General features: G+C 36.3%; 2 protein-coding genes across 4 annotated transcripts; one reads left to right on the top strand and one right to left on the bottom strand.

Moving 5' to 3' along the window:
* Positions 1-19,918: 19,918 nt before the first annotated feature.
* Positions 19,919-35,917, bottom strand: CISD1 (CDGSH iron sulfur domain 1). 3 transcript variants are annotated; one of them, XM_072818816.1, is made up of 4 exons: positions 32,746-32,857; positions 30,119-30,328; positions 29,001-29,206; positions 19,919-20,214 (listed from the first exon to the last, which is right to left on the bottom strand). In XM_072818816.1, exons 2-4 carry the CDS (start codon positions 30,156-30,158, stop codon positions 20,125-20,127), a joined length of 336 nt encoding a protein of 111 aa, XP_072674917.1. In that variant the 5' UTR covers positions 30,159-30,328; positions 32,746-32,857; the 3' UTR covers positions 19,919-20,124. The 3 variants fall into 3 exon arrangements, with proteins under 3 accessions (XP_072674917.1, XP_072674918.1, XP_072674919.1); XM_072818817.1 differs by lacking the exon at positions 32,746-32,857 and adding an exon at positions 31,991-32,078 and having other exon boundaries at positions 30,119-30,213; XM_072818818.1 differs by lacking the exons at positions 30,119-30,328; positions 32,746-32,857 and adding an exon at positions 35,638-35,917.
* Positions 35,918-36,956: 1,039 nt separating this feature from the next.
* On the top strand, positions 36,957-97,710 carry IPMK (inositol polyphosphate multikinase). Its single transcript, XM_072818815.1, has 6 exons — positions 36,957-37,492; positions 52,034-52,119; positions 56,594-56,690; positions 65,714-65,886; positions 90,730-90,811; positions 92,503-97,710. The coding sequence occupies exons 1-6, from the start codon at positions 37,303-37,305 to the stop codon at positions 93,123-93,125; spliced, it is 1,251 nt and encodes a 416-aa protein (XP_072674916.1). The 5' UTR covers positions 36,957-37,302; the 3' UTR covers positions 93,126-97,710.
* The last annotated feature ends 42,595 nt before the right edge of the window (positions 97,711-140,305 follow it).

Here is a 140,305-nt window from a genome sequence, read left to right as displayed (position 1 = left end):
TTGGAACAGATCCTTCCCCAGTCAAGCCAGGAGATGAGACCACAACCTGGTCAACACCTTGATTTCAGCCTCATGAGACCCTCAAGTAAAGCCGTGCTTGGATTCATGACCCACAGAATTGTGAGAGAATAAAGATGTGTTGTTTTAAGCTGCTGAATTTCTGGTAATATTTCTTGTGCAGCAACAGATAACTAATACACTCCCCTTATGTCTTTTCTCTCCCTATTCCTTTTTTCTCTCACTTTCATTTTATCTTGAAGTATCTTCTTTCTTCACTCTCTTCTTTCTCTTCCCTCTGTTGTAGAGAGAAACTACTGACTTTTCAGCCAGACTTCATCCAAAATGTTCTCTCTCCTTTTTAAATACAGCAGATAATAATTTTAGCATTCATCTTTGTCTGGGATTGAGTGAAAAATGGAATTGTGTGCAACAGCTCTGATTTTTAGAGTCAGAGAGACTTGGGTTTGAATCTTGACCTGTCTATGTGAATGTGTGCAAATTATTTAACCATTCTGAGCTTTGCTTACAGTGAAATGTGTACAAAAGCAATGAACCAGAGTGGAAGCTATAAATTTCAGGAATTTGTAATTAAGCTGCTTTTTCTACAGGCAACTCTAAATAGTGTGCTCTGAACTGATTTAGGAATCAGGATCAGTGGCTAATCTCTCTAGCAATGCCAGCTAATGTTAACTAGTGTAAATATTAAGAGTCCTGAATCTAAAGGAGCCATTCATTCTTTTTTTTTTTTTCATTCTTATGTCATCTGGGAAAAATACCATTAAGTATTAAAATTAAATTCCTGGTTAGTTCTTCTAAGAAAATTTACTTATTTATTTGAGGAAGATTTTACTTATTTCATTCAACCTATTGAAATAATGGGAGATTTCAATTTTGCTTTTATTTGACCTTTATATTGCTTTAAACAGAGAATTGACCCATTTTAGCAGGCTTTGATGGAACGACTCATTTAAAGACTATTCCTAGTACCTTTTGTGGACAAAACAAATTTGAAAAAAATTTACCTATTCTAGAAATGAGACAATATTTTTAGAGGAAAGCAGCTGAATTAGGGGAAAAAACACATTCCTCATACTTTTTAAAGAGAAGAGAAAACAGAACACAAATTGGCCATATTCCTGCTCCCAACAGATGCACACCAGGAGATGAAAGGCAGTTTAAAGTCCAGGTCTACACCTCAGGGCTGACAGTCCCTGTTCCTGACTAGTGGAGAGAAACCAAGGTATAAAATACCTGGTAACGAAAATAAGTCAGAATTGAAAGGAAATGAACTAAGGAGATTAGGAGAAATGTATTTTTGAAGAAACTTCAACTTCCTTTCTTTACTCAATCACTCTCAAGGCCTGCATAAGCTGATCCAAGACCATCTAGAAACTGGACAGTCTATGTGCTGGGCATTTCTCTCATGAAAGATTCAGCACTTTTATGTCTTAGTCTTACAAAGGTTATCTGGAGAAAATGAGCTTGGTGGAGATAAGTATAGAGAGAAAAGTAAGTGCTAGCTAGATATGAGTAGTAGAAAAGGGAAGGAAAAAAAGGAATTTATCCAGTAGGAGAGGGTGAAACAAAGCTTTGTAAAGCAATGCAAAAGCTAAAATAGAAATAGTAGAGACCTTTTTTATGATAATTTCTTTGTACTGTAATATTGGAACAGGATTGTGGAGACCTTTAGTTATTAGATCACAGGGACCTGGGTAGGAGAGCAGAGTTTGGGGGAAGACCCAAGAAAGCTGTGGCAGCACTTGAAGGGATCATCTCTGAGCAGTGGGCACTCATCTCCTGGTTCAGAAGAATTTCAATAATTTAACATCTGGAATGCATTGGGCCAAATTTCCTTCATCAGTCTTTTTTCTCTCTTTTGAGCTGCCTGGAAAGAAGTACTTACATGTTATCACTACTTTTTCTGTCAAACAACACACACAAACACACAAACACACACATGTCTTAAAGAAATATGCTATGTGGTGAATCTTCCCAAATGTACAAACTCCAGAACCAAAGCCATACCATATATAACAAAGGAAAACAACCGGTACTCTTTTAGGAGCACAGACTCATCATAGATAAGAGCATGGAAATCATCCAACTCCAGATCATAGAATCCTAAGGGCTCCTCTGTAGTCCTCCATTTGAAACCCTCCATTAGTATGTGTACTGTGTGTGTCCCTGACTCCAGTGTTGTCACTGGGCTTGGTGCCAAGCCGCTGCTGCATTCAGTGCCCACAGGAGAGTTGCTTCCTCAGGGCACTTGTTATGGGCAACAAGCCCTGCCGCTGCTACTTTCACCAGACTTCCCAAAACGAACAACCATTCATATCCTGAATCTCTACATCACTTCAATGGCACTGTGCTTTCTGGGGCGCTGAGCCCTGAGGTTACACTGTGCGTGGTGCAAGAAACTGTGGAGTATATCTCCATCTTTTCCAAAAGGCTCAGACATGGTCTTATTTCCCAGATTTAGGGGGATTCTACATGACCAATCTCTCCATAATTGCCCCCAAACTTGGCTCACTCTATCTCCTTTCCTCTCCTCATTTTTTCAGTCCTTTCAAATCCGTCATTCCCAGGGCTTAGCTTGTTCTTATTGCTGGGGTTATCAGCTGGCCAGGGATTTTCAGATTCTGAAACAGGACAAACAAGGGAGAAGCAGCATGCTCTGTACTCTGGTCTTATGGTGGAGTACCTAAAAGAAAGTTAACATTTTGCATTGTTAAAATTAGCCTCTTGTCAAGTTATATGGTGACAAATAGTAGCTACATTTGTGGTGAGCATAGCGTAACCATAGCATAGTATAGAGTTCTGGATTCACTATGTTGTACACCTGAAACCAATGTAATATTATGTATGAACTATACTTAAAAAATTAGCCTCCTATCTATCTCCTTCTTGGCTTTTATTTACATTACCTTGGCTTCTCTCTGTTTTCATGGCCCTAATACAATACATACCAGGATTCAAAAAGGAAATGTGTGAGAAAAATTTGCCCTACCATGCCTTGCATCACTATGTCTTCTAGAATTTAAGAAAACTATACTATTCTTTCAGTTTACATTAGAAGAATTTCCCCCTGTCCCTTTCCTCACCTCCAATACTCTCAAGCAAACTTTGGGAGTGAGCACATGGGGAGAGTGGAGACTTGGCTCAATGAAGAATGTGAGCAGAAAATCATGTGTTACTTAAAATTATTCCTTTCTAGTGATGACCAAGTCTTTGGTACTACATCAGGCTTGTCTGCTTCTCTTTCACTCTTTAAATTGTGGCATATCTTACACATATGGAAAAGTCAAAATTATATAAAGACTCTCAACCCAGATATAATGTCCACCACCCAGATATAATGAATATTTATATTTTGCAATATTTATTATTAAAAATAAAGTCCCCCCCCAAAAAAAACTAAAAATAAAGTTAGACATCTCATTCCCCTACTTCTTTCTGGAGAGATAGCTCCTATGTTGAAGTTTTGTGTGACTCAGTTGCATGTTTTTACAACTTGGTCACACATTTGTGAATACATAACTGTATAGAACATTAGATATATAACTATATCGATATTAAAATATTAGTTATATATAACATTGGTTTGTATATCATATTGGTTTGTGTCTTAAAATTGTACATGAATGGTATCACACTTTATCAATCAATAATTTCCTTTCTTTGCTCAAGAAAAATGTTTTTGAGCATTATTAATTTTGATGCATATACAATTTAAATAATTAATTTTAATTTCTGTGTAAATATACCACAACTTACCCATTAGCTCATGTCCATGGGCATTTAGATTGTTTCAGTTTTTTTGCCATTACTGTATCTCTAATGGATATTGCTTTTTGGATCTTACAATTAAGCAGTTTTTCTGGGTTAATTCTAGAAGTGAAATTGCTGGGTCATAGAATATACACATCTTTAACCTCACTCAATATTGCCAAATTACTCTAAACTTTTGTGCCAACTTTTACTCCCTCATTCTCTCCAAACATTTAGTATTGCCAGTCTTTTTTGATAATCAGATGAGTGTCAAGTTATTATTTTAAAAATCTGAATTTTTCTGATTATTCAAGAGATTGAGCATCTTCTACCTGATTATTGATCATTTTGGGAGGGTCCTTGTGTATGACTTGCCTTTTTACATTTTTTGGTTAATTTTAACAATATTTGTTCTACCAATCCATGAGCATGGAATGTCTTTCCATTTCTTTGTGTCATCTTCAATTTCTTTCATCAGTGTTTTATAGTTTTCAGAGTACAGATCTTCTACCTCTTTGGTTAGGTTTAGTCCTAGGTATCTTATGGTTTTTGATGCAATTGTAAATGAGATTGGGTCCTTGATTTCTCTTTCTGCTTTTTCATTATTGGTATAGAAATGCAACAAATTTCTGTACATTGATTATGTATTCATTTTCTGAATTCCTGTGTCAATTCTAGCAATATTTTGGTGGAATCTTTTGAGTTTCCTATACAGAGTATCATGTCATCTGCAAATAGTGAAGTTTTACTTCTTCCTTACTGATCTGGATGCCTTTTTGCTGTCTGATTGCTGAGGCTAGGACTTCCAGTGCTGTGTTAATAACAGTAGTGAGAGTAGACATCCCTGTCTTGTTCCTGATCATTGAGGAAAAGCTTAGTTTTTCTCCATTGAGACTGATATTAGCTGTGGGTTTTTCATACATGGCCTTTATTATGTTGAAGGATATTCCCTCTAAATCTTCTTAGTTGAGGATTTTTTTTATCCCGAATGGATGTTGTACTTTGTCACATGCTTTTTCTGCATCTGTTGAGAGGATCATATAGTTCTTATCCTTTCTTTTATTAATGTAGTGTATCATTTGATTGATTCATGGATATTGAACCACCTTTGAAGCCCAGGAAGGAATCCCACTTGGTTGTAGTGAATGATTTTCTTAATGTACCATTGACTTCGATTTGATAGTATTTTGTTGAGAATTTTTGCATCCGTGTTCCTCAGAAATATTGGTCTTAGTTCTCTTTTCTAAGGGAGTCTTTGATTTCAGAATCAGGGTAATGCTGGCCTAAGAGAATGAGTTTGGAAGTTTTCCTTTCATTTCCATTTTTTGGAATAGTTTGAGAAAATAGATATTTGCTCTTCATTAAATGCTTGGTAGAGGGGTGTCTGGGTGGTACACTGGATTAAGTGACTGATTCTTAATTTCAGCTCAGATTGTAATCTCAGGGTTCTAAGATTGAGCCTTGTCAGGCTCTGCACTCAGCAGGGTGTTTGCTTAAAAGATTCTCTCTCCTTCTTGCTCCACCCATCCTCCTTGTGCTTGCTCACATGCAGATGCTCTCTCTCTCTCTCATATAAAGTAACACATCTTTAAGAAAAAAAATTAGTGTTTTGTAGAATTCCCTTGTGAAGCTGTCTGGCCCTGGACTTTTACTCATTGGGAGATTTTTGATTACTGATTCAATTTCTTTGCTAGTTATCAGTCTGTTCAAATTTTCTATTTCTTCCTGTTTCAGTTTTGGTAGTTTATATGTTTCTAGGAATTTTTTCATTTCTTCTAGATTGTCCAATTTGTTGGCATATAATTTTTCATAGTATTCTCTTATCATTGTTTCTATTTTTGTGGTGATGGTTGTTATTTCTCTTCTCACATTTGTGATTTTATTTATTTGGGTCTTTCTCTTTCCTTTTTATAGGTCTGGCTGGGGGGTTTATGCATTTCATTAATTTTTTCAAAGAATCAACTCTTGGTTTCTTTGATCTGTTCTACTGTTTTTTGTTTTTTTGTTTGTTTGTTTTAGTTTCTATGTCATTTATATCTGCTTTAATCTTTTTTTTAAATTTTTTTTTATTTATTTATGATAGTCACAGAGAGAGAGAGAGAGAGAGAGGCAGAGACACAGGCAGAGGGAGAAGCAGGCTCCATGCACCGGGAGCCCGACGTGGGATTTGATCCCGGGTCTCCAGGATCGCGCCCTGGGCCAAAGGCAGGCGCCAAACCGCTGCGCCACCCAGGGATCCCTATATCTGCTTTAATCTTTATTATTTCCCTTCTTCTGCTGGCTTTAGGCTTCATTTGTTGTTCTTTTACCAGCTGATACAGTTGTAAGATTAGGTTGTATATTTGAGATTTTTCCTGCTTCTTGAGGAAAAGAATTGCTCTGTACTTTTGCTCTGTACTTTCTTCTTATGACCACTTTTGCTGCATCCCAAAGGTTTTGAACCATTGTGTTTTCATTTTCATTGAAATGAAATGTCAAGTTTCCATGTATTTTTAAATTTCTTCTTTGAATTACTGGTTGAAAAAAGATTTTTTTAAAATGAATTCCTGGTTGACCCGTTCATTCTTTAGTAGCATGTTGTTTAACGTCAACATATTTGTGATCTTTCCAATTTTTTTTTCCTGTGGTTGACTTCATGTTTCATGTAGTATGGTCTGAAAATATGCATGGTATCATCTCAGTCTTTTTGTACTTGTTGAGGCCTGACTTGTAACCCAGTATGCAATCAATTTTGGAGAATGTCCCACGTGCACTTGAGAAAAATGTGTATTTTGTTGCTTTAGGATGAAATGTTCTGAATATATATGTGAAGTCCGTCTGGTCCAGTGTGTCATTCAAAGCCAATGTTTCCTTGTTGATTTTTTTGCTTTATCTGTCAATTGTGGTATGTAGCATGTTAAAGTCCCCTACTAGTATTGTATTATTATCAATGAGTTCCTTTATTTGTTATTAATTGTTTTTTATATTTGGGTGCTCCCATGTTGGGGACATAAATACTTACAGTTGTTAGATCTTCTTGTTGGATAGTGCCCTTTATTATAATATTGTGCCCTTCTTCATCTCTTATTAGAGCCTTTGGTTTAAAATCTAGTTTTTGGAGATAAGTATTGCTACTTTGGCTTTCTTTTGACGTCCATTTGCATGATAAAAGTTTCACCATATCTCATCTTCAATCTGCAAGTGTCTTTGTGCCTTAAATGAGTCTCTTGTCAGCAGCACACAGATGAGTTTTATTTTTAATCCAATCTGACACCCCATGTCTTTTGGTTTGAGCATTTAGTCCATTTACATTCAGAGTAATTATTGATAGATCTGTAGTTAGTGCCATTTTATTACTTGTTAAGTCATTGTTTCTGGAGATTTCTTTTTTCCTTTTTAGTCTTTGTCTCTTTTAGTCTTTCTTTCCTACTCAAAGAGTCTCCTTTAATTTTTCTTGCAGGGCTGGTTTAGTGGTCATGAACTCTTTTAGCTTTTGTTTGGGAAATTCTTTACCTTTTCTTGTATTCTGAATGACAGCCTCACTGGATAGAATATTCTTGGCTGCAAATTTTCCCCATTCAGCACAATGAATATATCATGCCTTTCTCTTCCAGCTTGCTTAGTTTCTGTGGAAAGATCTGCAGCTAGCCTAATGATCTTCCCTTGTAAGTAGGGACTTCTTTTGTCTTGCTATCACTGTATTTTGCAAATTTAAATACAGGATATCTTGAATCAAAATACAGGATATTTTGATCCAAGTTCCCTGGATTTATATGTCAGTTTCCTTCCCCAGGTTAGGGAAGCTTTCAGCTATTATTTCCTCAAATAAACCTGCTCTCTTCTCTCTCTTCTTCTGGGTCTTCTATGATATGAAGAGTTCCCTAAGTCTGCTCTCATGATCCATAATTCTTCTCTCTTTTGTCCAGCTTCATTATTTTCCATAATTCTATCTTCTATATCACTTATTTGTTCTTCTGCTTTTCTCATGCTTGTGGTCAGTGCATCCAGTCTGTTTCAGATCTCAGTTACTACATTTTTAAATTTCTGCCTGGTTGCTTTTTTAACTTTTTTGTCTCCATAGTAAGGGTCTCCCTGATGTCTTCCATGTGTTTCTCAAGCCCAGTGAGTATCCTTAGGATTGTTGCTTTAAATTCTCCATCAGGCATATTACTTATATCTGTTTTGATTAGATCTCTAGCTGTGACCACTTCTTGCTCTTTTTGGATGACTCTTCTGCTTTGGCATTTTGTCTAGGTCTCTGCCTTCTTTTGTGTCAGGGAAGCTTGTTATGTTTCCTGCTCCAGAAAGTAATGACTTTACAAAGAGGTCATATAATGTCCAGGGAGTGGAGCTTCAGAAATTGGGCCTGGTGTGTGCTGCATGCATACTGCTGCTGTTTTGGCTGCTATATCCCTCAGGTCAGGCATCTTCAGAGGTTATTCTAGCTTGCAGTGGGCAGTTTTGGGGCCTTGACTAGAGTTTGGTGAGTTTTAACTAGGTGTGCTCTGGTCTGATAGTTAAATGAGCCCTGATGCTACTTTCACACGAACTGAAGCCTTGTAGAACTCTAGGGTTGGTAGACATGGTGTATGCAAAGGTTTGTGCTGGTCTCCTGGGGAAGGAAGCTGCCACCCTGGTCCTTAGGCACACTTGCCTGAGAAAAGCAGTACCAGTAGAGCAAAGGGGGGTGGGACTTGGTGTAAGCAGGTGAGGCAGCCAGTATTGGCTTTGTGATGTTTACTGAAGTTGGTTTATGCTGAGGGCCAGGAGAGGGAAATGGCACCAGCCAGCTCCTTTGTCCCCAGAGAGGGGACCTCGTGCTTGCTCTCTCAGGGAAGCACTCCCAGAGGAGAGAATAATTTCCCCCTTGTATATCCCAAGTATTTTTATGATCACTGTCTGTCTCTGGGTTGCTTGTCTGCCTGGATCAGCACAGTGTACTTTGGGCTCTATCCCAGCCAAGCCTGCTGAATTTCAAAACTCCAGGCTTTAGAGATTTGCTGTGGTCAGGGTCCTGTGCTGATTTTCTAGGGTAGGGTCTTGCCATGCTGGGACTGATGCAAGTTTGATTGAGAAGGGCAGTAGCATCAAGATATAGGGGTTTGGGATGTGGAGCAAAGCAGGCTAAATAGCCAATATCCAGGTTACCTGCCCTTAGCAGGTGTCTCTGTGCCCATGCTGAGGGTCAGAGGAGGGAAATGGCACCTTCTGGCTCTTTTGTCCCAGAAGAGCATACTCTATGACTGCCACATCTCCTAGATGTGCTCCAAGAAGAGCTAGTAATCTCTCCTCTCATGCTTTAAGCTATTCTCAGATAGTACCATCTGCCCCAAGGTTGCTTTGTGTGCCTTCTCTCCAGGAGCAGGACAGCACTCTCAGGGCTCTATCCCAGCCAAGTCTGCTGACCTCTAAATATCTAGTCTTTGAGCCAGTTGGTTGCAAAAACTCACAAAAATCAGCCCCTCTTGATTTCTCAGCCAGTGGCTTTGGGGGAGTGTTCTTCTTGTACATACCCCTGTGTATCCTACTCTTTCACCTTTCTCTGTCACCAGAGCTATCTTCCTTCTGCAGTACCTGAGATCTGTTTCTCCCTCAAACGATGTCTCTGCACTTCCTACCATCCTTGATGTGGCCTTTTCTCTCCCTCTACTTGTGCAGTTTGTTTTGTCAGTTCTCAGGTCAATCTCTTGGGTATTCAGAATGATGTAATAGGTAATCTAGCTGTGTTCAAGGGAGGAGGCAAGTCTAGGGTCCTCCTACTATGCCACCATCTTAGTTGCCAATCACACATCTCTTAACTAAAATAAGTTTGTTTAATATAAAAATATTAAATGCAAGAATTAATGCCTTATCTGAAAAAGGCAGCTGTTCCTCACATCTGAAGATGTGATTCCATGTTACCAAATTATTCAAATGAAGAAGAAATCCATCTTATTATATAAAATCTTCTGATTTTTCAATGTTAGCTTAAAGAGACAAACAGAAACTGCCTATTGTTCTTTTGGTCATGGGTCTACCAGTGTTCAGTCTTTGTGTTAGTAGATACTGGGGAAAAAATAAGTTTCTTCCCTTATTGTCTCCTCCCTCCAGTGCCAGCCAATGGTTCCTACAACTCAGTGTCCCCTACTCTTATCCTTGCATCCTCAGCCACTGATAATGCCACTTATGACTTACCTGGACTGTGAACTCCTTAAGAGCATCCCTTCTTACTACATCCCCTCTCCACTTACCCCTGTCTACCATAGTTTCTGGTACTTAATAGGTGTTATGCTTTATTTGTTGATTGCTTCACTCACTCAACAAATGTTAGATAGCAGAGAAATAGAAAAGACTTTATAGCCTAAATGAAAACGCTTAACATTAAGTATAATAAGTACTTGGACAGGGATCCCTGGGTGGCTCAGCGGTTTGGCACCTGCCTTTGGCCCAGGGCGTGATCCTGGAGTCCCGGGATCGAGTCCTGTGTTAGGCTCCCGGCATGGGGCCTGCTTCTCCCTCTGCCTGTGTCTCTGCCTCCTTCCCTCCCTCCCTCTCTCTCTATCATGAATAAATAAAATCTTAAAAAAATAAGTACTTGGACAAAAAAATAAGCATAGTCCTGCAGGCTGCAAATGAAGGAGTAGAGATGGTCCCCAGATGATGCAATATCTGAAGTAATTCTTTGATTCTTGAAGAAATTGGGTTTATCCAGAAAAAAAGAAAAAAGGTGTGGGGAGGCATTCGAAGAAGAGAGAACTCATTCCAAGAGAGAGTTTGGTATGGGAGCTGAATTAGACTGGAATAGCTGACTCCAGAGCATGAGTTGGGAATGATGAATGATGGTGCCAGAAGATATTCAGGGTGGGTCAAGAAGAACTACATTGAATAATTTCATCTGAGACCAGCACACAATGCAAACTAATCCCTCTTCACTTTTTCTTTCCAATGGGGTTTTCTCCCCCAGTCTGTAATTTCTTTCTTCTAATTCTCTGACTGGGAAAATCTCACTTATCCTTCATCTACCAGTTCAAATGCCAGTTTTCCTGTAAAGATGGTTTCTCTAGCCCTCATGAACAGGATTTGGATTGATTAAACCACTGTACTTTGCACATACTTATATTTTAGCTTTATTTCCTTTTACTGTTGTATTATTATTAGTTTTTCAGCTAAGCTGGAATCATTTTATGTTTTTAGAATTTACTGTTTTTACATTCATATTGGTATCCAAAGCATTTGTAAGATATTTCATATTTATTCCTTGAATATGTAGATTGTCATTGGCTTCTCAGAAGAAATAGCATTTTAGGTGGATGTTGAGAATAAGTGACATTAGACACATACGCGAAAGAAAAGAGAGGGCATATCATGCAAATGGAATAAGAGCAAAGATATTTCTTTTCTTCTCTTTTTCTTTTTAAAGATTTTATTTGAGAGAGAAACAGCTCTAGCTGAGTGAGGAACAGAGGGAGAAGGACAAGTAGACTCTGAGCTGAGCATGGCCCAGCCCAGGGCCTGATCCCATGACCCTGAGATCACGACTTGAACTGAAATCAAGAGTTGGACACTCAACCAAATGAACCACTCAGGTACCCCAGGAGCAAAGATATTTCTTAAGTCATTTGGGTTAAAATGATTGCCTAAGTGATTAGTGAAGATAAAGAGAATATGATGGCATTTGCAAAAAAAGGAAGGCTGTCATGAAATTCCATTTCACACTGAGTTCTTTGGCTGCTTTGATCTACATTCAAACATTTCTGAAGAAGTGAAGCTATTGGTTTATGCTAGTGCAGTTGAACAGGCAACTATGACAGGTCTTTCTTTCCTTACTGTGTGTATTTTATTTTATTTTATTTATTTATTTTTTTAAGATTTTGTTTATTTATTCATAGAGACACAAAGAGAGAGGGGCAGAGACACAGACAGAGGGAGAAGCAGGCTCCATGCAGGGAGCCTGACGTGGGACTCAATCCCGGGTCTCCAGGATCACACCCCAGGCTGCAGGCGGTGCTAAACCGCTATGCAACCAGGGCTGCCCTATGTGTATTTTAATACCTAGTTCATGTTTGACTTTCTCCATACAGTCTTTTCCAATTGAAACACGAGGGTCTCTTTTCTCTCTTCGACCCCTCTGGACTTTCTGCTGGTACATTTTCCAATACAATTTATAACTCCTAAAGGCTTCTTTTGTAATTGCACACTTTATACTTTGATTTAGATCTATAGTGACTTTTTTGGCATGTGGTTGTTATTGTAAGACATCATATTTACCACCTATATGAATATAGACAGATATATGTAGATAGTTTTCTTCATTTTACCTTCTCAAAGAATTATTAATATATGCAATCCTTACCAAGAAGGAAAACAAATCTCAAACTTTTCAGAAAAATTAGAAGATCAAGGTTAGAGAAATGTGCTTCACCTCAAGAAAGGTATTATTTTAACAGGTTTCCTATTGTTTAAAATATATTTGAAGGCAATGGGATATTAGAAATCTTGGTATTACACATGAAGTTTCTTAGAGCTCTTTCTTTTGTGCCTATGTTATCATAGGCATAGATAGAACAGTCTGAGATCAGTTGCTTTGATCTGCTATTATTTGCTATTTGATTCTGTCTTCAGGGTTTATGTTCTCTTTTTTTCTTAGGATGCTAATAAAAATTTTGCTGGTTGGAACTACTCCTTTGAAATCTAGTGGTACACTCCTTTTAGTCAACAGTACTGTAGTTGTCCTAATCTTGATTAAGTACTAATGAGAAACTTTTGTAAAAGAGACTTTTCTCCACCTATTACCTTGCAATAGAAAGGCATGTCCAGGGATCCCTGGGTGGCGCAGTGGTTTAGCGCCTGCCTTTGGCCAGGGGCATGATCCTGGAGACCTGGGATCGAATCCCACGTCGGGCACCCGGTGCATGGAGCCTGCTTCTCCCTTTGCCTATGTCTCTGCTTCTCTCTCTCTCTGTGTGACTATCATAAATAAAAAAAAAGAAAAAAAAAGAAAAAGGCATGCCCAGGATTTGCCCTGGTGGTCATGGTAACAAGTACATGGGAATCTTCAGAAATTTGGATTTCTCACTAGGCTTTCATTCTATGAAGTGGATACTAATAGAAGAGGCCAAAGGAAGAAAAGGGAAGTGTAACATTTAGGAATGTTAGGTTACTTCTCTCGGTTTGAATTTCCAATCTCATCAACTTTGTGTGGTGTGTTTATTGCTTTTATTCTTTTTTAGTTTCTTGTTCTGGGTCTTTAGACTGTATCTATCAAATGAAGGGTATATTAATCAAAGCAACCTTATACTCAAACAACTATAGTTTTTGATTAAAAAAAAAGATTTCTTTGAATTAAAATGGTCATGGCAATGTAGTAGTATTGAGTCACACAGCATTCTGATACAGCTGAAAAACAATAGACAGTAGTGAACAACTGAGCGTGCTTATCACATGGTGGGCACTATATAAAAGATTTCATATGTATTTCATTTTCATGACAGTGCTGTGAGATAGTCAGCCCTATAATCCCTGTATAACAGAGGATCAAATAGGCTAATTGATCAGACTAAGGTCACACAGTGGAAAAGGCAGTCTGTAGCTCTTGGCTTTGTTAGATACTTGGAAGTATCTTGGCTTCCAGGATACTCACTGATGGTCAGTGAATACTAAGTGAATACTAAGAATGGTTTTGGAATAAATACCCAATTAATTTTCCTTTTCAACATTACATTATGGTATAGCTTAATTTAAAACATCACTATTGGTACTGAGATTATGAAACCTTTCTATTCAGATCAGATATTTCTTCATTTGGCAACAAAAACAATATATAACATCATTGATTTAACTTCTTGGACTCTGGTAACATGATCAAGGTTGAATACATTGAATATATGACCTTTTAAGTTCTGGCTAAAGCAATAGGGCCAGCCTCTTCTATCTGGGTTTATTGCTAACTTTGTCTGCTTTCATTTGGTTAGTCAGGGATGACAAATTTATTTCATTTTGCACATTAAAAGTTAGGATAAAAATGCTATTAATACAGTCATTCCACAGAAAGTTGCACTGCCAACATAAGTGGTAGAACCAATCAGGGCCATATTGGATGAGAGGGTGAGGTCTCTGAACTGGTCTTCTAGACTTGAAACTTGCTTGCCCTCCTCTTCAAACACTTACTCATTCTTCAGTTCTTACTGCCCTGATATCTGGTTCTGGATTTTTGTCCCTGTACTCTCACAGCTTTTGTACTTACCTCCTTCATCTCATCTAATCATATTAATAATGGCCTGTTACTTGTAACACCACCCTTTACCCCTCCTAAGAGTAGGGGGCTGATAAACTCTGTAAGGGTAGATTATTTGAGTCTTATTACAGCCTAGCTAACAGTAGATGCTGAGTAATTATTTGTAGAGATTGTTATAGGAAGACCCTATAATTTAAAAAAACAAACAAAAAAACAACAAAAACTCAACTGCTTTTCCTCCTCTCATGCAGAAAAACAGGACCATTTTAGAAAAATGTCCTGGGAATGTTAACAAAAGTATGCCAATATTCAATCATTTCTCAGTATTATTTGTGCAGAAAACAGCTCTGAATATCTTTTTTTGTACTACTTTTAGCAGGGGACATGATTTTATGATAAGGATGCCAAGACAATTTGTATTATGTGATTAGAAGGAATTGGCTCATGAGATTGTGAAGTCCTAAGATCTGCAGGGTGAGTCAGCAACCTGGAGACCTTGGAGATCCAATGGTGTAGTTTCAGTCCAAAGACTGGCATGCTTTGGAGACTCAGGAAGAGCAGATGTTTCAGTTCAAAGGCAGTCAGTCAGGCAGGAAGAATTCTTCTGGAAAGGGTCAGGTTTTTTTCTATTCCTGCCTTCAGCTGGTTGGATGAGGCCATTCACATTAGAGGGGACAATTTGCTTTAGTCTATTGATTTAAACATTAATCTCATCCAAAAACAACCTCATGGATACAGTTAGAATAACTCAGTATTTGGGCACTCTGGTGGTCAAGTTGACATATACAACTATCACAGAAGCCCACAGAAAATTACTTCTTCAAGTGGCAGATCAGGGATTTGAGTATGTCTGACTTAGAAGCCTATAATTGTTGTCCAGTGTACACACTACCCGCAAAGAGGTAATAAGTGCAATTAGAAAGCCTTCCAGGTTGACAAACTTCAGAACTTTTGGTCTTTTTCATAGCAGCTTTCTCTTCTCCCAAAACAATGTCCAGAGATTTTAAATATTCCAAGCACCATATTCCCCCCCCCCCCCCAATTATAATGCATCATGTACATACTGGCCTAAAAGCAAGCTGATTTGTATTGTAGTATTTGTTTGCTGGTTTTTATACTAGTTTAGGCACAGAAGTATTGATTAGACTAATTTATAGCCAATCTTGTCAGGATAATATAGCTACTTAGTAAATTTTCCCAATAGGCATGTTCAAAGGTTTATAATACTGGATGTAAAGGAGCAAATCTGAAAAAAAAAAAAAAAAAAAAAAAAAAAAAGCTAGCCAGGATTTTGAGTGTAGAGCAAGACAAATACTGACTTTGGGGGATTACCATTGTATTCTTTTGAAATTACATTCAAGTCTCTTACTAATTAAAACAAGTGTTTACTGATTACCTGCTATGTGCTTGTAATTGTTTTGGGTACTGGTTATATTGTAATATTAAAATTTGAAAATTTTTCTTTTTCAGGGTTTCAAAAAAAGTGAGTCATGTAGCATGACCAAGGACTTTGGTAAACAAGATGACAAAAGCATAAAGGAGTAACAAAGCCATAAACTGCAAGCTGCTACAAGTGACTTGACTTTTGGGAGTACAAAGGTACTGGAGGAACAGGGACTTAAGGGCATACACTGTATGGCAATGTTAAATTAAGAAATCTAAGTTATGGTTTAATATTTTTATTATCAGAGAATTTACATGAGGTGGCATCCAGGGTCAGAATGGAAGAGTAACCAGCAATGGAAAGCCAATGTATTTTAGCCTCTGTGCTAGAAACAGCTTCCCAGTGGATCCTAAGAGCAATAGTATTAAGAGAATTGTTTGCTTTAGTGATGATCAAAATGCTTTCTGTTGGAAGGGACCTAGAGGTGAAAGGTAAGGAAAAGGTTCATGTGATGATTACAGGGCAGACTACAAATTGGAGAGAAGAAGGCTGAGGAATTTCAAAAGAATAAAAAATGGTATTAAAGTGAACACACAGCCTTATTGTCTAAAATGAAGAAATGAAGCCTATATCAAGAAAATTTGGGACAAGGAAAAAGAATTTCTGTGCAGATGAAGTACATAAATGGATCTCTACCTTTCACGGTTGGAGATTTTGAAATATAACAGATTTAGCTAAGTGTAATGAATGATAGGGCTGTAAGAGACATAATCTCTCATCTATCTTGAATATTAAGTTGGACAAGTCACTCACTGCCTAACCCAATAATGAAAATGTTAGTAGGCAATATTACCAACAACAACAAAAAAATTATCCTACAGTAATAAGCTCATAGGTAGATAGGTGGGCAATATTCAAAATTATTTTAAAGATTTTAATCAATAAATAAATCCCAGTTTTCCCCCTTTGTCATAATTCCTGGCACCTTCAGTTAACTTATGCAATTCTTTTGTTTATGAAATTAAAGTCCACAAAAATATAGCCTTTTCTCAGGCTATAAATAAAAATGATTTCTTATAGATTAATAACTTTGCATGAAACCTCAACACACTGTAATCACATATGAAAAATTTCAAATAAACTAAATATCAAAATGAATAAAACTGTATTATTTTAATACCTTGATAAGATAGTAAGTCTCAGAACTTTAGATAGGACATTGGCTTAGTGGTTCCCAGACTTTTAGATTTCATGGAGTTAAAGTGGGGACCAATACAGAGCTGTTAAGTTTTCATTTTGCCAAGTAAGGATACTTAAAGCAACTAATACTATTACCAACATTTCCTTCAATACAACAAAACTTGGAATAATCTTATAATAAAAATTAAATTCAAGCTTATAACCTATCAACTTTTTACTTTATTTCCTTTTTGGATGCTGAAAAGTTAAGGTTGGCCTAGAATTTGCAAATTGCCTAAAATGTCACTTCGTCCAACCATGTTTATTTTTTAATTTAATTTTTAAAAAATTTTTATTTATGATAGTCACACACAGAGAGAGAGAGAGAGAGAGAGAGGCAGAGACATAGGCAGAGGGAGAAGCAGGCTCCATGCACCGGGAGCCCGACGTGGGATTCGATCCCGGATCTCCAGGATTGTGCCCTGGGCCAAAGGCAGGCGCTAAACCGCTGCGCCACCCAGGGATCCCTGTCCAACCATTTTTAAATAGAAGCTGAGAGATGAGTAGCTTTACCTGAAATCATCTTGTGTTAACCATTAACCTCAGAGAGAAAGCATAGATTCTGACAATTAGTAGATAATACACCTCAGATACACGAGCACTAATGTTGCTAATCAGAATGTTTATCTTAAAACCAAACCCAAATCCTTCATAACTAATGAAAAATCAAAGAAATCCACCTACTTTGTAGTATAAAGACTTGGTATACACAACTGTACCTATAATAATTTATTAAGGAAAACCGCAAACCACAAATTATAATTATATAACCTACCTCATAAATGATGTTGTTAGGGTCAGGCAGGGATAGGCAGGGCTAGGTAGGGGGCCACAGAATCAGGCTCACAGAAATCCCAAAAATGCTGAGGTGTAAGGAAACCAGAGATAAGGGAGCAAGCCAGACTACCCTGCCCTAGGTGTGTGTGTGTAGGGGCGAGGGTGTCTTTTTATATAGACAGTCATCTATGACCAACAAAGAATAACCAGACCCCAAAGAAGAAGTAAGCCATTAAAGATGTTATCACTAGTCCTAACTCAAGCCAAGACAGCACAAGAATCTCAAGGCCACAAGCTTCCCAGTCAGTTCTCAATAAATGACTGCCCTCAGTGGCAAGCCCTCAGTGGCAACCCTTTCAGGAACCCTCTCACATCTGAGAACTTTCTCTGTATCTTTGTTTAATAAACTTCTATCACTTTACTCACTCTCCTGTGTCCACAAGATTCATTCTTTGACTCTGTGAGACAAGAACCAAGTTCTCCCGTATCATATAATCTTATCTGTGAACTTTTAATTCTCCAAAATGTTTCATTCTCAATTACATGGTCTATGGAAGACGCTTAATAAATGTCTGTTGTACTAACAGATTAGCGACACTTTCAATCACTGCAAAAACAAGTTTCTTCCTAAGAAACTCTAACTAGCACAAAATCCTGTTTCAGAAATCATTAGAACATTAGTGTGTGGAGAAAAAAAAGATAGTGGTGGTGTGAGGGAAACCCATTTGTCGGTTTTCTCAAATGAAAAAGCAATCAGATGCCTTAGGGTGCTTAAGTGAGAACAGTATTTGCACACAATTTTTTGTGTAAAAACATCTTCATACCCACTTTACTTTTTTAGGTTAAGTAACATGGAAGTTTTAATATCTTAAAGGAATTATAGTTCAAGAGCATGTAACAAAATTTTAACATGACCCTGGGGATACATTTATCTAATTGTTTGAACTATCAAAATGCTGTATGTAGATCTGCATTTCAATTCAGCTATCAATTCTAATTCCACCACAAACATACACTTAATCTTATTCCTTTGAAAGTTTTGAGAATTGGCACTAATTTCCCCCCTCCCTGCACTAGCTATAAAAATGCATGACTAACAATGTAATTTCAAATTCAAAATTAAGAATACAGTTTAGTCTGTTAAAAGGATGTCCCATTATCAGAAACTGGGAGTTCATGGGTTTATTTTTAAAACAATTAACCTGTAAAAGTATGATGCTTCTTTTGCAGACCCACTCCTATTTACTTAAAACAGGGGGCAGAGGCACAGAAAGAAATTCACCTCAAGAAACTGATAGGCAGAATCAGGGTTTGTAGTATTTTAGATTTTGTATTCAAAATGTGCCTTAAAAACACATCCAAATAAGTCACATGGGCTGCTTAAAACCAGGATACGCAATTTTGGTATAAACTTTACCTACTGTAATATACAACATTGTACATTTTAAAAAATATCTGTGATCATATATAATATAGAAATGCTAATACTTGGTTTGATTCCAGTGATTTTCAAGGTAATTTTGGATTTTAGCACGTAGAAACGTGATGACTACTGAGAATTCAAGTATACTAAAAAAATGAGAATATTTTTGTTACCTTGTTGAATTGTTATGTAAATATTCTGTCCCAATTTTTCCTTCTAACCCATAAAAGAACTAATTTCTTTAAAAATACACATATTAACAATTCCTGTCTTAATATTTTTATTGCTCCTAATTATTTTCAGTTTTCACATTTTTTTTTCTGAATCAGGAATGAATGTAATGTTTCTGGTCTGAGTCTTTGAAGAATATTATATAAATAAAAACTTGTCTTCAAACTTTTGCCTTTAAGATCGCACAATTTAAGAAAATGTAATTACTTTTCTCCCCCAAATAGCTTCTTTACTGAGAACAGCTGTGTGCCTGATTATCAAGAGTGGGAAATAAATCTACCTGTGTCTTTGATCTAGCTTTGTGACTACTATTTCTGTCATGGATGCATGGCTTTCTGTTCAAGAGATCTGACATCATGTGCTCCAATTCCTTCAATGTCCCTGCTTTGAGTGCTTGCCACTTCTTGGAATAGAATTCTGTAACATTACATCTTAAGACTTTCTTCATGACTACTTTAAGTCTAATATCACTTTGATCTAAATTTCCAGTATGGTTCCTTTAATAGGTCAATTAAATACCTATAAAATGAATAAAGAAGCTACTGCACCCTTTTATTTTAGACCTGGCCCACTTGTAACTAAGCAGAATAACATTCCAAGTTCATTTTGATTAAAAACTATGAAAACATGGAAGCTATAGTTTCCATATCATCGACTCTGTCAAGAAGAGAATCAAGGTCATATTAAGACATTAATATAGCTTAATCACATCCAATTTACTTTCTAGGTTAACTAAGTAATATTAAAAGGTGATAATTTTCTTTGAAACTTCTAAGTACAACCTGCATATACATGATTTTGAGAATATATGTTAACTTCGACATACAACTATATTCTAATATAATTATTTTAAACATAAAGAAACGGATCCTTACAAGACCAAAATAACCCACAGGCCATGAGGTTGGTTTTTACTTTTTCCTTTTTTTGTTTAAACAAATGTGCACCACGATGGTTCAACAAATAAGGCAAATGCCGTGAATATGAAAGCTGCAATTTGCAATATATCACATCTAGAACCCAGGGGAGGTGAACAGAGGTGGTAGTCATTCTAATTAAACAGTCAGATGACATCATGACAAGTTGGTTTGCAGCATCAAAACTGTCCATTTAAGTTTCCTTTTTCTTAATGATCAGAGGTCCCACGTTGTCTCCAGTCTCTTCATTGTGTTTTGTGTGAGATCCATCACAGAATGGAAACTAGGAAAAGAGAGAATGTCAATGTCTAATCATAAAATCAGTATTAGCTTGGTAGAGCGGGGGTGATGCTTAATTTACATATTTAACACACAGGATAACTCTTAATAAAAAGATCTTCCTAGACCACATTATACAGGTGCTCTTAAAGAGCATATGTAAAGTATATACACTAAGTATATCCACTAACTTGTGGATAATACACAGATCATTAATTGCATTTCCATTTGTGATATTTGATTGTGGATACTGAATATCTTTTCCATGTTTATATGCTAGTTCCGGTTACATTTCTCTTCTAGTGAACCATGTCCGTTTAGAGCCTAGTTCATTTGTTTAAAATCAATTTGTATATTATTCCTTTCTTGATTACCTTTGTAGCAATTTTTCCCAAGCCTTTTAATTTTGCTTATTTTTTCATATTAACTTCTCCACTTTCATACAAACATGTCAGTGCTTCCCTGTTTAACATTCTTCATGGAGACATCTTTCTCCTAGAAATGTGGTAAATTTTCATTATTTTTCATGATTTCATTTAATATAATTGACATTTTGGGGTCCGGTGGTAGAAAATGTGACAGAAGTAAATTTCTCACAGTGCTTGTCAAGGTGTACTCCAAAGTTGTTAAATCCTAAAATATGTGATTTGGTTTCGCTGTGTTTTAAGAACATATGATTCTTTTGATTTGTAGCATACATTATTATTTAAAAGAAGTTCTGCTATTAAAAAATACTCAAAATTTCCCAAGCTGACTAAACCATAGACACTCTTAACTTTGCAATCTAGTATTTGTGTTCTATACAGCAGACTTTATAACCATGTTTAAAATATGCTTTAGATTAGGGCTAGGTTTCCTTATTCTTGTTAGACCTTTCCTATTTATTCTCTACCTACCTTTATTAAACTTTATTCAAATAGATAAAGTTGAGAATTTTTTTTCCCATGTACTATTAAATTCTTTTGGAATTCTCATTTTCAGGTAGGTCTCATACATACTCTGATACCATTATTTCTGCCTTATATATTTTATAGTTAGCATAATTAAGTATATTTTCATACCTAACTACTTATGCTATATATTATCAATGGTTTTTGCAAGTATATCCTTCCTACTGTTAAATGATAAAGATATGAATTCAACAATGTTTTAGGTGTCTCCTCAGGACTTTACATTTAGAAGGTCCAATTATCAGTATTTTGGTTTTTTTTCCTTCTGTATTTATGTAGTTTATTTCTATTTCACATCAAAGGATGATACCTAGCATCTTTGTTTCATTCTTGATGTCTGAAACGTACCTACACTCTAGAATTTAGAGTTTCATTGTTTGGTATAAGGTACATTATTGCACTGAAGAGGCCTATGTACAAGAGTAAAGTAACAGGAATCTTAGCCTTAGGATTAAAATTGCCTCATTACTCACAGTGAAGGCAGTATGATTTTAGATACCTGAAAATATACAATCTTAAACTTTGACATTAGAAGTGTGTATTCTAAGATTAAAAAAAATATTTGGTTGATGTTAAAGAAATTCAAAAAAAAAAAAAAAAGAAATTCAATTTTAATTTTACTATTTGTATATTATTCCAAGATATAGTAAACTAGTTAAAAATTACAGAAAAAGTCAAGGTACCAGCATGTTTAATGTTTCCAAGTAAATAATCTATTTTGGGGTAGATGGCAACATTAATGCAATATATACAAATAAAGCTTCCATTCTTTCTTTTTTTTTTTTTTTTTTGGTCAATAAGATATGGTACAAAGTAAATTCATGTTTAAAACAGTCCTTGAAAAAAAAAAAAAAACAAGTCCTTGCAACAAAAACATAAAAACATCAACCTAAGCTTTCATTTTTTCTTGGCATGGATGAAGAAAGTGGCCATAACAATGCATAAAAATCAAACTAAAATGTACCCCATAGCAAATAACAGCATTTCAAGGTGACATATGATTAATATATAAACACAGACTATTTTACAGTGAGAATACAAGTTTAGATCGTAAAAGACCTCACTTTTTATAAAAGGCACATATAAAACATGTTACTATACAGTTTTACATATTTAGGTTTTAAATTAAATTTCTGAAAAATGAAGTATTTACAAATTAAAAAGCTTCAAATAACTTTCTGAAAAATGAAGTATTTACAAATTAAAAAGCTTCAAATAACTTACTGAAATAGCATGTTTTACTTATTTATTTAATCTCATTTTGAAAATACTAGAAAAATAATACAGTTTTAAAAATCATTTCCCTCTAAATACAGAATCAAAAACAGGAAAGACATCTATAGAGAAATATACAAAAAACATCTTATAAAAGATTGAGAAAGCCATACATCTAAAATGAGAATATTTTTAAAAAATTTTTATTTATTTATTCATTAGAGACACAGAGAGAGAGAGAGAGAGAGAGAGAGAGAGAGGCAGAGACACAGGAAGAAGGAGAAGCAGGCTCTATGCGGGGAGCCTGATGTGGGACTCCATCCCAGGACTCCAGGATCATGCCCTGAGCCTAAGGCAGGCACTAAACTGCTGACCCACCCAGCGATCCCTGAGAATATACTTTTTATATGATAAACTAGTCTGCCTAAAAACCAAAATTTGCCTGTTTCCTGTTTTAAAAGAAAAAATATTTCTTTAAAAAGCAGTGAATAGTAGATATTGGCCAGTTGTTTAATAAAGGTTCATGCTTTTATAATAAAGCTTTTATGACTTTAAAACATAAATTAAGATTAAAAATCAAAAATCATTTTATTCAGAGACACAGATATCTTTTAATAGAACTTTATTAATCCCAGGAATCATTGATTTAAATCAAATTCCTCTCCCAAACTTCATGTGAAGATTAGGTATTCTCATTGTATTTATTCAATAGAGAGTTCTCACTTTAAGTTAATGAAAAACCAAAACTTTTCTTTTTCAGCCAGGACCAAAATGAGTTATTTCAAGACTGGATTAGCAAATTCTTGAGAATATACTGTATATATTACTGGGATACATTTATTAAAATTAACTCATGATTCTCAAATAAGTGAATGCCAATTAGTTGGCATTAAAATTCAAATGGTAAATTACATAACAATATTTATGTTTTTCAGGAAGTGTCTTGTTCTATTTAACTTTTCCTATGCGAGAAAGAAAATATGTGTATACTTTTAATCGTAACCTAGTAGTTTTAATAATGCAACAAAAACATTACATGTCAAAAACACGAATTATTCTCTTTCATTTAAAATTTTGAAATTTGTTGAACTGTCAAGCAAAGAGCTAAAATTACAAAAAAAATGCAAAGGGTATATTTAATTTAATTCACGTGGTATCAATACTTAAAAAGTAAAACCTAAAGAATCAAAACACTGATGGAAAAAAGTTTAGCTCATTAAGTGGTTCTAAAATCTGTTCTAGGGGCTCCTGGGTGGCTCAATGGTTGAGCGCCTGCCTTTGGACCAGGACATGATCCTGGAGTCCTGGGATTGAGTCCCGGGATCGAGTCCCGCATCAGGCTCCCTGCATGGAGCTTGCTTCTCCCTCTGCCTATGCCTCTGCCTTCTCTCTCTCTGTGTCTCTCATGAATAAATAAATAAAATCTTTAAAATATCTGTTCTTACATGCCAGTGTTTGTTATTAATGAATCCCGGAAAAAAGCTTGAAAATTAAATTGGCTGAATTTCCTAAATGTCCAGAAAATATCTTATATTGGCTAACTAAATTAGAAAACTACAAGTCCCATATTTTTATACGGTTTAGAGAAGGGGCTATAATAAATGATTAGGATTTTAAAAAACCCTAGAGATTCTTGCTTTTCATTTGGAAAGCTAGTTAACATCATCGATCTTCATAAAATACACAAGATTTGTTTCTTTTTAATGGTCCCAATCTCAGGTTGTGATGTTTCTGTTTTCTGGGTATTTGAAGATAAAAATAAGTAAGTGTTCCTGTTTATCTCTTCTATCTGCAACAAATTAAAAAATACATTTATCTTTCTTCTCCAAACTTTGTATTCTTAATGAGTATGGTTTCTATTTCCCAAGGAAGTTGCCTGGTGCTATTTTGACTCACTACCATAAACTGCTCTAAGAAATGGTCTTTTTCTTTGGTTGAGGAAGAAAAGCAGTAAGATTTGACACTACCTGAGAGGACATGACATTTTATTCCATTCTTAGGTACTTACTTTAGTAAAATGTAAGATAGTAGTAAAACATATTAAGAGAAATTAAGATTTTACAAGACTGTCCTTATGTAGATTGGACAAGCTATGTAACCAACACTCTGAATTTTATTTGTATGAAGAAATGGACTCCACGCATCCACTTCCAAACCATTAATAGGATGGAGACTTCTGTGAACACATATACAACCCCCAGAACAAAAACAAGCACACCACTAACAAAACAAACAAACAAAAAAAAATTCAAATCCTAAAGTTGTAAATGAAACAAAATGATTCTATATAGTCTGTTCAGCTGCATTTCATTTCGACTTCAGTTGAGTTCCTGACCGTAACTGGCACACCCTCCCTCTGTTCTTATTTCTTAGCATGCATCCTTCTACTGTCCTTGTTCAAACTCTCTCCTGCCTCCTAACGGCCAACAGACAACTCAGGGGAGTGAGGGTAGGCTGGGAATCTAGCAAGACTATGTTGCATACTTTTCCCTCTGACATCAAAGTTCTATTTTCTTATTTCGAAAATAAGGCTCTCTCTTCCTTCCTAAGTTTCACATTTGTGCTCTTACTCTCATTTCCTTCTACCTCTTTCAAGACATCACAGTCTCAAATAGTATCTTTCCCTGCAGTCACTTCTCTATTGCCTCTTTTCTTTCTCCTGTCACATATGGATAGCCCTCTTGTGAAATACTGTGAAATAGGCCAGTTTCTGAAACAGCAGAGGGCATAAGGGGTGGGGTGGGGAGAGGGGAGGACAAATGAGGTAAAATTTTTTTAAAGATTTTATTTATTCATGAGAGACACAGATAGGAGAGAGAAAGAGAGAGAGAGAGACAGAGACAGAGACAGGTAGAGGGAGAAGTAGGCTCCATGCAGGGAGCCTGACGTGGGACTCAAACCCGGGTCTCCAAGATCACACCCTGGGCCAAAGGTGGCGCTAAACTGCTGAGCCACCTGGGCTGCCCCCAAATCTTAAGGTAAATCTTAAAATGTAATTTCTGCACACTGTTAAGAAATGATTCATTAGGCCTGGAAAGACCACTCAAAAATGTTAGACCCACATAATGGGCTACTAGTGATTGTACCCTTAGAATGAATTAGAACTGAATTAAAATTTCTATCACATGTAGCTTTTTTCAAGATAAGTAGAAAGGTGTTTTCATTTTGTCATATTAGAAACACAACTGGTTTGTCTGAGAAAAAAATTACTGAATATGAACTCAATAGAGACATCTAATCAAAGGCATTAATTGCAAATCTTCTGTGATCTTGCATGTAAGTGTGTGAGCTGGCACCACTGTGATAACCTTAGGTATCTCAGGAATGTGGGGTTTCCAAAAATATCTGAAGAATAAAAACATCCATTAATATGAATAATATTCAAAGTGAACTCTTAATTGATTCATGTGGGAATAAAAAGTTCCTAAGATTCAGTGAAAATTCAAAACCGACAAATCCTAGATGCAAAGAGGATCACTAACAGCATAAAAGATGAGCTTAAAATAAGAGAGAAAATGGGAAATAAAAAGACTGGTCTGGCATTCCTTTCCTCGAAATCTACCTAGGGGAAATGACCATCTCTAGTTTACCCATCTGGAAACTCTAAACTGTATGATGAAAAAGTAATCCCAGAATGTTTTGTTGAATTATAAAGTCTAATAAACATTTAAATCACTAGTTGGTGTGCGCTTGTGGTTCTTCCTGAAATACTTAAGATCTTAGTCCTCATAATTTCCTATTTGCTTTATTGACCTCTACTTTACCCTCTGGAAGAACCCAACCAAAACAAACACCCTTTATTTGACCCCAAATCTATGCTTTAAAGTTCACTCAAGCAGTCATCTTATTTCTTTCCCTTTCCATTCACTGCCATGTTTACTAAAATTTTGACATATACTCAAACTTCTTAGCATTTCTTTATTAATAATTCATACTTTAACCCACTTAGACATAGCTTCTATTCTAATTATTCTGTTGAAATGACACTAAAAGGTCAATGGCCTAAATGTGTAATCCAACTTTTTAAATAATATTCACTTAGGTGTCTCTGCACAAGCCAATGTTCACAGCCAAATCTTTGAAACTTTCTCATTTCCACTGTGAAACTGTGATATTCTTGGTTTTCTTTTGACTCTGGCTCAATTCATCTCCTTTTTGACTCATTCCTCTTTCCAAAATGTAAGTAATTCACTAAGATTTCATACTTAGCCCTTGATTTTTATCTGCATCAAGAATCTGTTGCATTCTTATGTTTGACTCATCAGTTTTGCTGATCTCTATCTTCAACCCTGATGTCTCAGCCTTAGACTCACATTTCAGATTATCTGCTGGACATTTCCATTCAAACATCACCTCAAAATTCCTTTGGAATTGAATTCCTGGTCACTGTCCTAGAAAGTCAGCTTTTCTTCTTGCAGTCCTATTTCTGTTAATAGTACCATCTTTCTAATAACACGTTTAGATACTTTAACGAGTTTCAGTTTTTTTCCGCCAATCTCCCTCATAAATCAGTCAGTACATTTGGCTTATCCTTCCCTCAAAATGTTTCTTGTATCTGTTCATTTTTATCCATCCCTAGAGCTATCACTCTGGGGTAAGCATCATAACTTTGTCTAAAAACCCAACAAGAAGCTCCCCAATGTCTGGAGGCACAAACCCCACACACAGATACCCAAGATGCTCCTTAATTTGAACTTATACCTCAGGGGATGGAAGAGCAATGACCAGACTAGATTCTTCACTGATCTCAACCTTACTCACAAGGGTCCTTTCCTATAGATTTTGAGAAAGAGTTCCCCAAACTTGCTAGTTTATTCAAATACCAACAAATTTTCCAGGGGCAATTTAACTCCCATGTATATCTGTATGCCTTCCCAGAAAATTCTAGCCCACACTGTAAGCTTTTTCTTTTATTTTAAGCACCTGTACTGAGTCTACTGTACAGATCTATGATACCTGCTATTTTACTATTTAACTTTTCTCATGCATATATAGTAGACATTATATGATCATTGACTAAAGAACTACCAAAATGACTTAAACATTCTTGAATCTCTAAAGGTATTGTTTTGTATATTTTGATGAGCAACAGGAGGGGACACCTACCACGGGCATAAATTTTAAAAAGCAAACCAGGTCTAGTCTACAGAATATTACTGAAGAGTATTTTCTAGTGCCGCTACTAGTACTTACAAATAATCCCACATACCAAATGAACAGTGTTCTTTTTAAGTTACAACTTGTAATGGGGCTATTAATTTTGGTTCACATTCTATATGTTCATCAAGCAGCTTCAGATATAATGACATTATCTAAGCACTAGATCACTAGATTATACAATATTGTTATATTGGGGAAGGGAGTTAGAATACATTTTCCAGGAGCACCTGGGTGGCTCACTGATTGAGCATCTCTGCCTTTGGCTCAGGTCATGATCCTGAGGTCCTGGGATCTAGTCCCACATCAGGCTATCCATGGGGAGCCTGCCTCTCCCTCTAGCTATGTCTCTGCCTCTCTGTGTCTCTCATGAGTAAATAAATAAAATCTTAAAAAAAAAAAAAAAAAGAATACACTTTCCAGTACCTAGTATGTAACTTCTTCCTGATTTGTGATAATGGCTTTCCACTGTGGGAAGAGGTGGTCCCTGACATGTGCTTTCAGAAACATAACTTTTATTGTCCTTTTTTAAATGTGTTATAGTGTCATCTTTGGTGAAATCCATTTTATTTAAATGCTAATAGTGGCCGTACATACAGTATATTGACCATGTATCTCACAATATATGAGAAATTCTGAAATCATTCAATGTATGAAGCTTTTCAAGATGACCTTAGGAAAGCATTTTACTATCTTTAGGTCACTAGCTGTCATCACTGTCTAAAAGTTGCCTAAAAGCTGCAGGTATCACAGATGACAGCTCCAAAAGGAACTCGATGAAATGTTATCACAAAAGAAGATTTTAAAAACCCCATTATGTATTTAACTATAGGAGCTATAGCTTAAAGAAAGCTTAGATACAGGGTCAATATATCAAGGGTAGTTTTCCAAATTTCTCTTGAATTTTCTAAAACTTGTCCTAGAATCCAGGAGCTTGAAAGCTCACGAAAAGAATTTCCCTTCTGTTTCTCTTTATGTTTTAGGCTGCATACACTCTTTCCTGGGATACTGGAAGCAACGATCCATTTGGAGAGAAAATCCTAAGAATAAATAAGGGATTTTTTTCCCTTCTTGGCCAAAAACACAGTTATGTTCACCTGAACTCAATAAGGGAATAATGGAATTTTACTGCACAGTAGTTAATACATTTTAGGAACGATATTCCTGAAGAGTCCATGTAAAACAGAGAAGAACAGGATGCGTTAAAGAAAAGGGGCACCTGGCTGGCTCAGTCAGTGGAGCGTGCAACTCTTAACCTCAGGGTTGTGAGATTAAGATGGGCACAGAGACTACTTTAAAAAAAAAAAAAAAAAGAAAAAGAAAAGAAAGAAAAGGAGGGAAGGGGGAGAAGGAGGAGGAAGAGGAGGAGGTATCCTAATAATATCTGGTGATACATTTTTGATAGAATAGTTTAAAAAGAAATATTAAATTAAAGATGGAACTAACATAAAAGACTTGTTTTCCTCACCTTTTTGGACCTCCAACAACGACAGTACACAGCTTTATCTCCCAAATCCTCCATGTCATAAGCATGTACTATCTTGGGATTGTCTTTCTGGATGTGAAGGTTTACCATAGATTTGTTGCGATGATCTTTAACATAAAACCTTCTGTAAGCTAGATAACCAATTGCAGCTGTCCCAGCAGCAATAGTAACTGCTGCGATCCATTCAACTACAGCAGAAAAGAAAAACAGGAATAATTATCAAAACCAAAATATACACTAATAATGTGTATTTTTACTAACATGAATGTTCAGGAAATCCAGTTTTTGAGTTAAGCATTCTAATAGTCAAAGGTTTTTACTGTTAACAAAATAATCACAACACGATGGTATTAACAATTTCTTGTTAAGACTTTCCCCAGCCTTTACTGAGGCAACTGTGTATTTTCTATTGAATGACGATGGCTCAGTTAAGATAGAGAGGGAAACAAAATTATTTTATAGATGGAAAAGGAAAAACAATGCTTAATAATTTTTAAAGTGTTCACAAATAGATTTAAAGTAACATGTAAGCTTGCAGATACCTATTGCTTAAAAAAAAAAACAAACAAACCTTGATACATAAAAAATTCAGATTACAAAGACTCCCCGCACCCAAATAATCAGGAGGTGATTATGTTGGCAGACTCATCAGAGTTCATTTAAATAGAAGGTCCTTTGTTGATTTTAAAATGCATAACCACAAATAGAATTGGTATCCGAAGAAAAAACAAAAAAAGGACGAATAAAGTCACTTTTAATATTAAACATTCAAAGAAATATATCCAGCAGGATTCTAGGCTTCAAAGTCATTCAAAAGTTTTTTGTTTTTTAGATTTCAAAGTGCTTTCTCATTGGAATAAAAATTAGAATGCATTAATTCATTTCATAGAAAATATTAATATAATTACAGTTATATTCTCACTTAATAAATTCTAAATTTCCAATATCCACCAGTGGATGATGATTTGAATTCCCTACAAACTTCATTTTAAATTTCATGACCTTTTTCTACTCAATTATTTACTTGACTAACAGGCCATCTATTTATTTTTTGCACGTTGCTTTTCAAGGAGCCCTTAGAAACCCAAGCACTTAACTACCCCAGTTCCACAGAATGTTGGAGAGAAGAAAGTTCTGCATAGTCTGGTTAGCCTCAGCCTCAGAAGAGAGTTGTCTATTCCCAGCATGGAGTGAACTGCAGGAAGAAGTTGAACAAGGGTCAGGATAAACACACTGGACTGCTTCCCAGCACTTCCTGAGTCAGATCTTCATAGTGTTTGAAATAAGTTCCCAGACTATCAAATAAAGCCCTAGAGAGATAAGTACAAAAAACACATTCCAAGGACAAATAAAAACATATAATGAATAATTATCTGTACAGCTTATTTGCACTATTGAGTCAAATTTCTTATTGCACTAATGTGATTAATAAACCTTCCTAATAATGTCCTACATTAAATTGGAACTCATTTTTTAAAAAATTATTTTATTTTTAAAGATTTTATTTATTTACTCATGAGAGACACAGAGAGAGAGAGAGAGAGAGAGAGAGAAAGAGGCAGAGACACAGGCAGAGGGAGAAGCAGGCTCCATGTAGGGTGCCTTATGTGGGACTGGATCCCAGGTCTCCAAGATCACACCCTGGGCTGAAGGCGGCGCTAAACCGCTGAGCCACCCAGGCCTGCCCTGGAGCTCATTTTTACAGAACTGTAATGGGAAGAAGCAACCATTCTTACAGTTCTTTTTATCTTGGATCTTCTCTTTTAATTTATTTAGTTTTTATTAAACATTTCTAATTAGCACTTTCCTTGGGTTCTATTTTCAATCACAGTATTTTTCTCTACAAGATAATTTATTTTCCTTCCCACATTTCCATTCCTCCTTGCTAAAATACTCTAAAATAAACATTAACATTATGTCCTTCACAGGTGCTGCATGACTGAGAAAACAAGTTAATAAGTTATTTGACAGCTTCAAACCTTTGGACTCATTGAAGAATGTTTTTAACTACACATTTTGTGTAGATTTGTCTTGAATTTTAGTACTGTTTCATGATATTACACTGTAGCAATTCCAAGCAGGGCTGAAACTTTGCTCTGATTTCTAACTTGGTTCATGATATTTCTTTTTGATGTATTATTTACCATGGAACTCCCTTGAGAAAGTACTCTCTACATCAGGAGGTATAGCAATCTGTTTCTAAGCTAATGGAAATCCACTCTGAAGAGCTAATGTACCTATTACAAAATGGGATAAAATATTGTTTTGCATAGTATACATTCAGTTATATTTGCTAAATATTATCTGTAGCATAAATTCAAAAGGAGGAAATATCCCAAAGGAGTAAAATAACACAATTCCCTAAATACTGTTAATTTTAGTTACACCCTACTTTTTAGGTGAATTGTGAAGTAATCTCTTAACAGATTTGCTTTAATAGTGCCTACATATTACAAAAAGGCCTGAAATCCAAAGAGCTAACATTGGTTAAGATTAATTTGTCTCACAACATAAAAAGGGAATCTTTTAGGAATTTCTACCTAAAACTCATGATAGACCAAATGAATCTTTCTTAGCCATCAAAACAGTCTTCTATTCTCTTTTCTCATATTAGTCACTGAATCCGTATGGTGACTCTTTTTTTAAACCTTTACCTCCCTAGAATTTTTGACAGTGGAATAAATGGCAGAATAAATAACACAGAAAAGAAGAAATAGCATATGAAAGAAAAGGAAATTGACTCTAGATGTTACTGAAAAGTAGCAGCCCCATGGAGAATCAAAACACAAACTGTAACCCTACTCCCTAACAAGGGTCACTTATGACACTATATAAATGTCATAATACCATATGTGTGCTAGAAAAATGGATTTGCATTTGCTCCAATGGATTGTTTAGAATCAAAGAGCTAGGCAAATTCTTAAGAATTTCCATTATTCCCCCCTTCCCAAAACCGAATTCTCTAATCTCACTAGAGACAAATGTAAAAAGTTCCCAGAATAAGAAATATGTTGCTGTTTTATCATTTCATCATTATAGGCTGAATCAGTTTTTTCTGGCAAAAAGCTGTGGATGCCACCGGCAACTCTAGGGAAAAGAAGGAAAAGGAAACTATGTAGAGACGGGCAAGAATGATGATGGATTTAAAAGTTAACAATTAGAGAAAGAATTGAAAACCCAAGAAAATAAATAAAAACAATAAAACCCAAGTGACATTTAGTTCTTGATAGTGGATATATTCTATTAAGAATAAACACAATCTCAGAAGCAAAAAAAGACTTTACCAAAAACCAATTTTTAAGGACATTGCAATTAGCACCTTTCAGACACTTTCTGAACTGGAGTCCAGAAAAATCCTGAGCACTACTTCTACCTCTTCTGGTTTTACCCTCACTTCCCTTCTCCGTAGACATCTCTCGAGGCAAAGTACTCCTAGTTAGATCAAACCCCACCCTGCCCAATCTTGCTTAACAGTGCTTTCTATCTATACAAATACAATGAATAAACCAATATGAAAAACAAAATGCAGAAAATACATTTCTAAATAATTCTTCTCATTCTCACTCCTTCCTTGATCTACTCTTGTATAATACTGGTTTGTATAACATATTACTGTTTTTTTCTCAGAATTTTTCAGAGATTGAAAACAATCTCTTGTTCGTAACCCATTCTTCAGCTTTTCTCTACCGTGGAAATTATTTTGCTTTAATTTAGACCAAGATCTCACCCTGTTTCTGTTCCTTTAGCCCCTTTTCTGTTCAAAATGGTCCTCTCCTGCCCAGTGTCAACTGTCACAGAATCAGAAGGTTCTTTCCTTTTCAGGAGAGGGGGAGGGGAGCTATGTGTAAATCTTTCTCATCCTTAGGTCTCTCCCATAGATTGACAGGCTGTGCCTGGTAATGATTTTTTTTTCTTAAGGCCTCGCATACAGGTGGTGTTCAAGGTTAGCTGAGTAAAAAGAAATAACAGATTACTAATTCGAATTTGTAACTACCTCTGTCCATTTTACCATCACATTGCTCTTATAACATATGACTTATCTTTGGCCTCATCTTAACCTACTGTATCACATGTGAGACTTAAAACATTTCTTCAGATTAAAAATAAAACTTTATTATGGAACATTTTAGACATATACAGGGATTACTATAATGAACTCTCATTTACCCTCACTGAGCCCCAACAAGGATCAACTCACTGCCAATCCTGTTTCATCTATGGTCCCTAATGTCATTTAATATTTATTTATCATTTATAACCCGAAAGAGCAGATTCAATGAGTTTGAGAGGTTGGTACCTCTAAAAGGAGCAAGACATATAGTAAACTTCCTAAAAGTCATATACTGTGCATGAGTCACTAGAGACAGAGGATTCCATAGTAGTGAAAGATGCTTGAAGTTAGAAACTATATTAAACTAGTATCAGATATTAAATAAAAAATACGTTGGGCATAAGTACATTGATTATTCCTCAATAAGGGAAAAGCAAAGTTGGTATCGCCTATCCAAAGGGTATCAAGAACCATCTCACTGAATAAGATTTCTAGATTTCAATTCCAATCACTTATCCCCAATGCCTCTCCCAAGTTCCTGTCCTGGCCTAATCCCCATTAATTTTACTTATAACCTACAACCGATTATTTTTCTTCTGAATATAAACAAGAATTCTGCATAGATACACACTCTTATTTTTCATTTAACATATCCTTACAAAGTGCATACCACTGGCCAATACTATTTTAAGCCCTTAATAATTATTAATCTATTTAGTTGAGAAGAGACATCTTCTTAATTTATCTTCCCCAAATTCAAAGATCAAAAATTTAGATTTTTTTAGTGTGGCTTAAAAATCGAGAACAATTTGAGATCTAACCATTACAAGGTGGATTACCAATACATTATCTGTCCCTACTTTGCCACACTACTGTATTTGAGGAAGAAGGTAAGAAGGTGCTGGATAAAGAGATTTACAAAGGTTTCAGTAACAACCTTTACACTTTTAGGTGAAATAAAGAGTATTTACTTCTCATAACAAAGTTGAGTACTTCAAGTTTAAGCTGAGAACCCTCTTCTCTGGCAACTTCCTATCCCTTAGAAAACAGCAAGCTAGTGGGAAAGTCACCTTTGGATTCCCCTATGGTTAGATTAAAAACAAAACAAAACAAAAACACCACAAACTCCTCTTTATTGCAAGAAAGATTAGTCAGCAGGTAGTGTTAAGAAGTCGTAGGGTTCACCTACCTCACATTTCACAATATGACTCCACATTTAAAAACATTTGTTGGAGTTTTTCAGCCCATATCATGTTAAGTGCTAATTTTCTTCCTACAAAATTACTAGTGGCTCAAGTCACATGAGTATCTTATTTTACACAACAGTCTTATTCCTGAGAAAACACAGGTTTGGGTTTTTAAACAAAACAAAACAAAATTGCTCTCTATTTTAACTGCACCAAGGTACCTCTATTTAAAGGACTCTCAAGATGAGCATCCTTTGAAATAAGTTTTGCAAATAATCACCTCCTATATACTTCATTAGTAACTTAAAAATGTCATGGGTTATCATCCTAACTCTGCCAGGTAACTTTTGGCAACAGATGCGGATTTCTCTAATTTAAAGAATGGATTACAAAATTGGGTCTCATGTTAACAAGGGGCCTTTACAGAACCTGGCACTCCAGATGCTCAATATTTACCAAAAGAATCAACAGGGCTCTTTTCAATTAACTTCTGGACAATCTCTTTACATTTACTTAACTGCTGTTACAGGTAATCAAATCATGAAGTGTGGGGTTTAGTAGGGCAGAAAGATCACATGTATCACGTAGCTGGTGCACAATATTATATTAACAGTTATACCACTACCAAGAATTGTTATAAAGTGAGGCTCTACATTAATCGACTTCTAGAAAGTCTCTTAATTTTAATTGGACCTGTTTCCAAACGCTAGACTAGCGCAAAGGAAGTGAGGCTAAGAAAGCTGAGAGCTCAAAGCTCTGTTTTCAATCCTCTCTCCTGGACTACTGCCATAGAGTGCCAGATGCCAGAGGGATTTAAAAAAAAAAAAAAAATACTGGGAAAACCGAAGACCTCGGATTAGGTTTTTTCCCCTAAAAAAAAAAAGTGTAAAACTAAAATGCGATTAGTCACGCATTGCTCCAGGGTTGCAAGAAATTGATGGTCTGATTCCACGGTGATTTAAACTTGAGGAGAGGGCGCAGTTAAAAACAAAAACAAAAAACCTTTCCTCTTCTCCAAGCTCTGTGATCTAAAAACACAGAGGTGTCTCAAAGGAGAACAAGAACAAAAGCTAGCGGCGGGACCATTAGATTTTAAGATATGGCTAGTTACGGAAACGTCGTCCAGACTTGGGTAGATGTCTCCATGGCCCCCATGCCACTTGTGCCTGGAGAGATCACCAATCCATGCCCACATCGCTCCCTTTCCCCGTTCCGCCCAGAGAGCCTGCAGGCCCGCCTTGCGCTTGCCCTTCTACATCTCAAGGTTACAGGACTGACGGGCTCGCAGGGCAACGGTAACTAATATCCCAGAGAGGAGCCTGAGGAAGCTGCAACCGGTGCGCAGGCCTCCAGCCTCACCCGCTCCCAGGCCCCACTTCACCTCGTACGCTGGAAGTCAGAGTCATGGCGCCGTCGCTTGCAAGGTGTGTGTGCACAGGACACTAAAGCACAAACAGGCTCTCGCGGAGGGCCGGAGTCAAGGTGCGAGAAACGTCCTACGCGCACCGACTCCAGGCCGCTACGGCGCAGGCGCCGCGGCTGGCCGTAAGCACGTGTGTATTGCACCCCAGCTGATGCTGAGCATGCGCGGAGCTGCGTCCCAGTCTTAAAGAAGTCTTGAGACTGGATTTTGACAGCCGCAAAAGTGGGGAGGAGGAAGAGACCCAGAGAGGTAGCAACTGAGTATGCGCAATCGTAAGGGGCGGAGTCTTGGAACCTGGGGCAGCGCTTTGAGAATAGAGATTCTAGGCCAGATTTTAAGTCTCTCCCAGGAGTGCAGGTTTCTAAGGGTAAAAACAGGTGCTGATATAACACTTGACATAATCAGGTATCTAAGATTTTATCCACAGCTTTCTTGCTCAGTTCGGTAGCTGCAAGGCCACGTCCCGTTTTCATATAAAATGCCAGTGGCAGACACACAGATATCAATTGTGGAGTACTATTTCAGAACCTCATCTCGCTCCCGGTATACATCACTCCCCGCTTTTGAGCCAGTTATCTATTGAGGACCATGGAATCTGCGCTAAGGGCTGAACAGGAGAGAAACAAAGCGGCTCTTTTTTTTTTTTTTTTTCAAATGTACTCAAAAAAGAAACTAAGATTATTTTTTATCTTCTACAGTCGGAAATTGTCGATTACAAAATACTTTACTAATGCGGTTTGCGGGCCCCAATTTGGGGGGCGGCGTTAGAATTAAAGGGTGTTTTGAAGGTGAGTCTTCTAAGAAGCTGCCTGTTTTTACTTCTTGTTTCTATGCGAGGTGGGAGTTGATTGCAGTTAAAGGATGGGCTCGCAAGCCACGCTTGGCACTACGGCCTTCCAACTCTCAACACGTGACCAATTTTGCTCCTCACAACTGGAAGCCCCTGGAGTCTTTGAGCCGGACCCCAGGAAACGCTGAAACGCCCCCTGAATGAATGAAGCTACAGTAACCCTGCTGGCATTGTAAAGCCAGCTTAGGGGCGGGGGTGAAAAACAGCGCGAGCGCGCGGGCCCCATCCGGTAGCCTTCAGCAACCGCGGGCCGCGCCGAGCTCCCGCCTCGCTGCAGGGGGTCCCGTCGGGCAGCCTCTGGGCATGCTCTGTAGCGGCGGCGGCCGCGGGTCGCGCAGTCGGAAGCTCGCAGCTGCGGCGGCGGTGCAGGCGGCGCTGACGCGCGCGGCAGCTGAGGGGACTGGAGGACGGCGGGAGGGGGCGGGGGCGCAGGAGGTGGGGCCGCCGTCGCCGTCAGGGCCCCAGGGAGCGTGGGGCGCCGCTGCCGCTGCTCCTCGCCCCGGTTCCGTCTCCAAGGCTGCGCCGGGAACAGTGGCCGCAGCGGCAGAGCAGCGGGAGTCGGGAGCCGCGCTCCGCCGTGAGTTGGGCAGGGGAGTGCCCGCGCCTCCGCGGCGTCATGGGCCCCCTTCCCGGGCCTCAGCGGGCACCAGCCGCGGGAACCCCCGGGCCTCCTCGCGGCCGAGCCTGAGCGACCCCCGGGTTCTTCGGCGCCCCCCTCCCTCCGCCCTATTTTTTTCCTGCTCTAGCTGTGGCCACAGCTTCAGCTCTCCGTTATGGCAACGGAGCCACCATCCCCCCTCCGACTCGAGGCGCCCGGCCCCCCAGAAATACGGACCCCACCGGTGAGCGAAGCCCCCCCAGAGGGCACCTCGAAGCCGGCAGGCGGCAGGCTCTGCTTCCTCAACGGCTGCGTGCCCCTCTCGCATCAGGTGGCCGGGCACATGTACGGGAAGGACAAAGTGGGTAAGTGGGGGTGGCGTGGGGCTCGCCGCTCCCCTTCCGCCTCTGCCAGCCCCCGGCCGGCCGAGGCAGCTTGGCGCTCGCGGGCCGGGCTGGACTCCCCTCCAGTCTGTGCACAGCTCCCCAGGCCTCTTCCGCGGTCCCCAGAGCTTCAGGACCCTTGCTGCAGGAGCTCGAAAGAGGGGAGATTTCTAGGGTAGGGGGCGTCAGGCCAGCAGCAGAGGTGGCGGGGACAGAAGGGCTTGGTCTCCCTAGGAGGGTGGATGTTGATTGGAGACGGCGTTGTTAGTTGAAAAATAGGAACTTCATTTTTACTGGACGGGGAAGTAAATTTTCCCCTGAGCACAAGGTCTGTTTATTATAGGCGGGTAGCTATTGCACAAGACACGGAATGAAATGCAGATGATGCTAATCTAGTGCTTCTCTTCTGTGTGCAGCTGCATAGCTGGAGGGGAAGAAAAAACATGGTGCTTATTTTATTTATTTATTTATTTATTTACACACTTATTTATTGGGAACGCTTGTCTCGGCTTATCCAGTAGCCTTCTTCTCCCTGTCCCCTTGAGAGGTTTTTCTGGTATCTCTTGGGTTTCTCAGCAGGCGTGGTTCCCATAGTGCAGAAACTCGAATTCATGGTAGGAAATATACCCTGTTGTTGTACTTGAAAGGTACACAGTTAAAACATTCAGATATTCTTGATGATCTTTTTAAGACTGCCATTCCAAAGCACAATACCAAACCTATCGCAGGTGATTCTCTTGGTGATACACTGGTTCTCTGGGCCGTGATTACTTGAGGAATCTGATATATGAGTATTTGAGTAGTGCAGATCATAGACTTGGAAACCACTGGATACAATTTGGTTTATGCTAGTAAAGTGATTCCAGTTTAGGGTAGTGAAATAATACGTTTTTAGATGAGTAACTGAGGCCAAGCCTGGTTAAATGACAAGCCTGAAGTCACACAGCTACTGTGTGTTAGAATCGGGAAACCAAGGGTCCTGCCTTAGAGCACTTTATTTTTTCACTGTGCAGATAACTCATCAAACAGGATTTTTCAAAATGGATGAATATTTGTTTGAATGTATGCATGTTATTCCCCAAAGAGCAACTTTTCTTACTGCTTTATCTTTACCTACCTTTCTTTTTCTCTTGGTGAAAGTTAGGTGTTAATGATGATGTCATGCATTGTGCTTTTGTCCCCACTGAATTGTACGTTCTTTGAAGTTAGAAACCAGATCTTTTTATCCTCAGGCTTGTACAGGGATTGGGGCTTAGTTCAACTGGGAAATGTTGAAAGAGTGAAAATTGACAATTCTTTTAGTATACACGGGCAAGGAAACAAATATAGTTCTGAAGGTGCTTAGGTGAGATGTAAGGAAACAAAGTTCTTAAGATGCTTAGCACAGACACATAATTGTGTGTGGCTCTTCGGCTAATGAAAGTTTGAGAGTAATTATGGAATTCCTGTTCATAGATTTATATATTGCATACCATTGATTTATTTTAATGAATTGTAATGATACTATTCCTTTAGTATTTTAGAAGCCTAAAAAAATTTTCCATAAGGGTCCTTAGAGATCGACTTGTGTGCAAAGGAAGATAGATTAAAAAAATCCCAGCATAAACATGCTCTCAATGGTGATTGTCGTTTAAGAGTGCAACCACTGCTTATCAAAGTATGTACTAGTGAGCCTATTCAGTGTATTCACAAATGTACTCTAAATGTGACTTTAAACATATTGCAAAGAGTGGCTGAGTTAATTTGTCACCCAAATTACCTAATTTACCAAGTAGTTGAGATTCTAAAGAGTCCTTAATTTTACTTATTGCATTCAATTTAAAATAAACTTCAAGAAAATTTGTAAGATACTCTTGACTAGGGATTGTCTTTGTATTACTGATACACAATTTTGCAAACATACTGTGCTAGCAACCTAATAAATATTTTGTTGAATTTAATTCATAGTTATTTATACAACCTAGCATATATTGTTAAGGAAAGGACACCTGAATGATAATCTTACCTGTTTATAAAGTGAATAACAAGATGGTCAGTAATTCAAAGTTCAAGAATTTATTATGTTTCTCTACTGTCATAAATCACTTACAGTTGTAAAGTACATTGTGTAGATTATACTTTGGTTTGGCTGTCAACTGAAATTCTCAGAATAAAGTTTCTTAAAGACATTGTGTGTATATTTGTTTTGCTTTTTAAAGTTTTTGTTACTGTCATTAAGTAAGGATTTTTCAATTTAGGACTCATAAATTACCTGTTTCCAAAAAGAAGTTGTTGGCTTTGTTAAATTAAAAATGAAAACACATGGAACCAGTTGTACAAAGGTACTTGGACATAATAACATCTTGTTATAGTTAAATAATAAGAATATGTTATAGTTCTGCTATCAGAGTTATATTTTATGTTCTTCACTAAAATATTTCAATCTTATTTCTAAGAATAAAAAGTGTTATTTTAAGATTGTAAAAGTAGTACATGATCTTTTAGGAAAAAAATTCAAACACCTACTCTCCATTTCCCAGAGGTAGTCACTGGTAAACTACTGCTGGTGCATTCTTTCAGGTTTTTGTTTCTGAGCACTTATGTAAACACACGAACAGAACTCTAATTTTTTGTACAACTGGATATATCAACAACTTTTTTTGTTTTCATTGTATACTATGTAGTATATCCATATTTTTGTGTTCATAATACACTTCATTCTTTTAAAAAACTGTTATATTCTGTAGTGTGGATGTATCATAATTTATTCTTCAAATGGTAGGTTTTTATATTTTCACTATTTTTTTGCAATTATAAATAATGTATTAAACATTTTTGTACATTATAGTATACCTTACACATTGTGCAACATTTTCTGTAGGGAGATTTCACAAAAGTGTAATTGCTATCAATTTAAATTCCCAAGCTCACCAAAGTTAGCATGAAATCCTTTTTCTGTTTTAGTATTTAACATGTTTTATTTTTTTCAAAAGTCATTAAAGTTTCAAACAAATAGTTTAAATCTGGTATTTGTTTCCTGATCCAACTAAAGATCTCGAAATGAAGTAGTCTATGGGTAAAAGAAGGATTTAAACTGGTATTGTCTATTTTGGTTTATGGTCTATTTTATTAGATATGTTCTGAAACTAATTGACTTAAAATAATTTCAAGCTTACAGAAAAGTTACAAGGATAATACGGTGAACTTAACATTTTGTGGAATTTCTTTATGTATTCTTTATTTGGAGGGAACTATTTGAGAAGAGGTTGCATTTATTTTGCCCCTTTACAGAGCAATACTTTGGTGTGTGCTTCTGTAATCACAGCATATTTATCAAATATGGGAAATTAAACAGTGATACAATGCTTTAATCTATAATCCATATTCTAATTTTGTCAGTTCCAGTAATGTCTTTTATCATATTTTTTTTCTCAGTCCAGGATTTAATTCAAGATTATATATTGCATTTAGTTGTCACGTCTCTTAGAATCTTAATTCGTAACAGTTCCTCAGCCTTTATCTTTTATGACATTGTCATTTTTTAAGAGTACAGGCTAGTTATTTGATGAAATGTTCTTTAGTTTGGATTTCTGATGGGTTGTTATAAGATCCAGGCGATACCTTTCTGACTGAAATATTATACAAGTGTGTTCTTAAGGGGTCACATCTGGAGGCCTACAATGTCTATATGCCCATTATTAGTAATATTAATTTGATCATCTGGTCCAGTGTGGTCTGGCTTCTCCAGTATGTAGTTAATATTTTTCCCTTTGCAACCAGTAAGCTGTTTGTGGAGAGACACTTTGAGATCATGCACATATCCAGATCCTTATCACACTTCACCCCTAGATTGCATATATATTGATAATTTTTCCCTGAAGCAATCTTTACTCTGAAAGTTGAAAAATTGTGACTTTCCTAATTCTGTCACTTTATTTTAACAGCATTCTAAGAAATAGCCCTCCCTTCACTCCTATATATGTATGTGTTTTTTTTACTAATAGTTTGGACTCATGGATTCTTATTTTGTAGTGTTATTACCCATTATAGAACATTTATTTTGCTGTTCAAATTGTCCTAGATTTGGTGAGTGGGAGCATTTCCTTCCTTTCTGTCACACGTTATTTTAGATTTATACTTTCCTTTCCCAATTCTAGAATCAGCAATTTCTCTCAGGAGCCCTGGTTCATTTTCAGTGGGAAATGGTATTTTGAAACCAAGATCTGGGTGTTGGATGTACTCATTCCCTTTGGACTGTTACTGCTTCCTGGCCTTTTAAAAGAACTTAACTGAGAAGAATGTATAAATATTTAGAAATCATAATTTCATATTGATATTTCTGATTTCATTCCAGTACCACAGAGTTCTTTCTTTTCTTCCCCTCCTGATTCTAAATTTGTATTTCCCATCTACCTCAGTGAGAACCCTGGCTCTTGACATTGTTAATGGGTGTTTTTTGGTTTGGGTTTTTTGGTTTGTTTGTTTTGCTTGATCCTATAACTTTCAGAATTTGTATGCCCATACTACTGCAGGAAACAAACCTAGAATTAAGAATTCAGAATGAGATTCCCTTATTTTAAGGGTATATAGTTGGAAACTCTTCAAAAGCTATTTGGGTTAGGGATTTTTGTTTTTTTGTGTGATTTTTTTTTAACCCTTCTCTAAGGTAATATTATTTATTTGAAATATAGTTGGATTCCTTTGTGTTTAAATTCAGTTCCTTCCCTTCATTTTTATTTAATTTATGTTTTTGAATGCTTCCAAAATTAACATGCTTTGAAAAGTCAGATGTATCAGAAGTGTCACTCCATTCTCTGTCACTCCATTCATTTTCAGCATCCTTTGTAGGTATCCCATTCCATTGTTTTCTCATTTATCCTCGCTCAGATCTATATAAATTTTCACATCTTTCTTTTTGACACAAAAAGTAGTATGCTATATTTACTTTTTTGCACTTCATATTTTAAATTTAATGTATCTTAGAAATCAGTAGTATCGGTTTGAAGAGTGCTTTATCCTTTTTAACAGCTCAGTTGTACTCCATTGTGCATATATACTCCACTTTTTTGGCAGTCAGTTCCTGGATTTGTTTTTGGACTTGTATTTATTTTCATCGATTAATTTATCATAGCAGTAATATCTGATTATCTTAATTCACTGAAGAATTGAGTCTTGATGTATGGTACAGTAAGCATCCTGTTTTCTTTTTTGAGATTGTCTTGATGATTTCTGGTCCTTTGCATTTTCATGTAGATTTTAAATCAACTTGTAATTTTTCCCAAGAAAAGGTAAGATTTTTGTGTCTGCTTTGAGTCTATAGGGTGCTTTGGTAAAAATTGATTTCTTGATAATACTTGTATCTTCCAATACATGAACATAGTAGATCTTTCCATTTATTTAGGCCTTCTTAAATTTCTCTTATAGTTTTCAATGTAGAGGTCTTACACAGCATTCCCTAAATATTTGATGCTACTGTAAATTGTATTGCTTTTTAAAATAATTTTTATTTTGGAAAAATTTCAAAGTTGTAAGAATAGTATAATCAGCTAATGTGTATAATTCATGTAGGTTTTACCTATTAATATTTTGCCACATTTGCTTTATCACTTTCTGCACTTGATTTTGCAGAACCATTTAAGATTAAATTGCAGACATCATGACCCCTTTCCTCTAAATAATTAAGTAATGCCTAAAAATGAGAACATTTTCTTACCTAACCATGGTTGCTGTTCTTTCAGCATATTGAACTAAGAAATACATAATTTCGTATTTTTAAAAATTTGGGCTCATACTTAATCTATAATTTAAACCTAATACCACAGGGTTGTTGTTTACCTTCCTCTGTTCTGTATTTATATACCCCTTCTTTCTCATTGAGAATTCTTACCCAAAACATCAATATACTTGCTCATATTGAAATATTTAAAACCAATTTTGCATTCCTGGAATAAGTCCAGTGGTTATGATAAATTATCCTGTATACATTGCTGGATTAGGTTTACATTAAAGATTTTTATCACTGTGTTCATTTGAGATAATTATCTATAATTTTCCTTTAAGTCTTTGTTGGGGTTTTTAAAAGGATGATGGTTTCATAAAATTAGTGGGGAAATAAATAAATAAATAAATGTTCCCCACTTTTCTGTTTTCTGAAAAAATTTGTTAAGAGTGCTATTATTATCTTTTTTTCTGTAAATGTGTAATAGAATTTACTATTGAACCATTCTGGCCTACAGTTGTCTCAAGATATTTAAAATTATGAATTCAATGTTCTTCATAGACATAGGGCAATTCAGATTTTCCTTTTTTTTTTTTTTTTTTTTTTAAGATTTTGTTTATTCATGAGAGACACAGAGACAGAGGGAAAAGGAGGAGCCCTGTGGGGAGCCTGAGGTGGGACTTGATACCAGGACCCTGGGATTAAGCCCTGAGCCAAAGGCAGATGCTCAACCAGGCATCCCAGATTTTCTACTTCTTTTAATTATGTCTAAAGGAATTTATTCATTTTATTTAAGTTGGATTTATTGAAATGGGTTCATAATTATCTTATGGCTTTAATGCTTATAGGATTTAACATGATAATCCCATCTTTCACTTCTTCCTAATAATGGTAATTTATGTTTTTACCTTGATCCATCTAGATAGAGTTTTATCAGTTTTATTGATCTCAGAGAATCTTTTTCATTGATTTTTTCCCCTCTGTTGTCCATTCTTATTTTCATTGTTTTGTTTTTGTTTTTATTTGCTCCTATCTTTCCACTTATTTTGGGTTAATATATTAATTTTTTCTAGCATCTTAAGTTGAAACTTTTTTTTTTTACTTTCTAATATAACCATTTAAAACTACTCATTTTCCTCTAGGTACTAAGCAGTTTCTTTGAGTACATTTCACAGATTTTATTATGTTTTCATTATCATTTAGTTAAAATGTTTTTTAATTTCCCATGTGAATTTTGATCTGTGGATTAATTACAAGTGTGTTTACTTCTCATCTATTTGATATTTTCCCAAATATCTTATTACTTCCATTATGGGCAGAGAATATTCAATCCTTTTAGATTTAAACTTGTTTTTAATCATTTAGCACATAGTCTTCATAAATGTTCCATTTGTACATGAAAAAATGTGTATTCTGTTGGATATAGCGTTCTATAGGTGTCAATGTAGTTAAGTTGTTTGATAGTATTGTTTGGTTTTATATATCACTACAAATGTTCTGTATACTTATTTTATCAATTATTGAGAGTAATTGTGGCTTTGTCTATCTTCTCAGTTATGTCAGTTATTATTTCATGTATTTTGAAGCACTTATTAGGTATATACATTTAGGATGGCTATGTATAAACAATTTGACTGGGATCCCTGGGTGGCGCAGCGGTTTGGCGCCTGCCTTTGGCCCAGGGCGCGATCCTGGAGACCCAGGATCGAATCCCACGTCGGGCTCCCAGTGCATGGAGCCTGCTTCTCCCTCTGCCTGTGTCTCTGCCTCTCTCTCTGTGACTATCATAAATAAATAAAAATAAAAAAAAAAATTAAAAAAAAAAAAAACAATTTGACTTACCATTATGAAATGTACCTTTTTACATATAATGTTCCTTTTTTTGAATTCTACGTCTAATATTAACATAGTCTTTATAATACTATAAAGTAATATTAATATGTTAACTTTCTTAGCAGAAGTACTTGCTAGTATATTTTTTCCCATCTTTTTACTTTTATTTTATTTTATTTTATTTTATTATTTTATTTTATTTTTTTCATCTTTTTACTTTTAACTCATCTGTGTCTTTATATTTAAAATGTCTGGTAGGTTGTATTTTCTATTCTATTTGGAACTCCCTGAACATCGTGGTTCTGTGTTTTTAGGTTTTTCATTAGTTTTAGAACATTTTAGACATTGTCTTGTCAAGTATTTCCTTATACACTGTCATTTAAAACTATTTTTCCCTTCATCTTTTTCAATAACTTTAGATAATTGAAATTGTATAGAATACCTAATCAGGGATCCCTGGGTGGCGCAGTGGTTTAGCGCCTGCCTTTGGCCCAGGGCGCGATCCTGGAGACCCGGGATCGAATCCCACGTCAGGCTCCCGGTGCATGGAGCCTGCTTCTCCCTCTGCCTGTGTCTCTGCCTCTCTCTCTCTCTCTGTGACTATCATAAATAAAAAAAAAAAAAAAAAAAAAGAATACCTAATCATTGTAGCATATTTGATTTCTTATGTCATGCATTTTTTTCTAATAAAAGCAGTATGTTTATTATAGAAACTTCTGGAAAAAGTTACAAAAAAAGTAAAAATTACCTAGAATGTTCTAACCACAGATAGAAATTTTAGCATACATTTATTTTACATAGTTGTAATCCTATTAAATACATAATTTTTTCACTGTGGTAAAAAAACATAACATTAAATTTACCAAATTAACCATTTTAAGAATACAGTACAGTAGTGTTAACTATATAAATATTTTTGTGTAACATATCTCTTAGAACTTTTTCATCTTGCAAAAGTGAAACACTATATTCTTTGAATAACAAATCCCCCTCTCCCTCCCTCAGGGACCTGGAAACCAGCATTGTAATTGCTATTTCCAAGAGTTTGACTGCTTTAGATACTTTATGTGAATGGAATCATGCAGTATTTGTACTTCTATGACTATCTCATTTCACTTAGCAAATGCCCTAAAGGTTCATCCATGTTGTTGCATGGAATAATTTCCTTTTCTAGGGCTAAAAGATATTCCATTATATGTATACACTACATTTTTTTAATCAGTTCATCTGTTAATGGACATTTAGGTAACTTTCACTTCTTGGCTATTGTGAATAATGGCTGCAGTGAACATGAGTGTGCCTTTTATTTCTTCTAGGATTCTTATAGTTATCGTAGACTGTTTAATATTGTTCCTTAGATCTTAGATGCATGCCACGCTTTGTGTGTGTGTGTTTCAGTTTGGGTAATTTCTGTTGACCTGTTATCAAATTCCCTGATTCCTTCCTCTTTTATGTCTACTGATGAGACCGTAATAAACATAATTTTGTTTCTTTACTTCCTTTTTCATTTCTTTGTTAAAATTTGTTTTATGTTTTTATTTAAGAGAGAGAGTGAGTGAAAGGGGAGAGAGCACAAGCTAGGGGAGGGGCAGAGGGAAAGGGAGGAGCAGACTCCCTATGAGCCGGGAGCCCAAGGCAGGACTCGATGGATGCCAGGACCCTGGATTCATGACCTAAGCTGAAGGTAGTTGCTTAACTGAGCCACCCTGGTGTCCCTTTTTCATTTCTTTTTTTTTTTTTTTTTTTTAAGATTTTATTTATTCATGAGACAGAGAGAGGCAGAGACTCAGGCAGAGGGAGAAGCAGGCTCCATGCAGGGAGCCCGATGTAGGACTCGATCCCAGGACTCCAGGATCGCGCCCTGGGCCCAAGGCAGGTGCTAAACCGCTGAGCCACCCAGGGATCCCCCCTTTTTCATTTCTAACATTCCATTTGACTCTTGAAATTTCTCTGTTTAAATGCCTCATTTTTGCATGCATGTTGTTTACATTTTCTGTTACAATCTTTAACATGTTAATATGTTAATTGTGGTTATTTTAAGTTCTTTTGATGATTCTGATATTTGTATCATCTCTGAAGCTGTTCTGTATGTTGCATCTTCTCTTTTGGCAGTATTTTTTCCTTTTTCATATGTCTTTAATTTTGTATTAAATTTGGACATCACATGTGAGACTGAAGGCAAATAATATTTATGATTGAAATGCATATGCCTCTTCTGCTAGGCAGATAGCATTGGTGATTGAACTAAGGTGGAATTTTGTTATTACAGTCACTTTCTGTTATGAATTGAATATTTGAATGTGTTGCCCCAAATTCCTGTGCTGATACAACAACCTTCAATATGATTGTATTTGGAAAGGGTCTTTATGGAGGTAATTAAGATTAATGAGGACTTAAGGGTGGGCCTGATCCAAAAGGATAAGTGTCCTTACAAAAAGAGATCTGAGAGAACATGTTTTCTCTTTCATTGTTTCCACCATATGAGGACAGAATGAGAAGGCAACTATCTACAAGCCAGGAAGACAACTCACACCAGGAGCTGAATAGGCTGTCATCTTGATCTGTGACTTCTAGCCTCTAGAACTGTGAGAAAATTAATTTTTGTTTTTTAAGCCACTTGGTCTGTGGTATTTTGTTATGGAAGCTGGAGCTGACAACACCTTCACAGCACCACAGGCTTGAAATTTTTCTGTTGTAATCTTTTGTTTAGGGTGGGGTTGATTTGCCAGAGGATTTTTCTCAGCATTCCTGTTTAGTGCTCTGCTTTAGGTCTTCCTTGTGCACTCATGCTTCAGAGATAGTTTTTTTCCATGTTCATGCCACTTCTCCAAATGTAGATTACTGTTGCTTATTACTTGGTGATTACTAGCCTGATGTAAGGGTGTAAGGGGTGTTCCTTGTCTTGGTCCAGCTTCAATATTAGGAAGGCCCTATGACCCTGATTCTTGGGATGGGGTTTTTAGGTTTCTGTATCTTAGGTAAAAGTGGAAGTCTAGAAATTTTTTTCTGACCTATTCTCTTTTCTCCTTATGATACTCCCACTACATGTTTGTTAGAATGCTTGATATTATCCTACAGGTTCCTAGTGCTCTATTCCATTTTAATTTTTAGATACTTTTTCTTTCTTTGCATTTGGATATTTTGAATCATCCTTAAAGTTCTTTGTTCCTTTCTCTGAAACAGTATTGTAATCCATCAATTAAAATTGTTTCAGATACTCTGTATCATGTCAGCTTCAGAGTTTTTTGTTGTTGTTGTTGTTGTTGTTGTTCTTTTAGACTGCTTCTCTCCTGAAATACCTCATCTTTTCAGTGTTTATATCTATTTTTGCCTATAATTTCTTTAGCACATATAAGATTGTTGTTTCAACATACTTGTTGATTAATTATAATTATTTGGTTATCTGTGTGTCAGCTTTTCTTGACTATATTTTCTCTTGGTTATGTGTCATATTTTCCTGATTTTTTATATGTCTCATAATTTTTTTAAATTAGATTTTGGATATTTTATTTGAATAGGGAGTGAAGTGTACTATTTGTTTTGTTTCCTCTATGTAGAATATAAGCCCTTTCTTATGTTTAGGGTGATGGTCTAATAAGTCATATTCCTCTTGGAATTTAGTTGAGCTGGTGCTGAGCTCCAGTCTTATATTAACTTAGTCTGTTATTTTATTTATTGATTGATAGTTTACAAACTGTGATACTTTATTGGTGGTAAAACTTTAAAAAAATGTTATCTTAAATTCCAATATAGTTATTAACATACAGTGTTATATTAGTTTCAGATGTACAATATAGTGATTCAGCAATTCCATACATTGCCCAGTCAGTGCTTATCATGACAAGTCCATTGCTTAATCCTATCACCTATTTTACTCATCTCCTCCACCCACCTCCCCTCTGGTAACCATGAATGTGTTCTCTGTAGTTAAGAGTCTATTTCTTAGTTTCTCTCTTTTTTCCTTTCCTTTTTCTTTTTTTTTTTTTTTTGTTTCTTAAATTCCATATGAGTGAAATCATTTCTCTGACTTATTTCACTTAGCATTATAATCTCTAGTCCCATCCATGTTGTTGGAAATGTCAAGATTTCATTCTTTTTTGTGGCTGAGTAATATTCCTGTGTGTGTGTTTGTGTGTGTGTGTGTATGATATCCATTCATCTATCAGTGGACACTTGGGTTGCTTCCATAATTTGACTATTGTAAATAATGCTGCAGTAAATGCAGTATGTGTATCTTTCCAAATTAGTGTTTTTGTAATTCCACTAGTGGAATTACTGGATCATATGGTAATTCTATTTTTAACTTTTTGAGGAACCTGCATTCTATTTTCCATAGTGGTTGAACCAGTGTTCATTCCCACCAACAGTGCACAAGTCTTCCTTTTTCTCCACATCCTCACCAACACTGTTATTTCTTGTATTATTGATATTAGCCATTCTGACAGGTGTGAGGTGATATCTCATTGTGGTTTTGATTCATTTTCCTGATGATTAGTAGTGTTAAGCATCTTCATATGTCTGCTGGCCATCTGGATGTCTTCTTTGGAGAAATGTCTGCTCATATCTTATGCCTGTTTTAAATTGGATTATTTGGGGTTTTTTGGGTGTGAGTTGTGTAAGTTCTTTATATTTGGGGTACTAATCCTTTATTGACTATATCATTTGCAAATATTTTCTCCCATTCATTGGCTTGTCTTTTAGTTTTGTTGTTTACTTTTTTTTTTTTTAAGATTTTATTTACTTATTCACAAGAGACAGAGAGACAGAGACACAGGCAGTAGGAGCCTGATATGGGACTCCATCCTGGACCCCAAGACCATGCCCTGAGCCAAAGGCAGACGCTCAACCACCGAGCTAACCAGGCATCCCTGTTTGTTGTTTCCTTCACTGGAATACTTTTTATTTTGATAAAGTCCCAATAGTTTATTTCTACTTTTGTTTCCCTTGCCTCAAGAGACATATCTAGATAGAAGTTGCTAGGGTTGATGTCAGAGAAATTACTACCTGTGCCCTGTTCTAGGATTTTAATGGTTTCAGGTCCTCCAAATAGGTCTTTAATACATTTTGAGTTTATTTTTGTGAATGGTGTAAGAAAGTGGTCCAGTTTCATTCTTTTGCATGTTGCTGTCCAGTTATCACAACACCATTTGTTGAAGAGACTGTCTTTCCTATTGTATATTCTTTCTTCCTTTGTTGACCTCCCAATTGAATCATGGGCTTGGTTTATTCCTGGGTGTTCTATTCTGTTCTATTGATCTGTGTCTATTATTGTGCCAGTACCATACTGTTTTGATGACAGCTTTGTACTATACCTTAAAATCTGGGGTTGTCATACCTCCAGGTTTGTTATTCTTTTTCAGGATTGCTTTGGCTATTCAAGGTCTCTTGTGGTTCTATGCAAATTGTAGAATTCTCTGTCCTAACTCTGTAAAAATGCTGTTGGTATTTTAATAGAAATTGCATTAAATCTGTAGATTGCTTTGAGTAGTGTGGACATTTTAACCAGTTAATGTTGCTGACTCACCCTTTCAAGTTGCTTTCTTTTTTTACCTTGCCAATTTTTCAGCTAGGAGGGGTTTGGCTGTTATTTAAGATACTGTTGATTTGCTTTTGGATCCTGGAATTCACTTTATCCAGAGACTACCTGGGATTACTATCTTTTCCATAGCTACTTTCTTTTAAAACTTGGAGTGTGAAATGTTACAGAGTGAGTAGTGTGTTGGAGAATTGCTGGGACAAGCAGACTGTTTTTGTGTTAGAGGACTGTTGTCTTTAAACCATCTTGCTCTACCACAAGGTTGCCTATAGTGTAGCTGATATCTGCTTGCCTGTAAAATATATTTGTCCAATGGTAGGTTCACCTGTATCTAGAGTAGGTCCCTGGATCAAGGTAGGGAAGGTGCATAGTTCTCTCCTCATGTATGAATGCTTCATTTTCCCTCCTGTGGGATTCAGTTCATCAAGGCTTCGTTGCATCTACCACTCCTCATTAGCCCATAGAAAATGTCTGTTACCATAGGAATCAAGGCCTTTCTTGTTCAGCATCCCGATCTTCAAGAACAGAATTTCTCTTCAGTAATTTTTAGTTATATTAGATTTCTCCTTAAATTTCCCAGAATCTTTTGGCTGCTTATCAACCAGTCTTTTGGCTGAATATTTACCTTCTTTCTATTCTATATTTAGGTCTTAAGTAATCTTGATTACTGTACTTCTTGAGATTTCTGCTGCTATTGATTAAATTCTGAATTTTTTGTCATGATTAAAAATTATTGATATTTGCCAAAAGAAACAGAAACTAAGGTGACATATTTTATCAAAATAAATATATTTATTTGTACCCTATTGTATTCTAACACATGATTTTTTGAAATCTCAGTACTTAAAAATTTAAGATTTTAGCATATAAATTTGGTAATAAGTCTGAACAGTATAGGGACAGTGCCAGTGTTAGTATCTGATTTCAGCCCCCACTTTTCCTAGTGGCTATGTGCTCTCATACTATCAGTACATAGTGCATCTGAATCAGGAAAAATTTTTAGTTGTTTTCTTATGATAAATGAGAGAACCTTATAAAAAAGCTACAGAATAGGAAATTCATATAGTACCACCTTTAACATTTTTTTTTTCTGTTTACAGGAATGGAATCAATTTAAACTATTGCTTTTAACTTCTTGTCTAACTATAACCTCTCCCAGAAAGACCATTTCTATAAAAATTTAGAAATATGTTCTATTTAGTAGAAAGTCTGAGAGGGCTCTAAGGAGTGTAGTAGTTGGAGACAACAAAATCACACTATTCAGAATTTGTGTTCTGGTTCTTTGCATATACCAAGTGCTGAAATGTATTGGTTAAATGTTAAAATTTCTGAAACATGGAAACCCCTTAATTTTTATGAAAGTGGTTTATCTGTAACTTTAGGAACACATCTATCCTGTGATGCAAGGTACACTATTATCAAAGCATTTAAAAAAAATCTGATTTTTGTTCTGTAGGTATCCTGCAACATCCTGATGGCACAGTTTTGAAACAGTTACAGCCACCTCCAAGGGGTCCAAGAGAGCTGGAATTCTATAATATGGTAAGTAAGGTAAGATTTGTTTCATTGTAGTCAAAGAGTTTTTCATAGTTTTCTGATGACTTGGTAAGAAATATATTTGACTTATGTTCTGCTGTATTGTGTATGTGACTGAAATAAAAAAAGCTTTATGAAATACAATGCTTATCTTTACTGATACAGTCTAATATTTTCCACTATACTTCATTTTTAAAATTTTATTTATTTATTTTAGAGGGCGAGAACATGCACACAGGAGCGGGGGGAGGAAGAGGGGCAGACGATCTCATGATCCTGAGATCACAACCTGAGCCAAAATCAAGAGTCAGCTGCCCAACTGACTGAGCCACCTAGGCGTCCATACTCCATTTCATTTTGTAAAGATTCTTATTCTGATCTGCTAAATTGCTTAACTGAGAGACTACTTGTATTTATCAGAAATGCTGAGTTTAAATAAGTGTTTTTATTTTTATTACAGGTTTTTTTAGAACCTTAAATGTGCTGATGTATGCCATGAATTTCCAAAGTTGGGGAGGAGGAAAGGGCATACTAAACCTTTAATTAACTCTATGACTAGGAATACTTTTTTATTACATTTAAAGTGTTTTCAACCATCACCTTTGTCTAGTTACAAAACATTTTCATCATACAAAAGGAAACCCTGTACCTGTTAAACCATCCCTGGCAACCACTGATTTTCTTTCTATGGACTTACCTATTTAGGATATTTCATGTAAATGGAATATACAGTATGTGTCTAGCTTTTGTTTAGCATGGTGTATTTTTTTAAAGATTTAGTTATTTATTCTAGAGAGAGAGAGCATGAGTAGGAGAGGCAGAGGGAGAGAGAATCTCAAGCAGATTCCATGCTGAGTATGGAGTCCAACTTGTGGCTCAGTGTCATGACCCTGAGATCATGCCCTGAGCTGAAACAAGAGTTGGTCACTTAACCAATGGTACCACCCAGGTGCCCCTAGCATGTTTTTAAAGTTTGTCTACATTATAGTCTGCATCAATATTTTGTCACTTTTTATGGCTGAGTAATGTTCTATTTTACTTTCATGCCACATTTTGTTTAGCTTTTAACTGCTACATACAACCTCTTTTTTGAAGAATGTATTTTATATTCACTCTATAAAAGTCCTGTATATACTTTGTTCAATTTATTTTTAGTACTTCATTTTTTGTTTCTATTATAATTTTTTGAATTGTTTCCCAATGATTGCTAATATACAGGAATGAAATAGATATTTGTATTTCTTTTATCTAGTAATCTGGTTGGTCTCTTAATTCTAATTGTTTACTGTGTAGACAGTAAAGCTGTTGTGATTGGAAGGGGTTTTTTTGTTGTTGTTGCTGTTCCTTTTGAATCCATATAGTTCTGTCAAGTATTTCCAGTTCAGTGCTGAATAGAAACAGTGATGGTGGGGGCATCTTCCTCTCATTTAATAGAAGTGCTTCTAATATTTCTCCTTGTAAGTATAGCTTTCTCTCTTAAGTTTCTGATAGATACTTCTTCCCAGGTTGAGGAAATTGCCTTCTGTGTGAGTCAAGATTCTGTCAAGAAACAAATGGTGTACTCTGTCAGTTAAATAAAGGGACTGTTTACAAAGGTGTGGTCAGAGTTTAAGGCCACCTTCAAGAGTGAATGCTATACCATCCCTGGGCCTGAAAGGGCAAAGAAAGGGAGAAGTTACTAGAGCCCAAGGAAGGTAACTTTATGAGAAAGTATGAACAGAGAAGGAGGGAATTAGAAAAGTAAATAACCTGACCTCAACACTTTTCCTACCTTCCACTGTCTGATACTATTAAGAGACAATGAATGGCAGGAGGGCAAGGGACACCCACTGATGCAGTTGATTGAAGTTAGCTTCTTGGAAAAAAGGGGAAGATACATAGCATCTGTTCTGTTTTTACTTCAAGAAACAATTTAAGACATGAATGACTATTGAATATTTTTCAGCTACCTTTTCTGTATCTGATGAAATGATTTTATGAGTTTCCTCTTTTAATCTTAACATAAATGCCATAATAGATTTCTAATCTATCATTACCTTTCATGTTTGGAGTAAAGCCTACTTGTAGATGTCCTTTTAATTTTTTTAATAATATGCCTTGCTGGATTTTGCTTGCTAGTGTTTTATTTAATATTTTTTCCAGCTATTCTCAAAAATGAGATTGAACTATTGTTTTCTTCACATATTTTCCTTGTCTGGTTTTGATATCAAGTTTCTTTTAACTCATAAAAGGAATCAAGGGGCATTTCTTTTTCTATTTTATGGAAGAATTTTTATCAGATAAGGATTTTGTTCCTTAAGGGCTTGCTTGATGGAACTTAAATGTAAATCATCAGTGTAGCCAGTTGTCTGTCTTTCTTTTTTGCTTTCTTTTTTTATATCCTTTTTTTGGTCATTCCTTCTTTCCTGGGAAAGGATTTTTTGTTAAGATTTATGTATTATGAATGAATGAATGAATGAATGAATGAATGAATTGAATGTGAGCAGGAAGAGGGGCAGAGGGAGAGAATATAGAAGCAGACTCCTGTGCATAGAGCCGGACACAGGACTCCATCTCACGAGCCATGAGATCAGGACCTGAGCTGAATCCAAGAGCCAGATGCTAAACTGACTGAGCTACTCAGGCACCCCTGGGAAAGGATATATTTTTAGGCACTGATCTTGACTTTTTGTTAATGTAATAGTAAAATATAATTGGATTAGATATGATTCCTTTTTTACTGCTGATATTGTTTGGTTTTTTGCTACTTTTAACTTTTTCTTAATCAGTGTGACCTGTAGCATTTTTAGAGTGTAGTGGTAGGGGAAGGAAGATGATGCCTGGGTTTTTACTGTTTAATATTTTCATTTACTCTCTCTGTTTCAGTATAGTAACTGTCTTCATCTATGCGGAGTCCATAAATTTAGAGATCCTTTGGTTCAACTCTTCAAGGCAGACCTTTATGAAACCCAAACATCACTGCTCCATTTAATGCTTTTGATTTCCTTTTCATTTTAGACTCTTGAGTTTCCTTGGGAGCTCAGCTATGCGTTTAAGAAAATATTTGTTATATTTTATCCTTCTCTCTGGGGAGAAAGTTTTTTTTATCACCTCTCCCTTCAAAATATTTAAGAAGAGAAAGTTTACTTCTATACTCTTTTTAGTGTTTTTACAAATACTTTTTTTTTACAAATATATCGTGGACTTCTTTTAAGTACATAGAGATATACTTGGTTCCTCCATCCTGTTGTTATGTCATCATGAACACTGCCCTTCCTGATTTTATGCTAGGAACAAAGGTATGATAAGGTGTACTCTTCTCTTAATTACCTTGGCCTAGAAGTGACTCATATCACTTCTCACATTTCAATAGGGGAAGCTGGGAAATAGAGTGTATTACATGGGTATTTGGTGAGTCTCTGTCACACTTGAGTTTATTCTGTAGAATCCTGTTGTATGTATAATTACTTGACATGAATATGACTTGACAAATATAATTAGAATTGCAATACTAAGACTTCATGAGCATTTTACACCAGCGAACTTTAATGGTTTTGAATAATTAGATAGGCCATATTGTGAGAATTCATTGGATAACATGCTTTACAAGTTGTTTTTAAAACAAAAATATTTTCATTCCCTTTTCTTCTAGGAAAAAAACTAAGGATCTAGCTCCAGGATATCTGAACATTTCTAGTATTTTCTAGAATTATTATTGGTTATAAATCAAGGAATTACATGAGCAATAATTAGACTTACATTGAGTTAAAGTATAATTTTTTAAAGATAAAACCGTAACTCCCTTATAGATATAAAAAAAATGTTAAAGATTTTGTTAAACAAATTATATAATGAATGAACCAAGCAGATATTAAACTGGTGCAAAGAGAAGCTAAAGAAGCACAATTTTTTTTTAAAGATTTTATTTATTTATTCATGAGAAAGGCAGAGGGAGAAGCAGGCTTCCTGCGGGGAGCCCGATGTGGGACTTGATCCCAGGACTCCGGAATCGCTCCCTGAGCTGAAGGCAAACACTCAACCACTGAGCCACCTAGGCATCCCAAGAAGCATTTATAAGGAATGAAGGGAAGTTGAAATAAGTACATATGTGTGGACACTAAATTCCACCCTCCCATGATGGATGGGAGTGGAAGGAAGTGAATTAAAACCTCCTCTGGCCAGAACTTACATTTTTATGGACAAGAATTATTTTGCATTTGCTGAAAGTTTTATCTACAACTTACTTATTTGTAAAATAGTTCAAGGACATTGAAAGGCTAGAGTTAGATAACCCCCTCCCCAAAATGTGCTCTAAACAATACATACTTTTTTTTGTTGGAGACACACAGTAATATTTTTTTTCCTTCCAAATGTATTTCCAATTGAAATTCATACCAAATAAATTATGATTCAGCAGTATTGTTTTATTTGAGAAATGTGTAGAGGCAAATGTAAAGTATTATAGGACACTACCATAAAAATGTATTTCTCTTTGTTTCAGGTTTATGCTGCTGACTGTACTGATGGTATTCTTTTAGAGCTACGAAAATATTTGCCAAAATATTACGGCATCTGGTCGCCTCCCACTGCACCAAATGGTAATCATTTCTCAAAAATCCATCCTTTGCTATTAATTCATGAGAATGGCTTTTTAAAAGGCTTTATATAAAATTAAGCCTTGTATTATACAGACAGAATGTATGTGTTTTCCTTTCTAGTCTTTTTTTCTACTTCATTAAGGAAATCTTACTAATACTTTTGCTTTTCGTTTTTTCTTTCTTTTTTTTTTTAAGAACATGGGAGAGAGCAAGCATGAGCGGGGGGAGGGGCAGAGAGAGAGGGAGAAGCATACTCTCTCTTGAGCAGGGACCTCGATGTAGGGCTTGATCCTAGGACCCTGGAATCATGACCTAAGCTGAAGATAGACGCTTAACCACCTGAGCCACAAAGGCACTTCTACTTTTGCTTTTCATACCCAGTTTCTTAAATGGTATGTAACATGACCAATGGGGCACCAGGGTGGCTCAGTCCGTTGAGGGTCCAACTCTTGTTATGGTCTTAGGTCATGATCTCAGGGTTGTGAGATCCAGCCCCCTGTTGGCTCTAAGGTCAGCAAGGAGTCTTCTTCTTTTCTTCTCTCCCTTCCTCCCCCTCTGCCCCTTCTCCCAACCCTCCGCTCATGTGTGCACGCTCTCTAAAATAAATCTTTAAAAAAAAAAATTAATGACCAGTTTGTTATAATTGAATAAAAAAATATGTACTTAATTCTGTGTTAATTTACAGATGATCTTTTTTCTTAATTTATTGGAAATAATTATTTTTTTCCTAATTATTATTTTTATTATTTTCCAAATAATTAGTATTTTCCTAATATTTCCATTTTGGGTAGGAAAATCAAGAAAAATATTTTGTTTGCATAACTTCCTCTGTATCTCATTCTATGCTTTATTTTTTTTTTCATTTTTTTTCATTCTATGCTTTAAATTGCAATTTTTTAGGGGAGTCTGAGTGTCTCAGTTGGTTAAGCATCCAATTCTTCATTTCTACTCATGTCATGATCTCAGGGTTGTAAGATTGAGCCCTGTGTCGGACTCCATGCTGGACTTGGAGACTGCTTAAGATTCTTTCTCTCCCTCTCCCTCTGTCCCTCCCTCTTCCCTCTCTCTCTCTCTTTTTTTTTTTAAGATTTATTTATTTATTCATGATAGACATAGAGAGAGAGAGAGAGGCAGAGACACAGGAGGAGGGAGGAGCAGGCTCCATGCAGGGAGCCCGATGTGGGACTCGATCCCGGGACTCCAGGATCGCGCCCTGGGCCAAAGGCAGGCGCTAAACCGCTGAGCCACCCAGGGATCCCCCTCTTCCCTCTCTTAAAAAAAATTTCAATCTTTTAAAAAATAATGCTAAGTTTCATGGTTAGAGAACAAAATGATCTATGTAAGGGCATAGCATCTCTTAATGAAAACTTGAAGGAGTATTGCCTTTTTAAAGCCTTTGACAGAGCAGATACAATTAATTAAACAAGTAGCATGATTGCCTAATGATTGAAGAAGGTTTGTGAATGGGGGAAGAGTTTCAAACTTGACTGAGTTTAAGAATAACCTAGAGGCTTGTTAAAATGCAAGTTAATAGACTCAACTCCCAGTTTTTTGTTTATGTGGATCAATGTTGGAGTTTAGTGATATGCTGTTTAAAATAAAAGCTACAGGGATGCCCGAGTGGTTCAATGGTTGAGCATCTGCCTTCAGCTCAGGGTGTGATCCTCGGGTCCAGGGATCTAGTCTTGCATCAGGCTCCCTGTAGGGAGCCAGCTTCTTCTTCTGCCTATGTCTCTGCCTCTCTCTGTCTCTCATGAATAAATAAATGAACTCTTTTTTAAAAAGCTACACTTTTTTTTTATATAGTTAGTACTTGGACCACATTTTGAGAACAGGGAAAGAAGGGTCTCTAGCTTGGGCTTGTTCATCTGTTGTTGTCCTTCTATTCATTTACAAAGTGTGCCAAGTGGCATTTGTAGGGAATCATGATATCTCCCTGAGTATCCTCATTTAGGAAATAGTAAATCTATGATTCCCTGGGTATTTAGGATTCTTTTGTATTTTAGTAATACAAAAAAAAAAAAAAAGAGTGAGCTTAGCTTTTTTCTTCTCTCTTTTCTCTCTTCTCTCTTTTCTTTCTTTCTTTTTGTTTCCTTTCTTTCCTTCCTCTTTCCCTTCCTTCTTTTCTTTTTTCTTCTTTCTTTCTTTCTTTCTTTCTTTCTTTCTTTCTTTCTTTCTTTCTTTCTTTCTTTCTTTCTTTCTTTCTTGTCCTCCCCACCAAATATATATATATATCTACTTGATTCAGATCAACACATTACTTAAATTATTTCACCAATCTTTATGATCACCTTTACTTATAGAGATTTCCATTGTAAGATATCTGGATTCCATCAAATTTCGCTTCTGGTTGCTGATTAATTTTGAGCAAATCATTACTTGTCAGTAGAGTGACATGGAAAGATTAACAAAGGTTGTTGAGGATGGTACTAGATTCGACATCTAGATGAAAGAAATACTGAGTTTAAAAACATTGTTAAGAAGGGGTAGAATAACTGAGGAAACAGCATCATTATTTTGAAAACTAGAGTATATAGAAAGAATTTGGGTGAGAGAAGAAATATTTTAATTAAAAATAACATTTTAGGGCAGCCCCTGTGGCTCAGTGGTTTAGCACCGACTTCAACCCAAGGTGTGATCCCAGAGACCTGGGATTGAGTCCCACGTCAGGCTCCCTGGAGCCTGCTTCTCCCTCTGCCTGTGTTGTGTCTCTGCCTCTCTCTCTCTCTCTCTCTCTGTTTAGTGAATAAATAAAATATTTTTTAAAAATAACATTTTATAGTTTGGAATTACTAGCGTATGATTTAAAAATCAAGGACTTGCTAGTAGTCAACAGCTTTTTCGTCTTTAGTACTGACTAGAAGGACATCGATGTCAAAATAGAAAGAGCAGTAACTTTGAGCTCAAAAGACTTGGTTTTTACCATGATTTTTTTCCAAATTTTTGAACTTGGTTAACTCATTAACCTTTTTGATTTCTACTTTTTCTTCTATAAATTGAAAGTAATACCACATAGAGTCGAAAAGATAGATGCATGTTATGTTATGTAAGAATGCTTTGAAAATTCTAATACTCTTATTTGACTATAAATGGAGAAATTGGTGCTATTGGGATGAGAAGGTGAAGTGAGAAAAATGAGAAAAGAGAGGAGAAAATGTAAATATAAGGGGGAGAAGGACAGGAATAAAAAAATATATTTGTACAGAGTGGCTCAGTAATGCCAACAATTGCCTCGGAATTTCTTGTTCCTTTTCAGTTTTTTAAAGCTCTGGAAGAAGTTGGACAAAAATTGTTGCACAATGCAGGTGTTTAGCTTTGATTTTACTAGAGAGTTTATGGGATCATTTTTCTGTTTTTATCCTTCTGATAACAAATGAAATAAATAGAAATATTTATATTATGAAACCAAATATTATATTGAATTTTAGTAGAACGTTATGGTTTACATTACTGTATTTTACATAGGAATAACTGGGCTTTTTTTTCTCCCCTTCTGGGCATCTTTTTTTAGGTGCTCAGAGTAGTTTTATAAAGCTTGAGATAGTTCTTACAATTCAAAGTAGTAAAATATAGAAAGTACTGCCAATTTGTTTAGCAAATTATTCTAACTTGAGAGAAGCATAAAGAATGTGCTGACCAATAAGATTTTTTCTTTTGATTTTTTTATGATAGCTTTATCAAGACATAATTTATGTACTGTAAAACTCACTCATTTAAAGTATACAATTCAAGGCGCCTGGGTGGCTCAATCAATTAAACATCTGCCTTCAGCTCAGGTCATGATCCCAGAAATGTCTGCTGTCAGCTCAAGTCATGATCCCAGCGTCCTGGGATTGAGTCCTGCAGCAGCTCCTGCTGCTCCCTCTTCCTCTGCCTGCTATTCCCCCTGCTGTGCTTTCTCTGTCAAGTAAATAAATAAAACCTTAAAAAAAAAAAAGGGAAAAAAAGAAAAAGAATTTATAGAGTATACAGTTCAGTAGTTCATAGTATATTCATAGAATTATACGAGCATCATCACCATTAGCTAATTTTAGAATGCTACTAAGGGATTTTTAAAAAATAAAATATTAGTAAATTATCTTTGAAGATTTTAAGCTAGTTGTATATATTAAATCTCATTTGTATCTGTATAAACATATGATGCCTAGTACATGTACCATCAAAAGCCTTTTACTGATAATTATTTAGAGAGAGAGGAAAGTATATCTTCAGGTAGATTTGAGCATATTGAGAGTTTTCAAATGTAATCTCTAGCCTGATTGATTGTTACATTTCTGGATCTAGCCACTAGTCAAATTTTAGGACGCATGGACTAAAATAAGCTGGCATACATGTCTATTCTCTCCTTCAAACTTAAGTCAAATTTGGAGGCTCAAAGAGGCCTATAATTCTTTCTACTTTTAGGTTATCTTGCTCTCAGAAATGACCGATAATTGCAGTAGAAAGCGGAAGCAAAACATTCTCTGTTTTTCCATATGACTTCATAGTTGGGCAGGGGCTTCTCATCCGGGCTTCTCATCTGGCCTCTTCTCCTTGTTGAGAGGTTCAGAAATTGAGATGGAAATTAATACCTAGTAGACTTTCTAGAGATGATGAGGAAGAATTTGATACAACTTGAAACCCATGTTCTCATAATTTATACAATCAGAAATATTCAGTAAGGATATCTAAGTAAGTCTCCCTTCAACTTCCTAAATGCCCTCTCCCTTGTCCTTCTTTTAAAGGATCTAATTATCTTATCTTTACTGTTTAGTTATATGTAGGTCTTTCAGTTTTTCTACAGTATTTCAAATATTTCTGTTTTTTTCTCTTTTGATACTGAGAATTTTCTGCCTTTCTTAGAGTGTCAGGACTATATTCCAGCATAGAAAATTTGCTATAGGAATTTCTTATGCTTAACAATAATTTCTTATGCTTACATTATAAAACAATGTAAGTACTGTATTCATATTTTAGGTAATTATAATCAAATGTATTTAAACAGAAAATATATTTAAAATAGGAAAGCTTTCTTCAGCCATGGTAACTTTGGGTAATCTTATACTGTCATCAACAGCATGAAGTGTATAAATATTTTGAGCATGCTAACCATGTCATTGTTAAAATGACTTAGATATCTTCTTAGTAATCTGCTTATAACAGCATGTATTTAGAAATACACCACTGGTAGTTATTTCTGGTAGTTATTTTTGTGACTTTAACCTCAAAAAATTAATGATTTACAGAAATTATGTGTATACTTTTCATAAATTAATAGATAAATTATAGATTTATCTCTTACAGCCATAGACTCCTAAACTAAGTTATTTCCAGGAGTGTGACCTCTTGTAATGAGCTCCACGTATTTATGAAAAGTAGATGTCCTTATATTTATTATACAAATACCATTAGGCATTATGGAATATCTCCTTAGATCTGAGTTTCACAAATGCCAGTCCTTGGACTTCTGGCAAACTGGCCTTATCAGAATCTGTTGTCCTAAATAGAGCTTTACAGAATTTAAAAAAGTAAATCTAGTTATTATTCTAATTATTCTATCAATCTTTATGATTTATACACACACAAATAAATATACCCCTATATATGTAAAAATGTAAAAATCACCTCTTTTCATTCAAAATCATATCTTGCAAGTCCATCATATTAAATAATCATACCATAATTAAAAAAAAATCATACCATAATTACTCTTTTCCAAACATCATATTAAAGTAGTTTAATTATTTCCTTAACCTTGGTCAGAATGAACTTAAAACTGTCCCAGATAGAAAATTTATGTTATTCTTAGTCCATCAGATTTTTTGGATGAGTTTTATTTTTATTTTTAAGATTTTATTTATTTATTTGTGAGAAAAACAGAGGCAGAGGCAGAGAACGAAGCAGGTTCCCCACGGGGAGCCCGATGTAGAACTAGATCCCAGGACCTACCTGATCTAGATCATGACCTGAGCCAAAGGCAGATGCTCAACCACTGAGCCACCAAGGTGTCCATTGGATGAATTTAGAACATATTTTCTGTTTACTTGAAAATTAAAAAATACTGTTCCATTCTATACCCTGAGTGGCCTGGCTGAAAAAGTGTCCTTTGTTATCCAGTCTGTGGTATTGCCTTACATGCAAAGCCCTGTAGTAAAATGCCTTTGAGCATTTAAGTTACTGAATCTCAAGAATGACTTACTTTGAATTAAGCTCTGTGCTAGCAAAATAATTTGCTAATAGCATTTTTTCAGAGATAATTAGTATTCAGACTTATTTCTAGTGATGACAACCTGTAAAAATCAGTAAAAGTCTCAGTGCTCAGATCATGTCCCATTTTCAAGTATTTATTTCATTCAAAAGTACTTGTGACAAGCTGCGAGATATATGATGACATATTCTTAAAAACTCTGCATCTCTAAAGCAGGTTTTTTTTTTCTAAAGCAGGTTTTGATGTTTATTTTTACAACTTAGAGGGAACAATAAAAATCACAGTCTCAAAAAAAAAAATTACAGTCTCAAATTCTTAGTTTCACTTAAAAAAAAAATTAGGGCCAGGAACTAAAAGAAAAGACTAAGCCAACTCAGTATGTCTTAATTTAAGGGTTATTAACTTAAGGCTATAAATAATCTAGTAGTTATTTGGTAATTTGAGTCATATATCACATATCAAGAACCTGAAAGTAAAGAAAAACACATTTGGCTGGTTGAAATAAAACCCAAGATACTCAGGCCTGTTTACTGTTGAATGACTCAATTTATTATGTTAGTAAGGCCAAACCCAAAGTTCCACTGGGCAATAGGAATGAGAAGGGCAAACATTCATTCATTCAGCAAACATTTATTATATTCCTACTATATATGAGATTTGCATTTGTATTTTCCTCTTTCTCAAGAGGGGAAGGAGGAAATAGAGATTTTATGTTAAGATAATGCAATCTACTCTTGCTTCTGTCATCTCGTATTACAAAAAAGTTTATTATTTGTTTTGATCACTACCAAATTGTCAAGTAGAAAATAATAATGCTACACTGAGATAAAGATGCTATGATAGTTAGCTAGGTTCACTCACTTTCTGTGTACTCCCTTACGTAGCCTCACCTCAATAGGACTTTTGCAGTCTCTTGCGTTATGGAAATTAATGATATACTTGTGAATGCCAGTAATTTACTGTATTAGGTTTTAATTAGTCTTTTCTGATATTTGAACTATAAACCATGTTACTGAAATTTTTACACAGCTATAGGAAAAGGATGAGTCTGTTTACTTTCACTCAAGGTAGCTGGAGACAGGAGGAGAGAATCTGAAGAAGACCAGAAGTTCTTTGCTGCTTTCTTCCCCATCTTTTCACACTATCCTGTACTTATATTTTAAAGCACAAAAGCTCATTGACTAGGTTCCAGTTTCTTGGTTGGGGTATTCCCACTGTGCCCTTACCTTTCACTGTTAATAGTCCCCTGTCTGTCTCCAGACCTTTTGTTTTCTCTTGCTGAACATGTCTGTTTGTGAGTGTTTCTTTAAAATGTGTTATACTTTCTCTTGTGTGGGTGCTGGTTTCTTAGGCTATAGTTTTTTGTCATATTTGGGCTTGACTTCACCTAGTTCTATACAATCATGACTTTGCTCCCATCTTCCTTTGACTAAAGGATAAAACTTAACTTTTTATTTCTTATCCTTTCAGGGAAAAGATTTATGCCTCTTAAATCTGAAGGCTTAAAACTTTCTCAAGGCCTACCCAGGGTTGTTCTCACGTTTGGTTCAACACAGACTTCTTTATTGTAATTTAATAACTGCTACTCTTGGGACGCCTGGGTGGCTCAGTGGTTTAGCTCCTGTCTTCGGCCCAGGGCGTGATCCTGGAGACCCGGGATCGAGTCCCACATTGGGCTCCCTGTGTGGAGCCTGCTTCTTTCTCTCTCTGCCTGTGTCTCTGCCTCTCTCTCTGTATCTCTCATGAATAAATAAATAAAATCTTAAAAAAAAAAATAACTGCTACTCTTTGTGGGTCAGGATAAAGGCAAAGAGGGTAAGAGTCTTCCTTTTTCTCTGGTGGCCTCTTACAGAATTCACTGAAAACACATACCTTCTCTAACTTTGTTACTTTGGTAAGAAGCAGATAAAATCTTTTCTGTTTTTGAGAAAAAGTTTTTAGGAGACATGCTTCTCACATTCATAACAGAAAATTATGAGCTCATTCAGAACTTTGGGACGATTCTTTTATCAAGTAGAAAGAGGAAGAATTTCCTTCCTTCCTTCCCTTAGTGTACTTAAACCTTTATTTTCAAGCTAAGCTATAATTAGTTCAGCTACAGTATGTAATAAATGGGACTTTTATAGTCTTTTACTTGAATCTCCATTTGTAATAGATAATATCATGTATATTTTATATTATTGCATATTATATAATATATATATATCTGTGGGAAGATGTATGAAGGATGCCAAAGTGGTTTACAGATGAACTTTTGATGAACACTTATATTCTAAAAAGCAAGATATTTATTTTTCTTTTGAGACTAGTAAAACTAGAATGTAAATTTGGCAGTGACCATAATTTAGATTGATTTACCTTTCTTAAGCTATATTTCTGTTGTGTACACTGTGGGAAGGATTTATTCCTATTACTAATTTAAAATGAAGAATTTTAAAAATTATTAAAATACTAAGAGATCTGCTGAGGTACAGATGACATAAAATATATTCAAAAGGGGGGAAAAAACATAAGGGGAATGCTTTCTGAAACAGCTTTTGAAATAATCTCATTTTAATGTCCGTAGAAACCTTAGATCTATTTCATACCTTTTGCTTATGATTGAATAGTATTTAATCACTTCTTGCAAGAGTATCTCTGTGATATTTATACTTGATATAAATTTGTTGGTCAGTCTTTTTTTTTTTTTCTTCAGATGGAGTAATAATAATTGTTTCTGGATTTTATTTTAACTTTTTTCTCAGTTTTTAAGATTTCCTTATTTTGTTTTCCCCCTGGCAGTTTTTTGAATAGTAATATGTTTGCCTATTACTAATTAGTTTTTCTTTAATAACAGATTTATACTTAAAACTGGAAGATGTGACCCATAAATTTAATAAGCCCTGTATTATGGATGTAAAGATAGGGCGAAAGAGTTACGATCCTTTTGCCTCATCTGAGAAGATTAAGCAACAGGTCAGCAAGTACCCATTAATGGAAGAGATTGGGTTCTTGGTGCTTGGCATGAGGGTAAGAGTGATTATTGGTAACATTTCTCTTTACTTGTTCTTCCCTTGAAAAATGTAGATGTTGTTATAATACTTATATATTAGAAGATAATATATTTTGGATTTGGGTTGTCCATATCTCCCCAATGCAGGCAGAGATTTTAATCTCTTTTGTTCACTAATATATGGTCAGTGTATGGAATGACTCTGATTCATCGTATGTAATTAATAAGTGAATGAATGGCTGAACCACTGGACTATGACTCTGGTAATTTTATTTTAAAGGAGCTTAAGTTTACATGCAAAATAATGTGATAAGTAATGTGATATTATTTATGATTTTTCCACAGAAAGGTACTAAGTTTTTATATTCCTTTTTTTCTATATTTTTAAAATAGAAAAGGGAAATTAAAAATTAGGTTTCAGATTCAGACTATATTTTAAAAGTTGTCTTATTTGCTCATAATTCTGTAGGTTGACAGTCCGAGTAGGGCTCAGGTACACAATTTGCTGATCTCACTTAGGGTCCATGAGGGTCCACTTAGGGTCCTCATTTGATGACTCAGCTAGGGCTTAGATGGTCTGAAATGACCTCGGTCTCACGTCTGGGAGGTGGTACTGTTGGCTGAGCCTTTTTCCCTGTGATCCCTCATGTTCCAGAAGGCTAGCTGGAGCTTCATCATATTCCATGAAGCCAAGCATGAGAGCTACAGGAAAGCTTAGGAAGTCATTTGCTGTCACGTCTATGGAATTATATAGGAAAGAGTAAATCACAGGGCCAACCCATATGATAGGGAAAAGAAACAGATTCCCCTTCTGATGGTTGGAATAGAGAAGTCACAATGTAAATGGCAGTGTGCACAAGGATGGGAGGGATTGTTGAGGCCATCTTTGCAAATAGTATGCCACATTTAAGTAATGTAGATAAAATCCTCTAAATAAATCATATGCCTTCTAGGTGTGTGGAGATAAAATTTGTACATATGATAAATGATTGATTACCTATATGAGCATAATGGGTAGTTTTGAAATTCATTGTGTAAGATATATAGGTTTTCATTTTTATTTTTAAATAGAGTTTATAAGAAGTATATATAGATGAATTGTTAATGTGATGGTAACAACAGCACAGTTGAATTTGGTATTCTGATTATAAATAAAACCAAAGAAATATTATACAGTTATTTCATTTTAGAAAACTATAATTAAATGTGGATATATGGTAAAGAAAAAAGAAAAAAAGGGTAATGGAATAATGTTAAAACAAACAGAGAATAAACATCCCACAGGAATCTAACTGGGCAACTATTTAAACCTTCACTGTTGTCAAATCTCTCACCCTCCCACTTTCCTTCTCACTTTTAGCAGGTGACTTTGCCTTCTGCTTCAGAAAAAAATAAAAACTATCAGACTGGATTTCCTTTAATTTTCTGTTAACAGATGTACATACCTAACCTTCAAGTACTTTCATTCCCTCTTTATTTCTTCCTCCTGTTGAAGAATATTTCATCCTCTTGTCTAAGCATAACCCTTCCCTATGTCCTATGGATCTTGGTCCCTCCCACCTCTTTAGGAACCTAGTGCTATTGATTCTCTCTTGTTTTTCTTATATCTTCAACTTCTGTTTCTCTCTCCTAACTCTAACTTTGTTTTAAATGTATTCAAATTGCTCAACTTTTTCAGTAATGAAACATCAAAACCTGCCTTTACTGTGCTCTGCCCTCCAGTGGTGGATTCAACTTGCTTCCCAGAACTGAACCAGTTATTTCCATTGCCTTTCCACTCAGTATTCTTTTATATTTTTAATGATTTTACTTATTTATTTCTTTGAGAGAAAGCACATGCACATGCCATGTGCAAGTGGGGAAGGGCAGAGGGAGAAAGAGAATCTCAAGCTGACTCCATGCTGAGATGGAGCCTGATGGGGGGCTTGATCCCATGACCCGGAGGTCATGACCTGAGCCAAAATCAAGTCAGCCCCTTAACCTACTGAGCCACCCAGGCACCCCTCCACTCAACATTCTTAAAGTTACTCCAGTTTAGCTTCTATTCTATCATCCCTCCAGATTTGCTCTCACTAAGGTCCCTAAAAACCTTGACAATCTCCATTGTTACTAGATCCAAATGACAGTTTTCATTATTCACTTTACTTTGAAAACAACTTTCAGTTTTAAGTCTTTCTTGAAACTTTCCTCTTGGGGTTCATGACACCCTCTCCTGCAAAGACACTTTGCAGTCTTCTTTACCAGTTCATTTCTTTGTTTATTCTTTAAATGTTGTATTCTGCTCAGTTCCATCTTAGTCCCTCTTTTTCTTTCTATTTCTTTTTGTTTTTAATTGATTCATTTTCATTTACAACAGTAACACCCAAATGTATACCTTCTGCCTCTGGTTTTTCTTTGCTCTCCTAGTCTGTATAGCTAGATCTTTACCTGGATAATGTCAAGACATCTAGAACAAATACATAAAAAACTGTTACATCCCTGTTGCAAACTAACATCCACAACAATAGTAACATTTCTATTATTCCTTACCCCAATAAATAGCACCACCATACATACAGTTTTACAAAGGAGAAAACTTGTACTATCACATCTCAGAATCATCCATCAGTCCTATTGATCTTAATTCCCATAATCCCTTTCCAGTCTCTAGTCTCTTAACTGATCTTTCAAGTTCAGTTTTGCTTTCTTCCAATCTGTTGATCAAACATTGCAAAAGTATATCTAATTATGACATTCCCCTATTTAAAAACTCTTCAGTGGGTTTCTGTTACCTTTTGGGTACATACATATACAGGATAAATAAGACCTTGTGTCATTTGGTGTTCTTGGGATGTGGTTTCACCAAACAAGGAGAAGTTGTTCTGTTTGTATTTTTTTAAATAACAGCTTTATTTAGATATAATTTATATATCCTTCAATTCACTCATTTAAATATAAGATTCACAGGTTTTAGTATACTTGCAGAGTTGCACAACCATCACTACATTCAACATCAGAATATTTTCTTCACCCTCAAAAGAAATGTCATACCTATTAGCAGTCACCTTTTTCTTCCGGTCTTTCACCTCACCCTGATCTACTTTCTGTCCCTATAGATTTGCCTCTTCTGGAAATTTCATATAAATGGAATCATACAGTACAATAGGTGGTCTTTTGTGCCTGGATTCTTTCAGTTAATGTTTTCAAAAGTTCATCCATGTTGTTGCATATGTCAGTATTGTATTCCTTTTTATTGCTAAATAGTATTTCATTCTCCATATATACCACATTTTCTTTATCCATTCATTTATTTTTATTTTTTATTTAAATTCAATTAGCCAACATATTTACATCATTAGTTTCAGATGTAATTTTCAATAATTCGTCAGTTGTGTATAACACACAGTGCTCATCCCATCATGTGCCCTCCTTAATGCTCATCATCCAGCTACCCCATCCCCCAACCCACCTCCCCTTCAGCAACCCTCAGTTTGTTTCCCAGAGTTAAGAGTCTCTCATGGTTTGTCTCCCTCTCTGATTTTTTCTTTTTTCTTTTTTCTTTTTTTTTTTAAATTTTTATTTATTTATGATAGTCACACAGAGAGAGAGAGAGAGAGGCAGAGACACAGGCAGAGGGAGAAGCAGGCTCCATGCACCGGGAGCCCGACGTGGGATTCAATCCCGGGTCTCCAGGATCGCGCCCTGGGCCAAAGGCAGGCGCTAAACCGTGCACCACCCAGGGATCCCCCTCTCTGATTTTTTCTATTCAGTTTTCCCTCCCTTCCTTTATGGTCCTCTGCACTATTTCTTATGTTCTGCATACGAGAGAAACCATGTGATAATTGTCTTTCTCTGACTTAATTCAATAAGTGTAACACCCCTCCAGTTCCATCCATGTAAATGGTAGGTATTCATCCTTTCCGATGCTGAGTAGTATTCCATTGTGTATATATACCATATCTTCTTGTCCATTCATATGTCGAAGAACATCTCAGCTCCTTCCACAGTTTGGCTCTTGTGGACATTGCTGCTATGAACATTGGGGTGCAAGTGCCCATTCGTTTCACTATGTCTGTTATCTTTGGGGTAAATACCCTGTAGTGCTAGGTCAATTGCTAGGCCATAAAGTAGCTCTATTTTTAACTTCTTAAGGAACCTTCATACTGTTTTCCAGAGTAGTTGTACCAGCTGGCATTCCCAACAACCGTGCAAAAGGGTTCTCCTTTTTCTACATCCTCGCCAACATTTGTTATTTCTTGCTCTGTTAATTTTAGCCATTATCACCGGTGCAAAGTGGTATCTCATTGTGGTTTTGATTTCAGATTTCCCTGATGGCAAGTAATGTAGAGCATTTTCATATGTCTGTTGGCCGTTTATGTTTCTTCTTTGGAGAAATGTCTGTTCATATCTTCCCATTTCTTGAGGGGATTGTTTTTTGGGTGTTGAATTTGATAAATTCTTTAAAATCTTGGATACTGGCCCTTTCTCTGGTACGTCATTTGCAAATACCTTCTCCCATTCTGTAGGTTGCCTTTTAGTTTTGTTCACTATTTTCTTTGTTGTGCGGAAGCTTTTTATCTCAATAAAATCCCAATAGCTCATTTTTGCTTTTGTTTTGCTTGCCTTTAGAGACATGTCTTGCAAGAAGTTCCTGTGGCTGAGGTCAAAAGGTTTCTGCCTGTGTTCTCCTCTATGACTTTGATGGATTCCTATCTCACATTTAGGTCTTTCATCCATTTTGAGTTTATCTTTGTGTATGGTGTAAGAGAATGGTCCAGTTTTCATTCTTCTGCATATGGCTGTCCAGTTTTCCCAATGGCATTTATTTAAGAGACTTTTTTTTCCATTGGATATTCTTTCCTACTTGTAAAAGATTAGTTGAACATAGAGTTGAGAGTCCATTTCTGGGTTCTCTATTCTGTTCCACTGATCTATGATCTATGTGTCTATTTTTGTGCCAGTACCATGCTATCTTCATGATCACAGCTTTGTAATATAGTTTGAAGTAAGACATTGTAATGCCACTAGCTTTGGTTTTCTTTTTCAACATTACTCTGGCTATTTGGGGTCTTTTCTGGTTCCATACAAATTTTAGGATTGTTTGTCCCAGCTCCTTGAAAAGTGTTGATGGTATTTGATAGGGATTGCATTGAATGTGTAGATTTCTCTGGGTAGGAAAGACATTTTTAACAATATTTATTCTTTCAATTCATGAGCATGAGGTGTTTCTCCATCTCTTTGTGTCTTCAGTTTCTTTCATAAATGTTCTTAGTGTTTAGAATACAGACCCTTTACCTCTGGTTAGGTTTATTACTAGGTATCTTAGGAGTTTTGGTACAGTTGTAAATGGGATCAATTCCTTAATTCTCTTTCTTCAATCTCATTTTTAGTGTATAGAAATGCAACTGATTTCTGTGCATTGATTTTGTATCCTGCCGTGATGCCAAATTGCATGTGAGTTCTATCCATTTTGGAGTGGAGTCTTTTGAGTTTTCCACATACAGTATGATGTCATCTGCAAAGAGTGAGAATTTGACTCCTTTGCCAATTCGAATGCCTTCTATTTCTTGTTGTTGTCTGATTGTTGAAGCCAGGACTTCATGGTGGATAATCGTTTAAATGTACTGTTGTATCCTATTGGCTAGTATCTTGGTGAGAATTCTGGCATCTGTGTTCATCAGGGATATTGATCTGTACTTCTTTTTGTTGGGATTATTGTGTGGTTTTGGGATTAAGGTAATGCTGGCCCCATACAACGAGTCCCATTTCTATTTTTTGAAATAGCTTCATGAGAATAGGTATTAGTTCTTCTTTAAATGTTTGGTAGAATTCCCCTGGGAAGCCATCTGGCCCTGGACTTTTGTTTCTTGGAAGGTTTTTGGAACTGCTTGGAACTGCTTCAGTTCCCTTTCTAGTTATGAATCTATTTAGGTTTTCTGTTTTTTCCCATTTCAGTTTTGGTAATTTATAGGTTTCTAGGAATCCATCTATTTCTTCTAGAGTGCCTAATTTGGTGGCATATAGTTGCTCATAATATGTTCTTAAAATCATTTGTATTTCCTTAGTATTGGTTGTGATCTCTCCTCTTTCATTTGTGATTTTTTTCGAGTCTTTTTTCTTCTTGATAAGTTTGGCTAGGGGTTTACTTATTTTTTTAATTCTGTCAAAGAACCAGCTCCTAGCTTCGTTGATCTGTTCTACTGTTTTTCTGGTTTCTGTTTCATTGAGTTCTGCTCTATTCTTTATTATTTCTCTTCTGCTTGGTGTAGGCTTAATTTGTTCTTTCTCCAGCTTCTTTAGGTGTAAGGTTAGCTTGTACATTTGAGATTTTTCTGATTTTTTGAGAGAGACTTGTATTAAAATGTACTTCCTTCTTAGGACTGCCTTTGCTATATCTCAAAGGTTTTGAACCTTTGTGCTTTCCTTTTCATTAGTTTGCATAAATTTTTAAAATTCTTCTTTAATTTCCTGGTTGACCTCTTCCTTGTTTAGTAGAATGCTCTTTAACCTCTAGGTTTGAGTTCCTTCCATATTTCCTCTTATGATTGAATTCAAGTTTCAGAGCATGGTGGTCTGAATATATGCAATGAATAATCCCAGCCTTTTGGTATCAGTTGAGACCTGATTTGTGAACGAGTATGTGATCTATTTTGGAGAAAGTTCTATGTGTAGTTGAGAAGAATGTGTATACTGTTGCATTAGGGTGGAATGTTCTGAATATATCCATATAGTCCATGGTGATAAATGGTTCTACACCCCCTTGCTTTCAATTTGGAGGTGTCTTTAGGTCTATAATGATTCTCTTGTAGATGGCATAGGGATGGGTCTTGCTTTTTTATCCATTCTGATACCCTCTGTCTTTTGATTGGATCATTCAGTCCATTTACATTCAGAGTACCTATTGAAAGATGTGAATTTAGTGCCATTGTATTACCTGTAATATCACTGTTTCTGTAGATTGTTTCTTTCTGGTCTATGTTATTTTTTGGCTCCCTCTTTGCTTACAGGATCCCCCTTAATATCTCTTGCAGGGCTAACTTAGTAGTCACATACTCTTTCAGTTTATGTCTGTCCTGGAAGCTTGGAAGCTTTTTTTCTCCTTCCATTCTGAGTGACAATCTTGCTGGATAAAGTATTCTGGGCTGCATGCTTACCCAGTGTGTGTGTGTGTGTGTGTGTGTGTGTGTGTGTGTGTGTATGCTGCATATATCATGCCAGCCCTTTCTGGCCTGCCAGCTCTCTGTGGATAGGTCTGCTGTTGGTCTAATATGTCTCCTCTGTGTTAGGAATCTTTCGTCTTGAGCTGCTTTCAGGATTTTCTCATTATCACTGAAATTTGCCAGCTTCACTGTTACATGTTGGAGTATTGATTGGTTTTTGTTGATTTTGGGAGGGGTCCTCTCTATCTCTTGGATATGAATGCCTGTTTCCTTTCCCAGATTAAGGAAATTCTCAGTTATGATTTGCTCAAATATACTTTCCAGCCTTCTCTTTCTCTACTTCCCTCCCTCCCCCTCTCTCCACCCTCAGGCACTGCAATAATTCTGATGTCGGTTCTTTTCATGGCATCACTGATATCTCAAAGCCTCTCCTCATGAGCTGTTAGTTGTTGTTTTTTTTTTTTTTTCTCTTTTCCACAGGTTCCTTCCTTTCTATCAACTTGTCTTCTATGTCATTTTTTCTCTCTTCTGCCTCATTTATCCTAGCCGTTAGAGTGTCCCATTTAGATTGCACCTCAGTTAGAGTATTTTTAATTTTGCCCTGATTAGATCTCATTTCTCCAGTAAGTGATTCTCTAGAGTCTTTTATGCTTTTTTCAAGCCCAGCTAGTAACTTTCTAATTGTTATCCTGAATTCCATCTCTGACATTTTACTTAAATCTGTATCAGGAGGAGGAGGGCAAGATGGCAGAGGAGTAGGTGCCTCAACTCACCTGGGCCCACCAACTTACCTAGATTACTTTCAAGTCATCCTGAAAACCTACGAATTCGACCTGAGATTTAAAGAGAGAACAGCTGGAATGCTACAGAGAGAAGGGTTTTCACTTTTAGCAAGGTAGGAAGGCAGGGGAAAAAAATTAAAAAGAATCAAGTGGGGGAGGGCCCACGTGTCGTGCCCGGCTAAGGCCGGCTGGCAAAAGCTTCCCAGGACAGGAAAGCCCAGTCCCAGAAAAGCAGGAACTTTAAAAAAAGCCGCACCAGATTCTTCCTGGATGGAAAGGCACTTAGCCGGGAAATCGAGCAGAATCGTAGGAGGGGCAGTGGAGCCTCCAGTCACTAATAGAGGAAGGGCACCCATGTGAAAGCGTGCCACAGACTGTGGGCCAATCTCAGTAAAGGGCTGGAGCACACCTGGCAGGGCCTTGGGGATAAACCGGTGGGTCAGGTGGGGGCTCCAGATGGAGGGGTCTGCACCCTGCTGCCTTTGGGAGCCCCGGCCCCAGAGCGTGATTCCAGCTGGACAGGTCCCAGATCCCAGGGTGCTGGGTGGACAAAGCTAGCGATCCAGCACTCCCCCCAGGATAGAAGGAGGCGGGGAGGGCACAGGACAGCGAGGACTTACCTGTGCAGATCAGCACACCCACGCCGCCCCGGGACCATCTAGGCCAGTGCAGACTCAGAGACTGCAGTAGTTACTGGGGGAGCTGACTCCAGGGCTGGAGATCTGGCAACCACCAGTGTTGTTGTTCCTCCTTGTGTCACCTTATGCCTGGGAGAGGCAGGGCCACCAAGGAACAGAGGATTCATGGGGTAATAAACAGCTCCCACTGAGCCTGGCACCCAGTGGGGGCGAGGCAGCTCCCCCAGGTACACATACCTGAGAGTCAGCACAGCAGGCCCCTCCCCCAGAAGACCAGCTGGAAGGACAGGGGAAGAGCACGTTCTTGACCAAGCAGCCCTGGAAAGCTCCAGAGGAAGTCGAGGGATTTACAGTATACAGAACCAGAGGGCACTCCCTTTTTTTTTCTTCCTTTTTCCAGTACAACTCGGTTTTATATGAGACTGTTAATTTCCATTTTTTTCTCTTTTCTGACATTAACTACAACATTTTACCACCTCTTCATTTTTAAGATTCTTCCTTTTTGACTTTCATATTTCTATAATTACAGGTCCTAGATATATTTTCCAATTCTAGGTTCCCTTCAAAATAATCAACTTAATTTTGAGAGATATACAAGATCTGTTTTTTCTGTTTTGTGTTGTTTTCTCTACCTCATTTTGTTCTACAAGGGCAGAAGTTAATACCTTCTAAAACATGATCAGCATGCACCCAGACCAAGTGGTGTACGGTGCTGTTTCATTTTGTGAGATTCCTCATTCCCATTCTGCCCCTCTCTTTTATCTCATTTATGTTTTGGTGGTCATTGTTAGGGCCCTCTACAAGTATTTCTGGTTTATATAAATTTGGGACTGAGCATTTTCTAACATACAGAACTTAATATACTCAGAAACAATAGGATCACCCTCTAGAACCCTTCTGATAGACTACATTCTCCCTCCACTACAAATTCATCACCACCAGCATCTCCCAGCAACCCCCTTTGGTTTCTTCTCCTTGTTTTTTCTTTTTTCTTTTCTTTCTTTTTTTTCTCTCTTCTTCTTTAGGATTCCTGGCCTTTTATTTTTTACCACTTTGTTTCAAAATTTGTTTTTCACTTTAATGGTCCTTTTATTTTGTTCTGATCTTTGTTTTCAATTTCTGGTCTCTGACCTCAGCAGAATTATCTAGGGTGAAATTTACTTAGGTCGTGGTTGATATTCTTGACACAGGCCACTCATACAGCCACTCTGCACTGAGCAAAATGACTAGAAAGAAAAATTCACCACAGAAGAAAGAATCAGAAACAGTACTCTGCCACAGAGGTACAGAATTTGATTTACAATTCGATGTCAGAAAGCCAATTCAGAAGCACAATTATAAAGCTACTGGTGGCTCTGGAAAAAGCATAAAGGATTCAAGAGACTTCGCGACTGCAGAAGTTAGATCTAATCAGGCTGAAATTAAAAATCAGTTAAATGAGATGCAATCCAAACTAGGATTAGTCCTAGTTTGGTCCTAACGACGAGGGTTAATGAGGTAGAAGAGAGTGAGTGACATAGAAGACTAGTTGATGACAAGGAAGGAAGCTGAGGAGAAAAGAGAAAAACAAAAGATCATGAGGAAAGGTTAAGGGAAATAAATGACAGCCTCAGAAGGAAAAATCTATATATAATTGGAGTTCCAGAGGGTGCCAAGAGGTACAGTGGCCAGAAAGCATATTTGAACATAATCATAGCTGAGAACTTCCCTAATTTAGTCAGGGAAACAGGCATTCAGATACAAGAGATAGAGAGGTCCCCCCCTAAAATCAATAAAAACCGTTCAACACCTCGACATTTAATAGTGAAACTTGCAAATTCCAAAGATAAAGAGAAAATCCTTGAAGCAGCAAGAGACAAAAGATCTCTAACTTATATGGGGAGAAATATTAGATTAACAGCAGACCTCTGCACAGAGACCTGGCAGGACAGAAAAGGGCTGGCACGATATATTCAGGGTCCTAAATGAGAAGAACATGCGGCCAAGAATACTTTATCCAGCAGGCTCTCATTCAGAGTAGGAGGAGAGAGAAAGAGCTTCCAAGATAGACAGAAACTGAAAGAATATGTGACCACCAAACCAGCCCAAAGAAATAATCCACAACAACAGGGACTATTATGATGACACTAAATTCATATCTTTCAATAGTAACTCTGAACATGAATGGGCTAAACGATCCCATCAAAAGATGCAGGGTATTGGACTGGATAAAAAAGCAAGACCAATCTATTTGCTGTCTACAGGAGACTCATTTGAGACCTAAGGATACCTCCAGCCCGAAAATGAAAGGTTGGAGAACCATTTACCATTCAAATGGTCCTCAAAAGAAAGCAGGGGTAGAATCCTCATATCAGATAAATTAAAGTTTATCCTAAAGACTATAGTAAGAGGTGAAGAGCGACACTATATCATACTTAAAGGATCTATCCAACAAGAGGACCTAACAATCATGAATATTTATGCCCCTAATATGGGAGCTGCCAAGTATATCAATCAATTAATAACCAAAGTAAAGACAAACTTAGATAATAATACACTAATACTGGGAGACTTCAACACGGTGCTTTCTGCAAATGACAGATCCTCTAAGCACAACATCTCCAAAGAAACAAGAGCTTTAAATGATACACTGGACCAGGTGGATTTCACAGATATATACAGAACTTTACATCCGAATGCACTGAATGCACATTCTTCTCCAGTGCACACGGAACTTTCTCTAGAATAGACCACATACTGGGTCACAAATCAGTTCTCAATTGATACCAAAAGATTGGGATTGTTCCCTGCATATTTTCAGACCATAATGCTTTGAAACTTGAACTCAATCACAAGAAGAAATTTGGAAGAAACTCAAATGCGTGGAGGTTAAAGATCATCCTGCTAAAAGATGAAAGGGTCAACCAGGAAATTAGAGAAGAATTAAAAAGTTTCATGGAGACTAATGAGAATGAAGATACAACCATTCGAAATCTTTGGGATACAGTGAAAGCAGTCCTGAGAGGAAAATACATCGCAATACAAGCATCCCTCAAAAAATTGGAAAAAACTCAAATACACAAGCTAACCTCGCACCTAAAGGAACTGAAGAAAGAACAAATAAAACCTACACCCAACAAAAGAAGAGAGTTAATAAATATTCAAGCAGAACTCAATGAAATAGAGACCAGAAGAACTGTAGAACAGATCAACAAAACCAGGAGTTGGTTTTTTGAAATAGTTAATAAGATAGATAAACCATTAGTCAGCCTTATTAAAAACAAGAGAAAAGACTCAAATTAATAAAATCACAAATGAAAAAGGAGAGATCACAACCAATACCAAGGAAATACAAACAATTTTAAAAACATATTATGAGCAGCTATACGCCAATAAATTAGGCAATCTAGAAGAAATGGACACATTTCTGGAAAACCACATATTACCAAAGCTGAAGCAGGAAGAAATAGAAAACCTGAATGGGCCAATAACCAGGGAGGAAATGAAGCAGTCATCAAAAGCCTCCCAAGACACAGAAGTCCAGGGCCCAATGGCTTCCCAGGGGAATTCTATCAAACGTTTAAGAAAGAAACAATACCTATTCTACTAAAGCTGTTCTGAAAGACAGAAAGGGACAGAATATTTCCAAACTCCATTTTATGAGGTCAGCATCACCTTAATTCCAAAACCAAACAAAGACCCCACCAAAAAAAGAGAAGTATAGACCAATATCCCTTATGAATACAGATGCAAAAATTCTCAACAAGATACTTGCCAGTAGGATTAAGAAGATTATTCACCATGACCAAGTGGGATTTATCCCTGGGATGCAAGGCTGGTTCAACACTCGTAAAACAATCAATGTGATAGATCATATCAACAAGAGAAAAAACAAGAACCATATGATCCTCTCAATAGATGCAGAGAAAGCATTTGACAAAATACAGCATCCATTCCTGATAAAAAATCTTCAGAGTGTAGGGATAGAGGGAACATTCCTCAGTATCTTAAAAGCCATCTATGTAAAGCCCACAGCAAATATCATTCTCAATGGGGAAACATTGGGAGCCTTTCCCCTAAGATCAGGAACATGACAGGGATGTCCACTCTCACCACTGCTATTCAACATAGTACTAGAAGTCCTAGCCTCAGCAATCAGGCAACAAAAAGAAATAAAAGCATTCAAATGGGCAAAGAAGAAGTCAAACTCTCCCTCTTTGCAGATGACATGATACTGTATATAGAAAACCCAAAACACTCCATCCCAAGATTGCTAGAACTCATACAGCAATTCGGTAGCGTGGCAGGATACAAAATCAATGCCCTGAAATCATTGACATTTCTATACACTAACAAACTGAAGAAAGAGAAATTAAGGAATCATTCCCATTTACAATTGCACTCAAAAGCATAAGATATCTAGGAATAAACCTAACCAAAGAGGTAAAGGATCTATACCCTAAAAACTATAGAACACTTCTGAAAGAAATTAAGGAGGACACAAAGAGATGGAAAAATATTCCATGCTCATGGATTGGCAGAATTAATAGTGTGAAAATGTCAATGCTACCCAGGGAAATTTACACATTTAATGCAATCTCTATCAAAATACCATGTATTTTCTTCAGAGAGTTGGAACAAATCATCCTGTGATTTGTGTGGAATCAGAAAAGACCTGGAATAGCCAGGGGAATATTGAAAAAAAACAGAGCCTGGGGCATCACAATGCTGGATTTCAAGTTGTACTACAAAGCTGTGATCATCAAGACAGTATGGTACAGGCACAGAAGCAGACACATAGATATGGAACAGAATAGAGAACCTTGAAATGGGCGCTCAACTTAATGGTCAACTAATATTCGACAAAGCAGGAAAGACTATCCACTAGAAAAAGGACAGTCTCTTCAATTATTGGTGCTTGGAAAATTGAACAGCCATGTGTAGAAGAATGAAACTAGACCATTCTCTTATACCATACACAAAGATAAACTCAAAACACAGGCAACACCCTTTTTGAACTTGGCCACAGCAACTTCTTCCAAGATACATCTATGAAGGCAAGGGAAACAAAAGCAAAAATGAACCATTGGGACTTAAGATAAAAATCTTCTGCACAGCAAAAGAAACAGTCAACAAAACTAAAAAACACAGAATGGGAGAAGATATTTGCAAATGACATCTCAGATAAAGGGCTGGTATCCAAGATCTATAAAGAACTTATTAAACTCAACAGCAAAGAAACAATCCAATCATGAAATGGGCAAAAGATATGAACAGAAATTTCACCAAAGAAGACATACACATGGCCAACAAGCACATGAGAATATGCCCCGCATCACTTGCCATCTGGGAAATACAAATCAAAATCACAATGAGATACGACCTCACGCCAGTGAGAATGGTGAAAATTAACAAGACAGGAAACAACAAATGTTGGAGAGGATGTGGAGAAAGGGGAACCCTCTTGCACTGTTGGTGGGAATGTGAACTGGTGCAGCCACTCTGGAAAACTGTGTGGAGGTTCCTCAAAGAGTTAAAAATAGATCTGCCCTATGATCCAGCAATTGCACTGCTGGGGATTTACCCCAAAGATACAGATGCAGTGAAACGGCAGGACCTCTCACCCCAAAGTTTATAGCAGCAATGTCCACAATAGCCATACTGTGGAAGGAGCCTCGGTGTCCATCGAAAGATGAATGGATAAAGAAGATGTGGTCTATGTATAACAATGGAATATTACTCAGCCATTAGAAACGATAAATACCCACCATTTGCTTCGACGTGGATGGAACTAGAGGGTATTATGCTGAGTGAAATAAGTCAATCGGAGAAGGACAAACATTATGTGGTCTCATTCATTTGGGGAATATAAAAAATAGTGAAAGGGAATAAAGGGGAAAGGAGAAAAATGAGTGGGAAATATCAGAAAGGGAGGCAGAGCATGAGAGACTTCTAACTCTGGGAAACCAACAAGGGATGGTAGAAAGGGAGGTGGGCAGGGGGTGGGGGTGAGTGGGTGACGGGCACTGAGGGGGGCACTTGACAGGATGAGCATTGGGTGTTATGCTATATGTTGGCAAATTGAACTCCAATAAAAAATATACAAAAAAATCCGTATCAATTAGATCTGCAGCAAAAGATGTGGTATATATATATACAATGGAATATTACTCAGCCATTAGAAATGACAAATACCCACCATTTGCTTCAACGTGGATGGAACTAGAGGGTATTATACGGGGTGAAGTAAATCAATCAGAGAAAGACAAATATTGTATGGTCTCATTCATTTGGGGGATATTAAAATAGTGAAAGGAAATCAAGGGGAAAGGAGAGAAAATGAGTGGGAAATATTAGGATGACAACATGAAAGACTTCTAACTCTGGGAAATGAACAAGGGGTAGTGGAAAGGGAGGTGGGCAGGGGGATCGGGTGGCTGGGTGATGGGCACTGAGGGGGGCACTTGATGGGATGAACACTGGGTGTTATGCTATATGTTGGCAATCAAACTCCAATAAAAAATATACAAAAAAATCCATATCAATTAGATCTGCAGCAGATAGTATTACCTCTCGTTTTTTCTTTTGTTGTGATTTCCTCCTTCTTGTCATTTTGTCCAGAGAATTGTGGATGAACAAGTGAACAGATTAAAAAATATCAACCACAACCCAAGGAAAATACACACTAGACAAATCCAATGAGGTCAGAAAGCAAAACTGAAAAACAAAGAAAAAGCAAAAGAAAAAAGAGGGAGGAAAAGAGAATATAATCTCACAGGGTGGACAAAACACAGTGATCCACTTGTTCCTAAATGTGTATTGGTTTGTGTGCTTGAAGACAATATTTCCCAAAATTGGAAAGCAAAACCTATATATATACAAAAATAAAATTGAACAGAATGAAAGGAAGCCAAAAATGAAGTATCTATGAAGTGTAAGTATAAAAAAAGAAAGTTAAAAAAAGATTTAAAAAACAGTTTTTAAAATAAGAAACTATTTGAAAAGGAAAAAATGGAAAAAATTTTAATTGAGAGATAAACAAATCATGAGAAAAAAAGCTTCATTCTATATATTCATTCTATAACCGCTTTTCTCCTAGTGCTAGAGTTTTACAGTCTTGTGGCAATTGTAAATTTGCTGTGCACCTGTTCTTTCCAGTTGATCTTCTGGGGGAGGGGCCTGCTGCCTGGTTTCTCAGATGTCTTTGCCTGGTTGGAGTTGCACAACCCCTTGCCAGGAGGTGTGGCTCAGCGTAAGCTGATCCTGTGTGTTTTTGATTCCTGAAGGTTTTCCTTGCCTCTTTAGAGAATCCAAACAAAAATGGCTGCACCTTGATCTCCAGCCCGGCTCCTCAGCAAACCCTCAGGGACAAAAGGTCCTCATTTTTAACTGGGGCGGCTGTATGTGCCCACACTGATCCTCCCCTGGGAAGTCAGAGTATCCCACCCCATGGCACTATGTAGGGTGCTGGCACTGAGGCCACCTGTCAGGATCCTGTGTTTACCCTCTCCCTTTGGGGAGGTGGAGGGTGCCTGCATTCCAGTCCTTTGCAGATTCCCGGGGTAGAGATAGTCCCCTGATCGTCCTGCTAGGCTTGAAGTCTATGGCTAACCCAAGTTGAGAGCCTCCCCTGGATTTGCTGATCCTAACCAGTATCACTGCTCCACTGCTTGGGAACTCCACCATCTCAGGAACCCCCGTTAATTCTGTGACTCTAGGGTCCTGAGACCACACTGTCCTTCACCACCACCACCCCGCCCCCCGAATTCTTCCCGTTTCACCACCAGAGCACCAGGGATGTCTCTCACTAAAGCAACTTTCTCAAGGTTTCAATTTTGCCTTCCTGGGCTATATACAGCTTAGAGAGGCTCTCCCCTCCATTTATTTTCCCCTATTTTCTCTCAGATTCTCTTCCCCACACCTCCTACCTTGCAAAAAGTGGTTGCTTTTTTACTTGTAAAGTTCCAGAGACTCTTTTCTTATATCCCAAGGTGAATTCATGGGTGCTCAGAATACTTTGATAGTTCTTTAAATAAATTGAAGGGGCTAGATTAAATGAGGTCTCCCACTCTTCCGCCATCTTGCTGAAAGTCCCTATCCATTCATTTATTGATAGACATTGGGTTTGTTTTCACTTTCTGGCTATTATTAATGCTTTTATGAACATGCATGCACAAGTTTTTACATGTGAATATGTTTTTATTTCCTTTGGGTAGATTTCTAAGTTTGAAATTGATGGGTCCTATGTTTTAAGTTTAGCCTTTTAAGAAACTGCTGTAGTGTTTTTCCAAAGTTCCTGCACCATTTTACATTCCTGCCAGTGATGTATGAGGGTTCTAATTTCTTCACATCCTTGTGCAGCCTTTGTTACTGCCTTTTTTTTTTTTTAAACCATAGCCATCCTAATGGATGTGAAGTAGTATCTCATTATGCTTTTGATTTACATTTTCCTAATGGCTAATGATGTTAAGCGTCTTTTCATGTGCTTATTGATCTTATTTGTATATCCTCTTTGGAGAAATGTTTTTTCCAATGCTTTGCCTATTTTTAAATTGGGTTGTCTTTTTACTAATGAGTTTTATACAAATCCCTAATCAGATATATGATTTGCAAATATTTTCTCCCATTCTTTTACTTTGTTGACAGTTCCTTTGAAGTTTTCATTTTGAAATCTAATTTATTTTTTTCATTTTCTTTTGTTACCTATGCCATTGGTGTTATAGCTAAGAAACATTGCCTACCCAAAGGAATGAAAATTTACTCCTATTTTTCTTCTAAAGATTGTATAGTTTTAGTTCTTACATTGGGCTATGTGATGCATTTTAAGTTTATTTTGAGGGTGTGGTTTGAGGAAGGCGACAAACTTAATTCTTTTGCATATGGATATCTAGTTGTCCCAGCACCATTTGTTGAAAAGGCCGTTCTTTCAAGACCTCATCAAATAGTCTTGACACCCTTGTTGAAAATAAGTGAACTATAAATGTGAGAATTTATTTCTGGATTTTCAATTCTGTGTTTTTGATTCATATTATGTCTTTATGCCAGTATCACATTTTAAAAAAATTTAACCTTTACTGAGGCATAATTGACCTATAAAATTATTAGATATTTAAAGTGTACATCATGGTGATTTAATATGCATAGACATTTAAAAGGATTCTGCCCAGCTAGTTAATTAACACATCAATTACCTCACATATTTATCTTTTACTTGTGTGAGAACATTTAAATTCTACTCTCTTAGCAAATCTCAGTTATACACTACAATGTTATTAACTATAGTCACCTTATTTTACATTAGATCCTCAGGACTTTATTCATCTTGTTGCTGAAAGTTTGTACCTTTTTACTCACTTTACCCTATTTCCCCACCTCCCAGCCCTTGGCAACCACTTTTTTACTCTGTTTCTATGAGTTTGATTTTTTTTTTTTTTTTTTTTTGAGATTCCACACATAAGTGATGCCATGAAGTACTTGTCTTTCTTTGTCTGGCTTATTTTATGTAGCATAATGCCCTTAAGGTGCACCCTAGTTGTTTCAAATGGCAGGATTTTTTTCTTTCTCATGAATGAATAATAATTCCGTTGTATATATGTACACCATATCTTTATCCATTCATCTATTGGTGGCCATTTAGGTTGTTTCCATATTTTGGCTATAGTGAATAATGCTGCAGTGAATATGGAGACGCAGATATCTCTGCGATATTTTGTTTTTGTTTCCTTGAACATATACCCAGAAGTAGAGTTGCTGGATCATATGGTAGTTGTTTTTAATTTTTTGAGTAATCTCCATATTGTTTTGCATAGTAGCTCTACCCAATTTATATTTTCTATTAAATTTTATGAGTACCTTATATATTTTGGATATTAACCCCTTATCAAATGTATGATTTGCAGTTTTTTTTTTTTTTAGAACCACAATGTCTATTAATGTAGCCTTGGAGTAAGCTTTAAAATCAGAAATCTTAACAGCTCTAACTTTATTCTTCTTTTATTCAAGATTGTTTTGGCTAATTTTGGATCATCTTTAAATTTACACATACATTTTAGAATTAAGTTGTAATTGTCAATTCCTGCCAAAAAATGCCAATTAGGATTTTAGTGGGGATCATACTGGATCAATTTGTGTTCCTGTTATTTTTGTTCTCGTAACTTCCTTTACATAGTAGTTAACATATTGTTTAATTATCTGAGAAAGGTTATGATTAAAGTATGAGATGATAAATGAAAATGAGGGACGCCTGGGGTTAAACATCTGCCTTCAGCTCAGGGTGTGATCCTGGAGTCTGGGGATCGAGTCCCACATCGGGTTCCCTGCATGGAACCTACTTCTCCCTCTGCCTGTGTCTCTGCCTCTCTTTCTATGTGTCTCCCATGAATAAATAAATAAAAATTTTTAAAAAATGAAAATGATGTGAATATAGATTTGCTTAGACAATTCTAGGATATTAAAATTGGAAGATAAACCTTGAATTTTAATAAGAGTAATGTTAGAGTTAAATTTCTCAAATAGTTTATTTCTTTGGAAGGTGGTAAATTTGACTTTTTTAGTCATAGTGGGTTTATAGACTAATAATAGAGTTAGATAATTTTAGAATTAATACTCTATAAAGTGTAAAAATTTCCCTCCAGGGAAGTCTGCCTTAAAACAAAAAATCCCTTGATGTCACTGACTAGACTGAAGTTTACCAAATATATCAAATATTTAAAATACATTTAAATATTTTTCTGTTCTGCTCAACCAGTAGTAGAAGAAGTTGTGTAGGTAGAATAATTTGCCAATTTTCTGTGCTGATTTAGTATCTTTCTATTTATTTAAAAACATTTTTTTGAGAGAGAGGGTGAATGAGCCAGGGGGAGGGGCAAAGGAAGAGGGAGAGAATCTTAAGCAGGCTCCACACCCAGCCCAGAGCCTGACACAGGGCTCAGTCTCACAACCCTGAGATCATGACCTGAACTGAAATCAAGAGTTGGACACTTAACTGACTGAGCCATCCAGGCACCCCTAGGGTTTCTTTATTTTTAATAACTTTCAGTAATTATACTTTATTTATACATTGATCCCAAGATGGTGTAGATGATAAGACTCAAAAATGAAATCTTGCCATTTGCAACAACGTGGTTGGAACTAGCGTGTATTATACTAAATGAAATAAGTCAGAGAAAGACAAATACCATGTAATCTCACTTACGTGAAATTTAAGAAAGAAAACAGATGTATAGCAAGAGGGGGGAAAAGGAGAGAGGGAAGCAAGCCAGAAGAGACTCTTAATGATAGAGAACAAACTGAGGATTGATGGAGGGAAGTGGGTGGGGATGGGATAGATCGGTGATCGGTATTATAGAGGACACTTGATGTGGTGGGCACTGGGTATTGTAAGTGATAAATCACTGAATTCTACTCCAGAAACCAATATCTCATTGTCTGTTAGCTAAAATTGAAATTAAAAAAGAAAAAATCTTTAAAAAGAAAGATGAATTTTGAGGCACCGGGATGGCTCAGTTAGTGGAGCATACAAGTTTTGGCTTCAGGATGCTGGGTGTAGAGAGGACTTTAAATATGAAAAAGAAATCTTAAAAAAAAGACTCACCATTGATTTAATAACAAGGGTTATTGGAATATCTGTTACAAAAGAGGTTGAAATAGAGTAGTCCCTATAAAAGCAAGGGAATCAAGAGAGGAAGGTTATAGGGTGACTTTAGAAAAGATAGTACAGTTTTTCCCTGCTCTCTGAAAGTAGAGTGTTCCTATGAAAGATTTGATTAAACGCTATTTTCACTTTTTGCTTTTCTTTATAGAAGTGAAAATCCTCTTTTGATCTCTTTTGACTAGCAAAAACAGATATTAATGTAGTTCTTTTGTAAAAGTAAAGTGGCATAACACAAACTTTTGAAAAGCAGGGGATACCTGTCTTTTGAACTGGCAACAAGAGAAAGTTTCTAATAGGTAGAAAACTGAGAAGAAGACCATATTGTGAAACAGGAGTTTATGTAAGGTGACTGGAATATACTGTATGTAGGTAGGTGGGGTATATAGTATCTTAAAGTATCAGACTTGAGAGAAGTGAGTATATCAGTAACTTGCTTTAGGACTTACTGATTTTTGAGGTAGTGTCCTTATAGATTAACTATTGTATACATTCTTGTTTAATTTTCCAGTTTTGTATTGATTCTGAAAACAAGTCCTATGTAATTACAGGGATTTATTAGCCTAAAGTAATTAAAATATAGTTCATAGAAACTTACCTGAAATATCTTTAAAACATATAATTTAAGATTTTAAATGACTTAATTTTCAGATGTTCCAGTATATTTATGGCAACAGCTTTAAGTTTTGACAAAGAAATACTTTTTGGAGAGAAGTACCTTTTCTTAATCACTGATTACTAGTTACTTGTGGAAAAGATTCTTCTCTTTTGGTATTGATTGCATTGTCTAAAGATCAGACTCTGTATATCTTTTTAGGTGTTTTGCTAAAGATACTTGAATTTGTTTGCTCCTGACATTTTAAGTTTAATTCATATATTGAAATATGATCCAGGAAGGTTAGCACTTGCTTTTGCTTGTTTCTTGTTGTTTTGTTTTTCATTTTTGTTTGTGTTTCATTTTGTTTGTTTTTAAGTAGGCTCCATGTCTGATGTGGGGCTTGAACTCACAACCCTGAGATTAAAGGTCAGTCACATGCCGCACTGAGAGAGCCAGCCAGGCACCCCAACTTTTGCTTGTTCAAAAGTCTTGTTCTTAGTCTGTCCTACTCCTGTCCAATTCTCCTTTCCATTTAAAAAAAAAAAAAAAAAGAAAAGTAGATTTAAAAAAATTTTTTTGGCTACATATATAGATATTTTCAAAGTTGGGGTATATCTTCTGATTTACAAATATCTTTGCTGCTGACCAAGACTGGGTCATGAGAATGAGCCCCAGATCAGGCTCTGCGCTCAGTAGGGAGTTAGCTTGAGATTCTCTCCATCTGTACCTCCCTCCACTTGTGCACAGACTCTCTCTCTCAAAAATAAGTAAATGAATCTCTTAAAAATATATTAATATTTAAGAAGATACATTGTTGTATGCTTCAGATTCCAAAAGTATAGAAACATATACAGTGAGAAGTCACCTTACACATAGGATGCTATATATTTTCCCCGGTGTATCCTTCCAGAGATATTTTTAATATATACAAATACTGCATATATTGTGTTCTTTGATCATAAAACCTACTTTGAACATGATTTTGTGTCTTACTTTTTTCCTATTTAAATCATAAAGATGTCTCCACAGTTTTATATCCTGTTATTATATCATCATTTAACCCTTTTTACCCAATTTAACTACCTTTGATGAATCCTTTGATTGTTTTTGCAGTCTTTTGCTATTTTTATTTTTATTTATTTTTATTTTTTTTAATTTTTATTTATTATTTATGATAGTCACACACAGAGAAAGAGAGAGAGAGAGAGAGGCAGAGACATAGGCAGAGGGAGAAGCAGGCTCCATGCACCGGGACCCTGACATGGGATTCGATCCCGGGTCTCCAGGATCGCGCCCTGGGCCAAAGGCAGGCGCTAAATCGCTGCGCCACCCAGGGATCCCACTATTTTTAAATAATATTACAAATTAGTAAACAGAGGCCTACCTCATTCCACCAGTATGCTAGCATATTTATGGGACAAGTTCCTAGGGGAATTGCTGGGCTTATATTCATTTATATTTTGGTAGATATTGGCAGTCTGCTTGATATATAGAGTGGTGGTTTTGAACCAGGGGCAGTTTTGCTCCAGGAAGACATTTGGCAAAGTCTGAGACATGATTTTTCATGGTTTGGGGCAGGGGCTGTGCTCCTGGTATGTTTGAGAGCTGATTGGGTTATGTGAACTGTTCAGATCCTTTGTTCATTTTCCCATAAGAGTAATCATGCCCTTTGTTCATTATATAAATTTTAAATACCTTTTCTCTGTGTCTTGTCTTTTGATTTCTGCATGGCAAAAACACTATGAACATTTTAAAAAACAATGTATATAAAGGGAGTTTCTGAGTTTTGGTAGGAAATATTTTCCCTAATATCAGTTATTCAAGGAGTCTTCCATCTTTGTGGGGACACTTTTATCATTTCATTTTGTGCATTTTGATATTTGATGTATTTGGAATTTATTCTGGTATAAAGTTTAAATACAACTTATTTTTTCCAGTTCACTACCTAATCACACTATGGCTATTTAATAAATAATCCATCTTTTTCTACTGATTTTAAGTACTATTATCACATACAAACTTCTCATGTATTTGATTCTAAAAATATGTTTTAATGAAATCAATATATCTTGGAGATATCTGCACTCCCAATGTTTATTGCAGCATTATTAACAATAGCCAAGATATGGAAACAACCTGTGTCACTTACAGATGAATGGATAAAGAAGATGTGGTGTGTACACACACACACACACACACACACACAGACATACACACAATGGAATATTATTCAGCCACAAGAAAGAAGGAAATCCTGCTGTGCAACAGTGTGGATGAACCTGAAGGGTCCATACTAAGTGCAATAAGCCAGACAAAGAAAGACAAATGATGTGTGGTACCACTTATAAGTGAACTAAAGAAAAAAAGCTGATTTCATGGAAATAATAGAATGGTGGCTCCTAGAGGTTTAGAGGAGGGGAAAGTGGGGAGATGTAGGTTGGAGGGTACAAGATGAATAAGTTCTGAGGATCTTATATATAGCATGATGACTATAGTTAATAATATAGTACTGTATATTTGAAATTGGCTGAGAGTAGATCTTAAGCCTTCTCACCACACATGCACAAAAAATGAGTTAACTGTGAAGTGATGCATGTGTTAATTATCTTGATCTTAGTAATCATTATACAGTGTTATAGCAAATAATCATGTACACTAAAAATATATAATTATTTCTCATATATTTCCATCAAGTGGGAAAATATAAATAAAATATATTTTAGTATCTAGTAGGATGGCAAGGCTATTCCCTCAGTACTCTTATTTGGATTTTTCCTGCCTATTCTTATTTTTTAATATAAACTTCAGAATTTGCTTATATGGTTTAAAAAAGATGTTTTGTTATAATCACATTTTAGTTGTTGACTAAGTAGAATTGATCTCTTTTATGATGTTGAATTTCCTCTCTGAGAACATTAAGTGTGTGTGTGTATGTCTTAGGAATGTTTTAAAGATCTCTTTATGTAGACTTATACTTACTTAGTTTATCTCTATGTTTTATTTCTTTGTTGTTGCACTTGTAAATGGGGTCTGCCATTACATTTTCTAACTGGTTATTTGTATATATGAAAGCTTATTTCTGTATACCAGTTTGTACTCAAGTTCTTATTGTTTGATTAATTTTTCAGTTGATTTTCCAATATACAACCATTATCTACAAAGATTAATATTTTTATCTCCTTCTTTCCAAATTATTATACCCTTTCTCTTGTCAGTTTATATTTGCTAGAAATTCCAGAACAATATTAGATAGATGATAAAAAAAATTGTGGTAGAATACTTTTTCTTAAAGCTTCTTATATTTTAGAACAGATACTTCCTTATTTCCTTTTCTAAACTTGAGGCTAGCTGTTGGTGGATTGATAATGTTATAGATAATTCTTTCATATTGGAAATATTCATCACTTAAACTCCTTTTAAAGAGTTTTCATCAATAGAGGGTATACATTTTTTTAAATAATTTTATGTCAGTTTTTTTCAAGTGCATTAAGCATCCATGTGTTGGATCTGTTTTCTACTTTCATAATGTTTTTTTTTAAATTTTTTTTTATTTATTTATGATAGTCACACAGAGAGAGAGGCAGAGACACAGGCAGAGGGAGAAGCAGGCTCCATGCACCGGGAGCCCGACGTGGGATTCGATCCCGGGTCTCCAGGATCGCGCCCTGGGCCAAAGGCAGGAGCCAAACCGCTGCACCACCCAGGGATCCCCATAATGTTTTTTTTTAAGATTTTATTTATTTTTTCATGAGAGACACAGAGGCAGAGACATAGGCTGAGGGAGAAGCAGGCTCCCCGCAGAGCCTGATGCGGAATTCAATCCCCACACTGGGATCATGCCCTGAGCCAAAGGCAGATGCTCAACTGCTGAGCCACCCAGGTGTCCCAAGTATATAAATTTTTAAATGCCTTTTCAGCATCCATTGATATGATACAATACAATATTTTTCTTCTTAAATCCATTAGAATGAAATATGTGTAGATCTTCCTGTCTTTTACTATCCTTGCATCGCTGTATAAATCTCATATAGCCGAGAACTATTCGTTTTTAATATTTAGTGCTTTTTCTCACAGGTTTATCATGTTCATTCTGATAGCTATGAGACACAAAACCAGCACTATGGAAGAAGTTTAACAAAAGAAACTCTAAAGGATGGTAAGGATTGAAAAACCATACTATTACTGCACAGTTTTCAAAATGATTCTAAAGTAATTTCAATCTTAATTCTTCTTTGTTATAGTGATTCAATCCATAAGTAAACTCTAAAAAACCCTTAAATTGATAAAACCGCATTAATCATAATCCCTGGTTTGTAATACACCAAAACCATGGATCCATGAATGCTTTCTTTTACATTTAGTTCATTTCTTATTTATTGTTATACATAAAAAAAAAATAATGGACATCAGTGAACCAGTAATACAGTCCAAGTCCTAAACTAGAGTTGTCTTCAAATCCTAATATGTAAATCATAGTGTATTAAAACTGTATACTGTTACATAAGAGAACTTTAAAATGTGTATTATTGTATATAATGTATTTTTATTGAAATCTCCCATGTGTAGTTTAACTGTGTATTATAAGTTTCTACAACTACATAATAAATAAATGGCTTTAGAAGCAGTTTAAATAAAGCCTGTTAACATACATGCTTCTAAAATAACCAAGCTATTACAAAAACAATAATACCTTAATAGGTTTCTGGAAATATTATTCTATTAAACGCTTATTCTTAGCTTTGCCTAAGATGGGAAAGAGTTTATGTGTAGTGTAAATAGTTTGAAGAAAAATTTTTATTTTATATATAGAAAACAAACATACACTGTGTGATCTTAACAGTATTTGCCTTGGTTTGCTTAACCAACAGCAGGATAATATTCAATTGGCTCTTTATTAAAATATTTTGCAGGCTAATATGAATATATTTTTATAAGTAATTTCTGTCCCAGAGTGGAGGAACAAACTATTTAAGGGCAGAAATCAAATTATATATACCCATAAATTCTCAAATATAATAAAATAAGCATAAATAATCTTAAAAGATTATTAATAATCTGATAGGTTAAAACATCTAAAAATCTCAATTTTGAAGAACATATTCAACCTGGAGTAGTGTTGATCCCCAAAGAGAGCTTAACTTTTGTGAAGACTGATTTAATCAACTTTATTAAGAACAAAAGGATTTATTATAGTTCATTATTTGATATTTTGGCTGTTGGTAATTTTTTAAAGATTAATTAATTAATTAATTAATTAATTTATGACAGACAGAGAGAGAGAGAGAGAGAGAGGCAGACACACAGGCAGAGGGAGAAGCAGGCTCCATGCCGGGAACCCGATGCGGGACTCGATCCCGGGACTCCAGGATCGCGCCCTGGGCCAAAGGCAGGTGCCAAACTGCCCAGCCACCCAGGGATCCCTGTTGATGCTATTACAAGTGCCTGTGATTTGACCCTAGGTTTAGATTAGCTCTTGAGTATGATTCTAACAAACAAATAACCTTATTAAAAAATCCCTCACACTAGCAAATGAAGCAAATCTTATCACGTTCCTCAAGAGAATATAGAGAACTAAACTACCAATCCTAGTGTAATAATTTTTTAAATCTAAGTAGTATATTTCACTTTACATATTTAACTTTACATAAGTGTCATTTTCTAGTAAGAGAGTCCTCCACACTAGAAATTAAGTTTGAGGTCCAAGTTTCTCTGACTAGAATTTTACCTGTTCAGTTAATTGCAAGGGGTGATGGGAAAAAGTTGAAGAATTCTATCTAAGATGAATTCACTTCCCAGGTGATAGCGAGTTCATAATTTCATTATAATCCAATATTTTCCTATTTATAGGAGTTTCCAGGTTTTTTCATAATGGATTCTGCTTAAGAAAAGATGCTGTTGCTGCCAGTATTCAGAAAGTTGAGAATATTCTGCAGTGGTTTGAAAATCAGAAGCAGCTTAACTTTTATGCAAGTTCATTACTGTTTGTTTATGAAGGTTCATCTCGGCCAACTACTACAAAATCAAATGACAGAACTTTGGTAGAAAAGTTTTTGTCCAAAGGGCAACTGTCAGGTGCAGATGTCCTGGAGTACAATAATAACTTTCATGTGTTAAATTCTACAGAGAATGGGAAAATAGATGCTTCAGTAGGCAAAAGCTTGTCCAAGATGTATGCTCGTCACAGAAAAATGTGTTCAAAAAAGCATCACAGTCAGACTTCATTGGAAGTTGAAAATATAGAGCAAGACAATGGGTGGAAAAGCATGTCACAGGAACATTTAAATGGAAATGTACTTTCCCAACTGGAAAAAGTTTTCTATCATCTTCCCACTGGTTGCCAAGAGATTTCAGAAGCAGAAGTGCGAATGATAGATTTTGCTCATGTGTTCCCTAGCAACACAATAGATGAGGGATATGTTTATGGGCTGAAGCATTTAATTACTGTGCTGCAAAGTATTTTAGACAATTGAATCCTTTGCTGCAGTCTTCTAAGGGATGGGGCAATCATAAGAGCAGCAGTCGATATCTCTGCACTTGTAAAGCTATGTAAAAAATTTGTATTGTGAGTCTACATTTTGTCTTTATACTTTTGGTAGAAGGGTTATCTTTTTTATAATCTTACTCAGGAAAACTAATTATTTGTTCATTAGAAAACTATGAAGAATAAAGAAACTTAGGAATGTTAAGCAGGGAATGTGGTGGTACATGGCTTAAACATCTGTTTGGCTCAAGCAAAATGCAAACCATTATTCAGTCATTAAGAGTTTATTTAGCTTTCTGTAGCCAATTTGTCATGAAATCTCTATCCACCCAACCTTGACAATGAGCCATATCTAAACTCATTAAATTATTTGAACACTTTAAAAAATCTAGAGAGCACAGGTTGATGTCCTTAGTGTTACTATGTATGAAGTTATTAAAACTGGAGAAAATTCTACTTCAGAACAGTTAAGTACTGTTTAGGTTTTATATTAAAAGTTCAGACCAGCATATCAAAAGGTGCTTCTTAATAAAGCAATTCAGAATCATTGTATTCCAAAAGCAGATTTTCTCTTTAATTTCCATTTATATGCCTATTTCAATATATTATACTTCACAAGAAAGATAATTCAACAACAACAACAAAAATCTTGAAATTAGAGTCACTAATAATTATTCTTGCCAAGGTTAGGAGAAAAGAGAAGTTATTTGCCAGGAACATAATGTTTTTCTTTTAAAATTGGAATATATATTTACTACATTGTGAAAGGTGTTGTAAACCATATAAATATCGTTTCCTCTAACTGCAGCTTCAAAACATAGATGATTGAAGCTTTGTCTTATTTCTCCTTTAAATAGCTATTGAGAATTTTCTCTTTTAAAATTCATGTCCCCATTTGGTTCAGCACTAGTATAAATATATGTTAGAATTCTCAGAATTCTAATAAGTAGTGAAGGACACCATCCAGTATTGTGTTACCAAAAATATTATGTGTAAATTAGTGCATCACTATGAATTTGGTGCATATCTAAATCCATGCTTCTATTTCACTCTTACTCAAAATGTTTTTATATCCTATTCCAGAGAGAGATTATGATTTACTTTTGTAATAGGTGGCGGAGATGCCATTTTTCCTGGAAAAATTAGATTTTTTTAAGTATTATATGTGATTCACATATATCACCATTTTAAAAAATAACTATTATTTGAAAACATTTAAAACTTTGAAATTAAATTTACAAATATGTTAGATATTTATGAAAGCATTACTTGCACTTTGATTCACTAATAACCCTGCTAAGTAGTTAAGAGTTTTGTCATATTCCTGGAAAATGTTTTAGATTTGTGGGCTGTTGGACTTTTGCCCTCTCTTTTTCCCCTAGAATTACAAATTCAAGTTTTAATTCTAAGCAGCTTTTTTTTGGTATGGAGGAAAGTATCACAATTTTTTTATATTTATCTCACTTTCCCAACCTCTCTAAGTGTACTTTGCAAATACCTAAGCACAAACAGAAGTACCAAATGCTCTGTGAATTCTATGCTTAGTAAGTCTATTAAACCCGAATTACTTTAAAATTCATATACATTTTGTTATAGCAAAATTTGTTTTAAATTTTTTACTTAGGGTCAGTATAAGTATTTTTCATAGAGACTTCATATTTTTCTCTACTGTCTAAATGAGTATTGGCTGTAGCTTTTTTTTGTGAGGATGAATTTCAAGTCCTAGTAAATAGTAAAAAATTTTTTAATTTTACTTTTTTTCTCCTACAGTATAGACTTTTGTTGTTGTTGTTGTTACTCGGACAGTAGTTCAATAAGTCTTAAGCTCAGATAATTAACAGTTTTGAGTCTTAACAAGAGGCTTTTTTTGTATGGGATGGTATCAGCGTATATACAGTGAATTTAATAAATTTAAGTATTACCAGACTTTTTGCACATTTTAGCTCAATAAAGTGTGAATCAGCTGTTCCAGATTTTCTTTATCCATATTTGGAAATACAGTTTTGTAAAAATCAGTGTCTTACCTTTTTGATACAGTAGATCATCTTTTGTTTTACTAAAACAAGAAGCGCTTTTATCTTTTGTTTTTCAGGGAAGAGATTAACATTTAATTCTGTTTACATTTTTTTATCACTGTTATCCAATACCCATTTTCTGTTACTTTATTAGTCAACCTTACATGTCACAGAGTAAGTATTTATGTAATCTACATGTGAATATTTTACTATCTAGCCCAGTTATTTAACATTATGCTGAAATTTACCACTGTGGGGAAGAATGATCACTATTTACCAAGCATATTTAAACATGTACATGTTTAAGAAATAAGCATAATAAGGATATAGTTTGAGTTAATAGGGTTATCATAGTTTTTTTTCCCCCCTAGGAAACATAAATAATGATTTTAGTGTATTTCTTATGGAATGCACTCATGAAAAGGACTTTTGAAAAATTGTGGATAGTGAATAATACATTTCTCTAATAAAAATTTAAATTGGATAATAGTTTTATAATGAAGTATTTACACTAATTGATATTTTAATATGGGTGGGAAGTTGCATAGGTTGAAATAAATTAAAAATTGATAAGTGCTAAATATTTTATCTAAATAGTTTTGCAAGAAACAGTTGTGAAAATGTGTATATTAAAATGGCTCTAACATGGAGCTTGGTATTTTCAACTCAGTATTCATTATTCTTTGTTTAATGTGTCTGGAACGATCTTACTATGCCTCTTACACTACAATTTCCTATTTTGGGGCTTAAGGTTATGTTCAACTGAATAAGAACTTTTTTTTTTTACTTTGAGTGTAACCTACTATTTTATGATTTCCAAGACGATGTTCTTCATACTATCTCTATAATGTCAGTATATTAAATTCCTAATATAACTTAAGAAAAAGGAATTAATTTTTAGAGATATTTCAGTTGTAATTTTTATTTTCATGCAACTGAAGACATTTGTTTCTAGGATTTGGAATATTGTAGAAAATACAGGATGAAAGAAAATGGAATGAAACAATTTTATTTGTGAAATTGCAAAAATTTTGTCCACTTTTTAAAACATTGTCATCATTTTAGTACTCTTTTAGCAGTTAGGCATTTGTTAATTTAAAACTTGATTTGCTCTTAAAATTGTTTACAATGCTTTGTAATAATCTTCCTTATCCAGTGCCTTTAATCTTGATTTGATGTTTGTAGCCTCAGTTATCCTTCCACTACATCCTGTAATATTTTTATAGTTTCTTCAAAAAATGTCAATTTAATCATGTAAAGAGGTAGCAATTGTCTATCAGTGCTTTGGGAAGACAAGTAGAGTTGCCTATGGAGGCCGGGCTTTACTTAATTCATTCAAAAATACTTAGTGGATGTCTACCGAATAAAGCATTTTCGGCCCCTGAATATACAGTTGTGAACCAATCAGGCAAAGCCCTAACCATTTTCTGCATTCTGTCTAGATGGGGTGGGTTTGGGGACCTAATTAAAATAGAGATACAGAAAAATATGCATTTAACAATAATAAAGTTAACTGGCATTTGAATTTGTGTAGAGATAAGGTAATGAGCGGAGACAAAGTAACTGACAATATATTAGGTTAAAAATAATATTTAGCAGCATTATAACCTCTATTTGACTCCTGAGTTCAGGTAGCAATTATAGATAGGATAAAAAGGCCTTAATTTTTCACTTTCTTGCCGGTAAAGGTACGTTTATTTTTAGGCTGCCCATTGAGAGTAGTGTTTTAACAGAACATTACTGTGAAAAACATTCCATTACATATTCACAAGCAAATTACTGCACATTTTTAAAATTTGTGTTTTACAAGTAGTACAAATACTTTAGGCCTCAGTCTCATCTTCAAATTATTGATATTTTAAATTTGGCAATGAAAATGAAATTACTTTTTGACTTACAGAGTGAAGTATTGTTACTTAAAATGCTTGTTAATATTTTAGGAAGGTTGGAGTCTCCATTTTTTTTTTGATGTTTAAATTCTTGTTACTTATGTTGATAGTGTCTAATAAGAGGAAATAGCATTCATGTGATTAAATAAATTAGGAAATACTTTGAAAACTTTTAGTTGTTAAACTTTGTCATCATGGGGTTAAATTTTGGCCTGGTGTTCACTTACAATACATGTTAACAAGTTTAATTATGAAGTGAAATAGTTTCAAGTATGATGTGTAATGCACCTGCATATAAATGAAATTGGCGTGCACAAAGACACTTTACTATAAGGAGCTGTACTGGAAGATTTATGAAAGCATGTGAAATTGCACCTAAAATTGTATTAGTGACTATGCTAAATTTATTGTACTTGATGAATGAATGTATTTAGTGTAGTCAAAGTTACTTTGGCTTAAATGTCTAAATAATGTCTTTCTTTTTTAAAATGTGTTTGTAATTTGTAGTATTGATGGGGGTATTCTTGGACTGCAGGGGTTATTGTCAATGTGTGATTTGTGTTTTTATTTTATAGAATCATCTAATGTGATATACTGATTTTTATAAGTGATATTTAGATAATTCTAATAACTGTATATTTGACAACCTATTAAAATGTTTTGCATTTGATCTTTTCTTCATTAATTATAATTTGCTAACAAACTTCATGGTAATTTAAAAACAACTTAATCATTCAACAAACATTTACGTGCATGTTATATACTAAAAACTACAGGAATCATTAGTGATTCAAAGATGATTAAGACAAGCTGTTAATGGAAAAAAGCATATGCATTACAAATGAAAAAATATGTAAACTTTTTGCCTAAATATTTTTCTATCAGATGTACCAAAATCTTTGGAATCAACCTTATAGGAGAAGTGGACTATAGCAGAAACAAAAATGACTTGTCTGTGAAAATACATAATTGTAAACTTCAGAAGGGGTAAGATAGTTTTGCTTGTATTTGAAGTTTGATGAATCAGCTACTTAATTAGTGACCTAAGTATTTTCATTCATTAAATAAAAAGAGAGGATACTATCAAATACCTACCCTATATTAGGCACCATATTTGGTTTGGGGGATTTTTAAAAGCTGCATAAGATTTTCAGTACATGTTCTCAAAATATGTACTGTCTGGTAGAAAAAAACTGTGTAACTATGGGATAAAATATTGGGACTAGGACTGATTCTTAATTCAGCAGAGCTGTGAATGAGTGGAGTCAGTTCTGATAAAATGCAAGAGGAAGAAGAGGGATTCATAGTCTCATTGCAGCTGTGATTCAAGGCTCCAGAAGGCTGTGTAGCATTCCTCTTTTATGCCTGCTACTGTGAACAGTGGGAAAGAGCAATACTATGTGATGTAGTTTTTTAAGATTGGCTGCCTAGCTGCTGAGACTAACAGAGAATCCTATTGTCATAGTCCCCTAGTTATAGCTCAGTGTAAGAACTAAATAAAAGCTGAAGTGAAGTAAGTGAAAATAATCATTTAAGGATTTCATTAAAAATGCAGATTCTGATTCAGTAGGACTAGACAGGGTCTGTGATGCTGCTGGCCCATGTACCACTGTTTAGTAGAAAGATTTTCCAAAAGTTCTTTGGGTATAGAGTGTGCAGTGGAACTTGGATTACATTGATTCAAGCAACCAGAGCTATTTGAAAGCCAGGGAGAGTGCTGAGAAAGAATGTGAGAAAATATAGCCAGCAATGGCTCAAGTTAATACTATCCATTCTTGAATGGAAGAAATCTTCATCAGCTATGTCGGGCCATTAAACTTTCCTCCTACAGGTCTTAAGGGTCCTGCAATAACAGACCAATTTTGTTCTGTTATTCGTGCTGTTAGCTTTTTGTGTGTGTGAATGGACAACTGAACAGTCTGCGTATGCCTGTTAATTACGTTGTACTTGCTTTTGGCAGAATTGATATGGTAGACCTGGTTTGGATACTCTGAAATGTTTTGAGTCCAATCTATATGTTTCTAAAAGAAGTTAGGAAGGTCTTTTTTCTTTTTTAAAAAATATTGATTGATTTATTTTAGAGAGAGGGTGAGTGCCAGGAACAGAGGCAGATGGAGAGGGAGAGAGAATCTTAGCAGTGGAGCCCAACGTGGGACCTGTCTCACAATCCTGAGATCAACTGACTGCACCACCCAGGTGTCCCAGGAGGGTCTTTAAAATTGTTATTTATTAAACTAATGTATGACAAAGTGCTTTGGGATGGGCACAAAAAAGATGGTGAATGTGGAAGCATCATGTAGACACTTATTAATCTATGGAAGAATAAACAGTATCACCTCATACACTTCGAGGATCATAAGCTTAAGGTAAATAGGCTTAATTTATAGCTTATAGGGCTTGGATCCAGGTCAAAGAATATCTTTGAGAATTTGTAAAGAAACCATAACTTTTAGTTCTCAGTCTTAACTTCCATTTGCCACTCCCTATTATGGTCAACTCTAACCCATCCAGGTTATGCCAGAGGCAGAGAGAACAATCTCAGTAATGGGCTAGCCTGACCACTCTGTTAGCATTTATTGCTGCATAACACCCTAAAATGTAAGTGTCTTAAAAACTCTCCTTTTTTATTTGTATGGATTTGCAAGTCAGTTGGGTGATTCTGCTGATCTTGGCTAGACTTATTCATGTTTCTACAATCAGCTGGCAGGTCAGCTCAGTTGGGGGCTGGGTTGTGAGCCAGTCCAGGATGACTGGGATGACTTGTCTCACATCCTTTCAGCAGGCTAGCCCCAGCATTTTATTTTGGTGGTAGTGGTCCAAGAGAAGACCCTGAAACATGGAAACACGTTACAAGCTTGTTTGAGTCAAGTTTGCTACTATTACCAAATCCAGAGTTAGTATGGGCAGGTATTGAATCTTGGTTTGTCATAGTTTATGTTTTCATCAGGCAGCAATGTCAGATCAAGTGGACAATGTGGGCATTAATTCTGTTGATCAGAACAGAGGCAGCAGGATAAGTAGCATGTGCAAATTTTAAAATCTCACTTGTTTTCCCTTTTTAAAAAAATGTCACCCAGGTTTCCTTTTTTTAAAGAGTTTATTTATTTATTCATGAGAGACACAGGAGAGGCAGAGATATAGGCAGAGGGAGAAGCAGGCTCCCTGCAAGAGGCCCGATGTGGGACTCAATCAAGATCCCAGGATTACGACTTGAGGCAAAAACAGACGCTCAACCACTGAACCACCCAGGCACCCCCTTCACCCCATCCATTACCTCCTAGGTAGGACCATCTGGGCAGTCTCACAGTGTCGCCATCTTCAATTTGTAGTAATATGTTACTTGGGGAATGGTTTGGTATTTTAAGCAATATTTTTTCCCAAGTTCTTATTTAAATTCCAGTAATTAACATACAGTATATTAGTTTCAGGTGGAGAATTTAGTGATTTACTTGGTACTCATCACAGCAAGTGCTCTCCTTAATTTCCATCTCCTGTTTAACCCCTCCTCCAGTCCATCTCACTTCCAGTAACTATTGGTGTGCTCTCTGTAGTTAGGAGAGTGTTTCTTGGTTTGCCTCTTTTCTTTCCCCCTCCATTCATTTGTTAAATTCTGCATATGGGGGTACCTGGGTGGCTCAGTCAATTAAGCGTCTTGCCTCCACCTCAGGTCATGATCCCAGGGTCCTGGGATTGAGCCCTGAGTCAAGCTCCCTGCTCAGTGAGGAGTCTGCTTCTCCCTCCCCCTCTGCCCATCCCACTACTCGTGCACTCGTGTACTCTCCTCAAATAAATACAGTCTTAAAATAAATTCAACATTTGGAATGTTTGAATTTGTCTTTCTCTGAGTGACTTATTTTGCTTCGCATAATAGTCTAGCTCCAGCCATGTCATTGCCAACAGCAAGATTTCATTTTTAATGGCTAATATTCCATTGTACATATGCCATATAGTATCCTAAGCAATCCTGTCTTAATGGGCTTCCTTGACAATTACTTGAATGTTAATTGATTTTCTTTCAAATGTATATAAACTGTTATGTTCCTACAGCAAAGATTATGCAAAAACCATGTACTTTCTATTACATACTGTAGATACAGTTCTCCAGTTGATGTTAAAACTTTTTTTTTTAAAGATTTATTTATTTATTTTTATTTATGATAGACACACAGAGAGAGAGAGAGAGAAAGAGGCAGAGACACAGGAGCAGGAGAAGCAGGCTCCATGCCGGGAGCCCGACGTGGGACTGGATCCCGGGACTCCAGGATCGCGCCCTGGGCCAAAGACAGGCGCCAAACTGCTGAGCCACCCAGGGATCCCCTAAAACTTTTTTTTAATTGAACTAGTACTTCTGGTTCAGTTTTTAGGTGCAAGAGCTACTTAATTCTAAAATAATATTTGAACTTGAATGTGCTGTTTATTGTCAGTTTAGCTAGATTTTAGTTTTCCTAAGTCATTTTCTCCCTACTATTTTTTTCTATTGCTAGTATATAATATACCAGTGAGGGTGAAAATTCTTAGGAAGAATGTTTATGTCATAATTTCTCTTTTCTATACATTTCCCATTCATTGAGGATATAGTTTTTACCCTTTTAATACGTTCTGAATATATTTCTTGGGGAAAATAAAATTAACAAGTCTTTAAGACCAACAACATCTCTCTACTTGGATAACCAAAGCAGAGAGGGATTTTATCCCTAATTTTCAGTTTCTAGATTTATGGCAATTCTGTATAACCTAAGTAGGGTGATTGAATCAGACTTTTTACTCGGTAACTACACAAATGTATGTTATGTAGCTTTTCCTGACTGTTTGATCTTTATTTTTTCTTTATAGCTTTTGTAGAGATCTTGCTTTTACAAAAGGGCTTGAATATTTGACTCTTAGAAATATGATATTCGGGACACCTAAGTGGCTAAGTGCTGAGAAGCTGCCTTTGGCTCAGGTCATGATCCTGGAGTGCCAGGATCGAGTCCCACATCGGGTTCCCTGCATGGAGCCTGCTTCTCCCTCTGCCTGTGTCTCTGCCTCTCTGTGTCTCTTATGAATAAATAAATAAAATCTTTAAAAAAAGAAATATGATATTCATATACTTTTAATCCATAAATAGCAAATAACATATTAGAAGCTTCCAAATAACAAAGCTACAAATAACTTCAGGTGTCACAATGTTCTTAAATTGTTTATAGTAATCCATCCACAAGGATGGATTATATTTTCAGAAGAAGATATTAAAGTTAAGTGGTGACTTTTCTTCTACCTAAACAACTTTAGGACAGGAGGTTATAGGTGTTCTGTAGCCACTTCCAGAATCATTGTTATTCCTGCTTCCTACCTTAAACATAACAAAGCAGAAACAAACTCTTGTGAAGTACCCCCTCTCCTTATTGCACCATCTACTCACAGCCTTCCCCTGATGTCAAATGCAATACTTGGCTCACAATCATACTCCCTGTGGATTTTTTTTAAAGATTTTATTTATTTATTCGTGAAAGACATAGAAAGGGGGGCAGGGGAGAGAGGCAGAGACACAGGCAGAGGGAGAAGCAGGCTCCATACAGGGAGCCTGATGTGGCATTCGATCCTGGGACCCCAGGATCACGCCCTGGTCTGAAGGCAGGCGCTAAACCGCTGAGCCACCCAGTGATCCCCCGCTGTGGATTTTTTAAAGGTGATTTCCATGTATACACGCTCAAACTTGTGGCTGGAATCTGAAGTAAGAATGGTGTTATTGGAGACCCTCCCTTAATCTATGGAGTATGATGCTAATCCCCGAGTGGTTAGCATCAAGATCGTATTGCAGTATTTTACTGTGTGTTTCTGTTTAGAGAAACTTAGTGTGCCTGGGTGGCTCAATCAATTAAGCATCTACCTTCAGCTCAGGTCATGATCCCAGCCTCCTGGGGTTGAGTCCCACATTGGGCTTCCTGCTCAGCAGGAAGTCTACTCCCTCTGCCCTTCCCCCCTGCTCATGATCTCTCTCTCTCTCTCTCAAATAAATAAATAAAATCTTAAAAAAATAAAACTTAGTTTCATTAACACTGAAATCATGGCCAACAGTGATATAACTCATTCCTGAATAAATGCATGTATTTTCTTTGTCAGACATATCACAGCCTTCTTCTCTTAAGTATACTAGATAGCCGTTCAGCACTCCTCAGGGGCCATTTAAACAGTGATATCACCAAAAAAAGACAAAAATACAAAAACAGCACAAAATAAAATAAATACAAGAAGACACTTAATAATATGAGAGCTGAAGAAGGCACAGCACTGCCTTGTTCAACTTGGCCTGGAAATGTGTGCATCTGGAAACTCAAATTTTTTGCTATTCTGTGCATGTCCACAAATGATTGCAAAAATGACATGAATACTGATTTGAGGCTACAGTAAATTTTGGTAAATAGGTGAATTCACAAACATAGAATCCATGAATAATTAGGCTCAACTATATGTGTGTGTGTATGTGTATGTGTATATACATATATGTATGTATATACACAGTGAGAGTGTTTATATCAGTCACTGCACTAAGTAATTTAAATATTATAACCATTTACTACTTAATCCTTTTAGTTTGGGGTCTAAGCACAGATTGGTTAGAACCATTTATCCCACATCCTGTAAGAAGTTGAATATACTTCTCCAGGGCTTATGCTCAGTAGGAACTAGCCCCAAGTGTGTATTCCTCCAAGTATTTTATCTTGTTTGTCTCTACAACTGCTCTTTCTGCTCCATACAAAGCCAGATATGGGCCTCAGCACTTTTTTCTTGATTTTTCTTTCAAACTACTTACACAAGACATTTGTATAGCAGGCTAAGGAAGGCTGGGGAATTGAAAACTTGGTTACATTGCAATAACACAAACAATAGTTTGTGGGTACGATAGTTACTATATCAGTCTATTAAAAAATGCTATATATGTACTTTGGATCTTAAACTTAACAGCACTGGTCAAAGCTTTTAGTCGTTTTTTTTCCTTCTTTCCTAGCAGTAAATACAAGAACAGAGATTTAGTTTAACTGAAATAAATTATAGTAACCACTATGGTAAGCACAACTGGCCATGACAGTTTTAGTATCATTTTCCCCCTTTATGTTGCTGATGTCAAACTCATTTAATCCTCACAAAGTCTTTATAAGAAAAACTTATTTCAAATTTAGAGATTAGGAAAAGGCCTACAGAGGTTAAGTAACTTGTCAAAGTTCAAATTTTATTACAAGAAGTTCAACCTAGATCTAAGAGATGCTTAACTACCACACGAGATTTGCTTACTTCTCAATTCTCTAAGTTCCCTGGTAAGAGATGTCTGGATTAGTAAGAATATGCTATGTCATGTACTAATTTGTAGGGAAGAAACACCTACAATCAAATGCTGAAAATGTTATCCAAATTTAAAATGTGGGTTTATGAAATCTTACTCTTCAATGGAGATACTTTGCATGTTAAAGATATTAAAAAGCCAGGGGCAACTGGCTGGCTCAGTAAGAGGAGCATGCAACTCTTGATCACAGGGTCCTAAGTTTGAGCCCCAGGTTGGGTATAGAGATTACTAAAAAAAAAAAATAATAATAATAATAAGTATAATTTAAAAAGAAATAAAGAGGGGAGCCAGGGCATTGCATTTGTTTAAGTGACTGACTCTTGGTTTTGGTTCAGGTTGTGAGATTGAGCCCCCATGTCAGCTTTGCACTCAGCACAGAGTCTACTTAAGACTTTCTCTCCCTCTGCTACCTCCCCCACTGCCCAGCACTCATGCACAGTCTCTAAAATTAAAAAAAAAAAAAAAATTAAATCTATAAATAAATAAAATAAGTTAAAAGGCCATAACTAAACATTGGGTAGTTTCTATTTAGTGTACAACATAGCCTAGGAACAGAGATTTTAAATATTTATTTAAATATACTGGTTAGTTGTTTGCAGCATTATGATGGTTTTCTGATGTTACTAGGCAATTTTGAAAGGATGCTGATTAAAGGAGTTAAAAGTACCATGGTGGAAGCATGTTCACATTATATAAATGAATTTAAAATTTTAACTTGCTGTAAGCAGAGAGCTTTCTCATGAATATATACACAAAGTATATGAATGCTATCAAGATATACCATGTATGGAAAGTTTTATCTTGCCTTTCTTTTATCCTTTTACGGTTTTATTGAGGTAACTCAAGACTTGTTAGTTACTTTGAGATTTAAATTTGTGAGCCATCACTACAATCCAGTTTTAGAATTTTCCATCACCCCCAAAATGTTCCTCAAGCCCATTTGCGCTTTTTTCACTGTTTTTAATAGGCCCAAGGAAGGAACACACACACACACACACACACACCTACTTGAATTAAAAAGAAAAATCGCCTAGTACCACCTAGTGGTGTTTATGTAGACAGCAAGTAGATATTGGAGTTTTAGAAATCCCCAGATTTGAGTTGAGATTCCTTCAGTGGGATCACTACATCAACTACAAATATTTGTGGTTTATAATTGAAACTGAGGTAAAAAAAAAAATATGAACAGTCTTATCTAAAATCCTTCCTAGATAAATTTTTTAAAGTTAAAATTTAAAAACTAATGATATCTTTTCTTCAAATGAGTTTAGTTGGGGCCCTAATATGTTTAGCTAGTAAATGCTTAACAGCTTTGTTTGAGACAATGATACGGGGAACCAAGATCCTTTTTTTTTTAAGATTTTATTTATTTATTCATTCATGAGAGATACACAGAGAGAGAGAGAGAGAGAGAGAGAGAGAGAGGCAGGCAGAGACACAGGCAGGGAGAGAAGCAGGCTCCAAGCAGGGAGTCCGATGCGGGACTTGATTCCGGGAGTCCAGGATCACACCCTGGGCCTAAGGCAGATGCTCAACTGCCCACCCAGGCACCCCACCCCCACCCTTTTTTTAAATGTATAATTGTCGTTAATATTATTTGTAAAGTATCAGTCAAAAAAAATAAAAAATAAAGTATCACTCAGCCAGATGACATGGACACAGGATTCAAATATGGCAATGAAGGAATAAACTTTGTCCAGAGGAAAAAAAATACCATATATGAATGTTCCAAAGGTAATCCTTTTAGGGAAATCAAGAAAGCAGAGATAGGTAGGAAATGGAAGTGTCAAGAGAATGAATCTGCAATAGATGAAGCATCATTGTGTTTAGATCCAACAGCCAGAGGCACTGACGTGAGCCCTGCTTTTCATAGGGTCTGCTCTGACTCTCTCTGGCTCCCCTCTACCTGCAACCTACATGGTGCTGAGCACTGAGATTTTGCCTCTACATCCTTCTTTTGTAAATTTTTTTATTTAAATTCAATTTGCCAACATACAGTATAACACCCAGTGCTCATCCCCTCAAGTGCCCTCCTTAGTGCCCGGCACCCAGTCATTATATATCCCCACTCTCCTCCTCTTCTGTAACCCTTTGTTTCCCAGAGTTGGGACTCTCTCATGGTTGTCTTCCTCTCTAATTTTTCCCCACTCAAGTTTCCTCCTTTCCCTTATAGTCTCTTTTACTATTTCTTATATTATGAATATAAGTGAAACCATATGATGATTGTCCTTCTCCAGTGGACTTACTTCACTGGAACCAGGATCCTAACTCACTCCCTGACCTGATAAAATTAACTTTATAAAGAAAAGGCTTTTAGAGAAAGAGCCTTTTGTGTAGAGAAATACACAAAAAGAGAAAGAGTGTTTATATTTAGCCATTTTAAAATTAATTGATTTTTCCTTTTTATTTTTCTCTTGAGTATGTATTATAATTTTAAAAATTAATAAGCTCTGTTTTCAAAGGTGGACATCAAATTTTCAACACATTGCAAAAAATGCCTAACAAAGCCTCTGAAAGACAGTAATTTTCCATAACTATTCCCTTTACTGATTCTTCCTTATTGGTGGCAGTAACTGCGTCACTCATGAGTTAAGACTGAAAGCAGTGGTTAACTAGGGGACACCCACCTCAGCCTCTCATTATGACTCCTTGCTGGGGGCTCCACCTGTTACCTGGTTTCATGGGAGCTCAATGTCCCAAGATTAATTAAATAATGATCAACAGTGTTATTATAGTTAAATGTACATATTTCTGATAGTATTACTAGAAATAGTGCTTCATTATAAAAAATTATTCAGGATAACAATAGTTTTGGCAAAGAGCTATGTAATTAGAAATGTCAAATTGAACAATAATAAATACCTAATTTGGATTCCAATTTTGGCTCTGATTTTTTACTTCCATATGATCTTGGGCAAGTCACTTGACATTCTTGTCCTGAATTTGTTTCTCAACTGTAAAATGGGGATAATAAAAATATCTTATAGGGTTATAATGGGAATTAACTGAAACAATATGTGTCTACCATTTTTGAGCTCTAAATATAAGGCATTGCTACTATTATTGTATTGGTTGTATTATTTTCTTAGAGTGGTGTACCTTAATCTGTGGCTGGGAAAATCTGATCACACTCGTACAGGTGTAGATGGAAAATAAAATCCAGTATAGGAGAGGTGGGGCACAGGTGCTGTCCTTGGTTCTGAAACCACCATCCTTTTCCTGGGTAAGACTTTAGAAACCTCAGGACCCTGGTGATTCTTTTATTTATTTTTACTTAAAAAATTATTTAGTTAAATTCCATTTATTTAACATATACTGTATTACTATTTACTGGGGTAGAATTTAATGATTCATTAGTTGCAAATAACACTGCAAGTGTTCATTACATTAAGTGCCCTCCTTAATGCCCATCACCCAATTACCTTCCCCCACACACACTTCCCCTCCAGCAACCCTCAGTTTGTTTCCTAGAGTTCAGTGTCTCTTATGGTTTACTTTGCTCTCTTTTCATTTTATTTTATTTTTCCTTCCTTTTCTCTATGTTCATCTGTTTTGTTTCTTAAATTCCACATATGAGTGAAATCATGTATTTGTCTTTCTCTGATGGACTTATTTCACATAGCATAATACCCTCTAGTTCCATGCATGTCATTGAAAATGGCAAGATTTCATTCTTTTTGATAGCTGAGTAATATATATCTCACATCTTCTTTATCCATTCAACTGTCAATGGACAGCTGGGCTCCTTCCACAGTTTGGCTATTGTGGATGTTGCTACTATGAATATTGGAGTGCAGATGCCCCTTCAGATCACAATGTTTGTATATTCTTTAGGAAAATACCTAGTAGTGCAGTTGGTGGATTCTAGGGTAGCTCTATTTTTAACTGAAGAATCTCCTTATTATTTTCCAGAGTGGCTGTACTAGTTTGCATTCCCATCAACAAAGAATAGAGTTCTCATTTCTCTGTATCCTCACCCACATCTGTTGTTTCCTGACTTGTTCATGTAGGCATTCTGACTGGTGTGAGATAGTATCCCATTGCAGTTTTGATGTGTATTTCTCTGATGACAAGTGATGTGGAACATTTTTTCATGTGTCTGTTGGCCATGTGTATGTCCTCTTTGTAGAAATATCTCTTCATGTCTTCTGCCCATTTCTTGACTGGATTACTTGTTGGGGGGGGGAGGTTGAGCTTGAGAAGTTCTTTATAGATTGTAGATACTAGCCCTTCATCTGATAAGACATTTGCAAGTATCTTCTCCCATTCTGTAGGTTGTCTTTTGGTTTTGCCGGCTGTTTGCCTTGCTGGGCAAAAGCTTTTTATCTTGATGAAATCCCAATGGCTCTTTTACTTTTGTTTCCCTTGCCTTTGGAGACATAGCTAGCAAGAAGTTGCTGCAGCCTAAGTCAAGGAGGTTGCTGCCTGTGTTCCCCTTCTAGGATTTGGATGGATTCCTGTCTCACATTTAGGTCTTTCATCCACTTCGAGTTTATCTTTGTGTATGATGTAAGAAAGTGGCCCAGTTTCATTCTTCTGTGTGTGGCTGTCCAATTTTCCCAACGGCATTTTTGAAGAGACTGCTTTTTTCCATTGGATATTCTTTCCCACTTAGTCAAAGATTAGTTGATCATAGAGAGAAGAGTCCATTTCTGGGTTCTCTGTTCTGTTCCATTGGTCCATGTGTCTGTTTTTGTGCCAGTACCATACTGTCTCAACAATCACAGCTTTGTAATGCAGCTTGAAGTAGGCATTATGATAACTCTGGCTTTGGTTTTCTTTTTCAACATTCATCTGGTGATTTGGGGTCTTTTCTGGTTCCATACAAATCTTAGAATTATTTGTTCCAACTCTGAAAAAATTCCAGGGTATTCTGATAGGGATTGCATTGAATGTGTAGATTGCTTTGAGTAGCATAGATGTTTTAACAATATTTCTTCTTCAAATCCATAAGCATGGGATATATTTCCATTTAGCTTTGTCTTCCTCAATTTCTTTTATGTGTTCTATAGTTTTAAGAGATCCTCTGCCTCTTTAATTAGGTTTATTCCTGGGTATCTTATGATTTCTGGTGCAATTCTAAATGGGATCAGTTTCTGATTTCTCTTTCTTCTTCCTCATTATTAGTGCATAGAAATGCAATTGATTTCTGTGCATTAATTGTATAGCCTGTCAATTTGCTGATTTCCTGTATGAGATCTAGGGGTGGAGTCTTTTGGGTATTCTACATAGAGAAGCATGTCATCTGTGAAGAGTGAGAGTTCTACTTCCTCTTTGCCAAAATGGATGCCTTTTGTTTTTTGTTGTTTGGTTGCTGAGGCTAGGACTTCTATACTATATTGAAAAACAGTAGTGAGATGGGCATCGCTGTCATGTTCCTGACCTTAGGGGAAAAGCTCTCAGCTTTTCTCAGTTGAGAAGGATATTCTCTGTGGGATTTTTATATATGACTTTTATGATATTAAATTATGTTCCCTCCATCCCTACACAGTGGAGAGTTTTAATCTAGGAAGGATGCTGTGTTTTATCAAATGCTTTCTCTGCATCCATTGAGAGGATCATATGGTTCTTGTCCTTTCTTTTATTAATGTGGTATATCACATTGACTGATTTGCAGATATTGAACCACCCTTGGAGCCCAGGAATAAATCCCACTTGGTTGTGGTGAATAATCTTCCTTTTAAAAAGATTTTATTTATTTATTCATGAGAGACACATAGAGAGAGGCAGAGACATAGGGAGAGGGGGAGGCAGGCTCCCTATGGGGAGCCTGATGAGGGACTCAATCCCAGGACTCCAAGATAACAGTGTGAGCCAAAGGCAGACACTCAACCACTTAGCCACCCAAATTCCCATAAATAATCTTTTTAATGTACTCTTGGATCCTATTAGCTAGTATAGTTGTGAGAATTTTTGCATTCGTGTTCATCAAGGATATTGGTCTGTAATTTTCCTTTAGTGGGGTCTTTGTCTGGTTTTAGGATCAAGGTAATTCTGGTCTCATAGAATGAGTTTGGAAGTTTTCATTTCTCTTTTTTTTATTTATTTTTATTTATTTATGATAGGCACACAGTGAGAGAGAAAGAGAGGCAGAGACACAGGCAGAGGGAGAAGCAGGTTCCATGCACCGGGAGCCCAAAGTGGGGTTCGATCCCGGGTCTCCAGAATCGCGCCCTGGGCCAAAGGCAGGCGCCAAACCGCTGTGCCACCCAGGGATCCCTCATTTCTCTTTTTTGAAACAGTTTCAGAAGAATAGGTGTTAATTCTTCTTTAATTGTTTGGTATAATTCCCTGGGAAGCCATCTGGCCCTGGACTCTTGTTTGATGGAAAATTTTTGATTACTGCTTCAGTTTCTTTACTGGTTATAGGTCTATTCAGGTTTTCTAGTTCTTACTATTTCAATTTTGGTAGTTTATATGTTTCTCAGAATACGTTATTTCTCCCAGATTGCCTAATTTTCTGACATATATTTGCTCATAATATTCTCTTAAAATTGTTTGTATTTCTTTGGTGTTGGTCATGATCTGTCCTCTTTCATTCATGATTTTATTTATTTGGCTCCTCTCTCTTTTCTTTTTGAAAAGTCTGGTTAGGGGGTTTATCAGTTTTATTAAGTCTCTCAAAGAATCAGCTCCTAGTTTCATTGACTTGTTCTACTATTTTTTTTATTTCTATATCATTAATTTTTGTTCTAATCTTTATTATTTCCCTTCTCCTTCTGGATTTAGGCTCTATTTGTTCTTCTTTCTCTAGCACCTTTAGGTATAAAATTAAGTGTGTATTTGAGACCTTTCCTGTTTTTTTGAGGAAGGCTTTTGTTGCTATATGCTTTCCTCTTAGGACCATCTTTGCTGCATCCCAAAGGTTTTGAACTGTCATGCTTTCATTTTCATTTGCTTTCATGTATTTTTTTATTCTTCTTTAATTTCCTGGTTGACCCATACATTCTTTAGTAGAGTGTTCTTTAATATTCATATATTAGTGTCTTTCCAAATTTTTTCTTGTGGTAGACTTCAAGTTTTAAAGCATTGTGCTCTGAACATATGCATGGTCTAATCTTAATCTTTTCATCCCACTTGATATCTGATTTGTGACCCAGTGTGTGACCTACTCTGAAGAATGTTCCATGTGCACTCAGAAGAATGTGTATTCTGTTGCTTTAGGGTGAAATGCTCTGAATGTATCTGTGAAGTCTATCTGGTCCAGTGTGTCATTCAAAACCCTTGTTTCCTTGTTGATCTTCTGCATATATATCTGTCTATTGCTGTGAGTGGGGTGTTAAAGTCCCCTACTATTGTATTATTATCAATATGTTTCTTTAATTTTGTTATTAATTGGTTTATATATTTGGCTACTCCCAAGTTAGGGTCATATAAATATTTACAATTGTTAGATCTTCTTGTTGGCTAGACCCGTTTATTATTATATAGTGTCTTTCTTTCTTTCTTTCTTTCTTTATCTCTTATTACATTCTTTGGCTTAAAATTTAGTTTGTCTGTTAGAAGGATTGCTACTCCAGCTTTCTTTTGATGTCCATTAGCATGATAAATGGTTCTCCATCCCTTCACTTTCAATCTGGAGGTATCTTTGGGTCTACAATGAGTCTCTTGTAAGCAGCATATTGATGAGTCTTGTTTTTTTAATCCATTCTGATATGTTATGGTTTTTGATTGGAGCATTTAGTTCATTTACATTCAAAGCAGTTATCAAAAGATATGAATGTAGTGCCATTGTATTACTTGTAAAGTCACTGTTTCTGTAAATTGTCTCTGTTTCTTTCTGGTCTATGTTACTTTTGAGTTCTCTTTCTCTCTGCTTAAAGTATCTCGTTCAATATTTCTTATAGGGTTGGTTTAGTGTTCACAAATCTGTTTAATTTGTGTTCTTCCTGGAAATTCTATCTCTCTTTCTATTCTAAAAGCCTTGCTGGGTAAAGTATTCTTTTTTTTTAATAAAATAATTTTTATTGGTGTTCAATTTACCAACATACAGAATAACACCCAGTGCTCATCCCGTCAAGTGTCCCCCTCAGTGCCCGTCACCCACTCACCCCCACCCCCCACTCTCCTCCCCTTCCACCACCCCTAGTTCGTTTCCCAGAGTTAGGAGTCTTAATGTTCTGTCTCCCTTTCTGATATTTCCCACACATTTCTTCTCCCTTCCCTTATATTCCCTTTCACTATTATTTATTCTTGACTCATATTTTTCCCATTTAGCACTTTGAATATATCATGCCAGTCCTTTCTGGCCTGCCAGGGCTCTGTGGATAGGTCTGCTATAGCCTTATTTGTCTACTTTTGTAGGTTAAAAGTTGTCCTGATCTGCTTTCGGGATTTTCCTTATATCTCTGAAATTTGAAGGCTTTACTGTTATCTATTGAGTTGTTGACTTATTTTTATTGATTTTGAGGGGAATTCTCTCTGCCTCCTGGACTTGAATGGTTGTTTCCTTCTCCAGATTAGGGAAGTTCTCAGCTATGATTTGTTCAAATAAAACTTCTGCCTCTCTCTATTACTCTCCATCTTCTGGGACCCCTATTATTCAGATATTATTTTGCCTTATGGAACCACTGAGTTCTCTAAGTCTCCCTTTGTGATCCAGTAGTTTTCTTTCTTCTTTTTAGCTTCCTTTTTTAATAATTTAATCTTCTATATCACTGACTCTCTCTTCTGCCTCATTTATCCTTATTTTTATAGCCTCCATTTGGGACTGCATTTCAGTAATAGCATTTTTACTTTCAGCCTGACTATATTTTATTTCCTTTATTTCCACAGTAAGGGATTCTCTAGTGTCTTCTATGCTTTTTTCAAGCCCATCTAGTATCTTTATAATTGTTTTAAATTCTAGTTCAGGCATCTTATTTATATCCATGTTGATTAACTCCCTGTCAGTGAGTACTATCTCCTATTATTTCTTTTAGGGTGAAGTTTTCCATCTTGTCAATTTGTTCAGAAAAGAATATAAGAAAGAAAGAGTAAAAACAACAACAATGAACAGAAAACAGAACAAGACAAATCAGAAAAAAATAAAAAACTAGACAAAACAAGAAAAAACTAAAACTAAAGTAAATTAAAAACTAGATCATGGGTGTTTTGGTCTGGTTGTTAAAAAAACTAGATTCTAAAAAGAAGGAAAGAAAAACATACATAAATATAAATAAAATACAATGAAAGGAAGAAAAAAGTATGTACATAGAAAACTATAAATTAAAAAAGAATAAAAAAGAATTGAAAAAGTAAGAAGATAACTGCAAAAATAATACTGAAAGACTAAAGACTTAAAGAAACAAAAAATGCTATGTACTGTTTTCCGTAGGAATTGAAGCTCTGTGGCACTCTACAATCAGTAAACTTGGTGTGAGTCAGGTGTTCCTGCTGGTCTTCTGGGGAAGGGGCCTGTTGTGCTGATTCTCAGATGCCTTTGCCCCAGTGGAAATGCACCTCCCTTGCCAGGGGGCTAGGCTCAGTATAAGCAGCTCCAGATTCCACTGTGTGGTGCTGTTTTGCTCCCTGAAGGTTTTCAGGATGAATGGGTGGGGTCAAAATAACAGCACACCACTCTCTAGCCCAGGAGCTGAAAGTTGGTACCCCCCTCCACTCTTCATTGAGTCCTCAGAGAAAAAGCAGTCAATCACTTGTCTGTCTCCCTGGTTTCCATCAGAACTCTGTGTTCATCTGGCCTGTGACTATTTTTATCACAGGCACGTGACTGAGTTTTAAAATTCCCAAATTTTATGGACTCTTGTGGCTTAACCTGCACTGTTCCTCCAGGAGGAGGGAGGAGGGCCTCAATATGCTTCTGCCTTTTGTTGGACTCCTGCCAAGAAAGCAGTCATATATGACCATATAGCAGTTCTCATTTTTAGCAACACTAAGCAGAAAGCCAGAACCTAGACTCACTATTTTTGACTGGCTTTCCCAATCCTATGCCTGGGAACTTTGCTGCACTCAGGCACCCCAATTCTTCTTGTGACCCTGGGGATCCTGAGACCATAATGTCACAAGATTATGGTCATAATGTCACTGAGATTTCACCTTGCTCACTACCTGAGCACCTTTAAGCCAGGGATGTCCCCCACTGTAGCAGACTGCTAAAAGTTCTGATTTTGTGCTCTGCTGCTTATGATACTTTACAGCAGCCTCCTTAAGCAAGGTCCCTCCCCTCTGCCATTCCTCTGAAATAACACCCTGGATTCAAGTCTCCCCACCTGATACTTTCCAAAAAAGTGGTCACTTTTCTATTTGTAGAATTGCAGCATTTCTTTTCTCAGATCTCCAATTGATTTCTATTGATTTGATAACTATCTAGCTGAATTTCAGGAATCAGACAGACAAACTTATGGTCCTCTACTCCTCTGGCATATTAACTCCTTCCTCTTCATGTATTTTTTTTAATCTTCTTGTTTTATTTCCTGGTTGAGCCATTCATTTTTAGCAGCATGTTGTTTAATCTCCATGTATTTGTGGTCTTTCCAGAGTTTTCCTTGTGGTTGACTTCTAGTTTCATAGTGTTGTGATCAGAAAAGATCCATAGGTTGACTTTGATCTTGAATTTGTTGAGGCTGGTTTTGTGGGCTAATTTGTGATATATTCTGGAGAATGTTCCATGTGCACTTGAAAAGAATGTGTATTCTGCTGTTTTAAGATGGAATGTTCTGAATATATCTGTAAAATTCAACTGTTCCAGTGTGTCATTCAAAGAAATTTTTCCTTGTTGATTTTCTGTTTAGATAATTGTCCATTGATATAAGTGGGGTCTTAAATTCTCCAATATTATTGTATTATTATTTATTAGTTCTTTTATGCTCATTATTATTGTTTTATGTATTAGGGTGCTTCTATGTTGGGTACACAAATATTTATAATTGTTACATCTTATTGAATGGTCTCCTTTATTATTATATAGTGTCTTTCTTTGTCTCTTGTTAGTCTTTGTTTCAAAGTTTATTTTATTCAAAATCAGTATTGCTACTCTGGCTTTCTTTTGACATCCACTTGTATAATAGACGTTTCTCTATCCCTTCACTTTTTCAGTCACAATTTGTGTGAAATACCTATAGATACTTTGTTTTGGTGAAGTTTCTGTATGGTTTTGTCAAATGCCTTTGTGCTCAAAACAACCTTGGCTAGAACATCACAATTAGTTATTCCCTAAATACGTTCCTACTACTATCAGATGGTCACTGGGTTGACAGAACTTTCTTCTAGAAAAAGAAAATTCTGGCAAAAGGGAGGATGCTAAGGACAAATTATCAGAATTGTACTCGTGAATAAATTACACGTGCATATACACATCTACATGTAAAACCACAGAGTATATGATAGAATCATTGGTGTTAAAGGGACAAGTTAGCTTCACTTACAGATAACAATTGCTTATAATGATATCAAATTCCACCAATATACATAATCCTTTTTATCTCAGTCCTTTAACACTCAAAATAATGAAGAATATTCTGAATATTACCTGAGGAAAAAGCAGGGATATCTTTTTATACAAAATGAATTCTAGATGCAAAAAATTGAAGTAATAAAAGACAATTTCATCACTTTTACAAAATACAAAGTGAGAAGAGTGAATCATTTTATCAGAACCTTCAGGGAAAGGCAAAATTCAAAAGGGAAAATATGCTGTGAAAAGAACATTTTTAATCCTTTTTGGCTGCAGCATGTAAAAAGGCATAGGTGGGAAGAATAATCAGAAGGCCTGCATTATCAGACAGGCAGTCATCACTAGTTTCGACATGAAAACCCAAAATTAATCACTCTAATAAAATCATATTTAAATTACATATTTAAAATCATACTCAAAATACAATCATGCCAACAAAACAAACAAAAATGATTCACTTTTTTTATTCAGAGGGAGAAAAAATCTCTAGAAGAAAATGATGATTTTTTTTTTTTAAAGCTAGCATTGGTATTCGATACAGAGATTTTTTTCCTCTGCTGGGCCTTCTGAAACAATAGAAATATCTTTTTTTTTTCTTCATAGTTCCAGTTTTTATTTAAAAATTTGAAACTAATTGCTACAGGGAAGTGTGCAGATTTGTATGTGTACCTTTTTAAATTTTCTAAAATTTTAATTCAATTTAATTAACATATAGCGTATTCTTAGCTTCAGAGGTACAGTTTAGTGATTCATCAGTTGCATAGAACACTTGGTGCTCATTACATCAAGTGCCCTCCTTAACTTCCATCACCCAATTGCCCCATCCTCCCACCCATCTCCTCTCCAGCCACACTCAGTTTGTTTCCTAGTTAAGAGTCTCTTATGGTTTGCCTCCTTTTCTGTTTTCATCTTATTTTATTTCCACTTCCCTTCCCCTAAGTTCATCTGTTTTGTTTCTTAAATTCCACATATGAGTGAAATATATGATATTTGTCTTTCCCTGGGCAGCCCTGGTGACTGTGTTTTAGCGCTGCTTGCAGCCCGGGGTGTGATCCTGGAGACCTGGGATCAAGTTCCATGTCAGGCTCCCTGCATGGAGCCTGCTTCTCCCTCTGCCTGTGTCTCTACCTCTGTGTGTGTGTGTGTGTGTGTGTCTATGAATAAATAAATAAAGTCTTTTAAAAAATTAAAAAAATATTTGTCTTTCCCTGATTGACTTATTTCACTTCACATAACACCCTGTAGTTCTATTCATGTTGCTGCAAATGGAAAGATTTCATTCTTTTTGATGGCTGAGTAATATATATATATATATCACATCTTCTTCATTCAACTCCTGATGGACATCTTGGCTTTTTCCATATTTTGGCTCTTGTGGACATTGCTGCTGTAACCCTTTGGGTGCATGTGCCCCTAAAAATTAACAACTCAGAAAAAAACAGTTACTGGTGAGGATGCAGAGAAAGGGGAACCTCCTTGCACTGTTGGTGGGAATACAAACTGGTGCAGACACTCTGGCAAACAGTATGGGGGTTCCTCAAAAAGTTGAAAATAAAGCTATCCAATGCCCTGGCAATTGCACTACTAGATATTTATCTAATGGAAATGTCTTTTAAGGCAAATACATTCCAACTAACTAAAAAAGAAACAGTGAAGAGAAAGCATTGAGGATTTTCAATGTTCAAATCACAACTACAGTGTTCTAGTTCTCTGGAAAGAACTATCTTGTATCAAACATCTTGATAGCAGAGTTCTTGCTGCATTGGCAGTGTCAGAGTGCCAGACTGTTCTGTTCTATGTAGAATATTTTACTAACTTAAAAAAAATCATCATTTTCTTCTAGACATGCCCCTGTAAGTTGATTTTACACGTTTGCCTTAGTAGTTTTTTTTTGTGTGTGTGTGGATAGAAAATTACCTCAAATTATTGCAATAAGGACTGTAATAGCATGTCCAGAAAGAATTAATTCTTGTAAGCAGGCCATTCTGTAAAGCAAACCTGTTTCTGTCAACTCTGGTTACCAGAATTTTGAGTGCAATGGGTAGAAAGGGTGCATTCCTTATAGTATCTATACACAAATATATTTGGAAGGCATATTTAACTCTAAAACAGATAATAACAAACTTGCTGGGAGGCAGGAACCCAAATGGTGAAATAGAAGCTGTGTATATAGTATTAATGGGTGAGGCCATGTTGTGTGATGATTAAGATCAGAATAAAGAACAATGTAGTTAAGTAATGTCTCCATTATACACTAGCTGTGTGATCCCTGACAATGTAGCTATCCTCTCCATTATCTTAAAAGTCAGCATAAGAGAATATGCCTCATAGAATTCTTTGAGAAATTGGTTAAACTGAAACTCATAAATCACTTAGTAAAAAGCCTACATTACAATAAGTATTAAACATATCAGTGTGGTGATGATGATAACATCAATTTCAAATACCTATTCATTATGCACCCAATAATAACCTACATGACTTCTGTCTCTGCTCAGGTCATCTGTTGTTATCCTTATTCTACTTATAACCCTATATGTTCCCCAAGTCTTTTCTAATGATGCTGGGAGCAGGGAGGCCATTTTCTTGTTTCAGATTCTCTATATTCTTTGTATATAATTTTTAGTCTTTGAACCCCAAAACACATCAGGTTCTCTTTAGAGTCCCTACAAAATTTCTCTTCCCCTGTTAGTCCTGGTAAATGTGACTGTTTATTTTAATTGCTAGTATAAGATTGTCATGTGTTTAATGAAGCTGCAGTTCTTTAAACTCAACACCACTCTGTGTTCTTTGGCATGTCACTACTTTAGAGGGCAATCACTACTCATAACCCAATTAGAGTCCAAATGAAAACAAATTCCTTAATTGCAAAAAACAAAAACAAACAAAAAGAAAACCTCCACACCATGATATTTCCTGTGCAACACCATTAAACATTACTCCTTACTATTAAATTATGTCATGACTACTATTGTTCATTCTACACTAGTCAATACTAATTCAAACACTGGACAAAAATGCTTATTAAACTAAATTAAATTGGATTATACAGCTAGCATGGAATAGTGATGTTTCATGGAGCCTTTGGATAACCTGTTTCAGCCAACTGAGACCATGGCCATTGCTGTGTAATGAACTTCTTCCCTCTGGGAATACTCAGACATGAAAAACATTCAATAGAAGAGCATGACGTCATGTGGTTTAGGCTAGTCTATTCCTATAATCTATAGGAAATGGAAGAAACAAAAACATGAGCACCTCTTTAGTCTTCCATTTTACTTTATCTAAATCACATGAATTTTCTCATGTTTGCTATCCTGTAATTGTTCTATTCATGAAAAAAAATTAAGCTTATCTGCCCAAATGAGAAAGTAAATATTTTCACATAATTTCATCATTTTACATCATCTAGGTTCAAAAGATGGGGACAAGTGAATTGGCACCAACGGAATAATCTTGGGGTCATACTCATGGAGCTTAACCATGAGCAAACCATGGATGTGATCCTCATTGCTGATATACAAATTATTCAAGGAAAGGGACTTCAATGTATGGCTAAAAAATGTGGGTAAAATCCAAGTATTCCTTAATATTATACTAGATAGCAGAAGGAGTCCAGGACAGTGGACATACTAGAAAGATAACAATTCTTATGACATCTTATCTGAGTGATCAAGTTAATGCAAGGCCAGTCAAGCACCTCATGTCTCATACAATGAGCAAATTGAGTACATCATTTCTGATCTGAGCTAGTAAGTAGACACCCAGATAATAGATCATTGAACAGTTAAGGAAAAAAACCTCTGATGGTGTCCCCCCAAATAAGAGAAGAGTAAAATTTAATAAGCAAAAAAGTAAAATGAAATAAATACTAAAAATCTATTATGCAGCCATATCCTGGAGAACTAGGGACAAAGTTGCTGTGCTCAAAACCAAGCCAATTCCTTTTTTAAAATTTAAGTTGAATTAACAGGGACGCCTGGGTGGCTCAGCGGTTCAGCGCCTGCCTTTGGCTCAGGGCATGATCCTGCAGACCTGGGATCAAGTCCCACGTAGGGTTCCCTGAGTGGAGCCTGCTTCTCCCTCTGCCTGTGTCTCTGTATCTATCTCTCTCTCTCTCTCTCTCTCTCTCCCCCTCTGTGTCACTCATAAATAAATAAATAAAATCTTTAAAAAAAAACAACTTGAAATCAAGAATAAAATAAATAAATACATTGAATTAACCAATATATTAGTTTTGGATGTAGAGTCCAATAATTCATCCGTTTCCAAGCCAATTCCTAATCACACTTCCAAGTGCATTACGAATTTGTCCCTTCCCTTTCCAGTTTTTATAGGTCACTAGAACTCAGTTTCATTGTCTGTAAAATGAAATATATATAAATTATATAAAATATATATAATTATATACCATTATAACTATATACTACAATGCTTTAAGTTATATTGTGTAAATATAGTTATATTTAATATTATTTGATTCATTAAATTAACCCCCAAGACAGGGTAAATCTTAAGACAAAACTGTGGAAAAGCAATATTTATTTTTAGCTTCTATCTACCTCTCCACTTCTGCCCAACTCTTCCTGGCATATCCATTTGCCCATTACCAAGCTCTGTATATCCTTCTTCGAACTGAGTTATCTGATAAATGCATGTTTAATACTTGTCAATAATGACAATATGTTACTCTTTTCACAGGGTATTTTTATTTTAATAGCAGAGTATAGGAAGGTAGTGCCTTAGCCCAGATGGCAGACTTTCAAGCACATTAGCAAATCAACAGTCAAAAATCAGAGAAGAGGAATTGCTTTCCAAATGCACAAACTTGGCAGTTGTGCACTGCACATTCCTAGAGCATTACAATTGGTTAGTTTCTCAGAGTGTACAAAAGAGTTTCTCTAAACTCTGAGGATACTCCTTTTATCAGTTAGCTATTACTACAAAATGGCTAATTAACCACAAATTCTCAATGATATTCAACAAACATATTTTTTAAGCTTCGGAGGTGTTCTGCTGATTTAGGCTAAATGTGGATGATCTTGGCTGGCCTTCTCATTCATGAGGTGTATCTAGTTCACTCATGTGCCTCTATGTTGACTCTAAACTATGTGACTTTATTTTTCTCAGGGGGGCCAATGAACTAACCTGAGCATGACCTTACTGTGGTGATGGCAAAGTTGAAAGAGTGCAAGTGCATTAAGCAAAATCTCTAAAACACCTGGATGGTGCAGTCAGTTGGGTATCTCCTTCAGATCCACTTGTGATCCTGAGGTCCTGTGATTGAGCCCCACATGAGACTGCCTGCTCAGTGGGGAGCCTGCTTCTCCCTCTCCCTCTGCCTGCCACTCTGCCTACTTGTACTTTCTCTCTCACTTGTTAAGTAAATTTAAAAAGTAAAACCTTTTCTTAAAAAGGCTAAGCTCAGAACTGGTATGCTGATATTTCAACCACATTTATTGTCAAAGAAAGTCATATGACCAAGCTCAGAGTCAGAGTGGAAAGGTACTGAAAATTTGCATGACAGAGAGCATAGTTATACGAAGAAGGGATGATTGGAGTCACTAAAAAGATCTACCTCAAGTCCACAAGAGACAAGAATTATTCATACTCCTTCCATTTGAAACATATGCTCATCCCAGGAACCTCAAAAGTTTTATCAAACACATTAGGTTTGAGTCCCATATGATTTAAATTGCAAATTGACTAATTCTTTTGAGTTCCTCATTTTGTACTACCTTATATGCAGCTACATAGAAGCAGTTGGTCTTTTCAAGTTTCCACTGGGAGACCTCCTTGCCCATAGCCAACATTTGTTTAAGTACATTCCAAATATCACAAATGACTATTTCACCAAATGGGTTCCCATTTTTTCAGTCTTCTGTCATAGTTTCCTCAACATTTTTCCAACTTCCCACCACCAGCCAATCCTAAAAATAACTCTACACATTTCAGGTGTTTATTGAAACAACATCCATTTCTGGGTACCAATTACTCTTTCACTTCCCTTTGGTTGTATAACAAACCATCAAAAAACTTAATGGCTTAATATATATGACAGAACAATATTTGAAAATGTATTTGAAAAGATAGTTAAAACTTTCCAAAATTAATGAAAGGTAGCAATCCACAGACCTTTTAAGTTCCATGATCCCCAAACATGATAAACATAAACATCACATCTATTCAAATACAAAAGTCAGATTGCTGAAAAAACAAAACTAAGTAGTAAATTTTTAAAGTAGATTTTTAGCTTTTAGGTAGATTGAGTCAAAAAGAAGAAGACACATTACATACAATGTAAATCCATATAAATAATAGTCAATATGTTAGTTACCTGGAACAATGAAGGACATAGGACAATGTGACATCTTTAAAGTGATAGATGAAAAAAAAATTAAAAAAAATAAAGTGATAGATGAAAACCAAAAACACTCAGCTTAGAATTCTCTATCAGGAGACAAGATCCTTTTAAGAGGAAAGTAAAATAAAGACATTTTCAGAGTGACAACAGCAGAATTAGTCTTCAGAAGACTTGTATTATAAGAAACACTGAAAGTTCTTCAGGCTGAAGAGAAACAATACCGGATATAATACTAAATCTGCAGAAAAACACAGACCACAGTGAGGTGAGCGTGTATATGTGCATATCTTTAATTTTAATGTGTAAATTACTTTTTAAAATATTAACCAAGGATTATGGGAATTATCATATATCTAGAAGTAAAATATAAGACAATAAGAATAAAATAGGGGACTGGAAAAAGACTTGTAAGGTTCTTATACTATTTGTCAGTTAGTGTGTTATTATTTGAAGATAGACAACAATAACTTAGATCACATTATAATCTCTAGGATAAAGCACCCCTTTAAAGTATTAAAAAATACATAGCTAAAAGGCCAATACATGAAATTAAATATAATAATAAAATGTGAACTCATCCAAGAAAGGCAGGAAAGTAGTAACAGAAGAATAATGAGCTTCATAAGTGAATTGAACTAAATATTTAAAATAAAATAATACTAATCATACATAAACACTTTCAGAAAACAGAGCAGGAAAGAATGCACCCCAACTTGATTTTTAAAAACCTGAAAAGAATATTTAGAAGAAGGCTACAGATCAATATTAATCATGAACACAAAAGTCCTAAGCAAAATACTGACAAATTGAATCGAGAAATACTAAAATAATATAGTAATAATAATAAATTATGACCAAATGATATTTTCCCAAGAATTAAAAATTGATTTGACTTTCAAAAATTAATGTACTAGACTTCTGGTTTCAGCTCTAACATATGAAAAGCATAGAAGTCTTCTCTCCTGTTCTCCTACAAGAAAAAAGCTGAAAAAACTTAAAATAAACATTGTTCTTAGATTTTTTTTGTTGTTGTTCTTAGATTAATGAGAGAATTGAAGTCACAAAGCAGACCACTGCCTTGAAAACTATAGAGACATGTGAATACAGAGGATCACAGTCTATCAGGAGCAGAATCCACTGGAGCTATAAACTGGTAGGAACACTTAATGGTAATTGAAAAAATCACTGGAGACTAAGTGTAGACGAGCTTGAGTGTTAAAAACCCCTTAAAGGGATCCCTGGGTGGCTCAGCAGTTTGGCGCCTGCCTTTGGCCCAGGGCGTGATCCTGGAGTCCTGGGATCGAATCCCACATTGGGGTCCCTGCATGGAGCCTGCTTTTCCCTCTGCCTGTGTCTCTGCCTCTCTCTCTCTCTCTCTCTCTGTGTCTCATGAATAAATAAATAAAATCTTTAAAAAAAAAATAACCTTAAGATCCAGCGTTAGGGTGTCTCCTTTACTTCCAAGAGTCCAACCAGGTTTTTTTTTTTTTCTTTTTTCCCCAGGGAAGAACAGAGAAAAACAGCCTCTTGATCCCAACTATGCAAGGGCATGTAGGAAGTAACCATTTTGAAATAAGCGTAGAACATTCTGTCTACTTTACCGGAGCCTTATCTGATGTAGGGAAAGGGCAATTAGACAGCAGCTCCATCCCCATCTAGCCTTCCTGTCTCACATAGAATTAAGAAAAAAAAGGCTATGAAATTTTTCTGAAGGTCACACCCAGATACACTGGTCCTCTAAAACACAGACTTAATCATAAGATTATAGAATGGTTTTCTTCCTCAAAATCTTACTAACACATTAACAGCGCCCCAATATAATAACAGTGGAGTATAACTGAGAAAACTACAAGACTATTTAAGAAGGAGTTTCTAGGGAAACTCAAAGACAAAAGGGAACACCAAAAAAGGACACTAGAGAAAATTGAGCTGCTGACACAGCTCTAAGAAACATTAAACACAGCCTCTCAACCAGATAAACATAACGCCTCACATTAAAGTTTGGTTCACCTCAGTACTTATTATCCAACATATCTTATCAGGATTTCAAGAAGAAAATTACAAGGTATGTTAAAAAGCAAGAAAAAAAAAATCAGTCTGAAGAGCCAAAGCAAGTGTTAGAACTTGACTCATAAATGGTAGAAATTTTGGAATTATCAGCCAGGAACTTAAAAAAAAAAAACTATAACTAATATGCTAAAGGCTGTAATGGAAGAAGTGGACAACATGCAAGAACAAATGGGTAATGTAATTAGAAAGATGGATAGAAAAGAATAAAAAGGAAATGTTAGAAACCAAAACAATTGTAACAGAAATGAAGATTGACTTTCATGGGATTATCAGTAGATTGGACATAGCCAAGGAAAGAGTCGTAAGCATAAAAGTTTCTATATCAATAGAAACTTCCCAAACTTAAATGAAAAGGGAAAAAATAGAACAAACTATCCAAGAACTATGGGCTATTTACAAAGGGTGCAATGTATGCAATAGGAATACCAGAAAAGGAAAGAAAGGCAGAGTTGAAAAATATTTAAATTAAAAAAATATTTACATTAATCATGGCTGAGAATTTCCAAAATTATTGACAGATACAAAACCCACAGATTTTGTCATCTCACAAAACATCAGCAGGGTAAATACCCCCAAAATCTACATGTAGGTATATCATATTCAAAGTGTGGGAAATTAAAGAAGGAAACCTTGAAATAAGCCAGAAGAGGGAAAACAAATTATCTATAGAAGAATCAAGAATAATAATTGTATCAGACTTTTCTTCAGAAGCCAGCCAAACCAGAAGAGAAGGAAAATAAATACTTTAAATGTTGAAAGAAAAAAACCCCCACCAATCTAAAATTCTGTATCCAGTGAAATTATCATTGAAAAGTGAAGGAGAAATACAAACTTTCTCAGACAAACAAAACTTGAGGGAACTTGTAATCAATAGAACTGCCTTGCAAGAAATATTAAAAGAAATTCTTCAGAGAAAAGGAAAGTATGTTAGTTGAGACATAGAAAGAAATAATCATAAGAGAAAAATAATTGACATTTAGAATGCATCAAAATTTAAAAGGTCTGCTCATGTAAAAATATGTTAAAGAAAATAATAGGCAAAGTACAAGTTGAGAGCAAAGGTTCAAAAGCATATATCAGACAGACAAAGAACTGGTACCTTGGGTATATTAAAAAATTGTTACAATCAAAGACAAGACAAGCAACTCAATGAAAAAATGCTCAACATAGTTAGTCACCAGAAAAATCAAATTGAAACCACAATGGGATTGCACTACACACTCACCAGAAAGGATAAATAAGTACAACTGGCAGTATCAAATATTGATGAGAATGTCAAGCAATGAAAAATCTAATACTTTATAAGGAGTAATTTAAAATATTACAACTTTGAAAAATGGTCTGACAGCTTCTTATGAAACTAAATATATTTCTTCCTTATGAACCTGAAAATACCAATCTTTGTGGTATGTACTCAAAGAAGCAAGAATTTTATTCATAGCAACTTTGTTCAAATGAGAAAAAATGGGAAATAATAGTGTCCATCAACAGAAGAATGGATGGAAGATGGAGGAGTAAAAGAACTCTGAGCTCAACAAAACTCGTATTTTTCAACTAGATAGCATCCATATTAAAGTCAATAAACTGGAGATTGACACACAGATTGGCATAACAAACTCCACAACTAAATACAGAGAAGCTAGATCTGAAAGTCTAGAAAAAACAGAAAGGCAGAGTGAGGCCGCCACAGGATGGAGGGAGCTGCATACATACAAAAGGCAGATAAATGGGCCTTCATGCCAGAGAGCTCACACAAGGAAGACTAATACCCTTAACATTTAGCTTTAAAAATCAGAGGGGCTGAATTCCATGAGTTTGTGAACCAGTGGGACCTAGAACTCAGAGCTTTAAAGGTCAGCTGACTCAAGACTGGGCTAGCTGAGAAAGTGAGTGATAGCTGCTTGATGTGTTTAAATAGGTAGCAGCTTGAGTAGAGAAGCAACATAAAAATGGCAGTTTACCCAACACTGGGGTAAATAGGAGACAGATCTGTTCATACTGATTTTGGAGCATGCTGGGGGACTTCTTTGGAAATGAGGGAGCTGACAGATGCCATTTATTTCCCCAACTGCCAGCATGAACACAGACCCATCTGCAGGAGGCAGGGCTGCACAGACACTTGTAGCCTTGAACCAGGGCTCAGGGCAAATTTTGTCAAATCTGTGTGAATGCCCCAGCCAGCCACCAAGTACATGGCTGCCACCATGTGCCCAGGCCAGCCACAGCACCCAGCTGCCCAGCTCCTGCCACTGTTGTGCTCCAGGCCCAACCACATCCAGCCATCATCATGCAATGCACCGAGGCTCACAACTCTGACCACTCCAGCATCAGCCCCCAGGTGCCAGTCAATACTTTCACAAGCAGAAAACATAGCTGAATTTCCTAACACACAGAAACAGACATAGAGAGGCAGACACAATGAGCAGACAGAGAAACTTATCCCAAATGAAAGAACAGGACAAGGCCACAGCCAGAATGCTAAGTGAAACAGATATAAGTAACATGCCTAATAGATAATTTCAAGCAATGAACATAAGGATACTCACTGGACTTGAGAAAAGCCTGCAAGACATGAGTGAGATCCTTAACACAGAGATAAGCAATAACATAGAAGAGATAAAGGGTTTAATAAATGAAACAAGAAACATACTTGATAGAGTGAACAGGAGGATGGAAGAAGCAGAGGAACAAATTCATGACCTAGGAAACAAAGTAATGGAAAGTAATCAGGCTGAACAAAAGTTAGAAAAAATTTACACAAAATGAGAATAGATTTAGGGAACTTAGTAACTCCATCAAATGTAATAACATTCATATTGTAGGAGTCCCACAGGAAAAAAAGAGAGGAAAGGGGGCAGAAAATTTATTTGAAGAAATAATAGCTAAAAACTTCCCTTATCTGGGGAAGGTAACAGATATCCAGATCCAGGAGACACAGAGAACTCCCATCAAAATCAACAAAAGTAGACCCATACCAAGACACATTGTCATTAAATTGGAAAAACACAGTGATAAAGAAAAAATTCTTAGGAGCAACAGACAAAAAAAGTTAGTAACTTACAAGGGAAAAAAATCATAAGGCCAGCAGATTTTTCAACAGAAACTTTGCAAGCCAGAAGGAAGTAGCACGATATATTCAAAGTTTTAAATGGAAAAAAATCTGTAGCCCATGAATACTCTATCCAGGTAGGCTATCATTTGGAATAGAAAGAGAGATAAAGAGATGCCTGGGTGGCTCAGTGGTTGGCCATCTGCCTTTGGCTCAGGGCATGATCCCAGGATCTGGGATCGAGTTCACATCAGGCTCCCTGGAAGGAGCCTGCTTCTCCCTCTGCCTATGTCTCTGCCTCTCTCTGTGTGTATCTCTCATGAATAGATAAATAAAATCTTTTTTAAAAGGGGAAGAGAGATAAAGAGTTTCCCGGACAAAAACAAAAGGAGTTTGTGACAACTAAACCAGCCCTGCAAGAAAAATTAAAGAGGACTCATTGAGTGGAAAGGAGGGACCAAAAGTGACAAAGTAAAGGTAGAAAACAGAAAAGCAGTAAAAAATGAATATTTCTGTGAAAATGCAGTCAAGGAACTTATCAAAAAAGATAAAATATAATAACATATACCTAAAACATGGGGAGGAGAGGAGAAAAGAATAAGTTCAAACTTAAGTGACCATTGACTTAACATAGACTTTTATATGTAGAAGAGGTTATATATAAACTTAAATGTAACCATATATCAAAAATAACTGATAAACATGTAAGGAATATAAAGAAAGAAACCAAAGTTTATCACTAAGGAAAATCAGCAAGACATGGAAGAGAGAAAGACAAGAATGGATCACAGAAGATCCTCAGAAACAACCACAAAACAAAATAAAATGGCAATAAATATACATCTATCAATAATTTCTTTGAGGGGCAGCCCTGGTGGTGGTTTAGCGCCACCTGCAGCCCAGGGCGTGATCCTGGAGACCTGAGATCAAGTCCCACATCGGGCTCCTGCATGGAGCCTGCTTCTCCCTCCACCTGTGTCTCTGCCTCTCTCTCTCTCTCTATGTCTATCATAAATAAATAAACAAATCTTTAAAAAAATTTATTTGAATGTAGACTCTTGGGATTTCCAAGATGGAGGAGTAGTAGGAGAACCCTGACCTTTGCCTCATCCTTTAGATACAAATACAACCTTCAACTATTTTAAACAACTAAGAAGAGGATCGGAGGAGTGCAGAAACAAGCTACACAGTTGGAGCGAGTGAATTTGGCAGAGGTGAGGTTTAGAGTCCTGATTTGGGCTTTGGGGAGTCTTGAAGTTGGGAAGCAGAAGAAGCACAGTACTGGAGCAAAGTCAGGAAGAGGGAGAAAGTTGGAAAGAGTGCAGAAGATGATGACCATACAAGAAGCTATGGTAAGTGGATCCTTGGGTTGATCAGAGTGATTGCTCCTCTTCCTAGAGGGCATTTGGAGGACCATATTTGTCCTCTCCAGATACAAGGGGACAGCTGGGGAACTGTTGAGTGGAAATCAGCAGCAGAGCCAGAGGGGTGCACAGAGGGCTCTTAACTTTTCAGTGTGAACCACAATTGGCTTAACCCTCTGTGTGTGTGCTCATTGGCCACTTTTCTAGGGTTGAATGAGCAGAATGCAGAGACTGGAGCTGGTTGTGGATAACCTAGCCACTGCTTTTTGCTGCCTGCCACAATAGAGTCATGGTTCTGTGATGGCTTTTCTGGGACAAGAGGAGTAGGGGACTGAGTTGAGTGCAGATGGCTAATAACCTGGCTACAAGCTTTTCAGTGAGCTTACAATAATCTCTAGTCTGTATGCACACTGTGTGATGGCTTTTTGGGGATAGAAAGGTGCTGAGGATGCCCTGAGCCTCCCAAACTGGGGACAAGAGTGGGTGAGCACATTGCCAAGCCCTTTAAAACTTGGAACTTTGAGTCCCAGTCACTGGCCAAAGATAAAATACATGAAATATATGGCTCTGGGCATGCCAACGACCTGGGCACAGACAGATTAGGGCAGGGAACTGACCCAGGTCACAGGAGATTGCTCACTTTTCTAAGAGGGCCTCCTGAGCAATAGCTGCTTTGAGTTCCACTCCTCAGAGACAAAAAGGTGAGGTGAGTCCATATTCTACCTTCTACAATGTCCCCTCCTGTCTTCCAGCAGAGTCAGAACTCCAGAGTGAAACACAGTACCTCTAATGAAGGCTGGAGTCTCATATGCTAAACCCCACCCCTCTAACCTGGCAGGAGTGTCTTTACAAGGGCAAATCAGCTTGTGAGCCAGCACAAAAGGCCCCTCCCTCAGAAGACCAACAGAAACTGCCACATTTACCAAGTCTAATGATTAAAGAAAGGTCCAAAACTTCTGCTTCTGGCTTAATTTCACAAACAAATCAAAGCATATCTACTTAAAGGACCGAACACTCCCCACTACAAGCAAGGAGGAACTCTGTAGCAGAAGGACCAGTGGGAAATAGCAGCCAAAATACGCCACCAGAGTGTACACAGCATACACCAGAATCACTTTCTGAAGATACTATTGTTATTGTAGCTGCTTTGGCTGTTTTTCTTTCTTTTTCGGCTTGCTCTTTACTTCCTCCTTTCTATTCTGGACAAAATGACTAGAAGGATAAATTCACAGCAAAAGAACCAGAGATAGTATTCTTTGCCAAAGATTTAATCAATATGGATATAGGCAGGATGTCAGAACTAGAATTCACAACAACAATTATAAAGATATTGACTGGGCTTGAAAAAAGCATAGAATACAACAAAGAGTCCCTTACTGCATAAATAAGAGAACTAAAATCTAATCAGGCTGAAATTAAAAATGCTATTACTGAGATGCAGTCAAAAATGGAGGCTCTAACTGCTAGGACAACTGAGGCAGAAGACAAAGTCCGTGACATAGAAGACAAAATGGTGGAAAGTAAAGAAACAGAAAAAGACAGAAAAACTACTCCTGGATCATGAGGGGAGGCTTTGAGAAATCAGTGATACTCTAAAGCACAATAATATTTAAATAATAGGGGTTTTGGAAGATGAAGAAAGAAGGGGGGCAGAAGTTGTGGACAATTTAGAGCTGACAATTTCCCTAGTCAATGGAAGGAAACAAGCAATCAGTCCAGAGGAACCCCCCTCAAAATCAATAAAAATAGATGAACAACCTGACATAAAATAGTGAAGCTTGCAAATTTCAGAAATAAAGATAAAATCCTAAATGCAGCTCTGGACCACAGGTTCTTAACCTACACAGGTAGAAACATAAGACTGTCTGCAGACCTGTCCACAGAGACCTGGCAGACCAGAAAAAAATGGCATGCTATATTCAAAGTGCTAAAGAAGAAAAACATGCAGCCAAGAACACTTTATCCAGCAAAGGTTGTCATTCAGAATGGATGGAGAGATAAAGAGCTTCCCAGACAAAGAGAAACTAAAAGAATTTGTGATCACTAATCCAGCCTTGCAAGAAATATTAAAAGGGATCATTTGAGCAGAGAGAGAGCCCAAAAGTAACAAAGACCAAAAAGGAAGAGACAATCTACAGAAAGAGTGATATTACAGATAATGCAATGGCGCTAAATGCATATCTTTCAATAATTACTCTGAATGGAAAAGGACTAAATGTTCCAATCAAAAGACTCAGATATTAGATTGGATAAAAAAATAAAAAACAAGACCCATCTAGATGCTGTCTCCATGAGACTCATTTTAGACCTAAAAACACCTTCAGATTGAAAGTTAAGGGGCAGAGAACCATTTATCATGCTCATGGACATCAAAAGAAAGTGGGAGTAGCCATCCTTATATCACACAAACTAGATTTTAAACCAAAGACTATAATAAGAGATGAAGAAGGACACTATCATATTAAATGGTTATCCAATAAGATGAGCTAATAATTATAAATATTTATGCCTTTAACACAGGAGCAGCCAATTACATCAACCAATTAATAAAAAAATTAAACATATTGATAATAATACAATAATAGTAGGGGACTTCAACACCTCACTCACAGCAACATTCAGATCATCTAAACAGAAGGTCAACAAGGAAACAAAGGTATTGAATGACACTCTGGATGAGATGGACTTCACAGATATGTTCAGAGCCATCCATCCTAAAACAATAGAATATATTCTTCTCAAGTGCAGATGGAACATTATTCAGATTAGAACAGATTCGGGGTCACAAATCAGGTGTTGACCAGTATCAAAATATTGGAATTATTTCTTGCATATTTTGAGACCACAATGCTTTAAAAAATGAACTCAAGCACAGGAGAGAATTTGGAAGGAATACAAATACATGGTTGTTAAAGAGCATCCTAGTAAAGAATGAATGAGGTGAGGAGGGGAGGCAAGATGGCAGAAGAGTACAGGTCCTTGTTTCATCTAGTCCCCTTAATTTAGCTAGATAACTATCAAACCATCCTGAACACCTATGAATTCAACCTTAGATGTAAAGAAAGAATGGCTGAAACTCTACAAATAGAAAAGTGACCACGTCTTGCATGGTAGGAGTGCAGAGAAGAGAAACCCAAGAAGGGGTATATTGGAAAATAAATGGTGGGAGGTGTGAAACTTTGTAGCTTGCTGCAGGAAAGTGAAACAACTCTGGGGCTCAAAATTGGGATCTTTAGAAATCTGCTCCTGTGAGAAAAATTCCCTGCCTGAAAGGTAGTCAGTGGTGAAAAAGGGAAGAAACACAGGAGGAACAGTAGGGTCTCAATATTCTCAGAGGTACAGAAAGAATAGTGGCATCTGAGCCAGCAGAGTTCCCAAGCACTGGGGTAGGGAAACAGGTCAGTGAGTTTGGGAGAGGCTCAGCTTGTTATGCATAAACCACAAACCAGACTAGTCAGGAGGCTGCTCACCATACTGGGTCCTTGCAAAGGACTGGTTGCAGCAACCCTCCACCTTCATCTGGGAGAAGTGGAATGGGTGCCCACTCAACAGGATGAATGTTCTCTATGCCAGGGCCCTAAAAGGGACAGAAGTGGGGCAACCCTCCACTTACTCTGGGAGGGTGGAGTGAGTTCATGCACAAGTGAGCAAAAGTACTCCCAGGCAGGGTCCTGCAGTTGCACAAATCAATGTCCCCTTGCCTGCCCATGGGAAGGATCTGAGTGTGTGGACACTATAAGAATCTGCAGTTTGGCATGTGCTGGGTTTTCTCAGGATGCGACAATTTTTTTCTTTTTGCCCCAAGGAAAAGCTCCAGGAACAAAGACCTCACATGATAAACTGCTTACACTGAGTGCTGCCACCTGGCAAGGGGCGGTACAGATCTCCCCAGACACAGACACCTGAGAATCCGTGCAACAGGCCCTTCCCCCAGAAGACCAGCTGAAAGAACAGAACAGCAAATTTACTGACCAAAGAGGACTGGAAAACTCCAGGATTAGGGTAAAATAGTACATAGAACTTGAAGTTTTCTTCTTATGATTCATTTATCTTTCAGGTTAAAATTTTCCAATACTTCTTTTTTTCCATCTTAACCATTATAACTCTTGGTTTTTAAGGTTTTTTTTAACTTTCATATTTTACAATTATGTGTTATAGATATATTCTTCATTTTTGGCTTCCTTTCACCATATTCAATAATACATATATATGTATTATATATGTAAGAATATATATATATATATATATATATATATATATTGCTTTTTAAGAAATATATAATCTTGGAATTAAGTATCTTCTGACATACAGATGAAAATACCACTGAGAACCAAGTGAATCACCCTGTTTTGTCCACTCTGTGAGATTATATTCTCTCTCTCCTACCACTTCCCCTGCACACTTTTTTTGGTTTTTCTTTCTCTTTGTCTTTTTTCTTTTATTTTCTGATTTAAGTAAAATGTCAGAGGCAAAGTTCAGGATTTAAATTATCAAGTTACTTGTTAGGCCTGAAAAAAGCATAAAAGACTAGAGAATCTCTTACTGCAGAAAAGAAACTTAATCAGAAAAAAATTAAAAATACTCTGAGATGTAGCTTAAGCTGGATGCTCTAATAGCTAGGGTAAATGAAGCAAAAGAGAGGATAAGTGACAGAATACAAGTTGATGGAAAGGAAGGAAGCTGAGGAAAAGAGAGAAAAACAACTAATAGTCCATGAGGAGAGGTTCTGAGAATAAAATTATAGTTTAAAAAATCCGTATTATTAGGACTACAGAGGGCACGGAGAGTGAGAGGGCCAGAAGGTATGTTTGAGCAAACCATGGCTGAGAACTTTCTGGGGAAGGAAACAGACATTCACATCCAAGAGATAGAGAGGACCACTCCCAAAATCAACAAAAACCGATCAACACCTGGTATAAAATAGTTAAGATTGCAAATTTGAGAGATAAAGAGAGAATTCTGAAAGCAGCTGAAGACAAGAGATTCCTAATAAACAGGAGAAATGTTAGACTAAGAGAGACCTGTCCACAGAGACCTGGCAGGTCAGAAAGGGCTGGCATGATAACGTCAGGATATTAAATAAGAAAAACATGCAACCAAGAATACTTTATACATCAAGGCTGTCATTCAGAAAGTAAGGGGAGATAAAGAGCTTCTAGGACAGACAGAAACTGCAAGAATATGTGACCACCAAACCAACACTGTGAGAAATATTAAGGGGGATCCTGAAGCAAAGAGGGAGCCCTAGGAAACAGAGACAATCTGCAGAAACAAGGGTGATACAGGTAATACAAGGGCACTAAATGCATATCTCTAAATAGTTACTCTGAACATGAATGGGCAAAATGCTCTAAACATGAATGGGCAAAATACTCCAGTCAAATGACACAGGGTATTAGACTGGATAAAAAAGCAGGACCCATCTAAATGCTGTCTACATGAGACTCATTTTAGACCTAAAGACACCTTCAGACTGAAAATGAGGGGGCTGGAGAACTAATTACCATGCAAATGGACCTCAAAAAAAGCTGAGTAGCAATATTCATATCATATAAATTAGATTTTAAACCAAAGACTGTAGTAAGAGATGAAAAGGGACATTATATCATACTTAAAGAGCCTATCCAACAAGAAGAACTAACAATTATGAATATTTATGCCTCAAATGTTGGAGCAGCCAATTATATCAACCAATTAATAACCCAAAGTAAAGAGATACATAGATAATAATACACTAATAGTAGGAGACTTCAACACTCCACTCTCACAAAGGACTGATCTTCTATCCAGAAGATCACCAAAGATACAAGGGCCTCGAATGACACACTGGACCAAATAGATTTCACAGATATATACAGAACATTCCTTCCAAATGCAACTGAATACACATTCTTCTCAACTGCACATGGAATTTTCTCCAGAATAGACCACATACTGGGTCACACATCAGTTCTCAATTGATACCAAAAGATTGGGACTGTCCCCTGCATATTTTCAGATCACAATGCTTTGAAACTTGAACTCACTCACAAAAGAAATTTGGAAGGAACTCAAACACTTGGAGAGCATCGTACTAAAAGATGAATGGGTCAACCAGGAAATTAGAGAAGAATTTAAAAGTTTCATGGAAACTAATGAAAATGAAAGCACAACTGTTCAAAACCTTTGGGATACAGCAAAGGCAGTCCTAAGAGGGAAATACATCTCAATACAAGCCTCCCTAAAAAAAACAAAACAAACAAACAAAAAAAAAAAACAGAAAAATCTCAAATACACAAGTTAACCTTACACCTAAAGGAACGGAAGAAAGAATAGCAAATAAAGCCTGAACCAACCAGGAGAAGAGAAATAATAAATATTAAAGCAGAATTCAATGAAATAGAGACCAGAAGAACAGTAGAACAGATCAATGAAGCGAAGAGCTGATTCGTTGAAAGAATTAATAAGATAGATAAACCCCTAGCCAGACTTAGTAAAAATAAAAAAGACTCAAGTGAATAAAATCATAAATGAAAGAGGAAAGATAACTGAAGAGTCAAACAGAACAAAACAGAGTTTGGATATTCAACACACATGCAAAAATTTTATTCTTTGGAAAATGGAACTACTTTGCAAGATCTGCCCCAACCTTAAAGGTGTTTGTTGCTCAATAAATCATGAGTACTAATCAAGTACTTATCAGTTGTATTGCCATTTTGTGTGTGTGTGTGTGTGTGTGTATGCAAGTGCACATGCGTGTGTACATCCATGTGTCTGTCTCTCTTACTAGATAGTTGGTTGAAGGTAGGATAAATAGTTGTGCTCCCTAAGGAATGCCTGTATATAGTTTGGTCCAATTATGGTGGATTTCTCAAAAGGAACATGTTGGCAGCTCCTTCCATGATCAGGTAGGACGTATGGAGACAGAGAGAAATAGAGAGAGACCAAATATAATTATAAAAATGAGACAATAAGTGTCAAGAAGAAATACTCTTTCAGTTAGTCATTTATTCATTCCATCAGATATTGTGTACCCATTATGACTCACAAGCTGAGAATATGAAAATAAATAAAATAATGCTATTTAGTTATACCTTAATAAATCTGTCTTTAAAAAAGAAAAAAAAAGAAATAAATCAAGCAACACCCAGTATTCTGAGTGGGGTAATTTCAAGAAGTGAAAGACTAAAGAAACAAGAAGTGAGTTTGTGGGGTAAGAAAGAATTTCATGAGGCACAGATAGAATGGATCCTCATGGACAAAGCATGAAAGAGTGAAAGTACAAACCGAGATTAGGCTACAGTGTATAATTAGGTTTGAGAAAGGCAGAATCCTGAAATGGAGTGGAGGGATTATGGCAAAAGGCCGAAGGAAACACATTGTGGATTGTTTGCTGAGTCATAGGAACCAAGGTGAGGAGTTCAAATTTATTTTAGTAAGCAAAGGAGAGTCTTAAATATGTCTGAGCTGACTGTTGACATACTCTGAGCAGTACTTCAGAAAGAAGATGTTAAGTACAGTGTTCAAGAGACTAGAAGAAACGCAGAGCAAGCAGCGAACTGGTTTCCAAGACTATTACAATCCATGGAGTGCCTGGGTGGCTCAGGCGGTTAAGTGTCTGCCTTCAGCTCAGGTAATGATCCCAGGGTAGGAGGATCAAGCCCCGCATCGGGCTCCCTGATCCATGGGGAGTCTGCTTCTCGCCCTCCCTTTGCCTCTGCCTGCCAGTCCCCATGCTTGTGTATACGCTCTCTCTCTTTCTCTCTGTCAAATGAATACATAAAATCTTTTTTAAAAAAGACTATTACAATCCAGGCAAAAAGCAATCAAGGTCTTTAAGATATATGCATGATTATTCCCACAATAAATACTATATTTTTAAGTCATTAAAAATAAAATTGGGGCTGCCTGGGTGGCTCAGCGGTTGAGCGCCTGCCTTCAGCTCAGGGCATGATACCAGGGTCCTGGGATCGAGTCCCACCTTGGGTTCCTTGCAGGGAGTCTGCCTCTCCTGCCTATGTCTCTGACCCTCTCTGTGTGTCTCTCATAAATAAATAAATAAATAAAATCTTTTTAAAAAGGGGAGAGATCGCAACCAACACCAAGGAAATACAAATGAATTTAAAAACATTATGAGCAACTATATGCATTCAAATTAGGCAACCTGGAAGAAACGGATGCATTCCTGGAAACCTATAAATTAACAAAACTGAAACAGGAAGAAATAGAAAATCTGAACAGACAATTAACCAGAGAAGAAATTGAAGCAGTCATCAAAAACCTTCCAAGAAACAGAAGTCCAGGGCCAGATGGCTTCCTAGGGGAATTCTACCAAACATCTAAAGAAGATGTTTCAAAAAATAGAAATGGAAGGAAAATTCCAAACTTATTCTATAAGGCCACCATTACCTTGATCCCCAAACCAGACAAAGAACCCACCAAAAAGGAGAGCTACAAACCAATAGCCCTGATGAACATAGATGCCAAAATTCTCACCAAATTTCAGACAATAAGATCCAACAGTACATTTAAAATATTATCCAATTTTTAATGGACCAAGTGACCAAGTGGGATTAACTCCTGGGCTACAGGGCGATTCAAGATCCACAAATCAATCAATGTGATACACCAGATTAATAAAAGAAAGGACAAGAACCATATGATCCTCTCAATGGATGCAGAGAAAGCATCTGACAGAAGATAGCATCCTTTCCTGATGAAACTTTCCACAGTGTAGAAATAGAGGGAATACACCTCAATATCATAAAAGCCATATAGGAAAAGCCCACAGTCAATATCCTTCTCAATGGGGAAAATCTGAGAGTCTTTCCCCAAGGTCAGGAACACGACAGGGATGTCCACTCTCACTGCTGTTATTCAACATAGTACTAGAAGTCCTAGCCTCAGAATCAGACAACAATGAGAAACAAAGGCATCCAAATTGGCAAAGTGGAAGTAAAACTCTCTCTCTTCACAGATGACTTGCTTCTCTACGTAGAAAACCCAAAAGACTCAACCCAATAATTGCTAGAGCTCTTACAGGAAATCAGCAAATTGTCAGGATATACAATCAATACACAAAAGTCAGTTGCAGGGCAGCCCTGGTGGCTTAGCGGTTTAGTGCCGCCTTCAGCCCTGGGTGTGCTCCTGGGGACCCGGGATCAAGTCCCATGTCTGGCTCCCTGCGTGGAGCCTGCTTCTGCCTCTGCCTGTGTCTCTCTATCTCTCATGAATAAATAAACAAAACCTTTAAAAAAAAAAGTCAGTTGCATTTCTATACACTAACATTGAGACAGAAGAAAGATATATCAAGAAATCATCCCATTTACAATTGCAGCTAAAACCATAAGATACGTAGGAATCCACCTAACCAAAGGGGTAAAGGATCTGTACTCTAATAACTGCAGAACACTTATGAAAGAAATTGAGGAAGGCACAAAGAGATGGGAACACTTCCATGCTCATGGATTGGAGGAAGAGATATTGTGAAAATGTCTATGCTACCCAGAGTAATTTGCACATTCAATGCAATCCCGATCAAAATACCCTGGACTTTCTTCACAGAGTTGGAACAAATAACCCTAAGATTTGTATGGAACCAGAAAAGACCCTGAATCACCAGAGGAATGTTGAAAAAGAAAACCAAATCAAAGGTATCATAATGCCTACTTCAAGCTGCATTACAAAGCTGTGATCGTCGAGACTGTATGGTACTGGCACAAAAACAGACACATGGACCAACGGAACAGAACAGAGAACCCAGAAATGGACTCTCCACTCTATGGTCAACTAATCTTTGACTAAGTGGGAAAGAATATCCAATGGAAAAAAGCAGTCTCTTCAAAAATGCTGTTGGGAAAACTGGACAGCCACACACAGAAGAATGAAACTGGGCCACTTTCTTACACCATACACAAAGATAACCATCAAAATCCTAGAGGAGAGCACAGACAACAACTTCTTGACCTCGGCTGCAGCTTCTTGCTAGCTATGTCTCCAAAAGCAAGGGAAACAAAAGCAAAAGTGAGCCATTGGGATTTCATCAAGATAAAAAGCTTTTGCCCAGCAAAGCAAACAGCCGACAAAACCAAAAGACAACCTACAGAATGGGAGAAGATACTTGCAGATGTCTTATCAGATGAAGGGCTAGTATCCACAATCTATAAAGAACTTCTCAAACTCAACCCCCCAAAAACAAGTAATCCAGTCAAGAAGTGGGCAGAAGACATGAAGAGATACTTCTCCAAAGAAGACATACACATGGCCAACAGACATACGAAAAAATGCTCCATATCACTTGTTGTCAGAGAAATGCATATCAAAACCACAATGAGATACTACCTCACACCAGTCAGAATGGCTAAAATTGACAAGTCAGGAAATGACAGATGTGGGCAAGGTTGCAGAGAAAGGGGAACCCTCTTGCACTGTTGGTGGGAATGCAAGCTGGTGCAGCCACTCTGGAAAAGATACGGAGGTTCTTTGAGTAGTTAAAAACAGGGATGCCTGTGTGGCTCAGTGGTTGAGCATTTGCCTTTGGCTCAGAGTGTGATCCCAGGGTCCTGGGATCGAGTCCCACATCGGGCTCCCTGCAGGGAGTCCTCTGCCTATATCTCTGCCTCTCTCATGAATGAATAAATAAAATCTTGAAAAAAAAATAGTTAAAAATAGAGCTACCCTAGGACCCAGCAACTACACTACTAGGTATTTTCCTAAAGAATATACAAGCATTGTGATCAGAAGGGGCACCTGCACCCCAATGTTTATAGCCGCAATGTCCACAATAGCCAAACTGACTGCAGAAAGAGCCTAGATGTCCGTCAATAGGTGAATGGATAAAGAAGACGTGGTGTGTGTCTATCTATCTATCTATCTATCTATCTATCTATCTATCTATCTATCATCTATCTATCCCCACACAATGGGGGGGGATGTCTATTACATTCACACAATGGAATCAAAAAGAATGAAAAAAGCCAAAAAGCCATCAAAAAGAATGAAATCTTGCCATTTGCAGCAATGTGGATGGAACTAGAAGATTATTATGCTAAGCAAAGTAAGTCAAAGGAATAGAAATATATGATTTCACTCATATGTGGAATTTAAGAAACAAAACAGATGAACACAGGGGAAGGGAAGGAAAAATAAGATGAAAACAGAGAAAGAGAGAGAGAGACAAGCCATAAGAGACTGATAATTTAGAGGAAACAAAGTGAAGGTTGCTGGAGGGGAGCTGCGGGGGATGAGGTAACTGGGTGATGAGAATTAAGGAGGGCACTGGATATAATGTGCACCGGTGTGTTATATGAAACTGATGAATCACTAAATTACCTCTGAAAATAATAACATGCTATATGTTAATTAAATTGAATTTAAGTAAAATTTAAAAATACTTTTTATCTAAATTGATTAAATGCTCCTATCAAAGACATATGGTGATAGAATGGAGGAATGTTGTGTCATCAGTTACCAAGACAGTTATTCTTCCCTCCTCTCCCTTCACTATCTCTTGAATCAAAGGCTCTCAAGTGTCTGCCCCTTTCTTTATTTTGATCCTTTCTCTTTTTATGCAGATTAATATCCTATTTACACATGCATCTGTACCAAAACAATGAGCTCAAAGCTACATGACTCTTTAGTTGCACTAAGGGGGCCACTTGTTGGGATGAGCACTGGGTGTTATACTATATGTTGGCAAATCGAACTCCAATAAAAAAATATACAAA

This window comes from Canis lupus, assembly GCF_048164855.1.
Source record: "Canis lupus baileyi chromosome 4 unlocalized genomic scaffold, mCanLup2.hap1 SUPER_4_unloc_1, whole genome shotgun sequence".
NCBI classification, from domain to species: domain Eukaryota; kingdom Metazoa; phylum Chordata; class Mammalia; order Carnivora; family Canidae; genus Canis; species Canis lupus.
The sequence above is the reverse complement of the archived record's forward strand: the minus strand, read 5'-3'. Positions and strand labels throughout refer to the sequence as shown.

Coding starts and splice junctions, on each gene's coding strand:
- IPMK (XM_072818815.1), top strand. CDS start 37,303: ATGGCAACGGAGCCACCATCCCCCCTCCGACTCGAGGCGCCCGGCCCC. Junction 37,493..52,033: donor GTACGGGAAGGACAAAGTGG/GTAAGTGGGGGT, acceptor TTTGTTCTGTAG/GTATCCTGCAACATCCTGAT. Junction 90,812..92,502: donor AAAAGAAACTCTAAAGGATG/GTAAGGATTGAA, acceptor TCCTATTTATAG/GAGTTTCCAGGTTTTTTCAT.
- CISD1 (XM_072818816.1), bottom strand. CDS start 30,158: ATGCAGAACTTTCTTCTCTCCAACATTCTGTGGAACTGGG. Junction 29,207..30,118: donor CAACATTCTGTGGAACTGGG/GTAGTTAAGTGC, acceptor TTTCTGCTGTAG/TTGAATGGATCGCAGCAGTT. Junction 20,215..29,000: donor GTTGTTGGAGGTCCAAAAAG/GTGAGGAAAACA, acceptor CTCTTTTCCTAG/TTTCCATTCTGTGATGGATC.